Here is a 144179-nt window from a genome sequence, read left to right on the forward strand (position 1 = left end):
AACCTACAAGTATAAAGTAATAACTACGGTTAACGGGCGATATACATATATGACAGCTTTATCTAAATCTGAACCGATTTCTATTTATTTCCCGATTTCGTTGAAATTTGAAATAGTGAGTTGATTAAAGCCCCCCCCCCTATATCCGACTTTAATATGATTAAGATCGGTAGCTGCCATATACACCGATCGGGTCTGAAGCCCATAAAAGCTATATTTATTACCCGACTTGTATAAGAGTTCTCAGGATCTGAATAAAATATGATTCAAACCAGCCCCTATTTAGACATAACTTTGGATATGGTAGTGGAGTTGTAATAAAATAGGATGATTAATATATCCATGGTGCCAGGTATCCAAAGTTCAACACGGCCGGACTTAACATATTTTTACTTGTTTTTATACCCTCCAGCATAGGATAGGGGGTATACTAATTTCGTCCTTCTGCTTGTAACTACACGAAATATTCTTCTGAGACCCCATAAAGTATATATATTCTTGATCGTTGCGACATTTTATGTCGATCTAGCCATGTCCGTCCGTTCTTTCGTCTGTCTGTCGAAAGCACGCTAACTTCCGAAGGAGTAAAGCTAGAAATTTCGAAATTTGAAATTTTGCACAAATACTTCTTATTAGTGTAGGTCGGTTGGTATTGTAAATGGGCCAAATGGGTCCATGTTTTGATATACCTGCCATATAAACCGATCTTGGGTCTTGACTTCTTAAGCCTCTAGAATGCGCAATTCCTATCCAATTGGAATGAAATTTCGCACGACGTGTTTTGTTATGATATCCAACAACTGTGCCAAGTATGGTTCAAATCGGTTCATAACCTGATATAGCTGTCATATAAACCGATGTTGGGTCTTGACTTCTTGAGCCTCTAAAGGGCGCAATTTCTATCCGATTTGGCTGAAATTTTGCATGACGTATTTTATTCTTACTTTCAACAATTGTGTCAAACAAGGTTCAAATCGGTTCATAACCTGATATAGCTGCCATATATATTGTGAGGCTCAGAAAAACTCATTGTTTCAAATTTCATCGAAATGGGGTAATAAATAAAGCTTTTATGGGCTTCGGTCCCCTTATCGGCAGATCGGTCTATATGGCATCTATATCTAAATATAGTCCGATCAGAACCATATTTAAGTCGGGTGTCAGGAGACTAAAAATAACTCACTGTTTCAAATTTCAGCGAAATCTGGTAATATATAAAGCTTTTATGGCCTTCAGACCCTTTATCGGCACATTGGTCTATAGTGCAGCTATATCTAAATATAGTCCGATTTGTACCATATTTGGGTCGGATGTTGGGAGGCTTAAAACAACATGGCAATGTTGGGCTCAATTTAAAAGTATTTGGGAGCACGAAATTCATACCCACTTTCGGGAGTCTACACCAACCTGGAGGGTCCACAATTCCCTGCCAACTCCTAAAATCCCCATGGCAATATCGAGCTCGAATAAAGTCTTTTAAGAATGGATTACATCTAACATTCAAACTTAAATGACCCAAAACCCTGCGAGCGCATTTATAGACCCATAAAGATAATTTGGCATTCAGATAAAGGCATTTATATTGTTATACTGTTAGTCAAGCTGTATACATGTACTATTTTCGTAGGACTAAAAGCTCTTTAATTATCGAAAATATATATTCAAAGGATTGTTTTGTTCCACATAAAGTAAAAGAAGGCGCAGCGGAGCGGGCCCGGTTCAGCTAGAATGTTATAAATTATGGGTTATCATGCGACAAAAACGCATATAATTTTCCATAAAAGGCATAATTTTCCTAATAATTATGTTTATAATAAGCAAGGAAGGAAAATGCTTCATCGCAGCTTTATATTTAGATATAGCTGCCATATGGACCGATCTCCCGATAAAGGGTCTGAAGCCCATAAAAGTTTTATTTCTTATTCGATTTCGCTGAAATTTGAAACAGTGAGTTGTTTTAAGCCTGCCGACATTCGACCTAAATACGTTTTAGATCGGCCCATATTTGGATATAGCTGCCATATAGACCGATCTCCCGATAAAGGGTCTGAAGCCCATAAAAGCTTTACTTTTTATATGATTTCGCTGAAACAGTGAGTTATTTTAAGCCTCAGGACATCCGACCCAAATATGGCTCAGATCGGACTATATTTAGATATAGCTGCCATATAGACCGATCTTCCAATTTGGGGTCTTAATCCCACAAAAAGCTGATTTATTGTCTGAAAATGTGACTTGTGTATGAATTCTCGAGACCTGAATATAATATGTTCAGAACCAGCTCCTATTAAGATATGTAATACGGATATAGTGGAGTTATAATAAAATAGGATGATAACTATATCCTTGTTTAATTTGGTCCAGATCGGTCCAGATTTATTAGACCACTCAATGTCCATGCCGAATTTGAGTTCATAAATTATCCAGTTTTCACCGGATTGTGACGAAAGGGAGTTTACATATATACCCTAGGTGGCGGGTATCCAAAGTTCAGCCCGGCCGAACTTAATGCCTTTTTAATTGTTTTTATACCCTCCACCATAGAATGGAGGGTATACTAATTTCTTCATTCTGTTTTTATACCCTCCACCATAGGATGGGGGGTATACTAATTTCGTCATTCTGTTTGTAACTACTCGAAATGTTCGTCTGAGACCCCATTATGTATATATATTCTTGATCATCGCGACATTTTATGTCGATCTAGCCGTGTCCGTCCGTCCGTCTGTCTGTCGAAAGTACGATAACTTCCGAAGGAGTAAAGCTAGCCGCTTGAAATTTTGCACAAATACTTCTTATTAGTATAGGTCGGTTGGTATTGTAAATGGGCCATATCAGTCCATGTTTTGATATAGCTGCCATATAAACCGATCTTGGGTCTTGACTTCTTGAGCTTCTAGAGTGCGCAATTCTTATCCAATTGGAATGAAATTTTTCACGACGTGTTCTGTTATAATTTCCAACAATTGTGCCAAGTATGATTCAAATCGATACATAACCTGATATAGCTGCCATATAAACCGATCTTGCGTCATGACTTCTTGAGCCTCCAGAGTGCGCAATTCTTATCCGATTGGGATGAAATTTTGCACGACGTGTTTTGTTATGATATCCAACAACTGTGCCAAGTATGGTTCAAATCGGATGATAACCTGATATAGCTGCCATATAAACCGATCTTGGGTCTTGAATTCATGAGCCTCTAGAGGGCGCAATTCTTATCCGATTTGTCTGAAATTTTGTACGAGAGATCCTCTCATGACTTTCAGCACACGTGTTTATTATGGTCTGAATCTGTCAATAGCCCGATACAGCTCCCATATAAATCGATCTCTCTATTTTACTTCTTGAGCCCACAAAGGGCGCAATTCTTATTCGAATTGGCTGACATTTTACACAGGTCTCCAACATATAATTTAATTGTGGTCCAAACCAGATCATATCTTGATATCGCTCTAATGGCAGAGCAAATCTTTTCTTATATCTTCTTTTGCCTAAGAAGAGATGACGGGAAAAGAACTCGACAAATGAGATCCATGGTGGAGGGTATATTAGATTCGGCCCGGCCGAACTTAGCACGCTTTTACTTGTTTCTTAAAACTTATTTTAGAAAGTTCGGCATAAAAAATATGTATTTCGTACTAAAAAATCTTAAGCGCCAAATTTTACTCCCATTTAGTTAAATTTGTATTCATTTGTGGTCCACTTTTTTTGAATGTAGGGTATAACAGGCTCACAATAGCTTATTACAATTTCTTCAGTACCCCATTTTCTAGAGAATTTAACTGTTATAAAACACTACTAACCCATAGCTTTAATTAATTGTTCCACAAATCAATAGAAAGAGTATGCTACTAGGTTTACGACCAATAACCTGTATCTTCTACAAATAGTATGTTAAACAACCTCTCTTATCGTTATGTAGCAATACCCTAAACTTGTATCAATTCCACTTAAAAAAACTAAGTCATTAAGATGTCAAAAGCAATAAGGAAGAAAATCCACCAGAAACCAATTCAATTAAAAAGCCCAATGATCCCCCACAATAAATACCATACGCCACAAAGTGACTGACATTTTAGATCGAGATCATTTATTAATGGATTTGTTAAACAAAATTCATGTTTTCATTCATTAAGATAAAAGTAGCAATAATCTTGAGAATAAAATAACAAAAAAAAATATATTGCGTTGAACAATAATAACATCAAAGAACAAAAAAAATCTTTTCAAACATTGTTTTCATTTGCAATAAATCATTAAAATCGCAGAAAAAAATGACAAATTTATGGGTTCATTGACTGTGCTGCTGCTCCGTTTTTCGACAAAGTGAAATCGAAAGTGATCAAACAACTTGAAACGAGCCAAAACTATCATAGCGATAATAGATGGTGGTGATGACAAATTGTAGTTCATTCACTTTATAATTTATGTTGAATTCAAATTCACACTTGGTTACTGCGAATGTGCCATTTGTTTAACTATAACACGTAATATTTATCTAAACTCAAAATTCGCGAAGTCAAATGTCAATAACCTGGTGAAACATGTTTAGGACAAATTATCAAACGATACTCGTATACGAAATCTTCTACCCACATAATATGAAGCATTTTTTGTTTATTTACTTTTTTTTTGTATAAACTTTTGCCGGTTATAAATCTAATGTTAGATTTGGTATTTTTTGTTTTTTGGCTATGTAGGGTATCAGAAGAACCCTACACTGCAAACACTAAAAAAGATTTGGTTATAGGAAAAGGAAATTTTTGTTTCTAACTTAACATGCTTGTGTCTCCTTTAATATGTGTATGACAACTTCTTAAACAGTAAACCAGTAAGGATAGGCAAACTGTATAATACCACAGAAATGCAAATTATCCCCATGAACATTCCACTAAGGAACAGGGGCGAACTTCTCACATGTCAATGAGTGCAGTCCGATTCAAGTTTAAGCTCAATGATAAGGGGCCTCCTTTTTATAGCCGAGTCCGAACGGCGTGACACAATGCGACACCTCTTTGGAGAGAAGTTTAACATGGTATAGTACCTCACAAAGAGGAAAACCACCGCTGAACATTTGTTTTTGATGGTCTCGCCAGGATTCGTAACCAGGAGTTCAGCGTCATAAGCGGACATGCCTCCCCTATAATACCCTACACCTGCCTTTTAAGTACAAAGTGGAAGCTATATCTAATTCTGAACTAATTTTAATGGACCTCGGCGGATGTTTTCAGATGAGTTATAAGGTTTAGGATAAATAAGGGTTTTAGTGGCAGTCTGCCATCAGACTCACTTACTCGTTTTCGTCCATTGTGATACCACAGGAACAGAAGAACCGTTGAACCATCCAGATCGCTTTAAAAAGCCCAATATCTTGCGAATGTTCACATCCCCTAAATCATACAGGTTCTCAAAGAAATGAGAACCTAAAGTGGAACTCCTTCTAACTGCTAGTGCGCGACACACACACAGAAGGTGTTCCATAGTCTCTTCTTCCTCGATGTCCCTACAGCTTCTGCAAAAGTCGTTGCTGGCAACCTTCAGTCTGTCAGCATGTTTTCCGATTAGACAGTGACCTGTCATGACGGAGACAATGATTGAGTCGTCTGTTCTAGCCAATGATAGCAAAGCAGTAGACCTCTTCAAGTCTAGATGAGGCCACATAGTGACCATCTATCATACGTTGCCCTTCGGGCCTGGTCCTGAAAACTTAGCTTACATGTCGCTAGAGGCATATCCACAGATTCGAGTGTCCCTGGAGTGTGTTAGGTAGTTCCTAGTCCCGCAAGCTCATCTGCTTTAGAATTCCCTGGGATATCTCCGTGGCCCGGCACCCAAAACAGATGAATTTTGAACTGTTAAGCTTTTTTTTTTGTTCAAAAATACGTTCTCCAGGGATTTAATGGCTGTCTGAGAAAATATTTATGCCAATTATATCTGCAGTACACACTGCAGTGGTCGGGTATCCTCTTCGATATGACCAGTACTAGATCTTTAGAGTGCACCCAAAGCCCACCTGTTCGTTTAGTTTGGAACCATTCATTTATTGGGTTGCCCAAAAAGTAAATGCGGATTTTTTAAAAGAAAGTAAATGCATTTTTAATAAAACTTAGAATGAACTTTAATCAAATATACTTTTTTTACACTTTTTTTCTAAAGCAAGCTAAAAGTCACAGCTGATAACTGACAGAAGAAGTTTATGTAACTTCTGTTACCAGGGATATCGTAGTTCCAATCGGTTCTATCAGGAATAGTGGCACAGTAATTTTTATCAAAAAGAACATCGGATATTGTATCAAGGATAGAACAGTGTTCGTAGCCGCTCTCTTAACCTCACGGCTGTGGTCGCTGCAATTTGGGTAGCCACAATGTCCAGAGGCATATGATGTAGCATTAAATTCAATGCATCAGATGGTGTCGCCCTCAGTGCGGCTGTGATGCACAAACAAGCCATCCTTTGGATCCGGTTAAGTATTGAGCAGTAGGTGGATTTTTTAAGCGCCGTCCACCAGACGACTACACCATATAGCATAATAGGTCTGACAACTGCAGTATATACCCAATGCATGACACGTGGTCTAAATCCCCAACTTTTGCCAATGGCTCTCTTGCAGGTGTATAGGACAAGAGTGGCCTTTCTTGCCCTTTCCAAAATGTTGGATTTGTATTTTCCTGTCCAATTCCTGTCCAGCAAAACACCCAGGTATTTTGCGCTTTCTGTAAATGGAACATTCTCTCCACCTAAGGAGACATGTGCCGCTGTAGGCAACTTATATCTCCTGCTGAAGAGAACTTCTTCTGTCTTGCACGGATTTATACCCAGACCACTTTCGGTAGCCCACTTTGCTGTTGCACGTAGAGCTTCCTGAAATATATCTCTTAGAGTGCTGGGAAATTTTCCCCTAACCGCAATTGCCACGTCATCAGCAAGCGACCACTTTTACGCCTTTTTCTTCCAGAAACAATAATATGGCTATATTCCAAAGTAGAGGAGACAGTACACCTCCTTAAGGTGTTCCTCTGCTAACCCATCTTTTTAGATCCACAGATCCCAAGCCTGCCGTAATGCATCTTTTAGTAAGTAAGTTATTAATAAACTTTCTCACGGTAGAGTTGATTCCTAGAAACTCCAACTCCTTCATGATTGGCGTCGGTTTAACATTATTGAAAGCACATTCAATGTCAAGAAATGCCACCATATGTATATTCCTTGACAGCGAGAGAACCCTCTATTTAGCCAGGCCGTGAAGGGCATGTTTCAGCATGCTGCTACCGCTACAGGAGATCTCCTAGGAATATTGCCCTATGATATGTTTCTATCAGCTTCTCAAGAGTTTAACATAAAGAATGACAGACGAATGGTACGAAAATCTTTTGCCTTCGTGCGGTAAGGTTTTCCTGCTTTCAGAATGAAAATGACCTTCGTGTCACTCCATCCCACAGGTATATATGACATGATGATACAAGCAGAGCACATCTCCCTAAGCCAAGGAACCAGTCTATCAGGCGCAGCTTGTAGTTCAACCGGTGATACATCACCAGGGCCTGTCGACTTAAAGGAGTCGAAACTTCTTATCGCCCAAAGGATTTTCGGCTCAGAAACAATTTCATTAATAACCTCCGGCGAATGCATACCAGTGACAATCTCTTCTGGCGTCACGTCGCACCTTGTAGAATTTCCCGCAAAATGTGCATCGACGAGTAGTTCTAGTGTTTCCTCACAAGACATTGTCCATACATTCTTCATCTTCTGAATATACCCCACGGCAATATTTCTAGAGGACAGAATCTTCCTTAGCCTACAGGCCTCAGATGTATACTCCACAGAGCTACAGAATTCCACCCAGGATTTGTTCTGAGCCTTTCTCAGCTCGCTCCTATATTTTCTTAGCTCAGACTTATAGATGCTCTTGTGGCTTTTGCTCTGTTGAAAAGTTTTCTGCAGTCCTTCCTTAGACCAACCAGTTCTGGGGTCCATCATGGCGGTCGCTGCTTGTCCCTTGGCTTAGCACTAGGGCATGCTGACACAAGCGAGTCATTCAGGGCCTTCGTGATCCACTTGACCGTTATGTCTATATGCTGCACAGTTGCCACTTCCTTTTCTGGTCTAAAAGAGATAGACGTGCAGAATTTGTGCCGAAATTTATCCCAATCCGCTTTTCTTCAGTATAACGATGATCGGAGAAGCTCCAACACATCCTCCATCAAAGGTAATATCTAGTACCTCCTAATAAAGGTCGGTTTATCCCCTTTTTTACAACTCGCCAGATTGCAACTTACAATATATATTCGATAAGCAGCTCACCCCTTTCGTTAAGCAGCTCACCCCTTCCCTATATCTGGTGGTGTGCATTAGCATCACTTCCTACAATGAGGCTCTTCTTCCCTACAGAAGGGCCTTCAACCAGCGACTTTAGGTTTGAAGGCGGCATCTCTGAATCGTGTGTCATATATAGGGAAGCCAGTTAGTAATGGGTCTTATTTATTTCAAGGTTGGCTACTACTGAATCTTCATTGCTTAGCGACGGAGGAAGGAAACATTTAGACTACTCTTTGCTAGAATACTGACTGCATGTCTCCCATTCCCCGTACCCTTGAGTAGTTTAAATCCCGGAATTCTTAGTCCACGAACCATTCCTCCACACACCCATGGTTCCCGGATAAGAACAACGTCAAATCCCCCTGCCATAAGGAGGACCTTTAGTGCCACCGAAGCGGCCCCACAATGATGGAGATTTATCTGTAGAAACCGGACCATAGTCAGGATTCAGAACTTCCACCACCGTTGTGTTAGTCTCGTCTTCACTTATGCATCGATGATACACCTGCTCAGACACTATGTTGGACGAGGGACATTCTACACTACAATAGTTTTTAAAGCTTTTTTCATAAAAAACCAAAAAAAATTAATATTGCTATATATAAAAAAAAAATCTAACTAACGTTCATAAAATAGGTCAAATATTTAAATATATCCTATTTGAACAAAATAATAAATCACAACAAAAAAAAAGCGTTTTCATTTCCTAGGACCATGTATAAGGGCAACGGATGACTCAGCCGTCTGAGGGTTAAGTTCATCCCGTGCAAAATTGTCTTCAGCGACAAAGCTCATTTTTGGCTCAATGGGTACGTAAATAAGTTGAATTGTCGATTTAGCAGTGAAGATCAGGCAGAAGCATTGCAAGAGCTACCAATGCATCCAGAAAAAGTCACAGTTTGGTGCGGTTTATGGGCTGGTGGCATCGTTGGACCGTACTTGTTCAAAGATGATGCGATGATCGTTACGTAACTGTGAATGGTGAGCGCTACAGTAAGATGATATCCAACTTTTTTTTGCCCAATATGCAAGAGCATGACTTGCATGACATGTGTTTTCCATGCTATATGCCACATAGCACGCGTAACAATGGACTTATTGAAAGGCGAGTTCGGTGATCATTTTATTTCACGTTCGGGACCGGTCAATTGGCCGCCTTGATTGCGCGATTTAACGCCTTTAGACTATTTGTTTTGGGGCTATGTTAAAGCTCATGTCTAACAGACAAGCCCGCTTCAATTGACGCATTAGAAGACAAAATGTAAGCATTTAATCGAGAATTTTGGAAAGAGTATGTCAAAATCGGACTAAGCGGATGGACCATTTGAGGCGCAGTCATGGCAAACATTTGCATAACATAATCTTCAAAGATTATATTATATGGACCGCACTATCGATTCAAATAAAGATGTCATGCATTATTTCTGAATTTTATGTTTTTTTGAAAAACTTTACTATAGCTCTTAAAAAATCACCCTTTATTGGTAGGGTACTACGCTATTCAATTCATAGTAGTGCATTGACTCCGTTGTTTAAGCTATACCCATAAAGTGTCATACCATTTTTGGTTACCAATGAGTCTATCATTTTTTTTTTATTGCTTTGGTTGGTCGAAATATAAAAAAAACAAACAGAAAAAGTGCCGCAAAGTCAACGACCAAAACACCAACAACGCAGGCCAAAAATTTCATATTCACTTCAATGTGAAGGTCGTTCATAGCAGGCATACTTGTCAATTGAATCCATTACGTAGTGAAGTTTTAATTTTTTGTAGGTTTTTGGAACGGGGAAGTCTTTGAGATACGCAGGGGTTCCCTAACACTTGACCAAGACAATGACTAATCATAAGGTAATTTTTTGTATTAAAATAAAAAAAAAATCTGTATATATACGTGGATCTGTTGATTAGGCAATATCTTTTCAGTAACTTTTCAATAATCAAATCTTTCCGCTTAACACAAATCACTTGGTAAAGGAAAAAATTTTAAAAATATTGAACAAGAAAATACTACGAAAAAAAAATTCGTTAGAATAATGTAGTGTTACAACTTATCCATTTCAAAATTCACCTGTTTTGGGTGCCGGGCCACAGAGATATCCCAGGGAATTGAGCTTACGAGACCTACACATTCCAGAGATACTGGAATATGTGGGTACGCCTCTAGCGACATGTAAGCTAAGATTTCGGGATCAGGCCCGAAGAACAACGAATGATAGATGGTCACAAAGAGGGGGCTGTGAGCATTTCAAAACTATGTTGCCTAATCTAGACTTGAAGAGGTCTACTGCTTTACTGTCATTGGCTTGAGCAGACGTCTCAGTCATTGTGTCCGTCATGACAGGTCACTGTCTAATCAGAAAGCATGCTGACAGACTGAAGGTTGCTAGCAACGACTTTTGCCGAAGCTGTGAGGACATCGAGGAAGAAGAGACTATAGAACACCTTCTGTGTGAGTGTCCCGCACTAGCAGTTAGAAGGAGTTCCAATTAAGGTTCTCATTTCTTTGAGAACCTGTCTGATTTAGAGGATGTGAACATTCGCCAGTTGTTGGGCGAATGTGGTATCACAATGGACGAAAACGTCTAAGTGAGTTTGATGGCAGACTGCCACTTAAACTTAAGCTAACCTTCAACTTATCCCACCTTGTGAACTGCCCTAATATTAAGGTGAACATGCCTTATTTAATATATATTTTCCATATGCTAGGTTAGATTAATCAGCTGCATTATCATATGAAAGGATGAAAGATATATCGGGGACCTATATCTTATTCTAAACCGAATTTTATGAAATTTTGCACACGTATTAACGCGTCAAATAAAACACCTCGTTTTACATCTTGTTAAGATCGGACTAAAATAGTGGCTTCTACAGCCTTTAAAGTCAAATCAGATGAAAGATATATATGGGAGGTATATCTAAATCTGAACCGATTGTTATGAAATTTTGCACACATATGAAGACGTCAAATAGAGCACCCCATGCTACGTTTTTTTTTAAGATCGGACCAAAATTGTGGCTGTACCAGCTTTTAAACTCCATATTGGATAAAAGATATATATGAGTGCTATATCTAAATCTGAATCGATTTTTATGAAATTTTCCAGTCGTATTCAGACTTTAAAGAAAACATTTCGTGCAAAATTTTGTAGACCAAAATTGTGGCTGCTATAGCCAGAAAATTCCATATAGGATGAAAGTTATATATGGGAGCTTTATCCAAATCTTGACCGATTTTGCACACATATGAGGACGTTGAATAAAACACCCCGTGCCAAATTTTGTAAAGATCGAACAAAAATTGAGGCTGCTACAGCCTTAAAACTTCATATCGGACAAAAGATATATATGGGAGCTATATCTAAATCTGAACCGATTTTTATGAAATTTTGCATACATATGAAGACGTCAAATAAAGCACCTCATGCCAAATCATGTGGCTTCTACAACCTTAAAAGGCCATATCGGATGAAAGATATATATGGGAGCTATATCTAAAACTGGACCGGTTTACTTCAAAATAGCGTTCGTTCTTGGGCCAAAAAAAAAAGACTTGTGCAAAATTTCATGGCAATCGGTTAATAAATGCGACCTGTAACCTGATCACAAGAATACATGGAGAGACAGACGGACCTAGTTAAATCGAATAAGGAAGTGATTCCAAGCCGATCGGTATACATATCAATGGGTTAAGCTCTTCTTCTTCTTGGCGTTGCAAACAAATGCAAAAAGTTATAATACCCTGTACCACAGTGGTGGTGTAGGGTATACAAAATTATAAATATAAAATAATTAAAAATATAAAAAATCAAAAGGCGAACAAAAACTAAAAAAATAATAAAAACACAAAATTTAAAAAAATTAATAAAACATAATAAAAATAAAAAAAAAATTATTTACCAAAATAAACAAAATATTAACAAGTAGAAGCGTGCTAAGTTCGGCCGGGCCGAATCTTATATACCCTCCACCATGGATCGCATTTGTCGAGTTCTTTTCCCGGCATCTCTGCTTAGGCAAAAAAGGATATAGAAAGATTTGCTCTGCAATTAGAGCAATATCAAGATATGGTCCGGTTTGGACCAGAATTAAATTATATGTTGGAGACTTGTGTAAAAAGTCAGCCAATTCGAATAAGAATTAAATCGATCTCTTTATTTTACTTCTTGAGCCCCCAAGAAGTAAAATAGAGAGATCGATTTTTGTATCGGGCTGTAGACAGATTCAGACCATAATAAACACGTATGTTGATGGTCATGAGAGGATCCGTCGTACAAAATTTCAGGCAAATCGGATAATAATTGCGACCTCTAGAGGCTCAAGAAGTCAAGATCCCAGATCGGTTTATATGGCAGCTATATCAGGTTATGAACCGATTTGAACCTTATTTGACACAGTTGTTAAAAGTAGGAATAAAATACGTCTTGCAAAATTTCAGCCGAATCGGATAGGAATTGCGCCCTCTAGAAGCTCAAGAAGTCAAGTCCCCAGATCTGTTTATATCACAGCTATATCAGGTTATGAACCGATTTGAACCATACTTGGCACAGTTGTTGGATATCATAACAAAATACTTCTTATAAGTGTGAACATTATTGGTGAATTTCATAGAAATCGGTTCATATTTAGATATAGCTGTCATATAAATGTTCGTCCGATTTGAACTAAAATTGCATTTGTAGTGTCATTTGTAAACCGACTCTCACGAAATTTTGCACGAGGGATTTTCTTATATGTCTCGCCATTATTGGTGAATTTCATAGAAATCGATCCATATTTAGATATAGCTCCCATATATATATTCGGCCGGTTTTGAATAAAGCTTAATAATTTAGTAATTTATTAACTGATCTTCACAAAATTTGGCACAACATATCAAATTCAAGCAAATTTTAAGTTCGACGACTTAGCCTGGATATCTATTGCGGTGTAGGGTATCAAAACTTCAGATTCGCCCGCCCTTAGTCCGTTGTTTCTTGTTTTTACTTCAGCCAATTCAGTGAATTATATACTACCTTTTCCAACATTTAAAATTCTAAAAAAGTAGAATTTAATTCAGTAAAAAGGCTGAAGAAAAAGTATCAATTTTCGTGCGACATGACATGATATAAAATTATCACATTTAATGTAGCTTTGGAAGTGAGGGGTAAATAAATTTTGTTGGAAAATAAATAATAAAAAAAATTACAAAAATAAAATAAAACAAAAAAACAAGTAAACGATCTCTGCCAAATTGAAGAAAGATGTCAAGTGGCCTAACACAACTTTGGATACCCACAACCTCTGGTATATATGTAAAACACCTTTCGTCATTATCTGGTGAACAATTTATCATTTATGCACCCATAGCAGCTACATCGAAATATGGTCCGATTTGCATCGAATTCGGCACGGACATTAAGTGTCACTGTTCAATTTTGAAGGGCAAAATATTGGTCGTCTTGGCCGCTATATCCAAACCTAGTCCCATCTAGGCTAAATTGAAAAAGGATGTCGAGGGGCCTAACACAACCCACTGTCCCAAATTTCAGCAAAATCGGATAATAAATGTGGCTTTTATGGGCCTAAGACCTTAAATCGGCGGATCGGTCTAAATGGGGGCTATATAAAGCTATAGTCCGATATAGCTCATCTTCGAACTTAACGTGCTACAGACAAAAAAAAAAGAATCTGTACAAATTTTTTAGTTCAGTATCTCTATGTATAAAGACTGTAGCGTGATTTCAACAGACAGACGGACGGACATGGCTAGATCGTCTTAGATTTGTACGAAGATCAAGAATATATACTTTATACTTTATAGGTTCCGAAAAGGACATTTCGATGTGTTGTGAACGGAATGATAAAGCTATAGTCCGATATAGCCCATCTTCGAACTTAACCTGCCTATAGACAAAAAAAAAAGAATCTGTAAAAATTGTTTAGCTCAATATCTCTATTTTAAAAGACTGTAGCGTGATTTCAACAGACAGACGGACGGACATGGCTAGATCGTCTTAGATTTGTACGAAGATCAAGAATATATACTTTATACTTTATGGGTTCCGAAAAGGATATTTCGATGTGTTGTGAACGGAATGACAAAATGAATGTACTCCCATCGTTTGGTGGTAGGTACAATAAATACAAAATTAATTAAAAATTAAAAAAGTTTTTACCCTAGTGTAAAACAACCCTGTCGGTCGGTTGTCCAGTAGACACAGTAGACGCTTTGGCGTTGTCTACACCATGCTGTACACCTGTTTGTCCGGGATCAACCCAAATATTGCTGGAGACATCACAAGTAAATCAAATGTCTATAGCAATTATAGTCAGCGCCTACTGCACGGTGTCCCTAGAAAAAGAAGTCACCGCATACTTCATTCTACCCGCTTATCTGTGGTCGCCTCACGATCACATAGCGCTCGTAAGTAGTCACCAGTGCCTCTGCCGTCTTCATTTTGTATCCTTTCACCCGTGATTGGATCATGCCAAGGTATTGCTTTAGCTTCGCCAATAAATACCAATTGCAAACAGTCAAAAAAAGTTTTAATTTGCCATTTAAGAACCACTGCCTTATCATATGGTCCCAGAGTGTATGTGTTTCTAGTTTTGTTTTTTTTTTTTTGGTAGGTAATAACAACAACATAACAGCAAATATCAACGACCGATGACAACTCTTTAGGTTTGTTTTCATTTTCTTAGTATTGACGACAGCAATGCAAATACAACAAAACCACCTAAACGATACAATTCAATGTCAAAGAAGTATTAAGTAATAATTAAAGCGCCCCATTGTTGTTGGTGTTTATGTTGTTATTATTGTTGCCCGGCGATCGTCACGTTTAAATTATGCGATAATTGTTGGATGAACAAAAAAGCAACAATTTCTGGCCCACAACAACAAAATACGTGTCAGCTGAGGCGGCAGGAGATAGAGTTAGGTATAACACGTAACTAAAGACGATGTTGTAGTCTTCACATCAACTACGTAGTTTTTTTTCCTAGTGTTTTAATGTGACAAATAGAGACACAATGACCCGCATAGAAGCGATGTGGAAATTTAGTTTTTTGGGTAATGTCAATAAACTCGTAAAAAGTTTGGCATTTACCGATAACAATGCCTTTGATGATGACGCCATGTTTTGTTTTCCGTTCACTGACATTTTCAGGAGATAAATAAAACAACAAAAAATAAAAACAAACAAAATTGAACCAAAATAAAAAAAGTTAAAGCAAAATAAAATATTAAAAAATAAATAAAAGCTCATATAAGAAACAATCACTTCTTTCTGTAGTAAAATTTTCTTAGTGTTGTGACATTATCCTTTAGGGAGTTGAGCTTCAATGAGCTCAGCTGGACCGAAGGCCTTAACACAACTTACTGTCCCAGATTTTGGCGAAATTGGACAATAAATGCGTCTTTTATGGGTCCAAAACCATAAATCGAAAGATGGGTCTATATTGCAGCTATATCCAAATATAGACCGATCTGAACCATATACGACACGGATGTCGAAAAGCCTAACACAACTCACTGTCCCAAATTTCGGAGAAAACGGACAATAAATGCGGCTTCTTAGGCCCATAAGACCTTAAATCGAAAGATCGGTCTATATGACAGATATATCCAAATCTGGACCGATCTTGGCCAAATGGCAGAAATATGTCAAGGGACTTAACATAACTCACTGTCCCAAATTTCGGCAAAATCGGACAATAAATGCGCCTTTTATAAGCCCAAGACCTCAAATCGAGAGATTGGTCTATATGGCAGCCAGGGGGCCCTCGGTGGGGACAAAATTGTAATGCAATTCTCAGTAAAAAAAAAATTTTAATGAAATTTTTTCTTTTTTTTTTTTAATTTCAGCGTAATATTCTCTTATGACAAAAATTCAGCACGGGCCGCACCCCCCTCGAAATTATGTTTTAAGGACAAAATTTCTTTAAAATATTCTCTAAAGAAAAAAATTTTCTAAAAAAAAAATTATTTAAACCAAACTTAAAATTTTGCATAAACATTTTTAAAGTCTTTATTATGATTATCTGTCCCAAACAACATTTTCCCTAAATTTTTTCTACAGGCAAATTTAAATAAATATTTTTAAAGACAACATTTTAACCCTTTATGCCTGACCCTCGACTCCGTTGTCCGATTTTGATGAAATTTTATCTCTTTATATAAAAGCGACGAGTGTTTGACTGATTGGCTGACTGACTGAGCAACATGAAATTTGGCACGAATGTGGGTCTTGGGTCGTAGGCGCGCCATAAGACGAGGTTTTCTGATATTCGTAAGTTTAGGTACAAATAAGTACAAAATGCTGACTTTTTACCAGCGCGAACGGATGGGGCTAAAATTATGATTAATCAGCGTTTCGAAAAAATATGATTTGGTGACAAAAATTTCCCAAAATAGTACCGGAAGTGGGAAAAATGGTGCGTTTAGTACCGTAATTTGTTCTTTTTGGATCCTTGTTTGTTAATTGAGCTAGAGCTTTCAATTTTGGAATTTAGATACAGTATGTCAACCTTAATTGGGATGCTAACAGTTTTTGGGATTTTGGACATTTGGAAATTGCAAATTTTGCCCATGAACATTCCATTAAGGAACAGGGGCAAACTTTTCACAATGATATGGGGCCTCCATTTTATAGCCGAGTCTGAACGGCGTGCCGCAGTGCGACACCTCTTTGGAGAGAAGCTTTACATGGCATAGTACCTCACAAATGTTGCCAGCATTAGGAGGGGAAAACCACAGCTGAAAAAGTTTTTCTGATTTTCTCGCCAGGATTCGAACGCAGGCGTTCAGCGTCATAGGCGGACATGCTAACCTCTGCTCAACGGTGGCCTTTTGGACATTTAGGAACAAAAAAGTATCAAAAAAGGTACGAAATAGGTGAACTTTGTCTAGGGCGAAGGAGTAGAGCTAGAACTTTGAAATTTGGCTTAAATGATTGTTGTTGCGAAATAAAGGGGGAAGATAAAAAAAATATGAAAAATAGTAATGGAAACGGAAGAAACGTACATTTAGTACCATATTTGGTACCATTTCATACTGTCTTTACGGATTGAACTAGAGCTCGGAAATTTAACAAGTAGATTCTACTAAGAAATATATTGGGTTGCCCAAAAAGTAATTGCGGATTTTTTAAAAGAAAGTAAATGCATTTTTAATAAAACTTAAAATGAACTTTAGTCAAATATACTTTTTTACACTTTTTTTCTACAGCAAGCTAAAAGTAACAGCTGATAACTGACGGAAGAAAGAATGCAATTACAGAGTCACAAGCTGTGAAAAAATTTTCAACACCGACTATATGAAAAATCCGCAATTACTTTTAGGGCAACCCAATATGTTGCCTGACTAAGTGCCAAATCATACATTTTGGTACCAAAAAGTACGTAATAGCTTATTTACTTTTACGTGAATGGAGAAGGGTGAGATTAAAAGTTATATAAAAATGATCGATGTCTTGACAAATATACGATAAGTTGTACCAAATATGAAATATTTAAATCGTACTAGGATTGGGATAAAAAGTTCTTAAGTGCTGTAATTGGTACTATTTAGTATTTTCTTTACAGATTCAGCTACAGATCTGAAATTTGGGATACAGGCACATCTTGGCAGTATGTACCGGACGACTAGAAGATTTTGTTGAAAATCGCGCACTTGGTACTAAAACGTACCATGTGGCACCTTCTTTATGGTTTGAACTGCAGCTCTGAAATTTGCAATACAGTTACATCTAGGCACTATGTACCGAGCGACTTGATTTTTTGATTTATATTTTTTTTTATATTCGTTCATTTTGGTACTAAAACGTGCAAAGTGTTACTTTATTTACAGACTGAGCTACACCTGTGAAATTAGGGATCGGCAGTATGAAACGGATGACTAGAAGATTTTTGAAATTTGTACATTTAGGTACTAATACGTATAAAATGGTACTTTATTTACGAATTGAGCTAAAAATCTTAAAATCGCGATACAGTTACACCTTGACAGTATTTATCCACCGACTAGATAATTTTATACCGTCATTCTGTTTGTAACTACTCGAAATATTCGTCTGAGACCCCATAAAGTATATATATATTCTTGATCGTCGCGACATTTTATGTCGATCTAGCCATGTCCGTCCGTATGTCCGTCCGTCTGTCCGTCCGTCCGTCCGTCTGACCGTCCGTCCGTCCGTCTGTCTGTCGAAAGCACGCTTACTTCCGAAGGAGTAAAGCTAGCCGCTTGAAATTTTGCACAAATACTTCTTATTAGTGTAGGTCGGTTGGTATTGTAAATGGGCCATATCGGTCCATGTTTTGATATAGCTGCCATATAAACCGATCTTGGATCTTGAATTCTTGAGCCTCTAGAGCGCGTAATTCTAATCCGATTGGAATGAAATTTTGCACGACGTGTTTTGTTACGATATCCAACAACTGTGCCAAGTATAGTTCAAATCGGTCCATAACCTGATATAGCTGCCATATCAACCGATCTTGGGTCTTGATTTCTTGAGCCTCTAGAAGTCGCAATTATTTTCGGATTTGCCTGAAATTATGTACTACGGATCCTCTCATGACCATCAACATACGTGTTTATTATGATCTGAATCTGTCTATAGCCCGATACAGCTCCCATATAAATCGATCTCTCTATTTTACATCTTGAGCCCCCAAAGGGCGCAATTCTTATTCGAATTGGCTGACATTTTACACAGGTCTCCAACATGTAATAATATAATAATAGCAGAGCAAATCTTTTCTTATATCCTTTTTTGACTAAGAAGAGATGCCGGGAGAAGAACTCGGCAAATGCGATCCATGGTGGAGGGTATGTAAGATTCGGCCCGGCCGAACTTAGCACGCTTTTACTCGTTTTTTTTTTAATTCGGTACATTTAGGCACTAAAACTTTTGAAATGTTCTTTCTTTACGGATAAGGCTAAAGCTTTTAAAACTGTGATACAGTTACTCCTTAATATTGGGTGTTCCATCGGGGGCAGCGAAGCGACCGGACATATGCTAGTATATTCAGAATTTAGAAAATTTATATTGACGTAGCAATTTTTCAAATATTTTAAATTTTAAAAATTATTTAAAAAAAATATTTTTATGTTTTTAGTTTATGGCCATTTAGCGAAGAGAGCTGGATTTAATGATTTTGGCATAAAATAAAACCTCCTATCTAAAGAAGTAGGAATATTGCCATAAATTTATTTGTTTTATAGAAACCATCAAGTGCAACAAGACATTAAAACGGACTCCAGAAATCTCACTCCTAAGAATTTTGAGAAATTGTTTGTTTGATTTTTGGGATATACAAAATTACAGACTTTCGGCAAGCCAATTTTCCCCCAAAACATGATGGGGAAAATTGTTTTAACTGGTGTAACTGGTCGTCTACTTTACGCCAGTCCAAATGTCATTACGATTCCTCTTTCCTAACTGGAGCTAGAATTTTTCTAAGGCAGTTCTATTCTTTGGTATTTTTCGTCGTTAATGTGAACCTGTGCATACGGAGCAGCAGCAAGAGCCGTTGCCGCTGTCTAGCGTTCGAAGACATCAATGCCAACTTCACAGTTTCTGTGTATAACAAGTAAAAGCGTGATAAGTTCGGCCGGGAATCCGGGAACCATGGGATCTGCTAAAAATTTATACAAAATAAATTTAGTTGAAGGGCATAATTTTATTCTAAACAGCAAACTTCGGTCACACCAGAAATAATTACAACTTCTAGGAACCAAGCAAGGATGATCGAGAGACCGGTTTACAGGGGAGCTGTATCAGGCTATAGACCAATTTGGACCGCACTTGGCACAGCTTTTGGAAGTCATCACAGAACACTATGTGCAAAATTTCAGCCAAATCGGACAAAAAATGCGGGCTGAAGAAGTCAAATCGGGAGATGGGTATAATTGGAAGCTATATCAGGTTATAGACCGATTTAAACCCTACTAGGCACAGTTCTTGTGAGATATTTAGAGTCGAATGGCCTTCTTAGCGACCAACGGTATGGGTTCCGCAGAAATCGCTCTACGGGCGACCTCATAGCACTTCTGTCGGAACGTTGGAGTCGATCAATCCACCAGTTTGGTGAGAGTAATCCAAGGCATTTGATAGGGTCTGGCACGGTGCAAAGCTTGTCGCATTTGGTGTCGATTTATTTCCAGCTTTCTCAGAGATCGCACTATTCGAGTTGTTATAGATGGTTTCTCATCCAATGAGCATAAATTGACCGCAGGTGTACACCAGGGCTCTGTTCTCCTTCTATTTTTCTCCTTCTCTCCTTCTATTTTTCTTATTTTCATCAACGATCTGTTGGTTCAGACATCGAATCCGATCTACTCATTTGCGGATCACCTTAATCTCTGGCATTCGTATTCATTCGACTATAGGCCAAGTCTTCGAGAGATTGAGGACGAGAGACAGGTTTTGAATGATACACTCTGCCAGGATTTGCTGGCCATTTCTGAATGAATCGAATAGAATTTAATGCACGGAAGACTCAGTGCTGCTTGTTATCACACAAACGGTTCGCTGACCCATTACGATTATCTTTGTCTATTAACGGTATAGATGTTGAGCAATCAGAATTTCTTGACCTTCTGCCCATGAAAATACAAAGTGATGTCCGTTGGGCTAAACATGTATTTGAAGTGTCGAAAGAAGCATTCAAGTGTTTAGGCTTCCTTAAACGGTGTAACAATTACTTCACTCTGTCTGCTCTTCTTAACATCTATTTACACCACTTTTATAAAGCCCAAAATGGAGTATAACTCATATGTATGGGCTATCGGAGCTTCAGAATCATCCCTGGAGCTACTGGACCGTGTACAGAGGAGAGCGATGACGGTTATTGGGGACAGTAGGGTATCCAAATCTATTGCATCCCTTGAACATCGTCGTAATGTGGATTGTTTGGCGCTGTTCTATCGGTACTTTCATGGTGTGTGTTCGTCTTCTTATTTCTGGTGTAAGGATGTTTGTCAGGGATACTAGACATTCCAGGAACTCACACGCGTTGGTAATTGATTGGCCAGCACAACGCATTATAGAAAAAATTCTTATTTCGCCCGAACCCTTCATATGTGGAATCGACTTTCGGCTAAAGTTTTTCCCACCCACTTTGACGTCCAGAGATTTAAGACAAATGTCAATAAACACTACATCCTTTTCCCCCCCTCCAATTCCTAATTTCCAAAAAAAACGGTAGATCGATTTATATGGGAACTATATCAGCTTACAGACCGATTCGAACCGTACCTGGTACAGTTGTTGGAAGTCATAACAAAACACTGCATGCCCAATTACATCCAAATCGAACAAAAATTGCGGCTTGTAAGGACTTAAATAGTCAAATCGAGAGATCGGTTTATATGGGAGCTATATTAGGTTATAGACCAATTTGAACCGTACTTCGCACAGTTGGAAGTCATAACAGAACACTACGTGAAAAATTTCAGCCAAATTGGACGAAAATTGTGGCTTCCAGGGGCTCAAGAAGTTTAATCGGGAGATCGGTTTATATGAGAGCTATATCTAAACCTGAATCGATATGGCCCAGTTGCAATCACCAACGACCTACAATACATCAATATTAAGTATCTGTGCAACATTTTAAGCAGCTAGTTTAACGCGTTCGATCGCTAACGCGATTTCAATAGACGGACGGACATAGCAAGAACGACTCAGAACGTCGAGACCATCAAGAATATATATACGTCTTAGACGAATATTTCGAGGTGTTACAAACGGAATGATTAGATTAGTATATCCCCATCCTATGGTGGTGAGTATAAAAAGTACTACGTAGATTCTGTGGTGTAGGGAATTATGTGGTCGGCTCCGCCGACTTTTTTACTGGTTTTATAATCGAAACAATTTAATTTCATTTCACAGTGTTATAATAAAAACAAGTAAACGCGTGCCAAGTTCGGCCGGGCTGAATCTTTTATACCCTCCAACATGGATCACATGGATAAGAACTGCTATGCTATTGTAGCTATGTCGGGTTATAAACCTATTTGAACCATACTTGGCTTGGATGTTAAAAATAATAATAATAATAGATCCCATTGTGCAAATTTTCAACCAAATCAGATAAAAACTGCGTCCTAGAGCAACTTAAGAAATAAAATGAGGAGATAGGTTGGCATTGGAGCTACATCAAATTACAGCAAAATCGGACAAGAAAATGAGGACATCGGTTTGTATGGGATCTCTATCAGGTTTAAAACCGATTCGAACCATACTTTGTACATTCACCTATTAAATGTCATATATCTAAATATGGACCGATAAGGCCCTTTTACAAACCCAACCGACCTCGTCTATTGGGAAGTATTTGTGCAAAATTTCAAGCCCCTAGCTTTACTCCTTCGAAGGTTAGCGTGCTTTTCACAGACAGACGGACGGACATGGGTAGATCGACTGAAAATGTCAAGACGATCAAGAATTTATAGGGCCTAAGATCAATATTTCGAGGTGTTACAAACGGAATAGCAAAGTTAGTATGCCCCCATCCTATGGTGGAGAGTATAACAATTAAAAAGGCACCAAGTTCGTCCAGACCGAACTTTCGATAACCACCTCGGGGAATAATACACCCCAAGGCGATGTAAGGGTCTAACAAAACTTATTGTACCACATTCATTGGTTAAAAAATGCACCTTTTGTGGGCCTAAGAACTTAAATTGGGAGATCGGTATATGAATATGTCAGATATATGACAAACGTAGACCGATTCACTATTGAACAAGAATATCGAAGAGCTTAACACAGCCCACTGTGTAACATTGCAGCCAAATCGAGTAATAAACGTGCTTTCATTGTCACAAGAACTTAAATCGGGAGATCGGTACATATGGAGGCTATATCCACATATAGCCCGATCTTGACCATACTCGGATGTCCGTACGAATGCCGAGGATTGACCATACGAAATTCGAGGATTCTAACGCAACTCACTGTGCTAATTTCAGCAAAATTGGTTAATAAATTCACCTTTTATGGGCCTAAAACCTTAAATCGGAAGATCTGTATATATGGCAATTATATACAAATCTGGACCGATCTAGGCCGTATTGAACAGGGATATCGAGGAGCCTAAAAAACTCGCTGTACCAAATTTGTGCGAAATCGGACAATAAATGCCCCTATTATAGGTTCAAGATCCTAAATCGAAAGATCGGTCTATATGACAGCTATATACATACCTGGACCAATCTGGGTCAAATAAAACAAGGTTGTCGAAAGGCCAAACATAACTTACTATCCCAAGTTTCTGCGAAATCGGATAATAAATGCGTCTTTTATGGGCCCAACACCCTAAATAGAGAGATCGGTCTATATGGCAGCTATATCCAAATCTGGATCGATCTGAGCCGAATTGAACCAATAGGAAAAGGCAAAAGACGGGCGGAGCCAACTATATTATACCCGACACCACCTTGTCAAAATGCATACTACTTTCAATACATTAAACCTATGTTGAAATCTAGTCAGATTTTAATTTTGCATACATATTGAAAAACTGAATAGAACCTTGTAAGATTTTTTTCGATGGACCTAAATGGTCGCTAATATAGATTTTAAGGACCATATCGGAGATATATCTAAATCTAGACCGACTTTAAAGAAATTTAGCACACGTGCTAAGACTTTAAATAAAATACCTGGCGCGAAATTTTACAAAGATCGGACCAAAATTGTGGCTACTGCAGCCTTGAAAGGCCATATCGGCTGAAAGATATATATGGAAGCTATATCTAAACCTGAACCAATTTTCATAAAATTTTGCAGATGTATTAAGACGTCAAAAAAAAAAAACTCTCATGCTAAATTGTGCAAAGATTGGACCAAAATTGTGGCTACTACAGCCTTAAAAGGCCATATCGGCTGAAAGATGTATATGGAAGCTATATCTAAATCTGATCCGATTTTGTTGAAATTGCATGTATATTGGGACGTCACAAAAAGCACTTCATGCAAAATTTGGTAAAGATCGGACCAAAGTTGTGGCCTCTACAGCCTTTATAGTTCAAATCGGATGAAATATATATATGGGAGCTATATCTAAATCTGATCCGATTTTGAGGCAATTTTGCACGCGAATTAAGACGTCACACGAAACATCTCATGCTAAATTTTGTAAGGATCAGACTAAAATTGTGGATACTACAGCCTTAAAAGGCACATCGGATGAAAGATATATATGTGAGCTATATTTAAATCTGAACCGATTTTGATGAAATCGGTTCATTAATGCCAAATTTGGTAAAGATCAGATATTTGGTAAAGATCAAAATTGTGGCTTTTACGGTATTAAAATGGCATACCGGATGAAAGATATATTTGGGAGCTATATCGAAATCTGGACCGATTTTTCAGTGTATATGGGGGCTATATCAAGATATAGTCCGATATAGCCCATTTTTGAACTTAACCTGTCTACGGACAAAAAAAAAAGAATCTGTTCAAAGTTTCAGCTCAATATCCCTATTTTTAGAGACTGCAGCGTAATTTCTACAGACAGACAGACGGACGAACATGCCTAGATCGTCTTAGATTTTTACCACGATCAAGAATATATATACTTTATGGGATCGGAATTGCATATTTCGATGTGTTACAAACGGAATGGCAAAATGAACATACCAAGCCATATATATACTTTATGCGGTCTTAGACGAATATTTCGAGGTGTTACAATCATTGAGCTTAAACTTAAACTTTTCATTTGCCCTGTGCCTTAATGGAATGTTAATGGGCAAAATTTGCATTACAAATGGAATAACTAGATTAGTATACCCCCATCCTATGGTGGTTGTTATAAAAAAGTTTTCCCACTAAAAAAATCTGCATGTGGCAACACTGTTGACTAGGTAATTATAAAATATTTAGTTTTTTCTAATTTATTATTAGTGTTGCACCCATTGTCTTTTTAAGAATTGCTTTTTTGTAATAAAAGCTTTTGTTAAAAAAGCTTGTAGCTTCTGTTTATGAAACAAGTGTTAGCAGGCACTTGCTACTGCGTACCATATACGTATGCAAGCAGAGAATGTTTTCCGCCTATTATTTGTTGTTTAACTGCTGCTAACGCTGCCTTTAATGTAAGCAGTTCTGTACGTGTGTGCTTTTGCAAGTTGATAGAACTCTACTTGCTTGACGTGGTATGTATGAGTGCAGCTGTGTGAGAATAAACGCATTTTTGTTCAACAGGTGCTTAAGCATTGGCAGTTTTGGTTCTGTTGCCTGAGCGGTTGTCATATTTTCAGATAACTTCCGACTCTTGCTGACAGCGGTAGTGGTGCTCGTTGGGTGGGTGCTGTCTATAGACGCGATTAAAGTGCTGATTTATCACCCCTAGGCAGAGTAAATGAAAATAACAGTGAGAGTGCGATAGTGATTGTGTGAGAGTTTTGCTGCTGCTGCTGCTGCTGCTTGTTGTTGTGTTTGCTGCTTGCAGCGGCATTTAACAGTTAATCAAGTTATTAGTTTTGTCTGTTGTTGCTGCTATTAATCAGAGCTCTCCTGATGTTGTGTTGGTTTTTTTAGTTCAACTTGAAATAAATTCTATTGTTTACCATCTTAAAAACTGGTGCTCTTCTTATCAGTGGTTTTATGTCAGCACCCACACAAGCAGGGAGAGGGAACGACAGAAAGAGACTACAACAATGAAATATTCAATGCTGTTGTTTTATTCCATACATTCATACTCATCGATTCTTTGGATTTTAAAAGTAGTAACTGTGTTAAATTCTCTTATGGTTCGGTTAGCGTTAAATGAATCTCTTCTTCTAGTTCTTCGTGTTCTGATTATGGCCGAGAGGGAATTAGAACTTGGCGTTTCATAATGTTTTCGCGACGCTTATGAGTGGTGTTTTTGGTTTTTCTATAAAACAATTTGTCCAGCTTTGGGACAAATTAGTTTGTTAACAAATTCTAACCCAGCATCTAGAGTGCAACCTCAATTAAGGCTCAGCTGAAGCCATTTAATAAAAAATAAGCAAAAATTAATTTTAAATAAACAAACAATCTTAAAAACAAACAAAAATTTTCGAAAAAAGAACAAAACTTTAAAAAATATTCTAAAAGTGTCGTGCAAAAATATTAATAAAACATTTTAAAAATATGTTTAAATTCTTTGGGGTTTTAGTGTTGACAGTGCATTTAGTCCACAGTCAAATTGGATGTGAGTGATAATAGTGGCCAGCATAGAATTGTGTTTTTCTAAAAATCATTAATACCGTTTTCTTAAGGCCTCCAAGTAGGGAACTGTTTGATAAATTATAGTTTAATGTTGTTTTGGGAAAATATCCCTGACGCAACAGTAATGTTCAATTCAATACCATGTTGCGTATATGTAACGTAGAAAAAATAAATATTACGTATACGTCATAATAAAACAAACAATTCTGACAAGGATGTTTGAACTACACCAACTAAGAAGATTTCTTTATAAAAACAGTGGAAAAACATATTTGTAAAAATTGGCTTGAGAAAGTTAATATATTCTGAAATATAGTCTGAAAAATATAAATTAAATATAAAAATTAGCTAAGGTGACGTATAAGTAATATTTAATAAATATTACGTATACATCAACTGGAATTTCTTAAATTAAATTAGTTAAAAATTAATTTTTAATTTATTTAATTTATTTTTATTTAATTAGCATTTTTGAGATATATGATGTACGAGGGCCATTTTCATTTAATTATTTAATTTTTTGTATAAATAGAAAGCAACATTTACTTAGAAAAAATTCAGCTGATCTGGAAGTTTTATTTTTTTTTTCTTCAAATTTTCCAAAAATATCCGGGCACAATACTTTTATACACCACACGTGGAAGCATTGCACTCAAGAATCAATGCAGAAAAATTTAAAAAAGGTTAGTATTAACAATTGTTTTGCTATTATTTCTATGTTCTTACTACTTAAGTATGATATTTAAAAAAATATAACGTTTACAATAAGTGTACGACAGTGACCAATTCATCTGAGCGCATTTCATTAACTTGACTCGCTGAAAAAAATGAGGAGAGGCAGGCATGTAAGTGCATATGACAGCCAAAATGAGGAGATGCAAGCATGTAAATGCATGCGACATAGCCAACTGAGAACAATTGTGGTCCCAGACGAAATCGCGATATTGGCAACCCCATATTTGTTTTGCTTGTAAATTTTTAATAGAAAGAAAAATAACAACTACGTGTAAAACCAACCAAAAAAAAGAGAACACAGTGGGCCTGAGGGTGGGTCTACATTAAGAACCCATGAACTGAGATCTGTTTTAGACTGCCTGACCATAATACGGTCCCGCAGGTAGAGATCCCGGCGATCACGGAATGCGTGAAGTGGTGTGGTACTAACGGACAGTAAAATTGCCATAAAGGCAATTACAACAAGTACGGTAATGTCATGAACAGACTTGCAGTGTAAGACGGAGATTAACGCCTTCTCTACGGATGGCAAAATCCGCATTGTTTGGGTGCCAGGCCATAACGCAGTAAATGGGAATAAAAGGGCAGACCATTTGGCGGTGAAGGCCAGAGGACTGCCGTCAATAAACTTGGTTAACCCGAAGCCTTTAGGGCCGACGCAGTCCGAGTTAAGAGCGTGGGCGATGAATGCGCATGTAACCCTGTGGAACAGCGAAACGGTCTGTAGGACGGCGCAAATCCTTTGGGGGCATCCAGATCGTGAGACGACGAGGCTATTACTGAAAGGATGTAAGAAGGAGGTCAGTATAGCTCTAGGTATTAAGACGGGACGCATAGGACTACGAACTCACTTATGTGAAATCGGTGCGGCAAGTGATTGCATATGTAGGGCATGCGGGAAAAATATGAGACGTTGGAGCATTTCCTTTGTCTAACACATACCGGCACTTAGGTGTTGACACAATACCAGACATGTACCAACTTAGGGGAGTGGCATGGAAAACAGTTAAGGATTTTGTAAGTAGTACGGAATTCCTAACTTAGATTTTCTTTTTCGAGGTTACTTTTTTTGTATTTAGAGCGAACAACAAGCCGATTACTGGCTTAGGTCTGTGTCCATAGTGGCATGGTGCGGATTAATATCTGCATCCTCTTTTCAACCTAACCTAAGTATCCATCGGGCCGCCCCAACTCCAAAACTCCCCCAAACAGATAAATTGGACGTTTATGTTAATCTGACAGTCAAATCAAAGGTATAGATATATGGCAAAAAAAAGAAGTCCATGTAATGGGAGGTGTCTCCGCCCCCAAAAACCCCCAAAAGGGCATATAAGCCGACCATGGCTATATGGGATTCAAATGAAAGCTATTTGGGAGTAGATTAGGGAAATCACATTGAAATTTGCGTTATAGTGACACGATGGTCTTTAACCTCCTTAAAACACCTCAATAGGTTTTGGGGCCAAGGGTTTGTAGGTAAACCCCAAAGCAATCCCTGAACTGAACTTATTTCACGAACATATCAATATGGGGTTAAAATGATAGGTTTTCGGGAGAAAAGAACGAATTTTATACCTATTTTAAGGATAAGGTGGCGGAGTGTCAGCCCCAGCCCTTGCCCCAAAACGCCCTCCAAACCGTACACTCATAGAAAAAAATTTGCTGAATACTAGCAAACTGTCTGCTGAATACTAGTAGTTATTTTGCTGCTATTGTAGCAGTAGTTCTGCTATTACAGCAGTAGTACTGCAATTTCAGAGTATCAGGCTTACTGCTGAAAAGTCTGTTGTTTGCTGAAAATGACTGCTGATTAATTATGAGGGGGATGTTAGAAAACAAAATAGAACACATATGTAAATGTGTGTCTCAGTGGATGTTTATAATCACCCCTGAATGTAAACTTTCCATTTTTTCTTGAAATTTAGATACAAAAGGCCATGCCAGTCATGTGCACATTAGTAGAGTAAAGACAAAAAATGCGAGTTAGCTCAGCCACAATTCGAAATGTATACCAATGGATGGATCAGATAGCTTCTTTACAGTATTATTCCACAAATTAACAAACAAATCTAACAAATTTTCTAAAAAAAAATCTAAAAAATGCCTAAGGTAATCAAAATAAATAACAGGCAACCATGAAAATTAGCATACAATTTTTTTTTTCAGCTTACTTGTGTACTCAAAAGAGCAGATTTTGTGAGTTGAAATATCAATAAGAAATGTTTGCTTATACAACAGCACTATATATTGGATTATAATTGCGCCCTCTAGCGGCTCAAGAAGTCAATATCCGATATCGGTTTATAAGGGAGCTATATCAGGTTATGAACCTATTTGACCTATAGTTGGCACAGTTCTTAGAAGTTAGAACAAACCTCTTCAAGCAAAATTTCAGCCAAATCGGATAAGAATTGCGCCCTCTAGAGGCTCACGAAGTTAAGATACGAAATCGTTTTATAAGGGAGCTATATCAGGTTATGAACCGATTTGTACCACAGTTGACGTAGTTGTTAGAAGTTTGAACAAACCACTTCGTGCTAAATTACAGCCAAATCGGATAAGAATTGTCAGACTCTGTTGAATGCTTGCTTCACGTCCAAGAACACAGCTGAACAGTCGAGCTTATTTTCCAAAGAATCTCTGATGATGATGATGAAATTCGGTGACATTGTTCTGAAGTTTCATGCTGGTGGCTAAAACCGAAGTAATGGTCTGGAATTATGTTTAGGTTATATAGAACCGGTTTTAAATGTATTTTGAACAGTTTTTCAAATAATTGAGACAATTGAGGCAATAAGCTTATGGGTCCATATGAAGATATTATATTGGGTTGCCCAAAAAGTAATTGCGGATTTTTTAAAATAAAGTAAATGCATTTTTAATAAAACTTAGAATGAACTTTAATCAAATATACTTTTTTTACGCTTTTTTTCTAAAGCAAGCTAAAAGTAACAGCTGATAACTGAAAGAAGAATGAATGCAATTACAGAGTCCCAAGCTGTGAAAAAATTTGTCAACGCCGACTATATGAAAAATCCGCAACTACTTTTTGGGCAACCCAATATTTTCTTGTTTATTTGGCTTTGGTGCCATTATAATTTTTTTACACTTCCATTGCGAAGGAAAACTGCTCGTTCTAAGTAAAAATTATTTAAAAGGGAGATATTTAATTACATCGGCGTCAATGGAATCGTAACCAGGAAATTTTGAACGGTTACATATTTTTATGTTTTGTTTATTTTCTTGAAAACGACATTTGACATGGAACATCGCGCGCAGAATTTTGTTCAACGACGGAGCTAATTTTTGGCTCAATGGGTACGTAAATAAGCAGAATAGTCGATTTTGGAGGTTCAGCCAGAAGCATTGCCAAAGCTGTCAATGCACCCAGAATAAGTCACAGTTTGGTGCGGTTTATGGGCTTGTGGCATCATTGCACCGTACTTCTTCAAAGATGATGCGAATCGTAACGTAACTGTGAATGGTGAGCGCTACGGTGAGACGATATCCAACTTGTTCGAGTTCGGTGAACATTTTATTTCGCGTGCGGGACCGATCAACTGGCCGCCTAGATCGTGCGATTTAACGCCTTTAGACTATTTTTGTGGGGTTATGTTAATGCTGATGTCTATACAGACAAGCCCGTTTCAATTGACGCATTTGAAGACAATATTGAAGCATTTATTCGTGAGATACACGCTCAACATTTGCATGAAATAATCTTCAAACATTAAATTATATGGACCGTACTATAGACTCAAATAAAGATGTCATGCCTATTTCTGAATTTTGTGTGTGTGTTTTTTTTTTTTTAAACTTTCTTATAGCTCTTAAAAAATCACCGATCGTCGTAAATATCTAAAACGATCTAGCCATGTCCGTCCGTCTGCGTGTCTCTCTCTTGAAATCACACTACAGTCTTTAAAAGTAGAGATATTAGGCTGAAACTTTGCACAGATTCTTTTTTTGTCCATAGGCAGGTTAAGTTCGAATCGGACTATAACTTGATATAGCCCCCATATATACCGATCTGCCCATTTAAGGTCTTAGACCCATAAAAGCCACATTTATTATCCGATTTCACTGAAATTTGGGACAGTGAGTTGTGTTAGTCCTCTAGACATCCTTGTTCAATGCGGCTCAGTTCGGTCTAGATTTAGATATAGCTACCATATAGACCGATCTCTTGGTTTTTGGGCCTTGGGCTTATAAAAGGCGCATCTATTGTCCGATTTCACTGAAATTTCGGGCAGTCAGTTATGTTAGCCCCCTCGACATCAATGTCAATACGGTTTAATTTGGTTTAGATTTGGATATAGCTGTCATACTAGGCGCATTTATTGTCCGATTTCGCAGAAATTTGGTATAGCGAGTTGTGTTAGGCTCCTCAATATCCCTGTTCAATATCGCCCAGATTGGTCTAGATTTGGATATAGCTGCCACAAATACTGATCTCCCGATTTGAGGTTGTAGGCCCATAAAAGGTGCAGTTATTAATCGATTTTGCTGAAATTAGGCACAATGAGTTGCGTTAGGCCCCTCGACATTCGTGCCGAGTATGGTTAAGATCGGCCTATATTTCGATATAACTGCCATATAAACCGATCTCTCAATTTCAGGTCTTGGGCTCATAACAGTCGAACTTATTGTCCCATTTCGCTGAAATTTGGTATAATGAGTTGTGTTACGGTTTCCGATAGCTGGATAAAGTTGCCATATATACTGATCTCTCGATTTAAGGTTTAAAGCCTATAAAAGGTGCTTTTATTAACCGATTTCGTTGAAATTTAGCACAATGAGTTTTGTAAGGCCCTTCGACATTCGTCCCGAGAATCGGATCAAGATCGGGCTATACTTGAATATAGCTTCCATAAACTCCAGTCTCCCGATTTAAGTTCTTGGGCACATAAAAGCCGCATTTATTGTCTGATTTCGCAGAACTTTGGTATAGCGAGTTGTGTTAGGCTCCTCGACATCCCTGTTCAATACGGCCCGGATTGTTCCAGATTTGGATATAGCTGTCATATATACCGATCTGCCGATTTAAGGTTGTAGGCCCATAAAAGGTGAATTTATTAACCGATTTTGCTGAAATTAGGCACAATGAGTTCTGTTAGCCCCTTCGACATTTGTCAATAGTAATGTTCAAGATCGGGCTATATTTGGGTATAGCTGGCATATATACCAATCTCCCGATTTAAGTTCTTGTGTCAATAAAAGCACATTTATTACTCTAATGTCAGTAAACTGTGTTAGACTCTTCGATCTTCTTGTTCAATACAGTTCAGATCGGTCAATATTTGGGTATAGCTGTCAAATACATATACTGATCTCTTGATTTAAGTTCTTAGGCCCATATTAGCTGCATTTTTTAACCGATGAATTTAGTACAATTTCCATATTCAGGAAGCCCTTACATAGGCTTCCTGAATATGGTGGAGATCGGACCATATTTAGATATAGCTGCTATGGTTCACCGTGATATCACGAACGTATATATATATATCCGAGGTCTTGTTTAATATATATATCCGAGGTCTTGTTTACTTGTTTGCTTTAAAATATTGGACATTAAATTGTAGTTTGTTCTATCCAAAGGTGAACTTCTTCTCTTTTAGACTTTCCTTAATAAGTATCCTCAATTCTAAGGATCTATTATCAAAACGACCATCTATTTCACAATGTTCCAATAATGAAACGGAAAAAACGTAGCGAGGCAGAAACTTTATGAATAACATGCATTGGGGAAGTAAACCCAACCAAACTCGCCACAATTCACCCTTAAAACTTTCAGCAAAATCGGGAAATAAGGTCTTATCGGTCGATATATACGATAGCTATATTCAAATGTGATGCGATCTGCATCATATTCGGGTAGAATATTTAGAGTTTTAACAAAACTCTCTGCGGAGAATATGTTGAGGTTTAACATACTTCATTGTACTTAATTTCAGCAAGATCGGTGGCTATACCCAAAAAGGTGCGATCTAAACCATATACGGCATGGACACCTAACACGACTTACTGTTTTAGATGTCAGTGAAATCGGACAAAAAATGTGCCATTTATGGGTCACGTAACCTGGGGGGGACACTCCATCCCAAAACCCACCCGAACGGACATGTTTACAGCTTGGGACAATATGTGTATCAAATAAAAGGTATTTAAGAGTAGAGATTTGGAGTAGAGGTATTTAAGAGTAGAGATAGATTTGGAGGCCACCGTAGCGCAGAGGTTAGCATGTCCGCCTATGACACTGAACGCCTGGATTCGAATCCTGGCGAGATCATCAGAAAAAAATTTCAGCGGTGGTTTTCCCCTCCTAATACTGGCGACATTTGTGAGGTACTTGCCATGTAAAACTTCTCTCCAAAGAGGTGTCGCACTGCGGCTCGCCGTTCGGACTCGGCTATAAAAAGAAGGCCCCTTATACCTTGAATCGGATTGCACTCATTGATATGTGAGAAGTTTGCCCCTGTTCCTTAGTGGAAAGTTCATGGGCAAAATTTGCAATTTGCAAGAGTAGAGTACGAATTTGGCATGAAAATGTTACCGTTAGTGTCAGGGGGGTCCCTTACCCCCAAAAACACCACCCAACAGGACACCGTTATCGCTTTGGGCAATATGGGTATCAAATGAAAGGTATTTAAAAGTAGAATACAAATCTGACATACAAATGTATTCCTTGGTGTATGACGGGCCTCCCCACCCACAAAACCCCCCAGCAGGACATATTTCCCGATTGGGACAATATGTGACTCAAATGAAAGCTGTTTGGGAGTTAAGTACGAATATGTTATTCAAAATTGAAACCAAGTACCTAGGACGCCGCCCCAAAAGTAGAGAACAAAATCAAAAGTAGACCAATAGGGATAATATGGGTCTGAAATTGAAGGTATTTGGGAGTAGAGTATAAGTATGATATTTAAAATTGAGTCCCAGTACCTAGGGAACCGTCCCAAGCCCAAAACCGCCGAAAATCAAACTGGACCGATCGGTACAATACTTAACTTAACTAAAGGTTTTCGGGAGTAGAATACGAATATCGAGTTAAAAATTGGATACAAATACCTAGGTCGTCGCCCCAAGAGTACCGCCCAAAGTAAAAAGTGGACCGATCGGAACAATATAGCAGTCCACTAAAAGGTATTCGGGAGTAGAGTATGAAATATTATATTAAAAAAAATTGGATCCAAGTATCTAGGGGGCCGTCACAAACCCGAAAACCACCCAAAATCAAAATGGAACGATCGGGACAATATAGGACTCAAGTGACCCACTCCCTAAAACACCTCAAGCCAGACATATTTTCCGTCTATGGCAATAAGTGATTTTTTGTATAGAAAACGAGTTTGGTATTGCAAATGTAGGACCAAGTGTTTGGAGGACGCCGCCCTAACCCCCAAGCTAAACATATTCGCCGAAAATAAGAGGCTTAAATGAAGGTATTAAATAAGGTATTTGAAGGTATACACGAATCTGATATTTGTTTAAGAGCCAAGTGTTTGGGGGACGCCTCATCACATAAACTTAAATGAAATGGATCAAATGAAAGTTATTTATTCGGGGCAAAGGGCCCGGCTACCCCAATCCACCACCGAAACCAAATCGGACATATTTACGGACCATGTCATTATGTGGCACAAAGGGGGTAGAGAACAAATTTTATATCCACGTCCGGGGCGAAACGTTTGCGGGGACGTCTCACTCCCAAAACCCCCCTGGGAATATCGGGCTCAAATAAAGGATTTAAAAAATGGAGTACATCTAATATCCAAACTTAAATGACCCAAAGCCGGTGATTTCATAGATCATATATGAGTCATATGAAAGACATTTAGATATTACATACTGTTTGTCAAGCTACATACATTTATCACTTTCGCAGCTTGGTATTTCACTAAAAGCTCTTTAATTGTCGAATATAAACATTCAAAGGAAAATTGTGTTCCATATATTGTAAAAAAGGCACAGCGGAGCGGGCCCGGATCAGCTAGTTCGATATAAGTACGACTTACCACAATGTATGACCCTTGAAGCCTGCACACCTAATATAGTTGTCTTCTAAACAAAGACGAAACGCGTCCCATAGTGGTTGGTGTGTTGTGATATGTGTGTGTCTATATCGAATGATGTTTAAAGGGTCTCAAATAAAAGGGCTTGAGAGTAACCTACGAATGTCGTATATATATTATGGGCAAAGAAAACCCCAAAAAAAGACATGTTGGTCTGCCCGGGCAATACGGGAATGGCATCAAATGAAAGGTGTTTGCTAGTACATTACAAATCTGACATTAATAGTAGAGACCAAGAGCCCAGATCCAAAACACTCTTTAATGGGCATGTTGACCCATCGCAACGATGTCGAATGGCAGCAGAGTAAAAATTTTATATATTTTTATACCCACCACCATAGGATTTGGGTATACTTATCTAGTCATTCCGTTTGTAACACCTCGAAATATTGATCTGCGACCCCATTTAGTATGTATATTCTTGATAGTCTTGAAATTTCTTATTCGGTTGAGCCATGTCGATCCGTCTGTGGAAATCAGGTCGTTGGGGATTGCAAATGGGCCATATCGGTTCAGATTTCGGTATATTGGGTTGCTCAAAAAGTAATTGCGGATTTTTCATATAGTTGGTGTTGACAAATTTTTTCACAGCTTGTGACTCTGTAATTGCATTCTTTCTTCTGTCAGTTATCAGCTGTTACTTTTAGCTTGCTTTAGAAAAAAAGTGTAAAAAAAGTATATTTGATTAAAGTTCATTCAAAGTTTTATTAAAAATGCATTTACTTTCTTTTAAAAAATCCGCAATTTCTTTTTGGGCAACCCAATAGCTCCCATAAACCTCCGGATGTCATAGTGGGTGGAAAAAACATAAGCTAGAAGTCGATTCTACATATGAACGGTTCGAGCGAAATAAGAACTCTCTCTCTGTAATGCATTGACCGGTCCTCTGGCCAATCAAATACAAACGGGTGTGAGTTCCTGGAATGCCTAGTATTTCTGCCAAACATCCTTACATCAGGAATAAAAAGACGAATATCAGATGAACACACACTATGAAAGTGCCTATAGAACAGCGCCAAACAACCCACATTGCAACGATGTTGAAGGGGGGCAATGGAGTTGGATACCCTATTTTCCCCAGTCAACAGTCTAGTAGCTCCAGGGATGATTTTGAAGCTCCAGCCCATACATGTGAGTTGTATTCCTGCGGTCAATTTATGCTCATTGGATGAGAAACCATCGATAACGACGCGTCTAGTGCGATCTCTGAGCAAGCTCGAAATAAATCGAACGAAGCCAATACCGACACCGAATGCGATAAGCTTTGATAGTAGTGCAACGCGCCAAAACTTATCAATTGCCTTGGAGATATTAAAAAGCACAGCCTTACTCTCACCAAACCGGTGAATTGAGTGACTCCAACGTTCCGACAGAAATGCCATGAGGTCGAGCCGTTAAACAATTTCTTCGGAACTGTTGGCCGCCAAAACGGCCATTAGACTCTAAATACCTCACAAGATAGTGATTAACCATCCATAACCTTGGTGAGAGCGGAGCATAACGCAATTAGCTCGTGATTCTCAGGGTTGTTCGCCTCACCCTTCTTGGATATTGGCTGAACGTACCCAACCTTCCAACGCGCTGTGAAGACTCCCGCATGGTAGGCAAGGTTGAAAAGGTTGCGCAATGGACAAGCAAGCGTCGAAGAACACTTACGCAAGACAAGTGTTGATATGCCATCCGGGCCCGGGGATTTATTTACGTATTGACGCGAAAACGGCTAAACCGGTTTATTTGACAGTTTTACAGTGTTGTACAAATTGTGCGGGTTGGAAGGAGTGATAGGCAATTAAGTTTTTTTTTTGAAAACGGATTGGGGGGCAATATGGGACTTATTTTGGAGGAGAATTCGAAACATGTATCACAATATGGGGTTAGGGAGGCTGTCCCCCTCCCCAGTAATTTCAACCAATTGGAGCAATATAGGATCGAATGAAAGGTATTTGGCAGCAAAATACGAATTTGCAATTTTAATTTGCCACCACGTCACAGGGCAGCTTCCCTATAAATTTAATAAAAAATTTGGCTCCAAATAACACGGGTAACACCTCACATAAAAGCCTCTCAAAAGCAAAAGTAGCATTATTGGGTGATATTGGACTCAATTGTAAGGTAGAGAAAATATTTGGTGGATTCCAAATTCAAAGTTACCGTGGAGGCCGCTAAAAACAACATGTGGGCCGATCGAGAAAATATGAGACATTGAATACGATTTAGATATTTTAGACATTAAGTGTCTGGGGAACCGCCCTACACACATCCATTTACGGATGAGATTTTATGTCGCTTTTCTACTTGGAATCTTGGAAACCCGCCACTATGGATTCTGCTAAAAATCCAACCAAACTTCTGTCAAACCAGCAAAAATTTAAGCTTCTAGGATTCAAATAATTATACAAAATATCTGAAAATTTAAAAATACCCAAAACAGGTTCTTATTAGGTAAATACCCAGTATTTTGCATTATGTGATTGGTTCATATCTTTATTATAAAAAACAAATCAATTTCCTTTTGCTTGTTTTTGTGTCCATATAGACTCAACAACGACGTAACCGATTTTTTTAATGTTCCCAGTGAAGATTGATTCTGTGATGAAAGAACGGGGTAATGCGACGAAAGACGCGATCATGACACTATGGTGTCTTAAATGGAAGTTATAGCGAATCTGACAAGTGTCTGGGGGTCATCCGAACCTATAACCTCCCCGATCATGAGATGGTGGCACTCAATTGCAAAGGTTTTGGAAGTAGAGTAGGAACCAAACATTAAAATATCGATTCATGAGGGCATAAAATAAAAAACGCTTTAACAGACATGTAACTTAATTATGACAATATGTGTTTCAAATTCAAGATATTTGAGAGTAGAGTATGAATTTGATATCCAAATTTTAAGCCAAATATTGGGTTGCCCAAAATGTAATTGCGGATTTTTCATATAGTCGGCGTTGACAAATTTTTTCACAGCTTGTGACTCTGTAATTGCATTCTTTCTTCTGTCAGTTATCAGCTTTTACGTTTAGCTTGCTTTAGAAAAAAGTGTAAAAAAAGTATATTTGATTAAAGTTCCTTCTAAGTTTTATCAAAAATGCATTTACTTTCTTTTAAAAAAGCCGCAATTACTTTTTGGGCAACCCAATATCTCAAGAGCCGCCAAACCTCTAATATGGCATAGTACCTCACAAATGTTGCCAGCTTTAGGAGGGGAAAACCACAGCTGAAAATTTTTTCTGATGGTCTCGCCAGGATTCGAACCCAGGCGTTCAGCATCATAGGCGGACATGCTAACCTCTGCTCTACGGTGGAACGTGACATTGACACACATAAATAAGATCATGAGAGCCCGTCCTATTCCCCAAGTAGACATGTAGTCTGACGAAAGAATATGTTCCGTCCACCTGTAAACGTCCCAAACAGTGCTTACTTTGCACCTGAAATGGTCATATAAAGTCAAACGGACTTATAACCCTATCACGTCTGTATGACCCCAAAAACAAACAAGTAAAAGCGTGCTAAGTTCGGCCGGGCCGAATCTTATATACCCTCCACCATGTATCGCATTTGTCGAGTTCTTTTCCCGGCATTTCTTCTTAGGCAAAAAAGGATATCAGAAAAGATTTGCTCTGCTATTAGAGCGATATCAAGATATGGTCCGGTCTGGACCACAATTAAATTATATGTTGGATACCTGTGGAAAATGTCAGCCAATTCGAAAAAGAATTGCGCACTTTGGGGGCTCAAGAAGTAAAATAGAGAGAACGATTTATATGGAAGCTGTATCGGGCTATAGACCGATTCAGACCGTAATAAACACGTATGTTGATGGTCATGTGAGCATCCGTCGTACAAAATTTCAAGCAAATCGGAAAATAATTGCGACCCTAGAGGCTCAAGAAATCAAGATCCCAGATCGGTTTACATGGAAGCTATATCAGGTTATGAACCGATTTCAACCTTATTTGAAACAGTTCTTGAAAGTCATAATAAAATACGTCATGCGAAATTTCAGCCAAATCGGATAAGAATTGCGCCCTCTAGAGACTCAAAAAGTCAAGACCCAAGATCTGTTTATATGACAGCTATATCAGGTTATGGACCGATTTGAACCATACTTGGCACAGTTGTTGGATATCATAACAAAACACTTCATGCGAAATTTCAGCCAAATCGGATAAGAATTGCGCCCTCTAGAGACTCAAAAAGTCAAGATCCATGATCTGTTTATATGGCAGCTATATCAGGTTATAGACCGATTTGAACCATATTTGACACAGTTGTTAGATATCATAACAAAACACGTCATGCGAAATTTCATTCCAATCTGATGAGAATTGCGCACTCAAGAGGCTCAAGAAGTCAAGACCCAAGATCGGTTTATATGGCAGTTATATCAGGTTATGGACCGATTTGAACCATACTTAGCACAGTTGTTGGATATCATAACAAAACACGTCGTGCGAAATTTTATTCTAATCGGATAAGAATTGCCCACTCTAGAGGCTCAAGAAATCAAGATCGGTTTATATGGCAGCTATATCAGGTTATGGACCGATTTGAACCATTTTCGAAATTTTGTGTTCGTTTGCTCAAAAAAAAATTTAACCCCATCACCGGGTGTAGTTTTCGTTTTTGATGGTATTGCCAAACATTTTGCATTTCCTGCACCATTCCTACGGTGTAGAATGGATCAATTTAAAACAGATGTCATCATTTAATGGCTACCTACACCAAAATAGCGACGTACACTGAACATTAGGCATATTCGTAGACGCCAATATTTAGTTAAACTGTGCAAACATGTACTCGTGTAACGGCTGATTGCCGTCATAAAAGTAAATTTTATTTGAATGTTTGGAAATGTGTATTTTGTCCCAGTCTCTGTTTAAAGCAGGTTACTCTCCTTTTAGTTGTGAAAAATGTCAATAAAATATCTTAATTTACCTAAATATATTTATTGCAAATTTTCTGCATCACCACCATGGTGCGTGCCTAATTCCTAACAAGTAAAAGTGTGCTAAGTTCGGCCGGGCCGAATCTTACATACCCTCCACCATGGGTCGCATTTGTCAAGTTCTTTGCCCGGTATATCTTTAAGGCAAGCAAAAGGATATCGGATAAAATTTATCATGCTATTAAAGCCATACAAGGTTATGGATCGATTCGGGCCACACTTGGTTTGGATGTGGAAGACCATAGTGAAAGCGGAATTTCAGCCAAATCGGATAAGAATTGGACCCTTTAGGAGCTCAAAAAGTAAAATCGGGAAATCGGTTTATATGGGGGTATAGTAGGATACGGACCGATACAGACTAAACAGACACGAATGTTAAAGGTCCTACAAGAAGCCATTGTACAAAATTTCAACTAAATCGTATAAGAATTGCGCCCTTTAGAGGTTCATGATATCAATTTTGAAGATCGGTTTATATGGGAGCTATATCAGGTTATAAACCAATTTAGACCATACTTAACATAGCTGAAACTGAAACGGCAGAACCGATTTTCTCGAAATTTTCGCATATTGTGTATGTGGGTCTGGAAGGAAACATAAGCTATATAATTTTTCGGTATCGGAAGGGGGACGGACCCTCCCCCTTATGCCAAAAACACAATCCAAAATCAAAAGTGGACCGATCAGGACAATATAGGTATCAAATGAAAGGTATTGGAGTGTAAAATGGGAGTCTAAGGACCCATCAGGCGGCCCCAACCCCAAAACTTCCCCAAACTGACAAATGGGAGGTTCATTTCAATATGGGGCTAAAATAAAAGATATTCGAGAATAGATTTCGAATCTGGCATACAAAATCAGATCGAAGTATAGGGGGTCACGCCACCCCTCAAAAACTCCATTAGACCCATTATGACTATATGATACTTGACCGAACCGATTTTCTTAAAATGTTCATAGATTGTGTACGTTTGTCTGGAAGGAAACATAGGTGCCAAAAATGGCACCAATATCCGAAAGTGGTCCGATGGGCACAATAAGGGTATCAAATGAAAGGTATTGGATACCAGAATATGGTATTAAAATTTGGGTCCAAGTACCCAACGGGCCCAAATGGGTTATTTGACCCATTATGACACTATGGGACTCAAATGAAAGTTATTTGAGAGTAGAATATCCAATTTGGAGCCAACTGTTTTGTGGTACGCCCTAAAGCGCCCCATAAACTGAATTTCATTCCCATTCGGAATAAAGAAATAATTTGATATCTATCCCCCCAAACGGTTTATATTTACCGGCCATGGCAATATGGGGCTCAAATTAAAGGGATTTGGAAGTGCAGCACGAATTTGATATCCATATTCGAGTCGAAATATCTGAGGTGCCATCCCTCCCCTAATAAGAACATTACCACCAGGAACCGAGAAGGCATAAATTCTCACACAACAATGAGTGCTTTCCGCTTCAAGTTTAAACTCAATGATAAGGGACCTTGTTTATAGCTGAGCCCGAACGGCGTCCCGCAGTGCGACACCCCCTTGGGAAAAATATTTGTAATGACCACTCATGGCATTGTACCTCGCAAAAATCGCCAACATTAAGAGGCGATAAACACCGCTTTATCCGATGTTCTCGCCAGGATCCGAACGCGTTCACCGTCATAGGCTACAATGGCACGAATTTGATATCCGCATTCCGGGAGGAGTGTCCTCACCCTAAAAAATATTAGAGAGTTAAAGAAGGCGCAGCGGAGAGGGCCCGGTTCGGCTAGTATTATATAAAATGAAAGTGTTGTGCTTTTGTTCCGAATAGCCTCAGAGTTTCATTAAATTTTTACAGATGGTAGAGTGAAAACGAAACTTATGCAAAATATTGGGGTCAAATCCCAAAGGTGCTGCCTCACCCCAAAAATCACCCCCAAACGGACATATAGGCTGATTAGGGCAGTTCGAGATCTATTCCCAGGCGGGTCCCCACCCCAAAATTATGCACCAAATGGACATGTACACCGAACGGGACAAGATGGGACTCACACGAAAGGTGTTTGGGTGTACAATACGAAAATTATATAAACATTTGGGTCAATACCCGGGGAGTAGCCCTACCCCAAAATTATACGCCAATTGGCGTGAATACCAAACGGGACAGCAGGATTCCAGTTAAAGTCATTAATGAAATATTTACGAATATAAATAATTTTCAAATATGGAGCATGTCAAAAGGGGGCTGGAAACACTTATGAGTGTAGCGAAGTCCACCGGGCCAGCTAGTTCTATTATATAAAAATGAAAATGTTGCGCTTTGCTTGTTTGTTCCGAATAGACTCAAAAACGACTGAACCGATTTTCGTGAAATTTGTCGGATGGCAGAGTTTGGCTACCCGGTGAAAATAGGGTACTTCATTTTGTGATATCCGCGAGCGGAGCGGACCCTCCCCTTTACCCCAATTTTCAAAAACGCCAGATCCCGGAGATGGGTGCGCCGATTTAAGCGAAATTTTTTATGCCTCCTCATGGTAACTCAAAAACACCAAATTGGTATAAAACTCTGGGATAAAATAACCGTAGGAGATGCCATACCCCAAAACCCACCCAAACGGACATTTTAACCGATTGCGAGAACCATGGTATCAAATGAAAGGCAATTAAGAGTAAAGTACGAACTTGATACAACAATTAGACCCCAAGTATCGCCCCAAGTATGACATGTTTATGGAATGGGGGCAATATGGGTATCAACTAAAAGCCAACTGGAAGTTGAAAACGAAACTTATATAAAAATTTGGGGTCAAGTCCCAGGGGATCCGCCCCGCAAGTAAAACCACCACCAAACAAAATTATGCACCAAATGGACATGTTCAACGAACGGGACAATATGGGGCTCAAACGAAAAGTATTTGAGAGTAGATACGAAGGTTAGGTTAGGTTAAAGTGGCAGACTGCCATCAGATTTAATTAGACGTTTTCGTATACTGTGATACCACTGGAACAGAAGAAGGAAGATGCCTTCCAGTTCTCTATAAATCCCAAGAAGAAAAGTGAACATATTTGAAATCTAAACGATATTATGCACCCGGTATTATGAAAGACCTTTTTTCAAAAATGTCGAATTTTCCAAATTTTTTTGTTGACGTCACCATTAAACATGAAAATAGGACGCTTTATGTACGCAATAAACCCTATTTTAAAGGAATTGGAGTCTATATATATATATATATATATATATATATATATATATATATATATATATATATATATATATATATATATATATATATATATATATATAAATATCTTCAGCTCCTAAAAGGCGTATCTATTGTTCGATTTTGCTCGTGACAGTCTATGTTTTAATATAGCTACCAAACAGATCGATATTCAGATTAAACACCTTAAGCCTATAAAATGCGAATACACATGGAATATGGTCCAAATCGGTCCAACTTTGCGTGTAGGTCCCATATTGCTCTGAATTCCACATTTTTCTTCCAATTTATCTAAAGTTTGACAAGCGAAATTTTCTCGGCATGGCAACAGTATATTCCAACCCATGGATGAATATTTTATAGTAGCTCCCATATAAGGCTACATTTCAAAAATATAGATTTTTGCACCGAATTTAGGGAAGTCTGGTCTATATCTTTTTAAAGACCAATTCGGAACATACTTGGCATAAATGTTGGTCATAACTCAAGTCTTTGTTCCAAAGTAGTAAAATATGGGGATCGGTTTATATGGGGGCTATATCTGTTTATAGACCGATTCGACCGATCATAGCTCAAGTCTGTGTTCCAAATTTTAGCCCAATCGGATGAAAATTGAGGCTTCTAGGGGCCCAAGAAGACAAATCCGGGGATTGGTTTATATGGGGGCAATATCCAAATCTCAACCGATATGACCCATTTGCAATCCCCAACATTAATAAGAAGTATGAAGCGGCTTTACGCGTTCGACCGCTATCGTGTATTCGACAGACGGACGGCTGAATCGACTTAGAATGTCAAGGCGATCCAGAATATATATACTTTATGGAATTGCAGATCAATATTTGGAGTTGTTACAAACGAAATGACTTGATTTGTATACCACCGTCTTTGGTGGTGGGTATACTAATTGGAAACAATCATTGACCAGCAGCAACCTAAGCATAGCAAAACTTGTATCACTGTGCAGCTTTATTTGCGACTATTGAACTTCAAAATCAATTATTCGACTGTTTTAATCAGTGAAAGTTGACTTCGACTTTTCGATTTTTTTACACAAAAATTTGATTAATCGATAAGTCAAAAATCGACTTTGGGATTCCTACGATAACCCGTGCTGCCACAACGCCCAAAGTTGGATGTTGTGCTAAGGGATCTAAGTATTTGAATATTTTAGGTCCTTGCATGATTGGTTAATTTAGTATACATTTACAAGGAATTTTTTAGAAAACTGTGGCTGTGCTGCAATATCTAGTTAGACTCAAAAATTCCTGTTGATTCGGCTTAGCCCTGTCCGTCTGTCCGCATATCCTTTTTGTGCTGATAGTCCGTCTGTCGTTATTTCTTTGTAAATAAGGGAGAGATCGCATTGGTTATACAATCCTCACGATTTTCAATAAATAGCCGTAGTTGCCCCTATTTTTTCAATTGGTATGAAGTGTTTCATTACTCATCTGGAAGCATCTGCCTAATTTCATAACAATTTTGGGACAATCTAATAAATATACATTGTTGGGTCTCAGATTAAAATTTCCATGTGCTACAAACGGAATGATAAAATTAGTATGCACCCATCTTATGGTGGAGGGTAAATCACGTGACCATTTTGCACTTTGCCAACAAAAGTGAAAGTGAACATTGAGGTACATGGATATCAAATGAAACAGGAGAACCTACCCCATACAAATTATATCTCTCTTTCAGGTTTATGGACTGCAGCTAAAATCAATTTTATATTTTTAAAACAGAAGTACTATTAAGTACAGGTTCTCCTCTTTCATTTGATAAAAAATGCAAGATATGTACCCTAAAAGTCTACGTTTTAAAATTTCTTTTGAAATTTATGATAAAAAAAATTAAACCCATATATATAAAATTAATTAACTTTATCATTTGAAAATTGTTTTTAAATAAAGTTTTAAAAATTAGCTATATTTTGGTGTTTAGAAATCGAGAAAAAAATAATAAAGTGTCGAAAAAAAATTCAACATTTTAGCCATTAATGCTTGAAAAAAAATATTAATTTTTTTTAAGGGAAAATGGAGGTTTGGTTTCTTTGATATCAAATCAAGGAGGAGAATCATTCACGTGCTATTTTTCTTTTCTTCCAGGTCAATGTGAATGCTGCCACTAATTTTTTTGCTTAAACCGTTTTTAAAGAAATTTTTTTTTTGGAAACGGTACCGGTTCTCCTCTTTTATTTGATATCTAAAAAATATATAGTTTCTTATATCCTCCACCATAGGATGGGGGGTATACTAATATCGTTATTCCGTTTGTAACACATTGAATTTATTGGTCTAAGACCACATAAAGTATATATAGAGCCCTTCCCGCGAAAATGATGTAATCGACAAAATACAAATTTTACAGGTGGCGGTTTTTATGTTCTCCGCCATAGGATAGGGGTATACTAATTTCGTCATTCCGTTTGTAACACATCGAAATATTGATCTAAGACCCAGCAAAAAATATATATATTCTTGATCGCCTTGACATTCTTCGTCGACGTAGCAATGGCCGCCCGTCTGTCTATCTGTTTGTCTGTCGAAAGCACGCTAACTTTCGAAGAAGTTAAACGAGGTGCTTGAAATTTTGCATAAATATTTTTATTAGAGCAGGTTGCTTGGTATTAGCGATTATTATTACTGCTGGTCGATTGGGATTGTAAATGGGAGAAATCGGTCCATGTTTTGGTATAGCTGCCATATAAACCGATATCAGATCATGATGTCTTAAGCCTCTAGAGAGCTCAATTCTTATCCGATTTGGCTGCCATTTTGCACAAAGTACAATACTTAATTTTGACTTCCAAGAACTATGCGAAGTATGGTCCAAATCGGTTCATAACCTGATATAGCTCCAACATAAACCGATTTCGGTTCTTGTATCGGTTCAAAAACTGACATAGCTTCCAATCTAGGATCTTGTCTTCTTGAGCTGCTAGAAAGCGCAATTATTACCCGATTTAGCTGAAATTTAGCATGAAGTGGTTTGACCATTTGATCAATAACTGTGCTATGTATGGCTCAAATCGGTTCAAAACCGGATATGGCTCCCATATAAACCGATCTCAGATATTCACTTTGTTAGCCGCTAGAGGGCGCAATTATTATTCGATTTGGCTAAAATTTTGAGTAAAGTAGTTTGTTTTGACTTTCAATAGTTATGCCAAATATGGTCTGAATCGTTTTATAACCAAAATTGATGACATTTTTCTTTGGACTAAAAAAGTGATATGTGCAAATTTTCGTCATGATTTATGCGAATCAAATATATTAAATAATATAAGTATAAGGAACAGAAAATTAAATTCGAAAGTTATTGTGACCAAACAGCCCTATATCTTAATAAAATCGGAAGATACAAGCATGCAACTCCCAATATATGTATCGCACGGTTTTCACTTGTAAGGTGGTACAATTTTAGACCGATCAGAACAAAATTTAGTGAGAATTGATTTTTTACTTGTCACCATATCTCTGACATATTTCTCCTAGGTTAGGCAAGGTTAGAGTGGATGTCAATTACAGACTCACTTAGACAATTTTAAGTTCAATGTCACGCCACAGTGGCGACAGACAAAAGCCTATGGTGAGTATCGTACCCACAACCCTCGCACTGGTAATCGGATCACGCTACCAACTCGGCTACCGGGATGCCTATATTTTATCGCAGATTTAAATTTTGTTCTCATTATATATGCAAACTTCTGAACACCTCCGCCAAAGCCCATCAAAATTGATGCATATTTTGATAAATCCATCATAAAATGATATGGGCTAATTTAAACTTATGGTGTAGGTATAAAAGTACGCTTCCATTGGCCACTAAATCCGGATTTATGGCCTTTTCCAGATTTAAGTGCTAAATCCTGTGTTTGTTTGCAGGTTTTACCAGACAAAAGTAAAATCCATTTTTGCAGGATTTATGTTTAAATCCCAAATAAACCCGATTTCATGGCTGAATAATCGATAAAAGTACCAAAATATGCAACAGTTTTCAAGAATTGTGTATGGTTGTGTGTGTTATGCAAATTCATGTATACGCATGTACGCTTGTGTATGTCACTTGAATCCCCAAAAACGTAGTGCAAACGGACAGGATTTGTTTTTGGATTTAGTTAAATGAATGATATAAAAAAAAATTCATTTCAAACGTGCTATAAGGAATTATTTCCCTTACTATTCCATGTTTATTGGGTTGCCCAAGAAGTAATTGCGGATTTTTCATATAGTCGGCGTTGACAAATTTTTTCAACGGCTTGTGACTCTGTAATTGCATTCTTTCTTCTGTCAGTTATCAGCTGTTACTTTTAGCTTGCTTTAGAAAAAAAGTGTATAAAAAGTACATTTGATTAAAGTTCATTCTAAGTTTTATAAAAATGCATTTACTTTCTTTTAAAAAATTCGCAATTACTTTTTGGGCAACCCAATACATTTACAAATTTAAGCAGTAAAGGTATAACTTACATATATATATAACTTAAACGACCCATATCGGTCAAAATTTACATATAGCTCCCATATAAACCGATCTCTCGATTATACTTCTTGAGCCTCTGAGAGCGCAAATCTTATCCGATTTGCACAGTGACTTTTTCTATGACCCCTAACATACGTACTAAGCATGGTTCAAATCGGTTCATAACTTGATATAGCTTCCATATGAACCGATTTCCCGATTATACTTCTAGAGCCTATAGAGAGCGCAATTATTATTCAATTTTGTTAAAATTTTACACAGTCACTGATTCTATGACCTCTAACATATGTGCCGAATATGGTCTGAATAGGTTCATCCATAGGTGCAACTTCCATATTTACCGATCTCCCGATTTTACTTCTTGAGCTGCCAATATCATAGCAATTCTTATCCATTATACTTTATTTGCCTATAAAGAGATATCGGGCAAAGAACTTGACATATGCTATACATGCTGAAGGATATATAGGATTCCGCCCAGTCGAACTTAGCACGCTTTTAATTGGTTTTATATTGGTTTTTATAAATTTAAGCTTTAGGTGCTACCCAAATCATCACCTTCACTTTGGTATACGTATATTGGCATCCCTATTTAGAACCAATTATTTACAGATAATGGCATCCCTATTAAGAGATTAGGGATGCCATTATCTGAAAATGAGAGAGCAAGGTGGCAGAGTTTAAGCCAACAATTTTCGGGTAATTTTACTAAAAACATGGTTACTTTATATGAAAAAATTTACATGTTTAAAAAATTGGAGATGTTTGTGTTAAATTTATAAAAAATATGCAAATTCTTTTAAGTGATAAAATTGTAATACAGTTTAAACGCATTTTCGTTTACTTCGAAGTTATTAAAAAGTGTTAGAAAATATAGCGTTTCGCGATAGTTTTTGACGATAACTTTTTTTAGATAATAGATTTCAAAGCAAGAAACTTGCTGATTTCATTCAGTGGGACATTCTCTCATTACTTATTTCAATAAAATTGTTGTTTTATCATTGTTTAGTAGTTTTTCAAAAAAGTATAATACCAGCCATGAGGAGCGTGGTATGGAAAACAATTAGGGATTTTTTAAGCAATACGGAATTCCTGACTTAAATTGTCTTTTTCGAGGTTACTTTTTAGTATGTAGAGCGCTCAACAAGCCGTTTACTGGCTTAGATGTATGTCCATAGTTGCATGGCCGGATTAATATCCGCACCCTCTTTTCAACCTTACCTAACCTAACCATCATGCATTGCCGGTATACTGCAATTGTCAGGCCATTTATGCTATATGGCGTTGTGGTTTGGTGGACGGCAAATATGCCAGCTATAAGGAGCGTGGTATAAAAAACAATCAGGGATTTTTTAAGCAACATGGAATTCCTGATTTAAATTTTCTTTTTCGAGGTTACTTTGTAGTATGTAGAGCGCTCGACAAGCCGTTTACTGGCTTAGATGTATGTCCATAGTTGCATGGCCGGATTAATATCCGCACCCTCTTTTCAACCTTAGCTAACCTAACTTTCATGCATTGCCGGTATACTGCAATTGCCAGGCCATTTATGCTATATGGCGTTGTGGTTTGGTGGACGGCACTTCAAAATCCAACTACATTCAAAGGTGAGTTGGATTCCATAGATCGAGTCAGTGCATTACAGTCTCACTGAAGGCAACAACATCTAATGCAAGGAATGTCATTGTTCTCTTAACGACTTTCAACATAATGGCCAGACCATGTGCTGCGACTACAGAGATATCTTGAGGAATAATAGATGACGGATGACTGGAATCTGGGGATAGGTCCTAAGTCACATGAGAACTAATTCTAGGAGATAAGGCCTGAAGGACGACAGATGGTTACAAATTGTAGGCTGCGAACGCTTCGAGTGTGATTCAACCTATTTTCAAAAGTAACAAGTAAAAAGGCGTTAAGTTCGGCCGGGCCGAACTTTGGATACCCACCACCTCGGGAATATATGTAAACCACCTTTCATCAAAATTCGGTGGAAATTTCATACCTTATGTCCCATATCAGTTATATCAAAATATGTTCCGATTTGGACCAAATACTAAAAGTACAGTAGCTATATCTGAAAATAAACCGATCTGAACCATATACGACACGGATGTCGAAAATCCTAACATAAGTCACTGTGTCAAATATCAGTGAAATCGGATTATAAATGCGCCTTTTATGGGGCCAAGACCTTAAATCGCGATATCGGTCTATATGGCAGCTATATTCAAATCTCGACCGATCTGGGCAAAATTGAAGAAGGACTTCGAAGAGCCTAACCAAACTCACTGTCTCAAATTTCAGCGACATCGGACAACAAATGCGTCTTTTATGGCCCCAAAACCTAAAACGTAGATATCGGCCAATATGGCAGCTATATCCAAATCTGAACCGATCTGTGCGATATTGCAGAAGTATGTCAAGGGGTTCAACGTAACTCACTGTCTCAAATTTTGGCGACATCGGATAATAAATAAGCATTTTATGGGCCCAAAACCATAAATCAAGAAATCGGTCTATATGGCAGCTATATCCAAATCTGAACCGATCTGGGCCAAATTGAAGAAAGATGTCGAAAGGCATAACACAACTCACTGTTTCAAATTTCAGCAAGATCGGATAATAAATGTGGCTTTTATGGGACTTAGACCCTAAATCGGATGATCGGTCTATATGGCAGCTATATCCAAATCTGGACCGATCTGAGCCAAATTCACGGAGGATGTCGAAGGGCCTAACACAACTCACTGTCCCAAATTTCAGCAAAATCGGATAATAAATTTGGCTTTTATGGGCCTAAGACTCTAAATTGGCATATCGGTCTATATGGCAGCTATATCCAAATATGGACCGATCTGAGCCAAATTAACGGAGGATGTCGAAGGGCCTAACGCAACTCACTGTCCCAAATTTCAGCGAAATCGGATAATAAATGTGGCTTTTATGGGCCTAAGACCCTAAATCGAACGATCGGTCTATATGGCAGCTATATCCAAATCTGGACCGATCTGAGCCAAACTCACGGAGAATGTCGAAGGGCCTAACACAACTCACTGTCCCCAATTTTAACGAAAGCGGATAATAAATGTGGCTTTTATGGGACTTAGACCCTAAATCGGATGATCGGTCTATATGGCAGCTATATCCAAATCTGGACCGATCTGAGCAAAATTCACGGAGGATGTCGAAGGTCCTAACACAACTCACTGTCCCAAATTTCAGCAAAATCGGATAATAAATGTGGCTTTTATGGGCCTAAGACCCTAAATCGGACGATCGGTCTATATGGGGGCTATATCAAGATATAGTCCGATATAGCCCATCTTCGAACTTAACCTGCTTATGGACAAAAAAAGAATCTGTGCAAAGATTCAGCTCAATATCTCTATTTTTAAAGGCTGTAGCGTGATTTCAACAGACAGACGGACAGACGGACAGACGGACAGACGGACGGACATGTCTAGATCGTCTTAGATTTTTACGCTGATCAAGAATATATATACTTTATAGAGTCGGAAATGGATATTTCGATGTGTTGCAAACGGAATGACAAAATGAATATACCCCCATCCTTCGGTGGTGGGTATAAAAACGCGTTAAGTTACCATTCACCATGGATAGCATATGGCAATTTCTTAGAATAAGGGAGTTCGGTTGAGGGTTAAATTATGTAATGGACCGTTGGATTGGCATTGCCATGGCTTTTAAAAGTCAGAACGAACCACAAAAACTGCAAATATGCCCATGAAGATTCCATTAAAGACCAGCGGGGATACTTCTCTCATATTACTTAGTGCCGTGCGAACGGCTTACCGCGGAGCGTCACCACTCTGGTAGAGAAGTTAACATGAGTGATTATCTTTGAACCCAGACATTCCGGAAATGCACGCGTAACATTTCTGAAAAATCAAATAAGAAATGAGTCCTTCAAGGATCCCACTCGGTATATAGGTTTAAATGGGAGCTATTGGGTTGCCCAAAAAGTAATTGCGGATTTTTTAAAAGATAGTAAATGCATTTTTAATAAAACTTGGAATGAACTTTAATCAAATATACTTTTTTACACTTTTTTTCTAAAGCAAACTAAAAGTAACAGCTGATAACTGACGGAGAAAGAATACAATTACAGAGTCACAAGCTGTGAAAAAAATTGTCAACGCCGACTGTATGAAAAATCCGCAATTTGAGCAACCCAATATATTAGGTTAGGAATAGATTTGGACCAAACTATTGCTTATCAAAACACCACAAGCAAAGTTTAAACCCAATCGGATAATAATTGCTACCTCTATAGGCTGGAGAAGTTTGGGATTTGTTACTTAACTAAGCCCAACTTTAGCCGCCCCGGTAGCCGTGTAGGTAGTGTGCTCGGATTACCAGAGCGGAAGTCGGAGGCTCGATTTCCCACCAGAGGCCTTGGTATCTCGCTACTGTGGTATGACAATGAACTTAAAATTGTCTAAGTGAGTCCGTAAAGGGATGCCGCTCTTACACTGAAAAAAGTTGTCCCCAAATTTAAGATTTTTCCTTATTCGTAGGATTTTAGCAATTAAAACGAGCCATAGAACCAAATCTTTAAAATAAAGATGCTATTTTAACATTTAATTTCCTAATTACTAAGGACATGTTCATCCGTTTCAAATTTTTAAGTTCGGCCGGGCAGAATAATGTTAACCCTCAGCCATGTATGGTATGCGCCAAGTTATTTGAATAATCAAATGAAAAATGAGCAATATATTACCTCAAGACTTTGAGTCATGAGATCGGTCTACATAGCGACTATATATAACTATAGTCCGATTTTATGAGGGTCTGGTTTATATACAAAGAATGCGAAATCATCAAACATGTTTACCAAATATTTTTATAGCCAGTTTTCTGCAAAATTATATATACCCACATTTTGGGTATATATGGGCAAATACCCGGTTATTTACCTAATTTAGTGGGTAAATACCTTTTGAGGTATTTAGCCATCGCCCTTCTCTACAAATACGAATAAAAATTTTGCCCATGAACATTCCACTAAGGAACAGCGGCAAACTTCTCACACATCAATGAGTGCAGTCCGATTCAAGTTTTAAGCTTAATGATAAGGGGCCTCCTTTTTATAGCCGAGTCCGAACGGCGTGCCGCAATACAACACCTCTTGGGAGAGAAGTTTTACATAGCATAGTACCTCACAAATGTTGCCAACTTTAGGAGGGGAAAACCACCGCTGAAAATTTGTTCTGATGGTCTCGCCAGGATTCAAACCCAGGCGTTTAGCGTCATAGGCGGACATGCTAACCTCTGCGCCCATCGCTCATCGCCCATCTCTACTCATAAAAAACGTCAGCCCAATCTAATAAAAATTGAGCATTTTAAAAGCTGAAGAAGTCAAGTTCTGAGATCAGTTTTTATGGCAGCTACATGAAAACATGGACCGATTTGGCCCATTTAAAATGCCATAAATTATTTACGATGGAGATTTTGGTGCATTGATTATCAAATGAAAGAGAAGAATCTACCAGAAAAATGTTTCTCTCTTACAGCTTTAATGAGATTGCAGTTGAAAACAGACTATTCGGAGAAAAATTGCGGCTTGTAATGGCTCAGAAGTCAAATCGGGAGATCGATAATCTGAACCGATATGGCCCATTTGCAATCCCCAACGAACTACATCAATAAGAAGTATCTTTGAAGCGGCTAGCTTTACGCGTTCGACCGCTATCGTGATTTTGACGGACGGACATGGCTAGGTCGACTCAGAATGATGAGACGATCAAGAATGTACATACTTTCAAGGTGTTACTAACGGAATAACTAGGTTAGTATACCCCTCATCCTATGGTGGTGGGTAATTCGTTCTTTTGATATAAAAATATCACATGTTTATCAGATGTTTTTTATACACTCATTAAATCTCATATATATTTCATAGGTAGGGTTAGGTTGGAGGGTACGCGACTAGCAACCTCGGTTACTAGCCGCCTCACTTAGAAACCTTAGGTCCATTGTGTTCACCCCAGAAGAAAATAGTAGAGAAGTAGATGGAAAAAAATGTTATAAACACCACGGAACTTACAAGACATCAAATAAGGACAGAAAAACGAAGAGGATATGGTCCCGTCAGACAACTCAGGTCTTCAGAAAGAGGTGTTCATCCATTATTCTGAGCCTACTCCTCGCAACTGCGGGGCAGTGACCCTACAGGTGGTTGGCCGACCGTCTCCTATTCCTCTGTTCCATCGCACATCCTGCCTCCGTGCATACTGAGGGTCCCGGGAGATCTCTTTTTTTGGTCACTTTCAACCCATCAAAAAGGAAGAACTTCCCAGGTATATAATTAGTTGCGTCGCATGATGCCACGCAGCAACTCCAACCCCCGCAGAACAGAAGAATGGGCAAGGTCAGCGACCTTCTCCCCCTCCCTCTCGAAAGATCTCAGAAGCACATTGATCACCCAAAGCCACAATAGAGGACATAAAACTCATCCTTGCATAGTTACTCTGGTCACAATTCCCCTTTTCGAGGCCATTGCCTGTTGTAATGCGTTGATAATCCGGCCTATCAGCATCATATCAATCCAATTTACCAAAAGAGGGGGCACTTCATGTCCACTACAGCTCCATGTATGGACTCGAACTTCAAGTTATTAAAACCCTCTTCTATGTCCAAGCAGGCCTCCAAAGTGAAGTCGCCCAAACTCAAATTTCTCTCGAGGTAGCCAACCACATCATGAAGGGCACTATCAACCGACCGACCCTAAGTGTACGCATGCTGAAAGCCGCATACCAGTTAAGGCTCGAGACAGTCCTTAATACATATGTCAATTAGTCTCTCCAAAATCTTCAAAATGAACGATGAGAGACTTAGTAGCAGTCCCTGGGTAGAGAATGGCTCGGTTTTCCTGCATTTTGGATAAAAACCACCCTAACCTCCCGCTATCCAGTCGGTACATAGCCCCGCAGCTTCTAAAAATCATCTCAATGAGTCATATGACAATCTGTCCTGCCCTTTGCAGAATAGCAGGCAGTACTCCATCCGGTCTCGTTGACTTGTAGGGTTCAAAAGATTGAACCCTACAAGTGGATACTCAAGATTGATTTTTGATGGTGTGGATACTCAAGATTCGACTTGGCCGAACTGAACCCGTAATACCTATCTAGTCATTCCGTTTGTAACACCTCAAAATATTGAACTGCGACTCCATAAAGTATACATTTTCTTGTTCGTCTCGACATTCTGAGTCAGTCTGTCTGTAGAAATTACGATAGAGGTAGAACGCTTAAAACTAGCCGCTTGAAATTTTGCACAAATACCTCTTTTTGATATAGGTTATGACTTTCAACAATTATGTCAAGTACTGTCAAAATCGGTCCTGATGACCTGATATAGCTCCCATACAAACCGATCTCCCGATTTCACGCCTGGAGCCTCTGGAAACCGCAATTTCTATCTGATTATGCTTAAATTTTGCATTTAGTGTTCTGTTACGTCTTTTAACAACAATGCGAAGTACCGCCAAAATCGGTCTGTAACCTGATATAGCTACCATACAAACCGATCTCCCGATTTGACAACATGGAAGCCACCATTTTCATTCCATTGGGCTAGAATTTTGCACGTTCAGAACTGTTACAACATCCAAAAAATGTGCCTATAACGGTCCAAATCGGTGCATAACCTGATATAGCTCCCACATAAATCGATCCCACGATTTAACACTTTGAGCTAAAATCTTGCACTTAGTGTTCCGTTACGACAATCGTGCCAATTGTGGTCCAAATCGGTCTATAACCTGTTATAGCTCCCTTATAAACTGAACTTCCGATTAGCCTTCTCTAGCCCCTAGAAGCTTAAATTTGTATGTGATTTGCCAAACCTTTGGTATACAGAAATTTTTACCAGAATCTATGGTGGTGGGTTCTCAAGATTCGACCCGGCCTAACCTAGCACATGTTTACTTGTTTACCCTCTATTTTCAAATTGCCTTTGAAAGCTGAAACACTAAAAATAAAAAAAAGGCTCGCATCTTTCGCTCAGTTTTCGTTGACGGTTTGGTTTGGTGCGAAACATGGCGGTCTCTAGGTACTTGGATTAATTTTTTTATATCATATTCGTATTCTATTCCCAAATACCACATTTTACTGCCATATTATCTAAATTGGTCTACTTTTGATGTTGGGTGGTATGGAAGCTTTACGAATCGGATACGAATTACGCCCTTTCAACCAAATCGGATAAGAATTACTGCCTCTAGAGGCTCAAGAAGTAAAATCAAGAGGCCGGTTCTTATGAGAGCTATATTTCAGATAATTCGAGAGCGAATTACGCTCTCTAGCTGCTCAAGATCGGTTTATATAGGAGCTATATTAGGTCATAGGCCAATTCAGAACATACTTCGTTTTTGGCTCAATGGGTACATAAATAAGCCTCATAGTCGATTTTGGAGTGATGCACCCAGAATAAGTTACAGTTTGATGCGATTTATGGGCTGGTGACTTCATTGGACCGTACTTCGTCAAAGATGATGCGAATCGTTACGTAACTGTTAATGCTGAGATGATCTCCAAATTTTTTTGCCCAAAATGCAAGAGCTTGACTTGACAGTGCCACATGCCACACAGCACGCGTAACAATGGACTGACTTTTTAATGTTCGGGACCAGCCAATTGGCCGACTAGATCGTGCGGTTTAACGCCTTTAGACTATATTTTGTGTGGCTATGTTAAAGCTCATGTCTATAAAACAAGCCCGCTTCAATTGACGCATACGAAGACAACATTGAAGCATTTATTCGTGACATACCGGCCGAAATGTTGGAAAGAGTGCCAAAATTTGACTAAACAGATGAACTATTTGAGGCGCATTGTCAAACATTAAATTATATGGACCCCACTATCGATTCAAAAAAAGATTTCATGCATTTTTTGAATTTTATGCGTTTTTTTTTAACTTTCCTATAGCTCTTAAAAATCTACGTTTATATCGCCCGATTTTCACTGCCCAGTTTTCCCAAAATTTTGTATAATGCTTTCCTCGACAACTACCACAATATCTAAGAAGTTTGGTCGAAATCGGTTCAGATTTAGGTCTAGCTCCCATATATATTTTCGTCAGATTGTGGGTAATTTGCAATAATTGTCAACCGTAGTTATTGCAGCTTGAAAATATTTGCTCAAAATTTGATACGAATCCAAAATTGGTTTAGCACTAAATATCGCTCGCACTTTGTACTTATAGGGTAGGTGTTGGGTATTATACAGTCGGCACTGCCCGACTTTTGCTTTTCCTTACTGTTTAAATAATAGATCGAACGAATATCGGCTTGACGTTTTCCACAGATACTTCTTATTGATGTAGGCCTATGGGTATTGCAAATCAACTATATAGGTCAGATTTGGATATATGTATGGGGTTGCCCAAAAAGAAGTTGCGGATTTTTTAAAAGAAATGCATTTTTAAAAAAAACTTAGAATGAACTTTAATCAAATATACTTTTTTTACACTTTTTTTCTAAAGCAAGCTAAAAGTAACAGCTGATAACTGATAGAAGAAAGAATGCAATTACAAAAAAATTTTTCAACGCCGACTATATGAACAATCCGCAATTACTTTTTGGGCAACCCAATAGGTCCCATATAAAATGGTCCTTCGGCTTGATTTCGTGTGCACCTAGAAGCGGCATTTATTGTATTATGCGAAATGTGGTATTTTTCCATGACTTCCAATATACTTGGTAATGTCTGATATAACCATGCAGAGTACACCCAGAGAAAATTTGATACCAAACGTGCCCATTTCTGAACCATACGGTATTGATAGTAAAGCAACACCGTATGGTACAAAAACAATACCGGATGGTATGGATGAACCATAAAATGATTAGTACCGTTTAGTACTAGCCTTATTACCAAACTGTTATTGGTGTAAATACCAATCTGTTATAGGTTTTAGCACCAGGCCGTTATTGGTTTTAGTACCAAACCATAATTGATTATTCCACCCCCTAACGAACCAAAAAAAAACACTGAAAACAATTTTAATCTAATTTTATTTAGATTATTTATGTTAATAATTACAAAGATTAATGATACACCGTGACCAACCTCAATTCTTTATATTCAGCAATTGATTCCATATCCATCGATTCCCAGAAATGGTTTTTATACAAATACACCAACACAGCATCATTTTCCACACAATGGACTATCATGTTTTTAATGTAGAATGTCCTTAGAATTTGTACAATTTCGATTTTCACCGCTTTCGAGTATTTGAACAGGTTTTTACGCTCTCAAATTGTATTAAAACATTTTATTTATTTCTTTAACAAATATTTTATAATGCCCACAATATTTTAAGTGCAAAGCTCAACAACACTTCTGGCACGATGACAAGAATGTAAATGTGACGCCGTCAATTATTAATAGCCTACTTTATCTGGCATTGAATTGATACCAGGCGGTATTAAAAATCATTGCCAATGACGCGAACAAAATAATATCAGGCGATATTGGCAAAGTACCGTTATATTTCTATCAGTGTATGTTTCAAATCAGCCTATTACCTGATATGGCTCCCATATAAACCGATCTCTTGATTTGAGATCTTGAACCCCTGGAAGCCGCAATCGTTGTCCAATTTTGCTGAAATTTTGCATGAAGTATTCTGTTATGACTTCCTAAACCCGTGGTAAGTATGCTCCAAACCGGTCTTCAATCTGATATAGCCTGATTCTTCGACCCGACTTCAATTTTTTATATAAAAAATTCTGATTTGGCCGAATTTTTGTACATAAAATACACATGTGCCCTTCAAATAATTTCACTTGTGTAAGTTTTTAGTAGAATCTGTGGTGTATTTCCAAGATTCGGCCCGGCCGAACTAAGCACATTTTACTTGTTTTAAATAATTGCATTCGAAGTTCCATCAATGTTTAATCGGAAAATAATTTCAGTGAACATGTTAACATTTTAATTCATTTACACTCCCAAGAAGCTGAACGAATGAAGTTAGATTTCAAGTTCATGTTTTCTTGCTTTTTTGGAAATATAACTCAATAGTCGAAATTTAATATACTTTTTACAAGGCTATGTAAAATTAAAACATCTGAATAAATAAATGTTGGTGGGAATTTTAACATTGTAAGTATCAATACTAATAAGAATTCGTTAAAATCGAACGAGTCGATCGGTAAAGTATTGTAGATGAAACCATGATCACACAAATAACCGCATATGATACGATCTTGATCTCACAAGGTGGTATAATAGGTGATAGATAGATATAAAGCAGTGAAGGAAATACCATGTCCCCTTCTTGGTGAACTCCATGGTTATACTTTGCAAATGAATATCACGCTTTGTTATTTCGTTGCGCAACAACATTCTGTAACTCGTAATCGGTAGTTATTTTCGGAAAAAATTTGAAGATTTTAAGTCAATTAAGGATGGCTACGATAGTTTTATCCATTAGACGGTCTTTATACCCACCACCGAAGGATGGGGGTATATTCATTTTGTTATTCTCGATTTAAGGTTTTGGACCCATTAAAAGCGCATTTATTGTCCGATGTCGCCAAAATTTGGGACAGTTAGTTTTGTTAGGCCCCTCGACATCCTTCTGCAATTTGGCCCAGATCGATTCAGATTTGGATATAGCTGCCGTATAGACCGATCTCTCGATTTTAGTTCTTGGACTGATAAATGGCGCATTTATTGTCGAATTCGCCGAAATTTTGGACAGAGAGTTGTGTTAGTCCCCTTGACATCCTTCTGCAATTTGGCCCATATCGGTTTAGATTTGTATATAGCTGCTATATAGACCGATCTCTTGATTTAAGGTTTAGGGCCCATAAAAGCCGCATTTAAGCCATATAGACCGATTTCTCGATTTTAGTTCTTGGACCGATAAATGGCGCATTTATTGTCCGATTTCGCCGAAGATTTGGACAGAGAGTTGTGTTAGTCCCCTTGACATTCTTCTGCAATTTGGCCCAGATCGGTTCAGATTTGGATATAGCTGCCATATAGACCGATCTCTCGATTTAAGGGTTTGGGCCCATAACAGGCGCATCTATTGTCCGATTTTGTTGAAAGTTCGAACAGTGAGTTGTGATAGGCCACTTTGTCCCGATTTGGATATAGTTGCCATATAGACCGATCTCTCAATTTAAAGTCTTGGGCCGATAAAAGACGCATTTATTGTCCGATTTCACTGAAATTTGACACAGTGACTTATGTTAGGCTTTTCGACATCCATTCTTCGCCGGATTATGACCAAAAGTTACGCTCTGTTGGAATATAATCTATGTTTTATATCCTTTATCCAAGTATCTCCCTCATAATAGTTGCTGCTTTTTTAGTCTGTAGTTTCAGCTTTTCTATTAACCTTACTGTCTTCTTAGGTATTGTTCCGAGGAAACCGATAACTATAGATATTACATCAATCCTTTGCAGGTTCTGTGTGGTCTTGATATATTCTGCAAGCGGGCTTTATTTTGATTTATTTAAGATCAATGTTTCTTCTATGTTGTTGTCGTATGGCACAGCGTACTGAATTATTTGTGCTGCTTTTTCCTGTTTGTCTATGACTATCATAACCGGTCTATTGGGTATAGTTGGTATCCGGCGGAGTATTGTCTAATATTGAACTATACCAGTGTATTGTATATCGTGGATTCTCGATTATGGGTTTTGGAGTGTATTTGTAGTAGTAGGTGGTAGCTTCGTTAATCTGTAATTCTTTGAGTATATGGATGTGTATTATTTTTCCGATATTATCAAGGATTGTTCAGTTGTTCAGAAGATGGGGTATGGTTTCCGGTGAGGTACCGTATCTTCGGCACTTGTCGTCGGTGATGGTGTTGTCGCGGATTATATACTTTCTGTAGTTCCTAGTCTGGCGGACTCCATCCTGCATAGCGATAATGAATCCCTCCGTTTCGGAGAACATATATTGCTGTATAGAACCCAGTTGTTTGTTTTCTCAATATCTATGTGTTGTTGGTAAATAAGGTTTTGATTTCTATTTTTGTATTAGGTCCTGTGTTGCATTTGGTTTGTTGCTATTGTCACTATTTTTCAGTTTTAAGCTGAGTATTCTGTTCAGCTTTTCAGGCGAAATGCTGTCAAACTCCATATAAAAAATATCGGCGAAACGCTGGAGGAAAATAGGCGAAAAGTGGTACTCTGTTTATAGTGAGGAAAATGGCAAAGAAAATTTTAGTGGCAACGTTTGACATCATTGTCGGCATCATTTTTGGATGATTTTGGGTAGTGGTGTTTCATATTGGTACGAGTTGTTCATATTTTTCGGTCTTGATTTATTAGATCCGTTTTGGACCATTTAAGGATTCCGAAAGTGTATGTTAGTAATGGTATTGCATACGTGTTTATTGCTTTTATAAGATTTCTGCTGTTGAGTTTAGTTTGAGCTATTTCGTATATCCGTTTCGAGAACTGTTTTTCTATTTCCTTCATTTGTATTGCGTGATCTATGGTGATGTGCTGTCGGATTTCAAGATATTTGCAGTGTTTGCCTCCTTGCAGCGGTGTAATAAGTTCACCGGCAGAGGTTGCAAAATTCTTCGATGGAGAATATTTACCCTTTGTAACGTGTTGAGTTCTGCATTTGTCCTTTGTGAAAGTTTCCACTGTTGCCAACAGACTCTTAAGGTTCTGTTTAGTGCTGATGTACAGCGTGGGCTCATCCATGTAGAAGCAGTGGGAAATTTTAAGCGGCTCGGAGGTTTTTAATTTGTTGCCGTATTGGCTTTGTCTTAGTGGAAGAGAGAGAGGGGGGTTAAAGCCAAATAGAAGACTTAAAGAGTCACTTTCGGTGTATTTGTATTGGGTGAGAGGTTTGTGAGAGGTGTATTATTGTCGATTCAATTTTATATATCTGTAGTGCCTCTAGTAGCCATGAGTGGGGGACTGGATCAAACGCCTTTTGGTAGTCTATGAATGTCATAAAGACATTTTTCTTGTTTCGTATCGCTGGGTTGGTAACGACACTCTCTATTATGAGCTGATCTTTGCATCCTTTTGTGCCTCTTCGTTCTTCAACTAGCTGGTCATTGCTCTCGCAGAATTGGTTAATCATCATAGTAAGGCAGGAAGTAAGTAACTTGTACCCTGTATTGAGGCAAGTTATAGGTCTATATTGTGAGGCAAATGTTGGGTTTTCGATATTTGGTTTCAGATATGTTATTCCGGCGCATATCTCCGGTGGTATTTTGTCTGGCGCTCAGTTTAAGTAAATATGATCCAATGGAAACTCGGACTTTAGGTTTCCATTTAGTATATTTAATATGAAATTGAGCTTCGGCATTCTACGTCGGTTTTTCAATGTGGGCAAATTGATCAGATTTTATCTTTCCTTATAGGGTGGTAAAGTATTAAATGTCCAGTAGCGTCCACGTAAGCAGAAAAGTCAGAACTGTTTTTGCACAGACTCAATCAAATTTCAGTGGATATGATGGTAATAATAATTGACACAATACAATACAAAGCATGTATGTATATGGCTGGATTCACAAACTCCTTGCTCCAACGCTTAACGAATCCTTAAGAGCCATAGACTTTATTGACCATCAAAGATATATGTTTAACCTTTGTTTAACAATAAGTTGAGATCCATGATTTATTCAGAGTCTCTAGGGGCAAACCATTTATAGAGTAATATGTGGTTACATTATTCAATCTGTAAAACGGTATTTGTTTAAATTTTTTATGTTCAATACCATTAGATTTAGGTGGCACCGGTCGGATTGTAACTTCAGTTGATCTGTATTATTTTGAATGGCTTAAAAGAGTTTAACATCACCAGCATACATAAATACTTCAAAATAAGTGGCAATAGATGGAAGATCATTAATAAATAATGAAAATAAAATAGGCCCAACATGACTACCTTGTGGGGCTCCAGTTAGAACAATCAATAGTTTAAGAAACAGGATTATTAAATTTTACATATTGTTTGCGATTAGAAATGTAATGAGTCTGAATACCCCAGCAGGTTTAGTTTCTGTAATAGAAGACTATGATTTATCTTATCAAAAGCCTTATTAAAATCAGTATATATAACATCAGTTGGCAAACGATTTCTAAATTCTTGTTGTTGTTGTTGTTGTAGCAGTGTGACCGCACGGTAGGAGGCGTCACATGGTCCGACAGCGACGCTTGTGATCGCACAGCACCTTGCAACATATTCAGTGCGACTATACTCCCAAAGTGACTTAAGCCATAGCAAGATCGGAAATGCATCCAACTCCATGCACTAGTTACACCTCACCGACACCGACCGACGATGCAGGCGGTATTGGCAAACCGTACTGAACCAGGGTCCAGGGTTCTTTTCAATCCCGGCACGGACCAGAAGCTCCGAGATGTGCCTTTCCCATGTTCCATCCTCCCTTACGGGCTAAAGTCGGGCGAAGCCGACCTTTTAATACCACATTGGATATGCAGGCAAAGTCATCGAATTTGAAATTTGTTTAAATTTGATATATAGAACTTCGATCGAAGTCCGTACGTATTGTAGGAGCCATAGAATAAATCATTCTGCAAATTTTTGAGAAGATCGATTGATAAATGAGTTAGCAAAGCCCTTAAAAGTGAAAATCGGGAGATGCATATACAATATATGGGATCTATATCTAAATCTAAAAAAAATTTCTTTGAAATTCATCAGCCATCAGAAGAGTTATAAGGAAAACCTTCCTGCCAAATTTTGTGAAGTTCGTTTAACAAATTGCTAAATTATAGAGTATAACAATACCGGCAGTCATTAAGGAATCCGGCTATGAAAATATGGGGCTCAAATGAAAGGTATTTGGGAGTAGACGACGAATCTGATATCAATATTCTGGACCAACTACGTAGGAGACGTCCCACCCCCATAACAACAATAGGACGTATTTGTTCACCATGAAAATTTGGATCTTAAAGGGTGTGAATCTCAATATAAACAGTCTTTAGGACCCATACCCCAAACCGGACATATTTGCTGACTTTTGCAACAAAGGTATTTGAGATTAGAAAACGAATTTGTTATCCAGTTTTGAGGCCAATGGCAATATGGGGTTCAAATAAATGATATTTGAGAGTAGATATATTTTCAAGGCTAAGTGTTTGGGGGACCACCCCACTCCCCAAAACACCCCTAAATCGGGCATATTTAACGGCCACGTCAATATGAGGCTCAAATGGAATATATTGGGGAGAATAGTGCGAAATAGATCCCCTGTTTCGGGACCAATTTTCTAAGGGGTCTACCCCTCCCCCAAAACACCCCACATTGCTGTTTGTTTACTAACCATCGCAATATGTGGCTCAAATAAAGGTTTTTGGGAGTAGGATACGAATCTGATATCCAAATGTGGGACCATGTATTTTCCCAAAGCACCCCCAAAGAGTACAAATTTTGGGGCCAAGTCTTTGAGGACGACTCATCCTATGAACTCCCCTTAAACCAATGGCAATATAGGGTTTCAATAAATGACATATGAGAGAAAAGTAGAATGCTGATATTTTTGAGGTCCAAGTGTCTAGGGGACCACTCACCCCCGAAAACACCCCTAAATCGGACATCATGACAATATTAGGCTGAAATAATGACTTTTAAGAATGGAGTATATCTAACACCCAAACGTTAATGACCCTAAACCCTTTGAGCGAATTCATTAATCAATAAAGATTATATGGGTTTTAGATAAAGGCATTTATATTGTTATACTGTTAGTCAAACGATATACATACACTATTTTGGTAGCATGGTATTAAAAATATAATTTTGTTCGAGCGGTTCAGCTAGTATATATATAGAAGATATAACTCCACCACAAACAGTCGAAAGACTGTCTATCTTTTTAAAAGTTTTAAAAGTCTAAACGCAATTCTGATCTTATTTATGATCAAAATATGCAAAGCCATGGCATAACGGCTTTTTTAGTGTCGATCTAATTCTAACATATTCTATATAAATATTTTTCTCCAATGTATGTTGAATTACATAAAGTTACTGTAATGAAAATATATTAATTACTGTTAGTCTATGTCTATGTCGGTAGCTGGACCTAAACACGTCTCCCTAATATTTCTGTTATAATTCGGGAAACAATTGTTTCCGTTGCATTCTTGAAAAACCCCCGGAGGTGTTTTCTTTCTAATGAGTGATCGTGGACTCAAACATTAACCTCAAATTCGTGTTCCAGAATCATGTTGCATTGCAACGAGCTTTTCGCAAACTTTTATTGTACCCTACACCGCCACTGTGGTACAGGGTTTTATAAGATAGTGTATTTGTTTGTAACACCCAGAAGAAAGAGAGATAGACCCATTGATAAGTATTCCGATCGACTCAGAATCACTTTCTGATCTGATTTAGCTATGTCCGTCTGTCTGTCTGTTTGTCCGTCTGTCCATGTTAATTTGTGTACAAAGTACAGGTCGCAATTTTCGTCCGATCGCCTTAAAATTTGGTACAGACATGTTTTTCGGCCTAGAGACGAAGCCTATTGAAATTGGAAAAAATCGGTTCGTATTTGGATAAAGCTCCCATATATATGTTCGTTCGATTAAGACTATTATTGCAACATTGTGATCATTTGTTAACCGATTCTCTCGTAATTTGGCAGGAAGGATTTTCTTATGACTCGTCCGATTTTAAAAATATTGCAATAAAGTGCTCATTTCTTAACTAATTCTCTCAACATTTGGTAGTATGGATTTTCTTATGACTCTTAATATTACTGATGAATTTTACAGAAATCGGATAAGATTTTGATATAGCTGCCATATATGTATATCGCCCTATTTCACGTCTTGAGCCACTGCAAGCGTATTTATTTACCAATCTTCCCAAAATTTTGTACACCGCTCCCTCGACGACTGTCACAATATCTATAAAGTTTGGTCGAAATCGGTTCAAATTTAGATATAGCTCCCATATATATGTTTGTCAGATTTTGGGTAATCTGTCATTGGTCGTTTGTCAACCGTAGTTATTACAGTTCGAACTTATTTGCTCGAAACGTGATACTGATTGTTTAATAAACCATCTGAAAATATCCGCCGAATCCGGATTTGGTTCAGAATTAGATATAGCTTCCACTTTGCACTTAAAGGGTAGGTGTAGGATATTATACAGTCAGCACCGCCCGACTCTTTCCTTTCCTTGCTGTTTTTTTTTTCGGAATTAATTGAATATTTCGGAAATTTCGATAATATTTTTAATTGGATCAATTAAAAAATTAATTGAAAACTTAAAAAATTTCTATCGTTGAACATTCCACTAAGGAACAGGGGCATACTTCTCACATGTCATTGAGTGCAGTCCGATTCAAGTTTAAGCTCAATGATAAGGGGCCTCCCTTTTATAGCCGAGTCCGAACAGCGTGCCGTAGTGCGACACCTCTTTGGACAGAAGTTTTACATGGCATAGTACCTCACAAATGTTGCCAGCATTAGGGGAGGAAAACCACCGCTGAAAAAATTCTTTTTCTGATGGTCTCGCCAGGATTCGAACCCAGGCGTTCAGCGTCATAGGCGGACATGCTAACCTCTGCGCTACGGTGGCTTCCAGATTGTACAATGTATATATATCCTTGATCGTCATGTCATTTTAAGTCGACGCTAAAGCACGCTAATTTTCGAAGGAGTAAAGCTAGCCGCTTGAAATTTTGCACAAATACTTCTTATTTGTGTAGGTCGGTTGGGATTGTAAATGGGCTATATCGGTCCATGTTTTCGTATAGCTGCCATATAAACCGATCTCGGTTCTTGACTTCTTGAGCCACTAGAGGGCGCAATGCTTATCCGATTTGGCTGAAAATTAGCATGATGTGTTTTATTATGACTTCCAACAACTGTACCAAATATAGTTCAAATCGATACATAACCTGATATAGCTGCCATACAAGCCGATCTCGTGTCTTGACTTCTTGAGCACGAGGTGTTTTATGATGACATCCAATAGCTGTGCCAAATACGTTTCAAATCGGTCCATAGCCTGATATAGCTGACATATAAAACGATCTTGACTTCTTGAGCCTCCAGAGGGCGTAATTATTATCCGATTTGGCCGAAATTTAGTACACCAGCTTCTCCCTTCAACATACGTGGCAAATATGGTCCAAATCGGACTATAGCCTGATATAGCTCCCATACAAACCGATCTCTCTATACTACTTCTTGAGACCCTAAAAGGCACAATTCTTACTCGAATTGGCTGAAATTTTACACAATGACTTCTACTATGGTCTCCAACATTCAGTTCAGATCGGACCATAACTTGACATAGCTCCAATATTATAGCAATTCTTTTCTTTTATCCTTTGTTTTCCTAAAAAGTGAAATCGGCAAAAGAACTCGACAAATGCGATCTATGGTGGAGGGTATATAAGATTCGGCCCGGCCGAATTTAGTACGCCTTTTCTTGTTTTAATTGAATATGCAATTTTTTTGAATTTTTCAAACACATTTTTCAAAAACTACGATATAATAATAATATCATTTTCGTGATTGAAGCAATTTCAATAAAAAAAAAATTGGATCAATTAATTTCGTGATTGAAACCGATTTTTAATTTTTTCAGTGCACACATTGTTTATTCAAAAAAAAAAAACAGCTAAAAATTCTTGTGATATAAAATTTCTTAATATGATTCGTTCTACCATGCTGCGTCACATATTCATCATACTATCTTCTCACACTTCTTTGCGTCCTAATATCTACAAACAAGTAAAAAGGCGTTAAGTTCGGCCGGGTCGAACTTTGAATACCCTCCACCTCGGGTATACATGTTATCCACCTTTCGTCATAATTCAGTAAAAAATGCATAATTTATGCCCCCATATTGGTCTTTTTGGTAGCTATATCCAAATATAGACCGATCTGAACCATATTCGACATGGAAGTCGAAAAGCCTTACACAACTGACTGTCCCAAATTTCGGTGAAATCGTACAATAAATGCGCCTTTTATGGGCCCCCAAGACCTTAAATCGAGAGATAGATCTATAAGGCAGCTATATTAAAGTCTGGACTGATCTGGGCCAAATTCAAAAATGATGTCGAAGGCCTTACCACAACTCACTGTCCCAAATTTTGGCGACATCGGACAATAAATGCGCCTTTTATGGGTCCAAAACCATAAATCGAAAGTTTGGTCTATATGGCAGCTATATCCAAATCTGGACCGATCTTTGCCAAATTGCAGAAATATGTCAAGGGGCTTAACATAAGTCACTGTCCCAAATTTCGGCGAAATCGGACAATAAATGCGGCTTTTATGGGCCTAAGACCTTAAATCGAGAGATCGGTCTATATGGCAGCTATATCCAAATCTAGACCGATCTGATCCAAATTGAAGAAGGATGTCGAAGGACACAACTCTCTGTCCCAAATTTTGACAAATCGGACAATAAATGCGTTTTTTATGCGCCGAAGACCTTAAATCAGCGGATCGGTCTATATGGCAGCTATATCCAAATCTGGACCGATCTGAGCCAAATTAAACAGGGATGTCGAAGGGCCTAACACAACTCACTGTCCAAAATTTCAGCAAAATCGGATAATAAATGTGGCTTTTATGGGCCTAAGACATTAAATCGCCGGATCGGTTTACATTGGGGCTATATCAAGATATAGCACATCTTCGAACCTAACCTGCCTATGGACAAAAAAAGGATTTGTGCAAAGTTTCATCTCAATATCTCTATTTTTAAAGACTGTAGCGTGATTTCAACAGACAGACGGTCAGACGGACGGAAACGGCTAGATTGTCTTAGATTTTTGCGACGATCAAGAATATATATACTTTCTAAGGTCAGAAATGGACATTTCGATGTGTTGCAAACGGAATGACAAAATCAATATACCCCCAACCTTCGGTGGTGGGTATAAAAAGAAAAAATCTCGAACAACTAAAAACGTGCTAAGTTCGGCCGCGCCGAATCTTATATACCCTTCACCATGAATATACCCTTCTTTGCCTGGCATCTCATTATAGGTATTTTAGCCAAATCGGATAAGAATTGCGCCGTCTATAGGGTTAAGACGTCAAAATCGCAGATCGGTTTACATGGCAGCTATATAAGGTTATGAACGGATTTTCACCATAGCACAGTTGTTGGAAGTCGTAACAAAACACCTCATGCACAATTTTAGCCAAATCGGATAAGAATTGCGCCCTGTAGAGGCTCAAGAAGTCAAGATACGAAATCTGTTTACATAGCAGCTATCTAAGATTATAAACCGATTTTGACCATACTTAGCACAGTTGTTTGAAGTCATAACAAAACACCTTCAGCCAAATCGGATAAGAATTTCTTGAGCCCTCTAGAGGCTCAAGAAATTAAGATCTAAGATCGTTTATATGGCAGCTATATCAAAATATGGACCGATATGGTCCATTCACAATCCCAACCAACCTACACTAATAGGAAGTCTTTTTGCAAAATTTCAAGCGCCTATCATTACTCCCTCGAAAGTTAGCATGCTTTTCACCGACAGACATACGAACGGACATGGCTAGATCGGCTTAAAATGTAATCACGATCAATAATATATATACTTTATGGGGTTTAAACGTATATTTCGAGGTGTTACAAACAAAATGACGAAATTAGTATACCCCCAACCTATGGTGGAGGGTTTAAAATAATATCAAACAAGTAAAAGCGTACTAAGTTCTGCCGGGCCGAATCTGGGAAACCTATATATGGAAGCTATATCTAAATCTGAACCGATAGGGCCCATTTGCAATCCCCAACGACCTATATCAATATTAAGTATCTGTTCAAAATTTCAGGCGGCTAGCTTTACGCGTTCAATGGCTTTCGTGATTTCGACAGACAGACGAACGGAAGGACATGGCTAGCTCAACTTAAAACGCCGAGGCGATCTAGAATATATATACTTTATGGGGTCTTAGACGAATATTTTGAAGTGTTACAAACGGAATGACTAGATTAGTAAACCCCCATCCTATGGTGGTGGTTATTAAAAGTTTACGTACACAACACACATCTCTAGACGTTTTCGCTATTTTGCGGGACTTTTGAGCAATTATATGACACTTGACATGTGCGTTCATAGTATAGTGGATGTTAAGACCATTACAAACGTTTTTCACAAATTCAATTTATAGTATAGCCCAAAATATGTTAGGGTGCAGAAATTTCTTTGTAAATGCGAAAATAAATTATTTTTATTATCACGTGAAATTAAAAAAAAAAATAAATAAATAAAAGCGTGCTAAATTCGGCCGGACCGAATCTTATATACCTTCCGCCATGGATCGCATTAGTCAAGTTCTTTGAATGATTTTTCTAATATATATGAGTTATATCAAGGTATTGACCGATATGGACCCTACTCGTCATGGCTGTTAGAAGTCATAGAAAAATACCACCTCCAACATTTCAGCCAAATCGGATAAGAACTGCACACTCCGGAGGCTCAAAAAGTAAAATTGGGAGATCGGTTTATATGGCAGCTATATCAGGTTATCAACCGATTTACACCATACTTGGAACACTTGTTGCAACTCATACCAAAACGGTATATGCAAAATTTCAACCGAATTGGATAAAGATTGCGCCCTCTAGAATCCCAAGAAGTATAATCGGGAGGTCGGTTTATATCGCGGCTATATCAGGTTATGTACTGAATTAGACCATACTTTGCACAGTTGTTGGAATTCAAACCAAAACGAAATAGACCAGCCAAATCAGATAAGACTTGAGAAATCGAATGAATCCAAACAAAATTTTGAATTTCTAAAAAACAATAGAGGCATTTGCTATATGCTAATAAAAAAATTGCCAATTTTAGGCGTTAATTTTTTGTTTACAATCATACCAAACCAACATATGCAAAATTTCAGCCAAATTGAATAAGAATTTCGCCATAGAGGCTCAAAATCGGAAGATCGGTTTATATGGCGGCTATATCAAGTTATGAACCAATTTAAAACTTACTTGGCACAGTTATTGGTTTATCATGCCAAAACCATATGTGCCAAATTTCAGGTAAATCGGAAAAGAATTGCGCCCTCTAGATGCTAATCCGGAGATCGGTTCATATGACAGCTATATCAGGTTATGCACCGAATTAAACCATACGCAGCACAATTGTTAAACAAAAATTGCGCCCTCTAGACGCTCGAGATGTCTAATCCGGAGATCGGTTCATATGGCAGATATATCTGGCTATGCACCGATTTGAATCATACGCAGCACAATTGTTGAAAGTCAACCGAAATGTAATGTGCAAAATTTCAACCAAATCGGATAAGAATAACGCCTTATAGAAGCTCAAGAATTCAAGACCCAAAATCGGTTTAGATGGCAGCTATGTCAAAACATGAACCGATTTAGCCCATTTACAATCCCAACCCATATAGATTAATAAGAAGTTTGTGCAAAATTTCAAGCGCCTAGCTTTACTCCTTCCAACACGTACACGTACCTTGGTCTCACGTGGACCTCCTCCATCAGGAAACAAAGATCCTACCCGTGCGAAGACAAAACTACATGCTGTCTAAGCAATTCCTTCTGGGCTGTTACCCCAGAGACCATCCAAATCATCATCGCCCCGAAGCCTTAAGGCAGATCTACATGATCTAGAGTGTGAGGTTCAGCGCTACAAGAGAGAACCTCTAGATCAAGCGGGCCTAGACAACATTCATGCAGACACGGTAGCAAATGCGGTGAATAGCTACCGGGTGAATGTGGTCCTTGGAGAACGACCGCCTCTCATTGTACCTGAAGAAATTGACCTCCCCCGGTAGTTCTGGCTCAAATACGATCCGGCAGATGCAGCCGCCTCAATTCCTACAGAGCAAGGATTGATGCCAACGTGCAAGATGTATGTCCCGATTGTGACCAGGGACCACACGACACACGTCACCTGTTTAACTGACCAGCCAGACCCACTCGTCTCAGACGCAGATCCCTCTGGACGCACAACATCTTAGTCGCAGAATTTCTGGATCTGGACAATCAAAAGAATCAAACAGGCGAAAGATAGAACATAACACACTGCTACAACAACAACTACTTCCAAAGTTAGCATGCTTTAGACAAACAGACGGATGGACATGGCTACATCGACTTAAAATGTCATGGCGATATATGTACTTTATGGGGTCTTGGATGAATATTTCCATGTATTTCAAACGAAATGGCTAGATTAGTATAACCCCATCCTATAGTGGAGGGTGTTACAAAAACATTCACATACCTTAGATTTGAGGCGCATTCAAAAAATTGTGTTTTCGTTTTTTTTACCGTAAGTCTTGATATTCTCGTGAGTCTTGATTTTCTCGTGAGTTGTGATTTTTCTCGTGAGTCGTGATTGATGTCGTCAGCATGATTTCACTTACTCACGCTCACGCATGAAAAATTTAATTCAATCATAGTCACGCACGAGCACGTGATTAGATTTGAATCTCACTCACGACTCACGTACGCACCACTAGTTGGAATAATGAAACGGGTTTCTCAGGTTTATTGAGAGGCCTGGTGCGAATGATCCTAATGCTATCACCGATAAGGATGAAGGTTACCTTAATAATCTAGATTCGGAAACGACAAAGGAATACCTCAAGGAGGTGTGATGCCTACTCTACTTTAGAGTATGGTCATTAACAATACATTAATGACTCTGGAAGAAAAAAGTGAAAAAACACCTCAGCAAGCTCTACGTGCAACAGCGAAGTGGGCTACGAAAATTGGTCTAGGCGTTTATCCGTGCAAGACAGAAATAGTTCTTTTCAGCATGACACATACAAGTTAGCTATAGTGGCACCTGCCTCCATGGGAGAAGAGAATATTCCATTTACTGAAAGCGCTAAATGCCTGGGTGTTTTGCTAGAGAGAAAATTTAACTTTAAATCAATCATTGAAAAGGGCAAGAACGGCAACTCTTGTCTATACACCTGCAAGAGAGCCATTGGCAACAGTTGGGGTATACATATACTGCAATTGTCAGACCTATAATGATAAATGGTATTGAGGTCTGGTGGATGGCGCTTCAAAAGTCCACCTGCTGTTCAATACCTCAGCCGGATCCAAAGTATGGCTTGTTTTTGCATAACAGCACTGAATTACGTGCTACACTCAAGCCTCTGAATATTGTGACTAGACAAATTGCTGCTACCACTGCTATGAGGCTAAAGGAGTTTTCTCTTTTGTCTAGCAGCTAAGGACACTGTGTTATCCTTGTTGCAATGCCCGTTGTTCCAGGCAGTGTGGATTACACATTGCCTGAGCCGCTTTTTGATGAAAAAAAAAAACAACTGTACCAATATTCTTTATAGAACCGATTGAAACTATAATATCCCTGGTAATAGAAGTAACATAAACTTCTATAAGGAGAGATCCAAACTAGACGACCAGATGTACTCTAAAGAACTAGTACTGGTCATACCGAGAAGATTACCCGACCACTGTAGTGTGTATCAAGCGGCGATTCTTGCAATTTTGGCCAAAAGTAAAAATGAAGTTCTGACATATTTTCGGTTTATTCGCATAGAAACACTTCCAAAAGGAGAGAATCAACAGTTTTGATTAGAAACAATAACAAAATATCAATCAGGAGTAGGTTGAATTTGAATAGTTTTTTACAAATGTTCTGCCTTTTACATGCTCAACTTTGCTTTGATAAATTACAAAATGGAAGGTACTTTCAGAAAACATATGCATAAAGTTGCCACCTTGATGCCATTTGAGAGAAATGAGCGTTTTTTAAAAAAAAAATGTTTTTTTCTGCAGGAAATGCAAATAAAAGTGGAGTGAAAATAAAAAGTACAAAAAAAGAACAAAGAGATTTTATATATGGCTTTTAGCTCAGCATGTGTGCTTTAATTTTTTTATAAAACCAGCTGCCAAAACAAAAATTTTTTGTTCCATAAAACGCTTAGTTTTCGGTCGATTTTGATGAAATTTTTGGTTTTGATTTTTTTTGTTTGAAAAAATTATAACGTGACTTCAATATGGTTCACCTAGTTTAAACTTTTAATTTAATTTTAAAAATTTAATATGATTTGAGTTTTTTTATATGCTGTAAAAAACTACGAATTACGGGGAAGTTTGTATACACACTTATATCTCTTGTTTGACTCTTAAATATGACTCTTTTTATACCCACCACCGAAGGATGGGGGTATATTCATTTTGTCATTCCGTTTGCAACACATCGAAATATCCATTTCCGACCCTATAAAGTATATATATTCTTGATCAGCGTAAAAATCTAAGACGATCTAGACATGTCCGTCTGTCTGTTGAAATCACGCTACAGTCTTTAAAAATAGAGATATTGAGCTGAAATTTTGCACAGATTCTTTTTTTGTCCATAAGCAGGTTAAGTTCGAAGATGGGCTATATCGCACTATATCTTGATATAGCCCCCATATAGACCGATCCGCCGATTTAGGGTCTTAGGCCCATAAAAGCCACATTTATTATCCGATTTTGTTGAAATTTGGGGCAGTGAGTTGTGTTAGGCCCTTCGACTTCCTTCGTTAAATTGGCCCAGATCGGTTCAGATTTGGATAGAGCTGCCATATAGACCGATCCTCCGGTTAAGGGTCTTAGGCCCATAAAAGCCACATTTATTATCCGATTTTGATGAAATTCGGGACAGTAAATTGTGTAAGGCCCATCGACATCCTTCGTTAATTTGGCTCAGATCGGTCCAGATTTGGATATAGCTGCCATATAGATCGATCCTCCGATTTATGGTGTAAGGCCCATAAAAGCCACATTCATTATCCGATTTTACTGAAATTTGGGACAGTGAGTTGTGTTAGGTCGTTTGACATATTTCTTCAATTTGGTCCAGATCGGTTCAGATTTAGATATAGCTGCCATATAGACCGATTTCTTGATTTATAGTTTTGGGCGCATTTATTTTTCGATGTCGCTGAAATTTGACACAGTGAGTTTGGTTAGGCTCATCGACGTCCTTCTAAAATTTTCCCCAGATCGGTCCAGATTTGCATATAGCTGCCATATGGACCGATCTCTCGATTCAAGGTTTAGGGCCCATAAAAGAAGCATTTATTGTCCGATTTCGTCGAAATTTGGGACAGTGCTTTGTGTTAGGCTTTTCGACATGTTTATGCAACTTGGCCCAAATCGGTCCAGATTTGGATATAGCTACCATGTAGACCGATATCTCGATTTAAATTCTTGGCCCCATTAGAGGCGCATTTATAATCCGATTTCACTGAAATTTGACACAGCGACTTATGTTCGGCTTTTCGACATCCGTGTCGTATATAGTTCAGATCGGTATGAGGTATATGAGTATAAGGTATGAAATTTTCATCGAATTTTGATGAAAGGTGGTTTACATATATACCCGAGGTGGTGGGTATCCAAATTTCGGCCCGGCCGAACTTAACGCCTTTTTACTTGTTTTATGGTAAAATGAAAAGATTTTTCAAAAAGTTGCGCTCTAGGAACAAAATTAAAATCCAAAAATTGTTTATTTCTGGAAAAAAAAATCAGGAAAATTTAGCACTCAACAAGTAAAAACGTGCTGAGTTCGGTTGGGTCGAATTTTGGGTACCCACCACCATGGATTCCGCTAAAAATATACCATTATTAACTTAGTTTGTAATTGAATTATTTTATAGCAATCAAATCGGGAATTGGTTGAGGCTTCAATGGTCTTAAGAAGTCATATCGGCATATCGGTACTTAGGGTGGCCTATATCACCATATGGACCGATTCGCAAAAAACTTGGCGCTGATGTTATAAACCATAGGATAGGTTTTAGGTTAAATTTTCAAATGAGGTGAAAATTTAGGCTTCTAGGGGCTCAAGAAGTCAAATCCGGAGATCGGATTGTATGGGTGCTATATCAGTTTATAGACCGACTAGGATCGTACTTGGCATGGAGGTTGGAAGTCATAACACAAGCCTTTGTTCCAAATTTCAGCCAAATCGGATTAAAATTGAGGCTTCTAGAGGCTTAAAAAGTCAATTCCGGGGATCAGTTTATATAGGGGCTATATGAGTTTATAGACCGACTAGGATCGTACTTCGCATGGATGTTGAAAATCATAACACAAGTCTTTGTTCCAACTCGGATGATAATTGAGGCTTCTATGGGCTCAAGAAATCAAATCCGGGGGCTATGTCTGTTAATAGGCCGATTCGGATCTTACTTGGCATGAATGTTGAAAGTCATAACACAAGTTTTTATTCCACATTTTAGCTAAATCGGATGAAATTTGAGGCTTCTAAGGACTCAAGAAGTCACATCCGGGGATCGGTTTATATGGGGCCTATATATGTTTATAGACCAATTCGATCATACTTAGCATTTATGTTGGAAAAGCATTACACAAATCTTTGTTCCGAATTTCAGCCAAATCGGATGAAGATTGAGGCTCCTAGGGCTCAAGAAGTCAACTCGGGGGATCGGTTTATATGGGAGCTATATCCAAATCTGAACCGATATGACACATTTGCAATCCCCAAGAACTTACATCAATAAGAAGTATCTGTGCAAAATTTCAAGCGGCTAGCTTTACGCGTTCGACCGCTATCGTGATTTCCACAGACGGGCTGACGGACACGGCTAGAACGACTCAGAATGCCTCAGATCAATATTTCGAGGTTTTACAAACGGAATGACTAGATTAGTATACCCCCATCCTATGGTGGTGGGTATAAAAAAAAACATTTTATAAGCTATTTGTAATTGTTCATATATTGGGTTGCCCAAAAAGTAATTGCGGATTTTTTAAAAGAAAGTAAATGCATTTTTAATAAAACTTAGAATGAACTTTAATCAAATATACTTTTTTACACTTTTTTTCTAAAGCAAGCTAAACGTCACAGCTGATAACTGACAGAATAAAAGAATGCAATTACAGAGTCACAAGCTGTGAAAAAATTTGTCAAAGCCGACTATATGAAAAATCCGCAATTACTTTTTGGGCAACCCAATACTTCGGTGATTTAACGTGTTGCCCACATCAAAAAGCTTTTTCGTTAAAAAAAAATTCAATCAAATTGGTGCCGTAAGTATTTAGCAAGAGGGTAACAAATTCAAGCATTCTCTAATGTAAAGATCCTCCACTACAAACCGGTAGAAGATTGCAAAACGATCAGCTTTCTAGTCTCAAAGGTACAAAGTCTTTATAACTGCAAAAAAATGGTGTAATAGTTTTGGCCCAAAAAAAAACAGGGAGTTGAGCCCATAGTGCATCTATGGTGTGTGTGTCCCGCACTGGCAGTCAAAAGGAGTTCTACTTTAGGTTCCATTTCTTTCAGAACTTGTTTGATTTAGCGGATGTGAACATTCGCAAATTGTTGGGCTTTTTACAGCGATATGTATGGTTCAAAGGTAAGAACTAGAAGGCATCTTCCATATACTGCTCCTGTGGAATAACAATGTACAAAAACGTATAAGCGAGTCTGATGGCAGACTGCCATTCAAACCTAACCTAACCTAATCTAGGAGCGGATACCACCGCTGAGCATTTTTTCCCATATTCTCGTCAGGATTCGAACACAGACGTTCAACGTTATAGACGGACATACTAACCTCTGCTGAACGATAGCCCGGGTCCCATTGATAATATCAATGATGAACTCATAATAACCATAATTCACATGGATGTTTAAGGTAAAAAAAGAAGTTTAGAAACAAATTATTTCCTGGAAGCCGCAATTTTTATCCGGTCTAAATCGGTCTATAACGTGATATAGCTCCTATATAAACCGCTGTCCCGAGCTGAGATTTTGAGCCCCTGGAAGTCGCAATTCTAATTAGAATTGGCTGAAATGTTGGACTTAGTGTTCTTTTATGAAAAGTCTAAATAGGCCTCTAACCTGATATAGATCCCATATAAAACGATCTCCCGATTTAACATCTTAAGCCCTTGGGAGTCGCAATTGTTATCCAATTTGGCTGAAATTTAGCACGCGGTGTTCTGTTACGACTTCCAACGATCGTACCAAATATGATCCGAATCGGTCTATAACCTGGTATATTCTTATATATAAAAATCAATTTGTGTTTGTTTGTCTGTTCCTTATAGACTCAAAAACGGCTGAACCGATTTTCTTGAAATTTTCACAGATGGTGCATAATGATCCCGTGGTGAAAATAGGGTACTACATTTGTTGATATCTGAAGGGGAGGCAGGCCCTCCCCCTTACCCTAATTTTTAAAAACACCAGATCCCGGAGATAGGTGGTGCGATTTAAGCGAAATTTTGTGTGCCGTCTCATAGGAACCTAAAAACAAAAATTTGGTACCTAAGTTTCGGATGGGATACCTAGGGGGCCGACCCACCCTCAAAACCTACCAAATATATATTTAGACTAATCACGACAATAAATATGGGACTCAAATGAAAGGTATTTAGGATAAGAAAACGTATCTGATATGAAGTGTTAGGGGGACCACCCCAACCCCCAAAACACCCATAAATCTGACATATTTACCAAGCATGGCAATATGGGACTCAAATGAAAGGTATTTGCGAGTAGAATTCGAATCTGATATGTAAATGTGGGACCAAGTTCCTGGGGGTCCTCTCCTTCCCCAAAACATCGCCCAAATAGGACTTTTTTACTGACCATGACAATATGGGGTTCAAATAAAAGGTATTTGAGTGCAGAATAGGAATCTGATATCCAAATATGGAACCAAATGCTTAGGGGGCGCCCCTATCCCAAAATAACCCCCAAAGAGGACAAATTTACGATCATAGAAATATGGGTCTCAAATGATAGGTCTTTGGGAGTAAAGCACAAATCTGAAATCAATATTCGGGAAAAAATATCTATGGGGCCACACCACCCCCGTTACACCACCCAAATAGGACGTGTATGCTGACAATTGCAATATGAGGCTCAAATAAGAGGTATTTCAGAGAGGAACACGAATGTGATATATATTTTTTTAAGGCCAAGTCACTGAGTAGCCGTCCCATCCCCCAAAACATCCCCCAAACCGGTCATGTTTTTCGACTATGGAAATACGGGGCTCAAATGAAGGATATTTGGGAATAGACCACGAATCTGATATCAACGATAGGGACCAACTGTCGTCCCACCCTCGTCTCACCCACACAAATAGGACGTATTTGCTCACCATGACAATTTGGGTCTTAAAGAGAGTGGAGCTCAATATTGATAGTTTTTAGGGTCCATACGCCGAACCGGACATACTGCTGACTTTTGCAATAAGGGATTTAAATGAAAGGTGTTTGAGATTAGAAAACGAATTTGATATCCAATTTTGAAGCCAATGGCAATTTGGGGTTCAAATAAATGATATTTGAAATTACAGCACAATGCTGATATATTTTCAGGACTAAGTGTTTGGGGGACCACCCCACTCACCAAAACACTCCTCAATCGGGCATATTTACAGACCACGCCAATGTGGGGCTCAGATGAAAGGTATTGGGGGGTAGAGCACAAAATTGATACCCACTTTCGGGACCAATTTGCTGGGGGTCTACCCCTTTCCCAAAACACCCTACATACAACAATTATTTACTGACCATCGAATTATGGGGGTCAAACAAAGATATTTGGGAGTATCTGATATCCAAATGTGTGACCATGTATTTGGGGCACCGCCCCTTTCTCAAAACATCTCCCAAAGAGTACAAATTTACCGACCATGGCAATATATGACTCAAATGAAAGGTATTTGAGATCGAATTTGATAACCAATTTTGGGCACAAGTATTTGGTGGACGCCTCATTCCATAAACTCTCCTTAAGCAAATGGAAATATGGGATTTAAATAAATGGTATTTGAAAGTAGAGCACGATGTTTATATTTTTTCAGGGCTAAATGTCTCACCCCGAAAACACCCCTAAATCGGACATACATATTTATCGATCATGGCAATATGGGGCTCAAATGAGAAGTATTTGGGAAATCCCAAAATCGCCGTGGGAATATCGGTCTTAAATAAGTCTTAAATGACCCTAAACCCTTCGAGCGAATTCGTAGGTCAATAAAGATGATATGGGATTCAGATAAGGGCATTTATATTGTTGTGCTATTAGGCAAGCGATATACATATACTATATACTAAAGCTCTTTATTTGTCGAAAATAAATGTGCAAAGGATAGTTTTGTTCCATATAAAGTAAAGGAAGGCGCAGCGGAGCGGGCCCTGTCCAGCTAGTAGCTCCCATATAAACCAATCTACCGATAAACCTTCAACCGATCCTAGAAGCTTAAATGTTTGACTGATTTGGCAGAAATTTGGTATGTAGACATTTTTTGCAGAAACCGTGGTAGAACAGACCGGATCTTGGGTACCCACCCAAGATTCGGCCCATTCTATATAACCAGATCTAGGAACTCTGAAACATATCCAGGATGCATACAGAGTGGTCCAGTAGCAAACCGCTTGAGTAGGTGAACAGATGACATGTGTCTTATGTTCTCCGTTGGCATTAATCCCAACGAAATAGAAATTGAGGCGGCTGCATCTGCCGCAATATGGTTGAGTTAGAACCTAGGCTGCGTAGGCATTATCGAACATACTCTGCTTATTTTCGGACTCGACTCCTGGCAAAAAAAAGCTTTTGCTTTACGATTTGTCATTTCACCTGAATATTCGTCTTCAACCCCATAGAGTATATATGTATACTCGTATTCTTCATCATCATGACATATAAACCGATCTACCGATTATGCTGCTTGAGCCTCTAGAGGGCGCAATTCTTAGTCGATTTGGCTGATATTTTGAAAAATTTTTAAATGTTGCATGATGACCTGAATTATTGTGACCTAAAAGGTCTATGGTATAATCCCAAAGGCTCTATAACATAATAGATCTTCCATATAAACCGATATCTCGATTTAAGAGCATGAGCACTTACAGGAACTTATCTTCAAATACATATAAATCTATGGGGATCTTTTTATGACCCCATATTATGTTTAGAAAGAATGCAAAGAAGTTGACAAGCGCATCCTTTAAGACGGTAGAAGAAAACCTCAACGACGAGATTGTGAACCATTCAGCCAATGTAGGCCTCTACAGAACTCCAGAATCTCAAAAGGACTAGGTGCCTGGATGCTCTCCAGGATACATATAACTTTTCCTCCTAATTGAAGGGCAGTGTTTGACCGTCTTTAACTTCTCCTGGTCATCAAACATCCCACAGAAGTAGTTCGGCAATGACCAGTCGGGACGCCTATCAACAATTCGAAGCCATGCTTGCTTAGCCCCAGAATAAGCTACGTCCCGTTTCGCTAAATACTCAACAGCACCAATCCTATGCCTTACTCAAGTGATCAACTTAGAAGGTGTCCCCTCTACCAAGAAGCTCGCATAGTGGAGAGCGCACCTGGTCAGGTCGTCGATCGCTCCGTTTGCCGCCACACCCTGATCACCTGGAACCCAGCAGAGCCTTATAGTTTTTCCCATGGTTCAAAGAAGCTCTTAGCATAGTTTAACCACTTTCGAGCTCACATGGTCCAACGTTAAAATCTTCAGTGACGCCTGAGTGTATACGATGTATATCGTGACAGCCTGGTCGGGCCGCCACTCCCGTATCGACATCGTCTGTAGTGCCTTCAGAATTGCGAAGATCTCCGCCGGATATATGCTACATCCGTCCAGAAACCTAAAAGATTCCCCGATTCCAAGGAATTCAATGAAGACTCCAATTTAGATCCATCCCTGAATAGAGAGGCAGACTTTCCATTAAACAGCACAGTACATACTTCATAGAAACTAAGTAAGGATCATTATCATCTGATAGAGATGGTCTATATAATAACTAAGAAGAAAACCTCGCAATTCCTAGCACAACATTCTGGGATTTCGGCATCTTATTCTACCGTTTTTGGATCAACTATACTTGGGCTGCATACTGATACCACTGACGGGCCAGTCTTTGTCTTCTAAGTAAAGTTTCTTTGTCAGTACCCCAATTTCTGCCAGCAAGTGCAATGGCATGTGTCGAGGACATGTAATTGCTGTTAAATATGACCTAAATTTTAGGACAGTTGCACCTATATATTTGCCTATGAATATTCCAATAAGGAGCAGGGGCAAACTTCTCACATATCAATGAGTGCTGTCCGATTCGTTTTTTAAGCTCAATGATAAGGGTCTCCTTTTTATAGCTGAGTCTGAAAGGCGTACCGCAGTTTACATGGGAGCTTTACCAGGGTATAGACCGATTCAGGCCGTACTTAGCACAGTTGTCGAAAATCATAACGGTACACCACATGCAAAAATTCAGACAAATCGGACAAAAATTGCGGCTTGTACGGGCTCAAGAAGTCAAATCGGGAGATCGATTTATATGGGAGCTATATCCAGTTATAGACCAATTTGAGCCGTATTTGGTACAGTTGTTTGAAAAACAGAACACTGTATGCAAAATTTCGGCCAAATCTGACAAAAATTGTGGTTTACGAGCTATATCAGATTATAGACCGATTCGGGCCGTTTGGAAGTCTTAATCGAAAACCATATGCAAAGTTTCAGCCCAATCAAACAAATTGCGGCTTGTAAGGGCTCAAGAAGTCAAATCGGGAGATCGGTTTATATGGGAGCTATATCAGGTTATAAACCGATTTGGACTGTACTTGGCACAGTCACAACAGAACACTATATGGAAAATTTCAGCCAAATCGGACAAAACTGCGGATTTCAGGGGCTCAAGAAGTCAAATTGGGAGTTCGGTTTATATGAGAGCTCTATCTAAATCTGAACCAATGTGACCCATTTGCAATCCCCAACGACTTACATCAATAGTAAAAATCTGTGCAAAATTTTAAGGGGCTAGCTTAACGCATTCGACCGCTATCGTAATTTCGACAGACGGACGAACATGGCTATATCGACTCAGAACGTCAAGAATATATATACTTTTTGGGGTCTTAGACGAATATTTCGAGGTGTTATAAACGAAATGACTAATAAAAGCAAGACTGGTAAACTATTTGCTTGGCGAGGAATAGCCTTTCGTGGAATATGATTCCTCCTTTTACGGACCATCAAGAACCGAAATCAGTGCCAAATTACGAAGATCCGGTGCAAAATGAGATTCAAAACACTGAGCAACGCACATGTACCACTGTTCACTTTTTTCAATTCACGACTTTGCGAGTCATCATACGCAAGTTTGCAATGAGTGCTTCCCGATTAAAGTTTTAAGCTCAATGTTAAGGGGCTTCATTTTTATAGCCGAGTCCGTTTTTAAATGACATAGTACCTCACAAATATTGTCATCATTAGGAGTACATAACCGTTGCTGATAATTTTTTTCCGACGTTCTCGCCAGGTTTCGAAACCATAGGCGAACATGCTAACCTCTGCGATATGATGATCTACTGCCATCATATAGTCCACGTAAATCCTGAATTTTGAGAGTGTGCTGATCTTTTCCCTGGATTTTCATTGCAGCTAACGTTGTGTCATGGATATCTGCCTGTTAGACCGTACACGTAAGGAAAGCCTATCCATGAGTTCTTTATTTTAAATTGGTTTCCGTCCGCCCCCATAGTAGTATCTAGCATAGAACTTTAACCGTACCTGTCCTCTTTCAACATACCGATATCTCTCAGCGCAAGAGAAACCTTTGCGGCATATTTCTCTACCAAACCCACCTGCAATGTGGAGCTCAACGCTCCCGTGATTCCAGGACAGTTTTGTGACCATATTGAACAGTCTAAGATGAATCCTCATATTCGCAGCCTTTCACCATACCTGCACTGCATACAGTTAATCACCATTGGGTTAGGTAAAATTGAAAAGAGGGTGCGGCTATTAATTCGCCCAATGCCACTATGGGCATACACCTTAGCCAGTAATCGGCTTGTTGTGCGCTCTAAATGCTAATAAGTTACCTTGAAAAAATAAAATCAAAGTCAGGAATTCAGTGTTACTTACAAAATCTATAAAGGCCTCAACGGAATGAGCTCGTTGAACAGCGGCGTGTTGAAAAATACAATGCAAATGCAACTCTGCAAACAAATGTCAAAAAATCAACCCGCAAAAGTTAAACAATTTTTAACTTTGACGACCAAAAACACTGCTTGAAGTGTTACAACACAGAACGACGTTCGGTTTCAAGCGTCAAAGTTGAAAATTTTTTAACTTTTCCGCATCGCAACACAGGATGATGCTCGCTTTCAAGCTTTAAAGTTGAAAACGCGACGTTCAAAACCAAAACTCAACGCGCTCATTCTGTTTCGGCCTTAATTGTTTTCCATACCACTCCCTAAGTTGATTTATGTCTGGTATTGTGTTCCCACCTAAGTGCCGGTGTCTGTTAGCCGCGAAATCCGGGAAATGCTCCAACCTCTCATAATCTTCCCCACATGCCCTACATATGCTGCCACTTGCCGCATCGATTTTGTATAAGTGAGCTCGAAGCCCTATGTGTCCCGTTATGATAGCGAAAGCTATACTGACCTCCTTCTTATTTGCTTTCAGTAATATCCTCGTCGTCTCATTAACCGAATCTCCCCATAGGTTTCTTACCGACCGTTTCGCTGTTCGATGCGCGTTCGTCGCCCACGCTCTTAACTCGGAATGCGTCGACCCGAAAGACTTCGGATTAACCAAGGGCCAAATCGTCTGCTCTTTCATTCCCCCTTACTCCGCTATGGCTCGGCACCCAAGCTGATCATGCCGTCCTCAGATAATCGTTAATCTCCTTCATACACTGCAAGACTGTTCGTGACCTTACCCTCCTGGTCGTTATTGTCCGTATGGCCATTTTACTATCCGTAAAGATGTTCACACTCGAGGTCCTCGCATTAGTACCACACCACCTCACGCATTCCGAGATCGCCCAGATATCCGCCTGCAGTACCGTATTATGGTCAGACCGTCGAAAACAGATCTCAGTCCTGGTATCTCAGTGTAGACCCCCAAGCCCAATCTGTCCTCTAGCTTTGATCCATCAGTGTAGCATGATCATCCAGATGGCAACACCAGAGTTGCGTCTAAGACTGTGCCGCTGGTAGCAGTGCATCGCACTCGACCTCAAGTGTTGTCTCAGGTATCCGATCGGAAACCTCTTCCATTCCTTCTAGGTTATCTATCGTCGCATCGATTATACCGCGATGGTTGAACTCCTTGGGTTAACTCCCCATTTCCTAGTGAACATCCTCCTGCAGAAGTATAAAGGGCCCTATGTGCGCTTTCCTCTGTATTACTCTTACAGAACAATTTCATACCGTTGCCTGCTTCGTCAAGTACAGAATGACCCCATCCAGAGACGGAAGTCTAAACTCCGGTATCTTATATCTCCCAGATAAAATGTAACAGCTATATCTTCCTCGAATTCTTTTTCAAACCATTCTTTGTGAACTACTATATGTACCTATTCTAACCATATTTCGCACGAATGTTGGATGTCACAGTAGAAGTCAGCCAAATCCGATAAGAATAACACCCTGTAGAGGCTCAAGAAGTAAAATCTGAAGATCAGTTTATATGGGAGGTTATGGACCTATTCAGACCATACTTGCCATGTATGTTAAAGGTCCTAGAAAAAGTAACTGTGCAAACTTTGCGATAAATCGGATAAGAATAACTTCCTTTAGAGGCACAAGAAAAATACTCGGCACGAATTGTGGAGGTCATTGTGGAAGTCATTGCGCACAATTTCAACCGAAGTAGGTAAGAATTGCGAACTGTAAGAGCTCAAGAAATATAATCGGGAGATCGATTTAAATGGGAGCTAAATCAGGTTTTGGACTGCTTAAGACCGTACTTGGTACATCTGTTAAAAGTCACAGAAAAATTTAAAGTGCAAAACAAAATTAATCAAATCGGATAAGAATAGCGCTGTCTAGAAGTATAATCGGGAGATTGGTTTATACGGGAACTATATCTAAGCATGGATCGATTTGGTACATTTACACTCACAACCGACCTACATTTATAAAAAGTATGTGTGGAAAATTTCAAGCGGCTAGTTTTAATACTTCGAAAGTTAGCGAGCTGTCGACATACGAACAGACAGACCTACAAGGCTAGATCGACTGGCGATCCAGAATATATATACTTTATGTGGTCTTAGACGATTATTTCGAGTTGTTACAAACAGAATGACGAAATTAGTATACTCCCATCCCATGATGGAGACTATAAAAACTTAAGCCCATATGGTGGCTTTGCCTTTCCAATTTTCCAATGCTTATACCCACCATTGTAGGATGGGAGTATATCCATTTTGTCATAACGTTTGCAGCGCATCGAAATGTCCATTTCCGAGCCTATAAAATATATTTATTCTTAATCGTCGTAAAAATCTAAGACGATCTAGCCATGTCCGTCTGTCTGTTGAAATCATGCTACATTCTTTGAAAAAAGAGATATTAAGCTGAAACTTTTGCACAAATACTTTTTTTGTCCATTGGCAGGTTTAGTTCGAAGATGGCGTGTAATGGACTATATCTTGATATGGCCCCCATAGAGACCGATCTGACGATTTAAGGTCTTAGGCCCATTAAAGCTACATGTATTATCTGATTTCGCTAAAATTTGGGACAGTAAGTTGTGTTAGGCCTCTCGACACCTTTGTTCAGATTTAGATATAGCTGCTATATAGACCGATCTCTCGATTTATGGTCTTGGGTCCATAAAAGGCGCATTTATTGTCTGATTTCGCAGAAATTTAGGATATTAAATTATGTTAGACCTCTCGACATCCTAGTTTTATTTGGCCCAGATAGCTCCAGGTTTGGATATAGCTGTCATATTGATCGATCTCTCGATTAAGGGTTTTGGACCCATAAAAGGCGCATTTATTGCCCGATTTCGCAGAAATTTGTTAAAGCGAGTTGCATTAGGCTCTTCGACATCACTGCTCAATACTGCCCAGATCGGTCCAGATTTGGATATAGCTGTCATATAGACTGATCTCTCGATTTAGAGTCTTGGGCCCATAAAAGGCACATTTATTGTCCGATTTCGCAGAAATTTGGAATATATCTCTCGATATATTTGTTCAACACGGCTCAGATCGGTCCAGATTTAGATATAGCTGACATATAGACCGATCTCTCGATTTATGGTCCTACAATAGGCGCATTTATTGTCCGATTTCGCTAAAATTTGGGGCAGTAAGTTATGTTAGGCTCCTCGACATCACTGTTCAATATGGCCCAAATCGCTACAGATTTGGATAGAGCTGCCATATATACCGATCTCCCTTTTTAATGTTTTAGATCCATAAGAAGTGAAATTAGGCGTTAGGACCCTCGGCATTCGTACCGAGTATGGTCAAGATCGGGCTATATCTGAATACAGCCACCACATGTACCGATCTCCCGATTTAAGTTCTTGTGACAATAAAAGCACGTTTATACTCGATTTTGATACAGTGGGCGGTTTAAACTCCTCGACATTCGTGTTCTAAATGGCTCAGATCGGTCTATATTTAGATATAGCTGTGACATACATGTACCGATCTCCCGATAAAAGTTCTTAGGCCCATAAAAGGCGAATTTTTTAACTGATAAATTATAAAAAATATATCTGCTATGGGATCATAAATGATGTATTTTTCACTGTATTGTGACGAAAGGTTTTTAATACATATATTCAGATGGGCCAATGTTCGGCCCAGCTGCACTTAATGCCGTTTTACTTGTTTGGTAAAAAAATTACCTATTATGTTGTACATGTAACACTCGTTTAAGTCGATATATGTTGTTCAAATTTTACTTAAAACACATACTCAACATTTCCGTTTTGCAAAACAAAAACAAAAAGTTAAGGTATTTAAGAGACTAGAAAAAAAAAATCCATTTTTTGACTACCAAACTGTATAACTTTAAAGGAATTGGACATTTTCAGCGGCAAAGCCGTTGTTAATTTCTTCACCAATCCTACTAATACATCAAAATGAAATACGAAACATAAACGCCTTCGTGAATCGCAAAATACAAAGCCTATCTCGGCGAAAATACCAGCAAATAATTCGAAATTCGAAAATTCCCAAAACCAGAATAGATATTTTAGACCACAATGATAAGGATTTTTGAGCATTGAGGAATTTTGGAAAACGGTCCACAAATGAAGATTTGGCAGCCCGAACAAGTTTTCCAAATAGCGAAGTGGCCAACTTTAGGGGTCTGCCAAGAGGCGGCCGGACTACCTAAGGCCTTAAAATTTTGCTTAAGATCTCGTTAACACCTCAGCTTAAGCCATTTATAATTTCAAAGAGATATCTCTACCCGATCTCAATCGATAGATTTTTTATTAGTTTTGCGATTCTATCCCACTGTGCAACATTCCTGTTGAGGTCCCATAGGACTCCGTTAACCACGGAGTTCTGGAGAATTTAGCACAGACTTTGTAAAGGCCACCCTGAATATGAGAATCCGTTCTGGTCATGGCATTGTTATTCCAAGTGATTCCTGCAATGGTGCCGGGATTTTTCCATCTGGTAAGGCTAAGCGCCTGACTATGTCCCCGATGAGATCATACGCAGAGGCAGGTAATGCGATACATAACATTCACAGGAAAATAAAGAACAATGAAAGTATTTTTCGCTGCTTTCTGGTCACAACTTGACCTTTTCTTGATGCAGCCACACCTTCTTTATAAAATTTCCTATTCACCTATTTTCACAAGATTTTTTGTGTATATCACAAGATAAACGGAATTTAATAGGAGTAGTAAAAGACAAATCCGCCTTATACGACGAAAACTCTGTTGGTCTTTTTCTCTCTTAAGTTTTTTACATTTTTGCCTCACAAAACATGCAGTTAGACTAAAGGTTGCAATGAAAAGAGTAACGATTTCTGAAGACGCTAAGAGGGCGCTAAGGAAAAGAAATATAGAGACCACATGTTTTTGCATAATCTGTAGCTAGACTGTTTTCCTCAGCCCACTTCGTCGTAGCTTGGTTAGCATCCCCCAGGGTGTCTGTGAAAGTACTGAAACCCTTTCCCTTAATCTCAATCGGCTGTGAAATCATGTCATTGTAAATCCGCTGACGGTGGAGAGCCTTCTATTCAGCCTACTATGTCACGAAGTGCTGCTGCCCAACAGTGTTCCATTAACAAAGAGAAGATTTCTCTCCTCTCAATGAACGCTGTATGATTCAAATTTTAAGATGAATAACATGAGTCCTCTTAGTCAGCCATGAAGACTGATGGCCTCACAAATGTTGCCAGTATAAGTAATGAAAAAATCCACCGCTGAAAAATTGTTTACCGAAGCTTTCGCCAGGGTACCAACCAAGGCGTTTAGCGTCATAGGCGGCCAGGCTGACATATGCACCACAGATTCCTATATGATTGGTTTGTAACGACAAGACACCATCGATGGTTATCGTCTCCTTTATATTTGCCAAGTTTGCTAGTACTGTACTGTTGTCTTGTTAATCGGGGAACATCTTCTGTTACCAAGATAGGGTACCCCATTTTTTCCGAAGAGGGACGGGCTTTTCCCCTTACTTTAATTTTCAAAAAAGGAAGATGTTAGCAGTCCTACGATAAACCATTAAAACGAATTTTATAAACAAAATTAAGGTCTAGCAATCAAGGGGAACGCCCCATCTTAATTCCACCCTAACAGACATGTACGGGTATCATGTACGGGAAATAGAGTTCAAATCTGATACTAAAATTCGTCTCCGTATCAGTATCAAAGAGTCTTCCTTCGAAGAGCTTCCACATATTAATATAAGCCAGTCGGTGCAATATTGGACTCAAATGAACATGCAAGCCGCTCGAAACAAAAAAAGACCCCAAATAACCCCTATCGAGACAAAATAGGACTCCAATGACCCTAAATTTGTGATAAAGTTGACGCAGAACGTACCTGTGGATCTTTACGAATGTTTTATGCTCCAAACGACGAACAAACTAGAAATGAGTCCACAACTTTTTATCTGCTGATCTGATAGGTACAAAATGTTCCAGACATTTGTAGAGGAAGAGATACTGTGATGGACTTTCACTTTTCCTCTCAAATCAATTTGTTATAATACCGCAAACAAAAATTCCAAATTAATTATTAATTGTAAGATCCTTTTTTGGTTTTATCTAAAAAATCTCATGAGGAAAATTTTTAAGCTTTATTAACGTGATAAAAAGCAGTTTATTTTAGGGTGAAATACTAGGTGTCATTATACTGAACTCTTCGGAGAATCATACCCACCGCAAGTATCCAGTGTTCTGGAGAAGAGTAGTTCCACTGCTTTCCCAATTGTTCCTGGATGCATAAGGATGCTCATCTTGACATAATCAAACGGTTCTTGGAAAGATGAACTGTTGGCGGATTCGGACGACCAGGCTGAGGCCCGGTTTCTCCATATGACTGTGGTCCGGGAACCATGGGAGTGTGGAGGAATACCTAACGCAAAATTGATGAAAATTCTGAATCCTGACTATGGTCCGGTTTCTGTAGATAAATCTTCCTCTTTGGCGGAACTTATGGCAAGAGGATTTGACGTTGTTCTTATGCAAGAACCATGGGTGTGTGGAGGAATGGTTCGATCTAATTGGTTCGGCTATAGAATATTATAGTATTATAGTTGACTGAATTGTCTAAATAAGTCTGATTGAAGACTTCCACAATAGCCTAATTTGCCCCTACGGTAGAATGTCAAGCGGGAATTCTTGCAGAAGTAGAGTAGTTAAGATATTATATTGAAATGTTTTCCTATCGAAATATTTCGGGCCGTAGGCTTGAAATGGGTGCTAAATCCGAGCATAGTCTACACCCTATGTATTAGCGTGTTTAGACTCTTACTAACTTACGAATGAGTAGTTTGGTGGACAGAGATGGAGAGAAAACCTAAGATACAGGTTCAGTGAACATTTTGCCTTAGCATTGACGGGACGATGAAGACCATGACTACCAGGACACTAGAGACTATTCTATATATCCGAATCATAGACATACAGACTGATTATTAGGCGACCACTGCAGCCATCAGATAGGAGCAGGTCATACCATCGCAGGTTGATCGAGGCGACGATAGTGAAACTGGTTAGATTGGATCTCATTCCTGAGAAGATACCTATGGTCGATAATGAAACAATGCTATCAGAGGCATGGTCTTGAAATGGCGGAACTCTGGTATTGCCATTTGATTGTTCAAGCTACACGGATTGATCAAAGGACAGAGTTGGCCTGGGGATCTACATGAGAATCCTGGGACTGAGATCTGTGTTCAACTGCCTGACCATAATACGGTGCTGAAGGTGAAGATCTGGGCGGTCTGAGAATGAGCCAGTTGTTGGTATGGATTTAACACGGGGACGTCGAGTGTAACCATCATTACGGACAGGTCGGTCGGTCGGCGGTCTTGGAGAGTAAACAGGATATTAACGACTTCTTTCAGGATGGCACGTCTGCATCGTTTGGTTACCTGGCAATAACGGTGTAAGAGGGAACGATAGCGCAGATGATTTGACAGTAAGGGCCAGAGGACTGTACAACTGTGAAATGGTCGGTAGGAAGGCGAAAATCCAATCATATCATTACGGGTCTCCACAATTTTGCGGAATAGGTGCAAAAAATTGGAGGCTATCGTTGCGCCGAGTTTAGCATATACGACTGTGACGCCGAACGCCTGGCGCGAACATAAAAAAAATTTTTCAGCGGCGATTATACCCTCCTAATGCTGGCGACATTTGTGAGGCACTATGCCATGTAAAAACTTCTTCCTAAAGAGGTGTCGCACTGTGACATGCCATTCGGACTCGGCTATAAAAAGGAGACAGCAATCATTGATATATGAGAAGATTGCTCCAGTTCCTTAATGGAATGTTCATGGGCAAATTTGCAGGTGCTGCAAATTACAGCGTGTGTAGAGCATGTGAGGAAGAACACGAAACGTTGGAACCTTTCATATGTCAATGTCCAGCTTTCGCTGCTTACGACACTTGATCAGACTTGAATCAACTTAGGGGCATAACATGGAGTACGAATAGGGATTTTGGGAGCAACACGTAATTCCTGATATAAATTTTATTCGGGTTTATTTTTCCAATGTAGAGTGCAAAGCAAGCCGACTACTGGCTTAGGTGGAATGGGGCGGATTAGAATCCGCATTATCTCTTCATCCTACCATATCTTGAGAGGCCAATTATAGCCAGACTGTCATCAAATACCTGAACAATATGTTGCTTAATTAACACGACAACTGAACAGATAAAAATGTACCAATTCTGGAAAAGAAATATATAGGGTTGCCCAAAAAGTAATTGCGGATTTTTTAAAAGAAAGTAAATGCATTTATAATAAAACTTAGAATGAACTTTAATCAAATATACTTTTTTTACACTTTTTTTCTAAAGCAAGCTTAAAGTAACAGCTGATAACGGACAGAAGAAAGAATGCAATTACAGAGTCACAAGCTGTGAAAAAATTTGTCAACGCCGACTATATGAAAAATCCGCAATTACTTTTTGGGCAACCCAATATGTTAAGAGCTTAGGGGACTATCACAGCGACTAGATTGCGGAAGGTCTGGTTCTAGTAATAATTTTTCGAGGTTATCATTACCTCACTCGTACTGGCAACATTTGTGACGTATTTAGCAATCTAAGACTTTCTGCTAAGTGTAGACGCTCTGCAAGATATTTGGAGTCGGCGATAAAAACAAGTAAAAACGCGTTATGTTCGGCCGGGACTAATCCAACATACCCTCCACCATGGATCGCATTTGCCACGTTCTTTGAATGAATATTTCAAAAATATAGGATACAGATATACAGATACAGATGAACCGTACTTGTCATGACAATTAGAAATCAAATCGGATAAGAATTGCGCCCTCTAAAGTCTCAAAATGTCAAGATCCAAGATCGGTTTATATGATAGCTATGTATATCAAAACATGGATCAATATGGCCCATTTACAGTCCCAACTGACCTACACTAATAGGAAGTATTTGTGCAAAATTTCAAGCGCCTAGTGTTACTCCTTCGAAAGTAAGGGTGCTTCCGACAGACAGACAGACACAGAATGTCATCAGGATCAGGAATATATATACTTTGTTGGGTCTCAGATCGACACAGAATATTATCAGGATCAAGAATATATATACTTTGTTGAGTCTCAAATCAATATTTTGATGTGTTACAAACGGAATGACCCATCTTATGGTTGAGGGTATAGGGCAGGAAGCAACAGCCTGTGCTGGACACAAGGCCATCAAGCCTTTTAGGAAGATATATTCCCTATAAAGGCATATTGCACACAATGCATGACAGAATAAATCCGACTAGAAAGTTTCGAAAGCTTTTAGAAAGACCGCACACACACGAGGCTGATAAGCTCATAAACACTGTGACAGATCTACTTAAAAAGAATAGACAAATCAAATGTGTCCAAATTTGTTTAAATATTTTCAATAACCTATTGCCACCGACCGGAAAATTTCTATTTTTTCCATATTTTTATTATTTTTTTTTTTTCAAAGTTATGTTATGCTTTAATATATTCCAATGAATTTTCACAAAAGCTATTTTCGCTTGGCATCAAAATTCGGAAACTTGTAGGATAACTATCATCATATTAAAAATTAAAGGTGATCTTTTTGGCAACACTGGCTCACGCACTTTTCGTGTTTTATTTCACTGTCAAACATCTTCAGTTTGGTCTATAATTGTTCGTAAGAATTGTCGATTTTGGAGTGAAGATCAGCCAGAAGCATTGCAAGAGCTACCAATGCATCCAGAAAAAGTCGCAATTTGGTGCGATTTATAGGATGGTGGCATCATTGAACCGTACTTCTTTTTTTGCCCAAAATGGAAGAGCTTGACTTGCATGACATGTGGTTTCAACAAGACGGTGCCACATGCCACACAGCAAGCGTAAAAATGAACTTATTTAAAGGCGCGTTCGGTGGACATTTATCAGCAGTTATCAGCTGTTACCTTTAGCTTGCTTTAGAAAAAAAGTGTAAAAAAAGTATATTTGATTAAAGTTCATTCTAAGTTTTATTAAAAATGCATTTACTTTCTTTTAAAAAATCCGCAATTACTTTTTGGGCAACCCAATAATATTCAAAATTAAATTATATAGACCGTAATATCGACTCAAAAATATATTGCTTTTTTTTTTGAAAAACTTTCCTAAAGCTCTTAAAAAATCACTCTTTATAATCCAAACAATTTTATCTTTTCTATTTTTTTCAGTTTCATCCGTAAATTGGCCAGCAAAATTTGTTTTGAAATTTCTATGCACTGATCAAGGAACCTATACATTTCTCTTAAAAATGTTATAAGCCTCTAAGTAGTGTATAATTGTTCAACCCGGATATAATGTTCACATGCTATTAAAGCAAAAAAGGTAATTCGATCAAATTTAATCCCCTTACAATGCTGGATAGCCAATTAACTCGCAGAGACATAAGTCAGCTAAAGATTTGGAAGAAAAAATTATCCAGGAACTACTAAGGGTCCAGGGAACCAAATAGGTGGGTAGCTAGGTAGGGACTAATGTTTGGAATTCTTCCACCCCTTGCTTTACAGTTTCATCGATAACTTGCTCACAACGAAATCCAAAAATAGTAGGCGGTCTAGAGGCTGATCGCAATGAAATGCCCTACATTGTTAGTCTAACACGAAGAGGTGGTCACTTTTGTGGGGCTACAATTATACATGCGAAATGGGTATTGACAGCGGGCCATTGCATATGCAATGGCTTGAATAAATTTATGAAAGCCTCCCAAATACAGGGTGTTATGGGCTTGCATAGCATCTCTCAATATCTGAATGGAATACACAATGAACGCAATGGAGCAGCACCGGTGCAAGTGAACTTCAAGAACATTATACCCCATCCAAATTATGAATGCACGAATCCGAAAAATGATATTGGTACTTAAATGAATGACAATAATTCTTAGATATAATTGTTTTTGAATGTCACCCATAGCCTCTGATATACACATGCATATATGCATTTTTTTCTTTTTATTTCTTTCTACTTTCTTCTTCCTACTTGGTTAAACTTCCTGGCAATTTTAAAGCCTTGATGGAATTGTTGCAGCCCATACTCTTTACCAAACACATACAGCCTAGTTGTCTGATCTCTGATACGCAGCGAAACCATGAAAATGAATTGGCCACCGTAGCCGGCTGGGGCTGGACCCAAGAAAATCAAGCCGAAGGTGATAGGGCTGACACTTTGCGCAAGGCTTCTGTGCGTGTCTGGAACAATAACATCTGTGAACGCTCCTACCAGTTGAATGGCAGACCAAATAGCGTCATTACAGACAGCCAGATGTGTGCTGGCTATGAAAATGGCGGCATTGATTCATGCTGGGTAACAATTTTCGTTTTTCTAGATCATCTCTTTTCCTTCTATCCATGAAATGGTTTTTGATTTTTTCTATCCCTAGGCTGATTCCGGTGGTCCTTTGATGTCCAAGGAAAACTTCCTAATTGGTGTGGTGTCAACGGGTATTGGTTGTGCCAGACCCGGTTTGCCTGGAATCTATACAAGGGTCAGCAAATATGTCCAATGGATGGAATCTGTGATATTTTCCCGATAGTTTTAAGCATTTTAATGTGAATTGTTTGTGATAATATATGTGTTAACTTATATACTGTGATATTTGATAGTGCATTAAAATATTAGATATTATTTGTAAAAATATTTAGTAAGAAAATAAATTGTATAAAAATGAAATCTAAGTTTTGTTTCTTTTTTTTAACATAGAAAAAGAAAAAAATCTCTTAAACAGAAGGAATCGTATCTCTTGAGTTTTTTATAACTATCTGGGGTATACATTAGTGACTTATTGGATACATTTAAAACTGTAACGCCAAGGATAGATACGGCCAGAGTTCCATTTTGCATGCAATAGTCGCTTATTTATTGGGTTATCGGTTACTGTGTTTGCGGAGGCACTGGTCGAAAAGACCCTATCACAATACGCGTGGGTCCCATATAAGGAATACTGGCGGTTGTCGTTGTAGCAGTTTCTTGTGTTCTATCTTTCATCTGCTTGATTCTGTTGAGTGTCAAAATCCAGGAATTCTGCGACTAAGATGGGATGCGTCCACAGGGAACTGGGTCTGAGTCGAGTGGGTGTAGCTGGGCAGTTAAACAGGTAACTTGTATCGTGTGGTCTCTGGTTAAAATTGGGACATACATCTTGCACGTCGGCATCAATCCTTGCTCTGCAGGAGTTGAGGCGGCTGCATCTGCCGGAACGTAATTGAGCCAGAACTACTCTGGTTTGCCAGGGGAGGTCATTTTTTCCAGGTGCAATGGGAGGCGGTCATTCTCCAAGGACTACATTCACCCGGTACCTATTTACCGCATCTGTTACCGTGACTGCATAAAAGTTGTCTAGACCTGCTTGATATGCCGCTTGATCTAGTTTTCTCTTGTAGCGCTGAACCTCACGCTCTAGATCATGTAGATCTACTTTAAGGCTTATGGGCGGTGGATATCTATCCACAAGATGATGATTTGAATGGTCTCGGCGATAATAGTCCAAAAGGTATTGCTTAGTTTATGTTTTCGCACTGGTAGGTTCTTTGTCTCCTGATGGATGTAGTCAACATAAGAACTGAGGAGGCAGCCCGTCGCAGTTCGGAGGGCGGCATTGTGACAGCTCTGAATATTCTTCCACTGCGTGTCACAAAGCGGACGAGACCACACTGGCGCTGCATAACTTACCACAGACCGGCCAACTGTTTTGTACGTTGTCAACAAGGATTCTTTGTCTGCAGTACAATCGCCCGCATATGAAACGTCTGGAGTGGGTGGAATGGAGGATAGGTAGAGGTTAAACTGTGCCGGAGATATCACCCCGCCTTGGGGAACTCCCTGTTTCACTCTACGGTGCTTCGACTTCTTATCCCTTAATTTCACAAATGACTGGCGACTTCACAAATAATTGGCGACCCAGCGTTTCACGCCTGGCTGGAGGGACGTATTGGCGATGTCCTCAAATAGGTTGGCATGGCTGACCGTGTCGAATGTCTTCGATAGGTTCAATGCCACGAGGACCGTCCTATCGCATGGGCTGGGCTGATTGAAACCACGGCAAATGTGTGCGGTGATGGCATGCAAAGCAGTTGTTGTGCTTAACAGTCTTCGCAATCCATGTTGATGCTCGGTGAATGGAAATTCTCCTATGAGGCTCGGCAAGAGTAATACCTCAAGCGACTTTGCTGCTGGTGAGAGAAGGGAGATCGGTCTTTACGACTCCCCCAAACTCGGGTCTGTTCCAGGCTTCAGTAGCGGGATCACTCTGACAATTTTCCAGACATCGGGAACTATAAGAGTGTTCAAAGACAATTTGAGGACCGAAGTAAGGTACTCAACTCCAGGTGAATCCAGATTCTTCAACATCGTTGTAGATATTTAGTCGGGGCCCAACGCCTTGGATGATTTGGCGTCACGGATGACATTTGTAACTTCGCCCACGGTAAATTGTGATGGCTGTCCATCGGCTCGGAGACCACGGATACATCTAGTGGCTCTCCTCCTTTCCCACATGTTGATGAGATGATGGATGGATGAAACGATCAAGGATTTGGTTTATACATATCTGGATATTTCATACCCGCAAGGCGGAATTTCTCCAAGTTGTTTGAACGTACAAATGTACTTCATAAGGGTCTCTGACATCACACGATAAAGCAAAAAAAGCTCGTGTGGTTGCGGGTCAATATTGCTTCGGCGATGCACACACATGGAGTTATACCTGGGTACGATTACATTCCCTACCCTTTGCTCTCGTTTCATTGACTGGAAAGGTCGATGGACAAAATCTGTCTTAGTTCATATGTTCATAACACATCTAGCATTCTTAAGAACATTTAAGTATGCTGGTAAACTAGGATGTGGGAATGGCACAAAACAGAGGTTGGTCGTTTAACAGGAGGTATAAGTCAGGGTACCCACGATGGTTGCTGTCCCCTTAAGGCAAAAGGCAATTTAATTGCTGAGGCGCAGTCACTCGGTTATTTGCTAAACAGGAAATCGAACTTCAAATCCTAGGAGTGTCTAAGAAGGGCAAAAAACGGCACGGTAGGATGATTAAAAGAAAGACACCTAACCATAGGTCCTTTGTTTTCGCAATGAAGATAAGAAAACAGAAAATAAAGCAGCCAGGCTGACCGTACGTCATCTATCATCGATCTAATTTCAGCCACCTACAGCAGCTCATAATGACGAAAGGACAATGTGTTTGAAGAGAAGCCAGACAATAAAACAGGTCTATACCCATAATACATAAGGCTATGGCATTATAGATGCTCGAAAAGGAGAGTCCGCCTTTCCCAACGTCTAGTGCGACGTAACAGGCCTGGCATTACAATGGCCCGTCTGGAACCCTATACAAAGCCCGAAGAACAATGCCGTTCTTGTTCGTGAGAAATTTGGGCCACCTTACAACACATAACATCAGCCTAGCCACGGAGATCGCAGACATTTCCTTTTTCTCTCCACCGAAGGATGGGGGTATATTAATTTTGTCATTTCGTTGGCAACACATCGAAATATCCATTTCCGACCCTATAAAGTATAGATTTTTAATCAGTGTAAAAATATAAGACGATCTGGCCATGTCCGTCCCTCTGTCCGTTGAAATCACGCTACAGTCTTTAAAAATAGAGATATTGAGCTCAAACTTTGCACAGATTCTTTTTTTGCAGGTTATTCCATTAGCAGTTTAAGTTCGAAGATGGGCTACAACGGACTATATCTTGATATAGACCGATCCGCCGATTTAAGGTCTTAAGGTCATAGAAGTCACATTTATTATCCGATTTTGCTAAAACTCGGGACAGTGAGTTGTGTTAGGCTAGTCGACACCTTTCTGCAATATGGCACAGGTCGGTCTAAATTTGGATATAGCTGCCATATAGACCAATCTCTCGATTTAAGGTATTGGGCCTATAAAAGGCGCATTTATTATCCGATTTCGCCGAAATTTGGGACAGTGAGTTGTGTTTGGCTCTTCAACAACTTTCTGCAATTTGGCCCAGGTCGGTCCAGATTTGGATATAGCTGTCATATGGACCAATCTCTCGATACGAGGTTTTGGGCCCATAAAAAGCGCATTTATTGTCCGATTTCGCCGAAATCTGGGACAGTGAGTTGCATTACGTTCTTCGACAAATTTCTGCAATTTGGCCCAGATCGGTCCAGATTTGGATATAGCTGCAAAAGGGTGATTTTTTTGAGGATAGGATTTTCATGCATTAGTATTTGACAGATCCCGTGGGATTTCAGACATGGTGTCAAAGAGAAAGATGCTCAGTATGCTTTGACATTTCATCATGAATAGACTTACTAACGAGCAACGCTTGCAAATCATTGAATTTTATTACCAAAATCAGTGTTCGGTTCGAAATGTGTTCATTCACCGTAACGTTGCGTCCAACAGCATCTTTGAAAAAATACGGTCCAATGATTCCACCAGCGTACAAACCACACCAAACAGTGCATTTTTCGGGATGCATGGGCAGTTCTTGAACGGCTTCTGGTTGCTCTTCACTCCAAATGCGGCAATTTTGCTTATTTACGTAGCCATTCAACCAGAAATGAGCCTCATCGCTGAACAAAATTTGTCAAAATTTGAACACATTTCGAACCGAACACTGATTTTGGTAATAAAATTCAATGATTTGCAAGCGTTGCTCGTTAGTAAGTCTATTCATGATGAAATGTCAAAGCATACTGAGCATCTTTCTCTTTGACACCATGTCTGAAATCCCACGTGATCTGTCAAATACTAATGCATGAAAATCCTAACCTCAAAAAAATCACCCTTTATATAGAACGATCTCTCAATTTAAGGTTTTGGGCTCATAAAAGTTACATTTTGGAAAATATTTCGCCGAAATTTGGGACAGTGAGTTGCGTTACGCCCCTCATCAGCCCTCTTCAATTTGGCCCAGATCGGTTCAGATTTGTATATAGCTGTCATATAAACCGATCTCTCGATTTAAAGTCTTGGCCCCATAAAAGGCACATTTATAATCCGATTTCGCTGATATTTGACACAGTGACTTATGTTATTCGACATCCGTGTCGTATATGGTTCAGATCGGTCTGTATTTGGATATGTCTACCAGAAAGATCAATATTTTGTTCTACAGAATTGAACAATGACTTGTATTTATAAGAACACTCAATTTCCGTGTCGAATTTGGTCCAAATCGGACCATATTTAGGGGGTATAAATTATGCAGTTTTCACCGGATTGAGCTGGGTATTCTGTTCAGCTTTTAAGGCGGAATGCTGTCAAACTCCATATAAAAAAACGACGGCGAAGCGCTAGAGGAAAATAGGTAAAAAAGTAGTACTCTGTTTATAGTGAGGACATAATTTTGGTTTTATTGGTTTCAATGGTTCGTTTTTTTTTCTTTTTTTATTTTATTTATTTGCGAAAAAAAAATAATTAAAACCATAAGTGCAGATAAAACTGTATTTTGGTTTGAAAATAAAAACAAAACATAACTGTCAAATTCCGCTCGCTGAACAATTAAAGATTCCCGCGACTATTCCAACCTTTTCTAGCAGAAACTCTGATGAAGTCAGACTCTCCCTTTATCCAGCGAGACGCAAAAGACCTGACACAACAATGGTCAATAACATGACTGAATAAAAGAAGGCTAAGTAAAATGGGTAGTAAATCAGTGTAAAAAGAGAATAAGTTGACATCTTAGATGGCAAGTACTGTCAAACATTCATCTTAGATGGCAAGTACTGTCAAACATTCATCTTAGATGGCAAGTACCATCAACATCTTAGATGGCAAGTACTATCAAACATTCAAAAATTGTATATCGTCTGATCGCTTTCCGCAACCTTATTCAGTGAAACCGTAACCGTAGTTAAGGCTATCTCCGTTACGTAGTTAAGGCTATAAGTTACGTTTTTCTTAATGGGGATCTCGGGCAAGAGGCCACGGCCACCCTGCAACCCATGGGATCAGCACGTGCTGAGGAGAAAGCATATATCCCCTAACAAAGATCTAGCACAGGAATGGTTCCTAGCTTCCGTAGCAGGGCCAACACTCCCCAACAAACCATTCCTCGCTAGCTCTTCATCTGTCTCGTTTTCCACCAGATATTGATGGTCCAGGTCACAGCAAAGCTTCATAAATCCGGACATGAATCGTAGACGTTCCTTGCATCAACTCCACATGTCCCAACGGCAGAATCTTCAGCACCAACTGGGTGTGCACGTATGTTAATTTAATCTGACCGAACAGTCGCTCTTGCTTCGATATCATCCCTAGAGCCTTCAAAATAAAATAATCAACTCTTGCAAGACTATACATCATATTTGTCTCGTTATGTCCTAAGAACTCAAAATAGACATGTGTCCCCTGTACAAATTACAAATTTTGCCCTTGAACAGTCCACTAAGGAACAGGGGCAAACTTCTCACATATCAATTAGTGCAGTCCGATTCAAGTTTAAGCTCAATGATAAGGGGCCTCCTTTTTATAGCCGTGTCCGAACGGCGTGTCGCAGTGCGATACCGCTTTGTATAAAAGTTTTACAATACATGGCATAGTTACTCACAAATGTTGCCAGCATTAGGAGGGGAAAACCACCGCTGAAAATTTTTTCTGATTGTCTCGCCAGGATTCGAACCCAGGCGTTCAGCGTCATAGGCGGACATGCAAACCTCTGCACGTGGCCTCCATGTGTCCCCTGTACCTATCCATATATGCCAAAGGTCCAGAGAAAAATAAGGTTTTCCCAGTCTAACTTTCTTTATGAAAATACATCACTCGCGCAGCATATGCCCTGCAGCTGCAGCCTCTAGCAGAATGGAAGAATATCTGACTCCTTAGTCTAAGGGAGATCTCCGTTGCTGCATCCTGTACTTGCATATGGCAAGGGCATCGGATGGTGTTTGATATTTCGCTTCTCTCTTAGAGGCACTTCTTTTCACTCCGGCGCAGCATATTGGGATTTTTGTTTAATTCTTAGGAGTTATGGAATTATAGCTGAGTTTTTTGCGATTCTCAGGGCCTTGAGTCAGGAGCGGCGGCCTTGTCAGAAGGCCCTGGCTGCGGGTCATGTGAGGTCAAGGCTTGTCGGATTTGCAAGGAGTCTCGGCTGTTTGGAGGCTACAGTCAGATTGTGCTGGGGTCCGGGCCATCAAGAGGCGGCGGAGATCCAAGAGGCTGACGAGGTTTTGATACTGCGAGTGCTAAGGCGATGGTGAACCCCACTCTGTACTGGCGGTTTGCAATGGTGCATGCCTACAACGGCGAATGCGAAGGGTTGGAATGAGCTGGCGCAGCATGGTTGCCAAGGCCCTGTGGCCGAGGTTCATGGGAACGAGGACAATAAATGTTAGCGAGTGAAGCCGTTGGCAACTGGCAACCGTTGGCAAGTCCTTAAAACTTAACTTTCTAGTTATTATACCAATCCCATTGACCTTTGTTCTTCTAGACCGTTTTATCATTGCTCCGTCACGCATCTAGCCCTCATTTTATTTTATTTTTCTTAACATAATTAAATTTTTGAATGGAATTGAATTTTTGATATGAGCTGCTACGTCACGTCATATCGTTCCGTTACGTTTGTTTACTGCTCGTGTGTTCTCTGTCGGCAGTGCTGCTTCCATATCAGCCCCCCATGGTTTTGACACTTGTTGATAACAGCTGTTTTCTCATTTTCTTTACAAACAAAAACAAGTTTACAAGTTTGTCTTTAAGAAATCTAATTAAAAATACAACGTACCAATTAATATACAAAGGGTTGGGTTGTTCAAGTGTAAAACTATGCTAAGTAGCCTAAAGAAAAAGCTAAACAGTGCTTTGCAAGAAGCAGCAATAATAACGGAAAATATAAAACAACAATATCAACAAAGGGTCACAACACCGGAAGTATTAAAAAAAATTAAAAATATTGTTTAAATTATTTTCTAATTGCATTTATTATGCTTACAACAGAGTCTCACTAGCAGTCGCAGCTCTCTGGTGCTGTCAGCAACAGATTTAGGCGTACCCTCCAATGTCAACGTGGCTGCTGGCTGCAATTTACTTGCCAAATACGAGGATGAATGGAAAATCATACATCAGAATAATGAAGAGAATGCCCGCAAGGCCCAGGATGTGGCCAAACAAATAGTTTCCATTGAAACACAGATGAATCAACAGTATGTGGTCATGAGTGATTTAATACACTGTCTCTCGGCTATACCCAATTTGGTGGGGAAACTCAAAGACTGTCAACAAACCGTAAAAGAGGTGCAAGAACTGGGTCATGAGGTTGAAAAGGAATTGGAAAAACTTGAAGATTTGTGTGCGGAATGTGAATTGCAAGAATATATGCTAGAGAAACAATGTGAATTGTCCAAATTTAAACAAAAGAAAATGGGTAAAATATTTGAGAAGATTTTTCTTATGTACCTACGAAAGATCTTAGAATTTTTCTTTTTTATTTACTGAGCAGAAGATCTGGAATCCTATCGCCAAAAAGTAGCTGCCGATCACCAACAACGAATACGTTTGCATGAGGAAAAACTAAGGAGCATACAAAAAGAACGCCAAGCAGTATTTGAAGATGCTTTTCGTCATGATCTAAAGGAATTCAAAGAGAATGGCCATATTTCGAGTGAGTATTACTGCAAATCATGAACTCGAATGGAAAGCTTTTGTTCATGTTAGGTTAGATTGGGTTGAAAAGAGGGTGCGGATATTAATCTGCACCATGCTACTATGGACATACACGTAAGCCAGTTATCGGCTTGTTGTGCGCTCTAAATACGAACAAAGTAACCTCGAAAAAGAAAATATAAGTTTGGAATTCCGTGCTACTTATAAAATCCTTTATTGTTTTCATGTCACGCCCCTAAGTTGGGTCATGTCTGGTATTGTGTCCCTACCTAAGTGCCGATATCTGTTAGACGCGAAAGCCGGGCAATGTCAAACGTCTCATCATCTTCCCCACATGCCTTACACATGCTATCACTTGCTACACCGATTTTACATAAGTGAGCTCGTAGTCCTATGTGAGCCGTTATGATACCGAGAGCTGTACTGACCTCCTTCTTACTTCCTTTCAGCAATAGCCTCGTCTTTCCGTAATAGTCTCGTCTCCTTATAGTATTTTCGCCGTCCTTCCAACCGTTTCGCTGTTCCACAGGGTTCAAGTGGCATATAAAAATGTTGTTGCGATCCTTTGCTAGCTGCTTTTAATGAGCTGGGTCGTTCCGATGCATAGAACCTATGCATATATCAGATATATGAAGGTGGATGACAAATTAAGATAAATTCTTAATGAATCGGCTGCGTATATGTCAGTGTTCGGCCAAGCTTACACAAGCCCGCGAGCTTGAAAATAATGTTCTAGTGTACGCGTGTCCATCACTATATTAATGATGTTTTTTCTGCTTTGTTTCAGAAATCCGCAAAGACATTAAACAAGAAAGATCTATGTCCCTAGAGGAAGTGGTTCTAGATGATGGCTCAGATACTAAAGATGCTTTGGAGGAATTTCTAAATGGCTAAGCCTTGACTAAGCTTACTAATGTTTAAACCTTTTTTGTTGTGGCAAATCCTTTTGGAAATTCGAAATTTGCCCAGTGCCTTATATAACAATTAAGATAAAATAGTTAGTGCAATATTCCAATTTTTTCCTTAATAGCCGATTATTGGAGCAAAATTTGCTATTATAACTCCCACCTATCACCACCCACGACAATTGAGTATTTGTTATATTTGTATACATTTATTTATACATATCAAAGGATATTTTTTATTTAACCAAAACAAATATAGATGTATTATGAAAATTATCACAGAAAATTTATTGATAAGGGTTTGTTTAAATATTATAGGAATTTTTCAAAAAAAAAAAAAAAAGAAACGTGAAAGGTATTCAACATCGAAACAATCGAACGGAGCCACATGTAGCCACATTTTCCCATGGAGGTGGCAATCTTCGTCAAGATCCTGCAGGTGAGCAAGCTGGATCCGGTCCAAAAGATCGAACGCCGTGGGAACATGGCGGCCATAGGTTAATCTAAGTAGTGTGGAGATTCGAGAGGAGAGTCTCAGTGAGAGAAGGTGCAGTATACGCGGTGTCAGATGTATTAGAGAAGTACAAGGCAGCTATTACCGCCTTACAGGAAGTGCGATGGACTGGGAATGGCGTCACTACAACACCAAACGGTGACGAACTATAGCTGCCATAACTTACTTTCCTTTAATTGGCTATGACAGAATATTTGTTCCACTAGCCGAACGTAGAATAGCGTTCCAAGAGCCTCGATCTTCTGCACTCATTCTAAAATCTCTGGCACCAAATTTCGAGGTGTCTCCCACCACTTAATCTTTCCATCGGGCTTTTGGTCTTCCCGGTTTGCGTGTACCACCGTGTTTGCCATCAAGACTTATTTGCTGGAGCTTCTTCATCCATTCTGACAACATGACCCAGCCATCGCAGCCGTTGTATTTTGATGCGTGTAACTACGTTATCGTCGTCATACAGCTCGTGGTGCATACGTTGCCTATATTCTCCATTAACGCAAACTGGTCCATATATTTTACGAATAATCTTTCTCTCAAATACTCCAAGCACTGCCTCATCTGCTTTCACAAGTACCCATGCTTCAGAACCATATAACAGCATGGGTAGTATCAGTGTCTTGTATAGTGTAATCTTCGTCTGTCGAGAGGTGGCCTTGTTTCTAAACTACTTACTTAGTCCAAAGTAGCATCTGTTTGCCAGTATTATTCTTCGCTTAATCTGGTGTCATTCGTTCCGGTTACGGCCGTGCCGAGGTAGATAAAGTTACAGACTGTCTCAAAGTTGTGGTTCCCATCTTTCTCCATTTTCTCTATGTGCTCGGTTTTACAAGGCGTTTTGGGAGTCGAAACAATCCATTTCGTCTTATCTCCATTTACTGCCAGACCCATTTTCACTGACTCTCTTTCGTTTCTTTCAAATGCAGCAGTTACTACTTCCGGTGACCGTCCTATGATATCGATGTCGTCGGCATAGGCGATTAGCATGTGTTCTCTTGTGATTTTGTGTGCTGTCTCCTTGTCTGAAACCTAGTTTGGTATTAAATGGTTCCGAGAGATTCCTTCCTATTCTTACTGAGGAACGCGTATCAGCAAGTTTCATCCTGCAGAGTCTTATTAATTTTGCAGGCATACCAAACTCAGACATGGCTTGAAATACCTTTGAACTTATGGTATCGAAGGCGGCTTTGTAGTCAATAAAGAGATGGTAGGTGTTGATTTGTCCTTCTCGGATCTTTTCCAGGATTTGGGGAAGTGTGACTATCTGGTCTAGGGTGGATTTACCAGGTCTAAAGCCGCATTGATCGGGCCCAATTATCTCATTGACTTTAGGTTTTAATCTTTCACACAGTATGCTCGAGAGTATCTTGTATGCGATGGGGAGGAGACTTATTCCTCTATAGTTGGCACATTCCGTCTTGTCTCCTTTCTTATGTACGGGACATAGTATGCTGAGCTTCCAATCAGCGGGTAACCTATCGGCTCCTGCTGTCTTGTTGTTCTTTAGTCGGGTCACTGCTACTTGGACCTCATTCTGACTAGGAGGTAAACATTCTATACCACCATCAGGGATTGATTCTGAGGTATCCTCTTCGCCGCCAACGTCGGACACTAGCAGTTGGGTAAAATGTTATTTCCATATCCTCAGCGTGTTACCTGTGTCAGTTACCAGATTTCCTTTTTTGCCTCTATATGAGGATGTGCCTGCACCAAAGCCATTGGTTTGATGTTTTATTCTTTGGTAGAATTTTCGGCTTTATTCTGACTCCTGTACATCTCAATTCGCTCACACTCACGTCTTTCCATTTACTTTTTCTTTCTGCGGAATAGATGTTTCTCCTCTCTCCTTTTCTCCCGATACCTCTCCATCATCTGGCGCGTTGCTACTGATTGCAGGGTTGCTCTATATGCCGCATTCTTGGCTTCAGTAGCATCTCGACACTCTTGATCGTACCATGGGTTTCTTGGAGGAGGCGTCCGGTACCCAAGTACGGATTTCGCGGCCTTTTCCATGGAGTGGGCAATAGTTTGCCACTGCGACATTATATAATCGGAATATGGAGTGATTTCATCACGCAGTTCGGTCAGTCGAGTGGAGTATGCCGCTTCCATTTGTTGTGTTTGCAGCTTTTCAATGTCCAGCTTCCGTGCAGTGTCAGATCGTACTTTCCTCGCCATATTCAAACGGGTGCGAACCTTTGCTGCAACAAGGTAATGATCCGAATCTGTATTCGCTCCACGGATCGATCGTACATCTAACACGCTGGATGAATGCCTTCCATCTATCACAACTTGAAATCTATCAGCCTCAACCCATTACTGGACGTTATCTCGTGGAGGCTAAACTTTCAGACTGTTGGACCAAAATGTCTTCCTTCCCTATCTGCGCATTTAAATCTCCCAAAACGATTTTAATATCATGGGCGGGGCACCGGTCATATTCTCTCTCTAGGCGTTCGTAGAAAATATCCTTGGTCTGCTCGTCTTTGTCTTCCGTCGGGGCATGGGCACAAATAAGCCTGATGTTAAAGAATTTGGATTTTATGCGGATTGTGGCCAGCCTCAGTCTCCGACTAAACACAAATCCACAGCCAAATTCATGCCTCGTAATATGGCAGCTATAGTATAGTTCGTCACTAGTTGGTGTTCTAATGACGCCACTCCCAGGCCATCGCACTTCCTGTAAGGCGGTAAAATCTGCCTTGTACTTCTCTAATACATCCGCCAGCACGTATACTGCACCTTCTCTATAAAGAGTGCGGACATTCCAGGTGCACATCCGCAAATCATGGTCCTTTTTTCGTTTGCGTGGGTCGTCAACGTTGGGGAGGTCCGTTTTTGCTATTCCTTTGTTTCTCATAGTAGTACCCATAGTTTTACAGGTCCAGCGCCCCAATTTCATGGGTTTTGTGGAGCCGCTTGCTCCAAGATCCGACGCTCGCCTCCAGCCGCCCCTAACCTGAGAACAGACGTTGATGTTGGCCATGGTTATTTGAAGGCGCCAATAACTCGCCTTGTCATCTCGAGTATTATTGGCACTCAGTATTTAATTAAGAGTCAGTGCCACTTGACTCCTCACTGAGACTCTCCTCTCGAAAATAGCTGACTGCCTGCGGCCCCATTTGCAACTGCCTGCGGCCCCACCGCAACCTGTGGACTCGCACGGTAGCTTTCAGCTAGGCTCCTCGTGATAACGATGGACACCACATAAGTCGGAGCTCAAAGATCCAGCCTGTGTGGTACTCATAGTTATCCCGTATCGGCCGGGATAGCTGCCACCTTGTCTCCAGCTTTACTCCGGTGGATGAGAGCCCCACAATCCGCATAAAAGCCAAATTCTTCAACATCAGCCTTATTTGTGACCATGCCCCGACGGAAGGCAAGGATGAGCAGACCAAGGATATTTTCTAGTAGCAGTGACCCGACTGCATAACAATAAGGCAGCAGGAGCTGATGGATTGCCCACTGAACTATTTAAGACCGAAGGGGACACACTGATAAGGCGAATGCATCAGCCCGGCTGATGCGGCTTGTAAGGTCTCAAGAAGTCAAATCAGGAGATCGGTTTATATGAGAGCTATATCAGGTTATAGACCGATTTGGACCGTACTTGGCACAGTTGTTGAAAGTCATAACAGAACACTATGCGCAAAATTTCAGCCAAATCTGACAAAAAATTGCGGCTTCCGGAATGACTAGATTAGTATACCCCCATCCTATGGTCGTGGGTATAATCAAGAGTGTACGAATTTGCCATATTTTCGGCAAAAATAACAAAACAAGATGCATCAAATATTCTATTAATTTGAACGTACCTTAACACATTTGAAGTAAATATCAAAGACAATAGATTCTTATACGTAGATGAACTTTTCCTCACCCAAAAAATGGCTCTAGACGATTTTAAATCTAAAGTCTTCTTTTGTGCTATTCGTAAAAGTAAGTGTTTATATCCAAGCTCGGCAAGGCAAGTTATGCGACAACAAAGGCCTACAGACCCATAAGCCTTACGTCCTTTCTACTCAAAACCATGGAACATATTGTGGACATCATGATAAAGAGTAGGACATCTAGCGAACTGCTCAAATACAAATAGCATGCCCATGTCAAGGGAAGGTCGGTGGAGGCTGCCCTGCACGAGGTTGTGCATAAAATATTGGGTTGCCCAAAAAGTAATTGCGGATTTTTAAAAGAAAGTAAATGCATTTTTAATAAAACTTAGAATGAACTTTAATCAAATATACTTTTTTACACTTTGTTTCTAAAGCAAGCTAAAAGTAACAGCTGATAACTGACAGAAGAAAGAATGCAATTACAGAGTCACAAGCTGTGAAAAAATTTGTCAACGCCGACTATATGAAAAATCCGCAATTACTTTTTGGGCAACCCAATAGAAGAAAAACCAGGTGGATAAATTATGTGTCCTATGGCATACATATAAGGGACAAAGGGGAACAGGGAACGCCACAGGGGGGCAAGCTTAAATGACCTATTACGGATGCTGACTGAGGAGGGATTTGAACATGTCTGTTACGCAGACGATGTAATAATACTTCTAAGGGGTAAGGATCCGAACGAACTATGCAGAAGGACCGAATGGTTCTTACATATGGCATTGACTGGGCTAGACCCAGAGGTCTCAATGTTAACCCAGAGAAGACTGAAATATGCCTGTTCACGAGGAAGACGAAGGTGGGCAAATGTAACGCCCTACGTTTCCTCAAGAAGACGATTTCGATATATGACAAGGTCAAATACTTAGGAGTGATCTTGGACAGGAAACTGAAGTGGAATTGTCACATTCAGGAGCGTACTGAGAAGGCTCACAGATTTTGGGCACTATGTAGACGGGCTGTAGATTCGAAATGGGGCCTGAATCCGAGGATAGTCCACTGGCTCTACAGAAGCGTGATTAGATCAATACTTACTTACGCCTCAGTAATTTGGTGGACTGCTATGGAAAAAAAGTGCAAAATAAGGACCATACAACAGGTTCAGAGAACATGTTGTCTTGGCATAGGCGGAGCGATGAGGACCACTCCCACTAGGGCACTGGAGACTATTCTAGATATCCAACTCATTGACACACAGATTGAGTGTGAGGCAGCCACTGCAGCTATGAGACTTAAACCGATGGGAGAATGGATTCAGGATGGGAGCAGATCATACGAACGCAGTATAATCGAGGCGACGATAGGAAACCTGGAAGGAAGGGAAGTGATTTCCGATCGGATACCTGAGATGAACCTTGAAGTCGAATGCGAAGCACTGCTGCCCGAAGCATAGTCTTGGATTGACGGAACCCTAGTATTGCCATCTGGAAGATCATGTTACACGGATGGATCAAAGCTAGAGCACAGAGTGGGCCTGTGGGGTTAACATTGAGAACCCAGGAACTGAGATCTGTTTTAGACTGCCTGACCATAATACGGTCCTGCAGGCAGATAGTGCACTCAATATTTTGTTGTTGGGCAACTACATGGAAATTAATACATCTTGCTTCAACTTAAACTAATCCGATTGTCCGCTTAAAATTCGAAGGGCCGGATTTATGGCACACGTCAACTGATTTTATAAAGGAAATCGATGATTGAGTCATTAAAAAAGGGTTTTAATGATCAGTGTAAACGTGCTTTTAGTTGATACGAGTTTTAACTAATTGACTAAAATGTGGTATATAAAGTGCAATAGAATCCTTCGTCTACTAACACAGTGTGTCTAAGATAGATTAACCCGGCACGGGATGACTATGAGCACCACATAGGCTCAAACACTGAGCTTCTGTGTGGTGTTCTTCGTTATTGCGAGAAGCTTAGCTGCGATCTACCGGACTCGTCCATCGGTTGCAGATAGTTGAATGCTCCAAATAAAAAGTAAAAAAAAATATTGTGAAAACGTTACGCTGAAATAGCGAAAAGCGGAAAAAAATAGAATGTGAAGAAAGAGAATGGACAGATTTTAAACGCAACAAATTGGAGAAAGTTGTAAAATGGAAACGTGGAGGAAGTTGTAGAATAGAAACGTGGTATATATAACAAATAAATGTTAATAATATTGTCTAATCTAGGAGTTTATTAACCATATAGAGATATGTTGACTAAGAAAACGGCGCTGAGGACGGAAGATAACATATGTGGATCTGGATTTCATGGTACTGTACGCAAAATGCTAATATTATTTATATTTATATTTATTTATAACGATTCATTTTAAATGTGTTTATAAGTTAATTTTTTTATGATACTTTTGACAGACCATGTCCCCGTCAATGAAGAGAGTTTAATAATCGAAACGACAATTTTTCCTCCGAATCCGGGGTCATTATATAAAAAATATATTTATATTTTCATGGCCATATTCACAAAACTTATTGCACTTTAAAGTAGGTTTATTTGACAGTTCTTTAAGGGAAATCTTTCAAATAAACCTACTGAAAGGCTCCAATATGTTTTGTGAATATGGGTCTTAAGGAATATATTTCATATTTTATATGCAAATAGCTGAACCGGACCCGCTCCGCTGCGCCCTCTTTTACTTTATATGGAGCAAAATTTTCCGTGGAATATTTATTTTCGATAATTAAAGAGCTTTTAGGGAAATACCATGCTACGAAAATAGTATATCGCTTGACTAACAGTTTAACAATATAAGTGCCTTTATCGGAATCCCATATGATCTTTATTGGTCTACGAATTTAAGTTTGGAGGTAGGGTGTACTCCATTCTTAAAATACTTTATTTCAGCCCGATATTCTCATGATGTCTGATTTAGGAGCGTTTTCTGGGGTGAGGTGGTCTCCCAGACACTTGGCCTTGAAAAAACATCAGCATCGTGCTCTTTCAAATACCATTTATTTAAACCCCATATTGCCATTGGTTTAAGGGGATAAGGCGTCCCCCAAACACATCGCCCCAAAATTGGTTATCAAATTCGTTTTCTAATCTCAAATACCTTTCATTTAAACTCCCCCCCCCCCCCCCCCCTTTTGGGGGTGTTTTGGGAAAGGGCTGATGCCCTAAATTCATTGTCCTAAATTTGGATATCAAATTCGTATTCTACTCCCAAATACCCTTTGAACCCCATATTGCGATGGTCTGTAAGAAATTGCTGTTTATGGGGTATTTTGGGAAAGGCGTAGACCCCCAGAAAATTGGTCCCGAAAGTGTGTACCAATTCTTGCTCTGCCCCCTATACCTTTCATTTAAGCCCCACATTGACATGGTCGGTAAATATGCCCGATTTAGGGGTGTTTTGGGGAGTGGGGTGGTTCCCCAAACACTAAGCACTGAAAATATATCAGCAACGTGCTCTATTTGAACGCTATATTGCCATTGCCATTTATTTGAACGCTATATTGCCATTGGCCTCAAAATTGTATATCAAATTCGTTTTCTAATCTCAAATACCATTCACTTAAATCCCTTATTGCAAAAGCCAGCAAATTTGTCCGGTTTGGGGTATGGGTCCTAAAAACTATGAATATCGAGCTCCACTGTCTTGAAGACCCAAATTGTCTTGGTAAGCAAATACGTCTTATTTGGTGGTTGTTATGATGGTGGGACGTCCCCTAGACAGTTGGTCCTGAATGTTGACTTCAGATTCGTGGTCTACTTCCAAAAACATTTCATTTGAGCCCCATATTTCCATAGTCGGCAGACATGTTCGGTTTGGAGCTGTTTTTGGGGGATGGGGCGGCCCTACAGTGATTTGGCTTTGAAAGTATACATATATCAGATTCGTGTTCTGTTCTAAAAAACCTCTTATTGCAATGGTCAGCAAATACTTCCTATTTGGGTGGTGTTATGGGGGTGGGGTGATCCTATAGACACTTTTCCCGAATATTGACATCAGATTCGTTCTTTCTTTATTTCCAAAGACCTTTTATTTGAGCCCCATATTGCTGTGGTCGTAAATTTGTCCGATTTTTGGGTGTTTTTTGGGGGTTGGGGTGGTCCCCCAAACACTTTGTCCGACAATTGGATATCAAATTCGTTTTCTAATCTTAAAAACCTTTCATTTGAGTCCCATAGCCAGTAAATAAGTCCTTTTTGGGGTGTGTTTTGGGGGAAGGGGTGGTCCCCCTAGCACTTGGTCCGACAATTGGATATCAGATACGTTTTCTTATCCTAAATACCTTCCATTTGAGTCCCATATTGTCGTAATTGGTCTAAATATTTGTTTGGTAGCTTTTAGGGTGGGGCGGCCCCCTAGGTACCCCATCCGAAATTTGGATACCAAATTTTTATTTTTAGGGTACTATATGAGAGCACACAAAATGTCGCTTAAATCGCACCATCCATCTCCGAGATATGGCGTTTCTAAAAATTAGGGTAAGGGAGAGGGTCCGTACCCCTTTCACATATCAAAAAATGTAGTACCCTATTTTCACCACGGGATCATTATGCACCATCTGTGAAAATTTCAAGGAAATCGGTTCAGCCGTTTCTGAGTCTATAAGGAACACACAAACAAACAAACACAAATTGATTTTTATGTATAAGATGTAATCTAATGAAATATAAATTTTGTTATTCACGTAAAAATATCAATTATTTATTTTTATTAAAGCAGTAAAAAGTTGTTTAAAACATAAGGGCAACTTTCAATTAATTGCTTTTTGGAGGGTTATCTTTGATTGGATTTGTGAGGTTAAATAAATCCAAATTGCAAAATTGTTAATCAGGATTCACTAATAGTGAATCCTGATTGTTAATCAATAACACAAATTCCTTTATAGGAACGATTTCAGCAAAATTTTTAATTAAATATGCAATTTTCTTAATTGAACCAAGTTTTTAATTTTTTTTCTGTTTACGGACCGGTACGAGCCTGCTCAAGATCTATAAAAGCTTGACAAGGATCGCTACCTCCACATGCAAATGTGGCTACAACAACAAGATAGGTTCTAAATAGCCATAGTCCCATATTGACCGATCCTAAAATTCACATATTTAGCACCAATCTGATATGAGTTGAAAATTGGTATATAAAATACATTTATGTTGCCCTAATGTCACACTAATGGGCCAACTAGGCCCCTTTTTCTTATAATTTTTCAAATTTTAGATTTCAGAAGCATTTTTACTATTTCTGTTAAAAATGTTCATCAAATTTATATGTTAAACAGAGTATTCTGTTCACTTTTCGTAATTGTTGTGAAAATCTTTAGAAAAAGATCATAATTTTTTTAAACATAAGTACATGAAATGTTTTGTACTATCTCAATCTAACATTCATATTACACTAGAATTAATTGTTTTTAGTTTTCCTTTTAAGCCATTAGTGTGAAAATGCATTTATTTATTTCACATATTTTTGAGTTTAGCAGATGTTCACGTGAACAGCCGAATAATCCAGAAAAGTCTTTTTCCGCAAAAACAAAAAAGCGCCATCTATAATTTCTACGACAAACTATAACACGAAGAGAGGAGCGCATACATTCTATACATGCATGCAAACAGCTGCAATTCATATTTTTGTTTGTCCCCCAAAGTTACACGACTTAAAAACTATAAAAATTATTTGTCATATTCATTCCAAAGATTAAACAAAATGGATGAGGCAGAACTAACCAGGTATTTACCATCTATAGGCTCTTATGGCTAAAAGTCCTTAACTTGTCCCTATGTATATGCAGAAAAGCAGTGGAAGAAATAATGCGGGAAATGCAAATGGAAAAAGATCGCAGCCAAATGCCCCAAATACAGGAACGGAAAAAGAATCCTCTAGGGCCCAAGCCCAATAAGGATTTTCTGGGACGCACCATAAACTCAGTGATGACACACAATAAGCGCCAGCATGATCAAAACTATAAAAATTGCCAAAGAAAACTTAAAGATTTGGACAATGACAAACATGATGATACACTAGCACGTTGCAAACGACATAAGTATCGTGGGCATCGCAAGGAAAGAAGAAAGCGAAAATGTTCTCAATCTTCACAGTCCAGCTCGGACTCAGATAGCTCTAGCACCAGCTCTAGTGAGGATGAAAAGTATCGCAAGAAAAGTAAAAAACTCAAGAAGAGGAAAAAGAAAAAATGTGAGAAACAAATATCCTCCCGCGAATCATCACCAACTACATTGTCATCAACATCTTGTTCCTCCTTCAAATCATCATCATCAGAATGTTCCCACGAGGAAGGCAATGGAAAGAAGAAAAGAAAATATAAAAAGCATAAAAACAAAAAGCATTTAAATATTGAAACGGCCCAGGAGGATTATTATTCCGAATTATATGCTGCAGAGCCCATGGATGGCAATTTAGGGCTTTACATGAATCCTAATATGGCTTTGGCAGCAGCCATGGCTTACAATCATATGAATAATTTGCTACAAACACCCACCAATCAGCCACCCACGACAGATATACTCAAAGATGAATTGGCAGCAAGTGAGGAGAACGAGGAACAGAAGGTAGATATTCCCAGCGATTTAAGTCTAACTTATCACAGCAGTGATTCAGGAGAATTAAATGTTACACTCAATTCTTCCTCCGCTGAAGAGGATGAAAATGGCATATTGACTTTTAATTTGTCTTCAGATGAGGATAAAGGGAAAACTAGCCTAGGTAAGAAGAAATGCTTAGCTAGTGCTAGGGAGCTTATGCGAAATAGGAAAAAGAAAATAAGTCATACAAGTGCCAGCGATGATGACGATGATGTTGAAAGTGTCCACTCACACATTTCCCTGGAGGAATCGGATGTTTCGCTTGGGAATTCCGCAAATATAGTGCATGTGTCCATTTTAAGCAGTTCATCGTTTGATTCGGATTGCCAAGAAGTGAAAGTGGAGGAAAATATGACAAAAATTGCAGAAATTAACAGCGTTAGAGAAACATTAGCGATACAAAAGGAAGAGGTTGAGTCTACGGAACCCCCAGGAGAGCAATTTAAAGAAAAACTAATTGAGATCACAATTACAAATGAACAGAAGGATGAAACCATTGATACAATAGATGAAATATACAAGGAATCCGCTGGAACAACTCAATTGATGGAAAAGGATGATGCTGAAGCAGATAAACATCGTAAGGAGAATGAAGAGTTAAGCATTGTAAAAACCCAAAATAGTACTGAAAAGCCCAAGGACTCCATGGAAATACATTTAGAAAGCACGTTTACAAATAATGAAGAGAACGATAATGCAAAGTTTGAATTATCTCAGAACACCGTTTCTTCCTGCCCCACGGTAGCAAAGAAAGATATTGAAGTTGGAAATTGTGCAGAAAATGAAGGCCAGAGCAGTCCTGAAGAGGCAAGAATTCCCAGGGATTCTGATTGCACTTTGCAAGAAGACGACATACTCAATGATTCTTCTATAACTATTAAATGTTCCTCTGAAGAGGTGAAAAATACAAATGAAAATGTTTCCCTCATAAGTGTAGAGAAGAATCCCATAAAAGATGATAATGTTGTCGAAGGGGAAACCATGATGAAAACCGTTAAGAGAGAAAATTTTAATTTTGAACAGACTTCAGATGAACATAACATAAGTAATAGTCGAGAAGATGATCTAAAATCTTTGAAACCCACGCTAGCTTTAGAAAAGGACGAAAGAAGGCATATGGAGAAAAACTCTTGCAAAAAAGAAGTAGAAAATGTTAAGGATGATGAAAATATTACTACAACCGATGAAGAAAACATTAATAAGCAAACTGAAAACATAGTAGAGGATGCCGCAATAAATCCGGAGTATGTTAAAGATGAAAACGCCCAGAAATGTTACACTATAAACGAGGAATATGTGGTCGATTTAACAGAAGATTAAAGCAAAGTCTATATTAATTTTTATAGCAATGTAACTGTATAGCAAGAAAAAACATTATTATACTTGTGTTCATGTTGTTTTTAGAAGTATTCCACATTCTCATCATTTGTGGAAAATTGTAACTTATGGTATTAAATGTTGTTTTTTAAAAGATTAGCAGATGGGTAGATTTTAATATTAAAAAAAATAAAATTATGTACAAAAAATCATTATTTACCTTTAAAGGAATTGGGAATTAGAAATATGTCTGACAGATGCTGGATGGGGTCTTTGTATGTGCGAACTTTGCTAAAGTAAGATTTTTGATCGCTCCACAACTGGAAAAAAACAAAAAGCTTATTACTTGCCAAAGCTTCGAAACACCATGGGAATTTTGTCAAGGAAAATCCAGGAGAGTTTCAAAACTGGACTGAATGAACACTACCGCTTGAAGTCGATAGGAAGGAGTTAGGCCGGGAAGGAGCACTGTATGCTTACTGCGATGGTTCAGCCAATGCTTGTGTATGGATATCTAGTCTCTAGGCAGCTGCTCCCCCCTCAGAACGTTAGAGAGGGCTCAGTTGTTCTACGATAAGTTTTCTGGTCGATCTACACTCGAGGAATGGCACAAGGCAATTTTTGGTCAAAATTACCCAGCACTTCTTCCTTCCCTAACCACATACACCTGGCAATGCTTATTCACCATAAGGAGGAAGCTTTGTGTCTTCAGGGACCTGCCCAAAATGGCGTGATTCTTGACCAGAGACTAAACAGTAGAACGAACGTCGAAGAATGGTTCAACGGAACCAAATGCGCCCACCTATGGCATCAGGCTTTGGATCTCGCTGACAAGAATAAGGCGCTGATTGCCATACTTGATGTTGGGAGTGCAGCGAAGAAGATTCACCATACAGGAATCCTAGGAGAACTAACTGGGAGCGCTATGCCGAGCCTGTCTTAAGCCTCAAACCATCAGCACTGTGCTTGATAGCACAAGGGATCTTGAGTTGGCGGAGAAAGCGGTGGCAAGAGCCATTGTGAGCACCCAAGCACCCAAGGGCGGCCCTCTAGTCGGTGAGACTTCTTTCAGTCTCTGCGCCGGCTTTTTATGTTTATCTTTTTTTAATGTCTTTCGTGTTCCTATTTACTCCTATTTCATTTCTTTCTAGGACGAACACAATGGACCAGAGTTATCCTAGTGAAGCGGTTGGCACCTGCGGTTGCTAGGCGCGTGTCCTTTAACCTAGCTCAACCTAGTGTTCCTCGAACTGTGGACACTACTCCGGTCGGGCTGAGATTGCGGCTGGGTGTATGCAGCGTTATTGATGGGTTGGACGTTGTTTTCCCAGAGGGGGAGGCAGTACTGGGCTGAATGCCTTTACCTGGAGCTTCTTAGAACATCACCTTAATCAAGTACCCTGTATGAGGCCTTCTTACATTCTGTTAGGGGCTGAAAATGCGGCTGGGCGGCACTGTTTTTGGTTGTTGCAGAATTTTTACCAGGAGAGTGTTCTTTTCTTGAATAATTGGACATTGCTGGAAGCTGTGGGCTAGGGGCTTTCAACCTTCTTCTGCACCTTTTGTATGCAAGAGTAGGTGCAGGTTGGGCAGGAGTTTTAATTGAGTTCCTGGGAATTATGTAATCATATTAGGCTTCTGAGCAGGAGATTAGCATCTTTCAATTCGGCGTATTCGCGATATCACAGCCCTATAAGACGGCAGAACTACTACGATGAACGATTACAGTCCGACATATGGCCATGTGTAATGAAGACTGATTAGCAATGTAGAACACATTCTGAAATCATGAAAATTTTCCGGCTTTGCTGGTTCCCAGGACATCCAGGTGGTCTTGGGACGGCACGGGATAGCTTTGAGCACCACACAAGCTGAAACATTGATGTCCGATCTGTGTGGTAGTAATTGCTGTTACGGGAAGCTTAGCTGCGTCCACAGGTTGCAAATAGTGGAATGCTCTATACGGAGTAGCTGCTACGGCAGTCGCAGACAATCAGCGGTGTCGAGGGGAGAGTCTCAGTGAGAGGTCGGGCGCACCGACTCTTGCACAAATACTGAGCGCCTATGATGCTCGATATGACAAGGCGAGTTATTGGCGCCTTTAAATAACCAATGGCCACGCTGGTTCCCATGGCGATCGATCCTTTGGACCGGAACGAAATTGCTCACCTACAGGAGCTTGACAAGGATCGCCACCTCCATGTGAAAATGTGGTTACAACTACTACTACTACATCCAGGTGGTGGCACGTTAAGAGCCGTCTTAAGAGTTAGCCAGGAATGGATCGCAGATAAGTGCTGAGCAAGCCACCGAATTAATTAACCCACCGCTGTAAGTTTTTCAAATGGGTTGTTACGTTGACCGCACAATTAGGGCGAGAGCTTATGCTGCCTTGTGGCCGATTTCGATCTGCTATCAAGATTTATAAGGGAGTCCATTTTACGATTGCGTTGGCTAGATCATGCTGCCAGAACGAATGAAGTTCCAGTCTTTTGAATGTAAACATTGCGGCACACGCAAAAGAGGAAAATCAAATGTTCGATAGAAATATAAAGTGGAAAAAAACTTTCGAAACTATTGGGTTGCCCAAAATGTAATTGCGGATTTTTTAAAAGAAAGTAAATGCATTTTTAATAAAACTTAGAATAAACTTAAATCAAATATACTTTTTTTACACTTTTTTCTAAAGCAAGCTAAAAGTAACAGCTGATAACTGACAGAAGAAAGAATGCAATTACAAAGTCACAAGCTGTGAAAAAATTTGTCAACGCCGACTATATGAAAAATCCGCAATTACTTTTTGGGCAACCCAATATGTGTCAGAAATTGAAGAAGAAGCGCATGTCTTTGGGCTTGCAGGCTTTTTGGTGATGAAGAGAGTATACAGACGGTTGAGCACCGATTGCGTCACTATCCATCTACTACGGGGAAAAGAAGAGGATGGTAAATGCACACACTTTCAATGACTGGATTCCCTAAAAGATACACAGCTTGAAAAAATGTGGCACTTATGCTATGGCTATGATGAAGCATGCAAGCTCGGTCCGGTCCACAGGAACGATCGTCGTTGTTGTTGTAGCTACATTTTCATGTGGAGGTAGCGATCCTCGTCAAGCTGCCACAGGTGAGCAAGCTCGTCCTGGTCCATAGGATTGATCTTCTTACGTCTTCGAATGATTCGTGATTGAGTTTGCTATTCTCCGCGACACACCCATATCATAAGCAGGAGTCTACCTCTACCACCAGTCATGAAGCCGTCAGTGAAGACCAAGTTCTAATTTTCCTCCAACACAATATCCACTTCCTAATCCTATGCCCCGCGATTTTCGGAGAACCTGCATCTATTCTAATTAGTCTCGGTTCCGGATAATCTGGACCTCAGCCTTGCATCAACAACTATAGTATACAGAATGGATTTTTTTATACCAGTATTCCTTCTGCACGACGTGTTCCTTATTCCGAGTACAACCTTGGTGCCAATATTCCGAATAGGGAACTTAATAGACAGTATATTTAAAAACGCTTTGCAACAGCGGTGTGAACCTTAGACCAGTCCTTAGACCTTCACGATTTCCAAGTGAGAACCCAGATATTTTGCTCCTTCGACTTAGAAACTATACGTTCAGAGATGGCACTAAAGAGCAAAGCTGGACCCCATTTTCTATATACAAAAACCTTTTATTTTAATTTTCCTTTCTCCTCTGCTTGGAAGATCTGCATGCACAAACCCACTACTTGCTATAGGCAGCGCTACTATTGCTTGAAAGGCTGTCTTTCGTTTGTGGGCAACTTAGCGTTCGTTCTGCATATTCTACTTTATAATGTATTGCGTTAATAAAACAAAATCAACGAAATAAAATTTATCACAAATGGGTAGCCTACTATGAAAATATGAGTTCACTCAGTGACCAGTGTGATAAAAAGAATTTACAAAAAGAGTGTAGGGGGTAAGCGCTAATAAACCGCCGTCGTATGCGCTAATCCATGTGAGCACTATGTCGTGAAACTGGGGTCAATTCAGGGACCTCGACCTCACTGTCTTAGAACCCACGGCCTTGAGGGCCGCCATATACTGATTTCGAAAACTAAATCCCTTCGTACAATTTCCTTTGCGGCTATCGTTACGGCACAGAGCTCTTCCCGAAAGAACATACACTCGTCCGGTATTTTCACCGACGTACAGATATTTTGTGTATCGGAGTATGGCCCCAATCCTGTCCCCGTCTCTAACTTGGAGCTATCTATAAAGACCGAGTTGTAATTCTATTCAAGCACAGGGTTCGCTTCCCATTCCTCCCTCCCGGGAAAGCGAATTCCGACAACACCCCACCCTTGAGGCGTTCCCCTTATCGCCCGCCAACATTATTCCGAAGTCCACGTTGATAGCCCTGTCACGTAGCATACAGTCACACAGAAGAAACTTAGTTGGACCCCTGCGGTTCAAGGCGTTGACTATCGACCCATTTCCTCGTTATTAAATGCCCTTTCAATATTCAGAAAAGCCGCCATCGCGTACTTCTTAAGTTGGAGAGACGTCTCGACTTCTCGCACCACTTCGTGGAGGGCAGTCTCCTCCGACCTGCCCCTGAGGTATGCCTGAAGTTTTCCGACGTCAGACCCTCCCTCCTCTCTAAGTATTTTTTGCTAATAAAATTATTTCGTTTATATGTCAAATGATACGTTTTATTTATTATTAAAGCATAATATAGGTTTTGCGACACTTACTGTTGCTTTTGCATCTGTTAAACTAAAATATTAATATTATACATTTAACACAGTATTATACATATCAAGAGTATGTTTTTATTTGTTAAATACAAAGTTAGGTAGTCGTATATTTACACATATTTTCACCAAACAGCGGATTAATCCAGCCGCCAAAACTACTGACAAATGCTGATGTTGACAGATTAGTGGTTGCAAAACTCTAACGGGAAGCTTGGGTACAATTACTGGGGTAATGCCACTTAAGCCGAGTATTCTGTTCAGCTTTCAGGTGGAATGCTATCAAACTCCATATAAAAACGTCGGGGAAACGCTGAAGGAGAATAGGTGAAAAAGTAGTACTCAGTTTATAGTGAGGAAAATAACAAAAATAAATTTTAATGGCAACGCTTAACATCATTGTGAGCATCATTTTTGTTTTATTGGTTTCACGGTACAATTAGGAGGTAGCGTCATTAGCACAACAACAACAATCTACCAATATACCGAAACTACCATGAGTTGCGAAGCCGTAAATTGAAATGTCAAAGTGGATTTAGAAATAAACGTTGTTTGACAACTTATCTTCTTCAAATGTGTTTATATTTGTATTTTCATCATTAGAACACTGTTTTGTTGCTTATGTGTGGAATATCGGATCAAATAGAACATCTTTTTAAGATTTGATTATAAAATCACAGCTGTGTTTTCAAGCCTTGTACTCAGCTGTTCACATGACCTCACCTTATAAGTGCATTCTGAGTTCATTTCTTCTTTTTCTTATTTTATTTATTTGCAAAATAATATTGGGCTGCCCAAAAAGTAATTGCGGATTTTTCATAAAGTCAGCGTTGACAAATTTTTTCACAACTTGTGACTCTGTAATTGCATTCTTTCTTCTGTCAGTTATCAGCTGTTACTTTTAGCTTGCTTTAGAAAAAAAGTATATTTGATTAAAGTTCATTCTAAGTTTTATTAAAAATGCATTAACGTTCTTTTAAAAAATCCGCAATTACTTTTTGGGCAACCCAATAATAAAACCATAAGTGCATATAAAGAACGTGTTTTGGTGTGAAAATAAACATAACTGTCAAATTCCGCTCGCGGAACAAATAAAGATTTCCACAACTATTCCGAAAGCAGAACAGAACACCAATCCTTACCGAACAAAAAAGATTGTTTGCCGCGGGAACAAGGTGGCCACTGGTTATTTAAAGACGTCAATAACTCGCTTTGTCATATCGAGAATCATGGTCTTATCCAGTGCAAGTCAGATGTTTTGGATCGAATAATAGTGCAAAGTTGTACAGGTAAGTTATCGATATCATGCAATAAAAAATTATTTATTCTTAATAGTAACACATAAGCCAAAAAAAGTATTACAACGATATATACTCCTAAATGAACATTAAAAAGTTAAATACTTCACAGTTACAAAAAGATATAAGATTTTTAGCCTCATTCATTTTAATTGGCTGCCCAGCCATAAAAAGATTATGCGAAAATTTGAACTGTTGGATTTTTGAACAAGTCCCATGTTAGAAATACAGAAAGATTCAAGCAACAACTCAAAGTTTAATCTGTAGAATAGAAGTTAACAAGTTTTAAGCGAATAGCATTATTCTAGTATGAAAAGATTCTTAGCTCGGTGGGCAATGTTGGAAAACACTTGGTCACACGAATACAGAACGATCTTTTGACAACAGACCTAAATATACGAGTCAAGTTTATCTGAGTATTCCTTCTCGAGCGAGAAAAATTTAAGTATCTACGCAGTGTTACCGGTTCCACTTTTTATAACTTTGTAAAAGAATAAAATATTTCGACGCAAAATACCAAAAACACGAGAATAGAGAGAGTCAATATGACAACCGAAATTAAGGTCTTAATCAATCACTATTTCCACATTCCCACAAAAATATCAAATCCAGGCTGCGTCTGGGATCCACACTGTAATGCCTTACTTTTTGAAGGGTTGATCGAAAGCGAGTTAAGACTAGACCATAACAAGATTCGTCCTATAGAAACATTAATATTCGTCTCCAAAATATTGCTAAAACCACGATCCACACAAAAAGAAGATATATATCGTCTGCAAAAAGAAAAGTTTTCAAGATAAGTCCAAGGAATTTTGAAAAATCATTAATGTAGAGTATAAACAGAAGAGGTCCTAAAACCGTTGCCTGCGGCACACCGGAAGGAAGGGGAAAAACGCTAGATCGAGCTACATTAAAATCAACAAATTATGATCTACTGCACATATACGACATAACAAGCCTCCAAGCAGATCTAAAAAAGTTAAAGTTATCCCTTAATTTCTCAACCATAGTACCAAAGCAAATAGAATTAAATACCTTAGTCAAGTCAAGAGACAAAAGGACACAATCTTTTCCATTATTTTAGCCATTCCATATTGACTTAGTAAGATGAAGCAGCATAGATGTCGTGCTGTCACCTGATCGAAACGCATATTGGAAACCAACTATTTTATGCCCAGCACCCAACAGTATCTGGTTTTTAAGAATATGTTTGAAAACTTTAGAAAGAACTGGAAGAATTGAAATAGGTCTTAGATCATCAGGACCACGAATAATAGAAGACTTACGAATTGGTAATACATGCGAAATTTTCCATACATCAGGAAAAACCGAAGAAGTCAAAATAGAATTAAATAAATGCAAAATCAAATCAGAAGTATAGAGAAATAAATGTTTAAGAAACTTGATAGAGATACCATCAACACCAATGGACTTAGCCTTAATTTTTCCTAAAGCTACCGCAACATCATCAATATTTACACAACTAAAGGAAACTGAATCTGCAATATCGGGAAATGATTCAAAATCAATATTAATAGATCGTTTAGCTCGAACACCGGAACGAAAAAAATTTTCAACCGTATCAACATCATCATCATACACTAGACTATCATCGCCAAAGCAACCAGAACCCTTAAGAACGCGCCAATAACCCTTGGAATCTAAACTACCAAATCGTTCAGAATAATATCTATTAGTTTCTTTTCGTATAACGGATTTGGCCCTTGTTCCTATATTTGCAAAAAGTTTTCCAATTCTCAGGAGTACGATGCTCTTGATATGCACTTTAGCATAAATCTCTAAGATTGTGAGCAGACAAAATCTTCCTGCACTTCATCCAATCACCGCTATCATTATGCATTCCTCTTCTTAGAACAGGAACGAAGAAGTCTTAAAGACGGCTGCACAATCAAAGTTAGATAAGCACTGCATAAAACCGTTCCAGTCAATATTTCCATTGTCCCGGTACTCTATTATGTCTTCAAAAACGGTCAAAATGATATTAAAAGATGAAAAAATAAGTGTGTGGTGAGAAATGGATGGACACTGAACTTGATTAGAGTAACAGGTCATCAAGCCATCACTTACGAGCATTAAATCTATTACAGATGATAATCCATTGGCAACACCATAATGGGTCGGTCTAGAATTATGTACAATAGATAGATCAAGCCTACTATAAACAGATCGCAATAAGGTAGACCTCGATACATTAAATAAATCGCAGTTAAAATCACCGACATTAATGACTTTTGAGTAGTTCAAAAGAATGTCATAGTGTAGATAGGCTAAGATAAACCACACCAAATAAAAGATTCATATTACCAGAGATTATTTCAAGAAAAAGGAACTCACATTTCGCCAAAACAGAAGAACGAAACACAATAAAAATAATAATACAAAAAGGATTAATAGTGATTTACACTATATGATACCTACTAATACACTTACCGAAGCAAAAATGGAAAGACCCCATGAAAATTGAGGATGTCAAATGTGCCAATAAAAATGTCATCAAGGGTCAGTGCCTATTCTTTTTATTTTTCTTTCATTCTTCGTTTCGATTTCTGAATAATAGGGGGTGTAGGATGATTTTCTCACTTAGTATGTATCGTTTCACCATGCGGCAAACGTGGATTTATTAAGGTGGTCTCATGCGAACAGCTGAAAACAGCCGGCCGGTTTGACGATATTAAGATGCCAGTTCTGTGCTTACATTCGCAGCAAACCACTCCATTTTTTGCAGGTTTTTTTTTTGTTTGCATTTCTCTTTCTCTCATTTTACCTGACACACGAGCGCACGTTTCTTTGGCTGTATTGAGAACAATGTAATTTTTGAAACAACATCTTGATGGCAAGATGGCAGACTACACCATATAATTCGTGGTTGTTGTACAAATGAGACCACCTTTAAGCTGAGTATACACCTCCAGCGAAATTTTCGGTTGCAGCCAAGGCGGATTTAATAAGGTGGTCTCACGCGAACAGCTGTTAACAGCCAGCCAAGTTTGGCGGCATTAAGATGTCAGATTTTTGTTTGCATTCTCTTTGTTGTTATCTTCTTTCTCCCATATTTTCCGCTCATTTACGCACACGTATACACACACGCACACAAATTTATTTTTGTGTGTTGGCAAAACGACGATCAACTTGATGACAAGATGGCGTATGATGGCATATGATTTTTGGTTGTTGTACAAATAAGACCAAGATATATTCATTTACAAGTAGTGGCAGTTGCCCAACAACAAAATATTGAGTGCACTATCTTTCAAAATCTGTGATAAGGCCCTCTCTAATCGTTATTCGTTATTTGTGTGTTATGGTTCTTAACTATAATACACACACAACCAAAACTCATTGGCAGAGAATGCACTTCGCGAGAAAAAACTGTACTCAGCTGTTTACGGTAATAATTAAGTCATGAATGAGAATTTGTGTGCAGAGTTGAATTTTTGCAACGCGACGCTCAAAATCAAAGCTCAACGCGCTCATTCTGTTTTGGCCTTTACTCTTTTGCAAATTGTTACTATATAAGTTCGCAAACACACCATTATAGTACGCAACAATCGTTAAACAAAACACAGCTGTATTTATCGGGACAATAAGTTGCTAACGGCCACCCATCTACCGGTTAAGGTTTATAAGGATAAGCAATGAGCAAGTATTCAGAAAACAAATTCCTTTATCCAGAAGAATATTCATACGATAAGCTATAACCGCAGAAGAAGAAACTCGGCCTAAACCGAGCTTTAATTTCATCAAACATAATATGTGCGTACTCAAAAATTTGTGCAAATTTGCACAAATTGTTATTGGAAGTCGTTCGCGTACTTATTTGCCAGCAGAAGAGAACGGCAGAGTGCGTGAGAGCGAGCACTATTTTAAGTGTTTGGTAATTGAGAGTTTGCAAATTTCTTCTAAATTATTTTTTCCAGCAGATATTTGCAGCATTGAATAGCTGTTTTATGAAATTCAGCTGTTTAATTCAAAATAAAAAGCAAAATAGGGTAAAGGATGTACTTACAACAGACCTAATGACGCTGCCTCTTAATTGACCTAATGACGCTGCCTCTAAATTGTGTCATGAAATGTTATTAAAATAAGGATAGGTCCCAAGATATATTAATTGACAGGTAGTGGCAGTTGCCCAAAAACAGAATGTTGAGAGCACTATCTGCCAAAATCAGTGATTAGTGCAACTTTGATTTTGTATATGTAACTAGTTCGCGCCATTTTTCGTTGTTTGTGTATGTTATGCTTCAATATATTACACACACACACACAACCAAAACTCGTTGAAAGATCATCATTACCAGGTAGCGTACCGTAAACAGCTGAGTACAATTTTTTCTCGCGAAGTGCACTATCTTTCAACGAGTTTTGGTTGTGTGTGTGTATTATAGTTAAGAAGCATAACATACACAAACAACGAAAAATGGTGCGAACTAGCAACATACTCAAAATCAGGGTTGCACTAATCACTGATTTTGACAGATAGTACACTCCATATTTTGTTGTTGGACAACTGCCACTACCTGACAGATAGTGCACTTTGCGAGAAAAATTGTACTCAGCTGGTAACGGTACGCTAACGGTATTATGTCATGGTCAGTACTAGGCTTAAAGATGAAAAGTGAAAGTTTCACATGTCATATTTTTCTATAGTCCCGTTTACACTGCTCATTGAATCCGGTTTAAGGGTTGGTATTTTATTCTGCTTTCGGAATAGTCGCGGTAATTGTTCTGCAGGCTGAATTTGACTGCAATCTTAAGTTTTGTTTCCACACCAAAACACGTTTTTTTTATCTGCACTTATTGTTTTCTCTTTTTAATCTATTTTTTCGCAAATAAATAAAGAAAAACTAATACCCCGTTTACACTGCTTATTAAATCCGGATTTAAGGCTCTCGTCAGCTGATTTTATAAAGGGAAAGCAGATGATCCAGCCATTACATCCGGATTTAATAAGCAGTGTAAACGTGGTTTAACCATTGAAATCAATAAACATACAAAAATTATGCACTTTTCCTTACTATAAGCAGAGTACTACTTTTCCTCCTATTTTTAGCCAACGTTTTTCTTTAAATGGAGTTTGACAGCCTTCCGCCCGAAAAGCTGTACAGAATACTCTGCCTTATTATCAAAATTTTACGAAATATAATATAATCGCATGGTTCCAAAATAGAGTCGTAAAGTATACTTCACTCAGATACATTACTCTCTTCACGAATTACTAGTCTCATTCTCATTGTGCTAACACCCCTGCTATCAGTGCAGCCAATGTGTGTAACTAAGCTTGTAAGCGAATGTCACTGTCAAAAACCTACTTTCATTTTTTCGGTATCTATTGAGTGAGAAAAAGTACATCGTGTTCCCGCAGATTTTTCGGGAAAATTTTCAAGAAAATTTCTTAATTTTTTTTCAATATATTATCGTAAGCGGGGTAAGTTGATAGTTCTGAATCAATGCAAACAATTTCGTTTTATTTTAGATGAATATCTATGAAGAAAAAGAAAGCATATCTTGAATTTAAATGGGACGCCATATTTTTTCTAATTGGCCGGCATAAAATTTTTGCATATCTAAAATTTTGCAAAGATGCAAGCTTATTTCCATAATAAAACGTGTTTTATAATAGTAGTTGTTAAATATCTTGGCCGTATTACATAAACTTGAAAATTATTTTAAAAAAATGATAGGGTCGAGAAAAATAAAAATGGCCGACTTTGGGTGCGTCTCGTCTTTGTATGCGGCGACTACAACACATTGATGTTGGTGGCTATGTGAAGAAAAGATATTCTATTTCTCTTTTGCGGCTAATTATATTCTACTCAAACTATCTCTTGCTTCTTCTTTATATGAAAAAAAAAAACATTTTAGAAAGAAAAATTTGATTTTTGTTCCAATTTAGAAAATAACACCGTAGAAAGTTTTGCGTCAAAAGAACGTTTGTCGTCCGAGTCCGGTTTTGCGGTTGTAATCTGTACGCGCCGTCGTCGACATCGCCGTCAACGTCATCCTCTATACCAAAAAAGCAACGGACGAACGCACCCCCTACGCTGCGCAGCTCTACTCTTCTCTCGCTGTACGTTGTTAATTTTTCGTGGTCCGTAAGCTTGGCCAGCTGGTGTCATCATGCCTGGAGCCGGCACTTTTAAATTGTTCATCGGTAATTTAGATGAGAAAACTCAGGCAACGGAATTAAAGCCATTGTTTGAGAAATACGGTACCGTTGTTGAATGTGATGTCGTCAAGAACTATGGTTTCGTTCACATGGAGACTGAAGAACAAGGCCGCAAGGCCATTGAGAATTTGAACGGGTACATGCTAAATGGCAACGGTATTAAAGTTGAAGCCGCCAAGAGTCGCCGTGCACCCAATACACCCACAACGAAAATCTTTGTGGGAAATCTAACGGATAAAACGCGGGCACCAGAAGTACGTGAACTATTTAAGAAATACGGCACCGTTGTTGAATGCGATATCGTCCGAAATTATGGTTTTGTACATTTGGATTGCGTCGGTGATGTGCATGATTGTATCAAGGACTTGAATGGTCGTGTTGTCGATGGTCAACCGTTGAAAGTGCAAGTATCCACCAGTCGTGTGCGGCCAAAACCCGGAATGGGTGATCCAGAGCAGTGTTATCGTTGCGGCCGTCCGGGTCATTGGTCTAAAGAATGTCCGCGTTTGTACGGAGGCAATGTCGGTGGGCGAGACTTGCCGGGCGGCTACAGAGATCGTATGTACGGACGTGATCCCTACCCACCACCGCCGCCACCACCACCATTCTTGCGTGATCGCATTATGGATGGCTTTAGGGTAATAATTTTGCTTATATGAATGAACCAAACAACACCCCCACAGCTACACAATCATCAGATGCATAAAAAAACATACATACACATTTTATGTCTGTGTATGGTTGTGAAGAAGTGGAAAGAAATGTGCTTTTAAAAATGTAATGGGGTACTCGTAGGTTAAGGAAATTCGAGTGTTAAGAAAGAAAAGTATCCCCTTGTATTTTAATGATATGTTCATGAGAAAATTTGCTTTATGGGGAGAAAATGTTTAATTTTAGTTTTTTTTTATTAAACAATTTTTCAATCCACTTATGGAAAATTTTTATTGATCAAAAGTTGCTCTTAAATAAATTTGGTATTTGGGAGTTATTCATGTTTTTAATTAATTTCTTATTTTTGATATTTTATTTTTTTTTTATTATTTTTGATATTTTATTTTTTTTATTATTTTTGATATTTTATTTTTTTTTTATTATTTTTGATATTTTATTTTTTATTATTTTTGATATTTTATTTTTTTATTATTTTTGATATTTTATTTTTTTTATTATTTTTGATATTTTATTTTTTTATTATTTTTGATATTTTATTTTTTTTTTTATTATTTTTGATATTTTATTTTTTTTATTATTTTTGATATTTTATTTTTTTTATTATTTTTGATATTTTATTTTTTATTATTTTTGATATTTTATTTTTTTATTATTTTTGATATTTTATTTTTTTTATTTTTTTTATTATTTTTGATATTTTATTTTTTTATTATTTTTGATATTTTATTTTTTTATTATTTTTGATATTTTATTTTTTTATAATTTTTGATATTTGATTTTTTTATTATTTTTTTTTATTTTGATATTTTTTTTTATTTTGATATTTTTTTTATTATTTTTGATATTTTATTTTTTTTTTTATTATTTTATTTTTTTTTTTATTATTTTTGATATTTCATTTTTTTTTTTATTATTTTTGATATTTTATTTTTTTATATTTGATATTTTATTTTTTTATTATTTTTGATATTTTATTTTTTTTATTATTTTTGATATTTTATTTTTTTATTATTTTTGATATTTTACTTTTTTTATTATTTTTGATATTTTATTTTTTTTATTATTTTTGATATTTTACTTTTTTATTATTTTTGATATTTTATTTTTTTATTATTTTTGATATTTTATTTTTTTATTATTTTTGATATTTTATTTTTTTTATTATTTTTGATATTTTATTTTTTTATTATTTTTGATATTTTATTTTTTTTTTATTATTTTTGATATTTTATTTTTTTATTATTTTTGATATTTTACTTTTTTATTATTTTTGATATTTTATTTTTTTATTATTTTTGATATTTTATTTTTTTATTATTTTTTATATTTTATTTTTTTATTAGTTTTGATATTTTATTTTTTATTATTTTTGATAATTTATTTTTTTTATTATTTTTGATTTTTTATTTTTTTTTTATTATTTTTGATATTTTATTTTTTTTTATTATTTTTGATATTTTATTTTTTTTTATTATTTTTGATATTTTATTTTTTTTTTTTATTATTTATGATATTTTATTTTTTTTTATTATTTTTGATATTTTATTTTTTTTATTATTATTTTCGATATTTTATTTTTTTTATTATTATTTTCGATATTTTATTTTTTTTATTATTTTTGATATTTTATTTTTTTATTATTTTTGATATTTTATTTTTTTTATTTTTGATATTTATTTTTTTTATTATTTTTGATATTTTATTTTTTTTTTATCATTTTTGATATTTTATTTTTTTTATTATTTTTGATATTTAATTTTTTTTTTATTTTTGGTATTTTATTTTTTTTTATTATTTTTGATATTTTATTTTTTTTTTTTTTTCATTTATATATATTTTTTATTTGTTTTTTTTTTTTTTCATTTATATATATTTTTTTATTTGTTTTTTTTTATCATTTATGTTTTTATATATTTTTTTGTGTATTTTGATTATTTTTTTTTAAATTGACCTTTTTACTTTATTTTTTATGTGTCCCACTTCGGTACGCCGATCGGACTTGTTTATTAAAGGGAAGCTCCTTGTCATTGACTTCAATTTGAATTGGACAGCACGCAATGATATGTGAGAAGTTTACCCTTGCTCCTTAATGGAATATTCGTGGGCTGTTCGCATTTGCGTATATTTCTTTTTTTAATAATCTTTTTAAGTTCCTAATTTTTTTTTTAATTTTTGTTCAATTTATTTTTATTTTGCGATCTTTTGAACGTCTTCTGGCTCGACATCATATTTAAGGACTTCTATTCAAAGATTAGCATAGCAACGAACTTGTAGAAGTTGGGCAAGTGTGTATAACTTTTCAAAACACTGACTGGTAGATCGCGATTTCTGATATGCCATGTTTCTTCGTCAACAGCTTTGTCAATTCATTGTTTTTTTATTACTATTTTTTTAATGTTTTAATATTTATTTTTTTTTATTATTAATTTTTTTCTTATTTATTTTTATTATTAATTATATAATATTAATTATCTTTTTTTTTGTAATTTATTTTTTTTATTATTAATTTTTTTTTATTATTTATTTTTTTTTATTATTTATTTTTTTTATTATTTATTTTTTTATTATTTTTTTTTTTGTTTTTTATTTTTATTATTAATTAATTTTTTTATTATTTATTTTTTTATTATTTATTTTTTATTATTTACTTTTTTTATTATTTATTTTTTTTATTATTTATTTTTTTTTATTACCTATTTATTTTTTACCTATCTATTTTATTTACTTATTTTTTTCCACCTCTTGTACAGTCTTTCTCTTCAAAATAGAGATTTAGACTTTCTCTATAAAATATAGGTTTAGACTCTGCATAGTTAGTTTAAGCCAACATTTTATGCATTTGTCCATTACAAAGCCATTTCTTTCCAATCTCCCTTGAAAAGAAAAACCTACATCCTTCATAAATTATGAATTATCTATTCCAAATTTTACGATATATTCTAATGTTTTATTGATTTGCAATTACAGGACTATGATTACTATGATCGCCGTTTCGAAGATTCACGCGATTTGTTCGAGCGTCGTTATCAGGGATCGCGCATGCGCGATTTCCCACCACCACCACTATCGCGTCGTGATCCCATGCCATTGCCACCTACGTTGAGTGGAAGTCTGAGGGGTAGCAGCTTATCCAGAGGCTATGATAGTATGTTTAGCCGCAGATCGCCACCACCACCATCGCGTAGTTCCAATGGCATGGGTCGCTATGGCGGGTAAGTTTTTTACACAGAAAATCATTAGCAAATTATTAAAAACTTTTTTGCTTTCCTTGTCTTTTGCTCTACGCAGTTATGAAGATTTTAGCCGTGACTCGTTTGATGACCGCATGATGTCGTCGCGCGGTATGCGGGGACCTTCACCACCCGGTCGCCGTTATGCACCGTACTGAGATGAACTGTATTATAGTAATAGTTCCAAAACCTCTAGACATGGCACTAAAGAGGAAAAAATATTTCATAACAGATTTTTTGTTATCAACTTTTGAGAGGCGTAAATATTTGTTTATTATTTCCTTTTATGTTAAGTTAATTTTATTCGGACATTCATTGCCCCAAAAATTGTTTAGGCAATTGCGGATAGTCCATAGATTTAGTTATTATTAACTACTGTCTTAAGTTCAGGCAACTTTCAATTGACACGTGCATTTGCAGGCCGTCATCAACTTATCACACCAACTTATTGAAGCAAACCAACAATTTAAAGTTTCTTATGATTAAAAAATTTTGATTGCTGCTTTACTTTGGATATAGCATTATAATACCACTATATATGATACTTTTGATTTTAATTTGTTTATATTGGAAATACTAGTTGCCTGTCTTAGCTTCTCCGTACCGCCCTCATTTCCCCAGCCCAATCCATTGTCTTTTGTCGTCCACCATGGTTTTTTGTGTGAAGCCATAAAGTTCATAGTTCTTTATGTACTTGTCCAAAATGATTTCTCATCTAGTTGTATACGCATTATATATAAAGAAACATCTTGATGAAATATCTTTAAAGAAAAACAAACAAAAAATAATCTTGAAGTATATCATATTTTTTTAAGACGTATTTAGTTAATTATGTTTAGATTTTACTCTTCAATATGTATCTTTATGCACTTGCCTTCCCCCATGCATATAAATCTATCATTGATTCTGCTGCGCTTTGGTTTAAAGGTAGTATTAGTTACATACACACATACAGAGAACAATTGATGAACATTTCTAAGATTTACACTATGTAAATACATACTACATACAAACGTGTATACATAAAAATATGATGGAAAAATAAAGCCATAAAATAAAACACAAATATTTTTGTGACAAAAAAGTTGGAATTTTTCTTTTGTGTATCTGGAATGGCTGAACTGGGGCCTAAATCTCGCACCCGCTTCTAGTTTTACTTTTTTGGATTATGGCATCTGTTATCGATTAACTCTATTCGAAACTTCGAATATATATGTGCGAGTTTTTGTCCGCAGCAATTTACCTACCGTAAATAAAAATTTTTTCATTTCATTTTATTAATGTGATAAAGAAGCCAACAAGACCCATTATTAAATATTACAAACATACAACATATGGTAACGGCAAATCAAATAACAATTATTTTAATTTACTATTTATAAACTACTCAAAATTATAGAATTAAAAACCCATTGTAAACAAAACAAGTAAAAAGGTGTTAAGTTCGGCCAGCCGAACTTTGGCTACCCACCAACTCGGGTATATATGTAAATCACTTTTCTTCAAAATCCAGTGAAATTTGCATACCTTTTGTCCAACATATGATCCGATTTGGGCCAAATACTAATAATTACAAGTCAATGTTCAATTATGTATAACAAAATATTGGTCTTTTTATACCCTCCACCATAAGATGGGGGGTATACTAATTTCGTCATTCTGTTTGTAACTGCTCGAAATATTCGTCTGAGACCCCATAAAGAATCTATATTCTTGATCGTCGTGAAATTTTATGTCGATCTAGCCATGTCCGTCCGTCCGTCTGTCTGTCGAAAGCACGCTAACTTCCGAAGGAGTAAAGCTAGCCGCTTGAAATTTTGCAAAAATACTTCTTATTAGTGTAGGTCGGTTGGGATTATGAATGGACCATGAACCCGATTTGGTTGAAATTTTGTCTAAGGTGTTTTGTTATGACTTCCAACAACTGTGCCAAGAATGGTTCAAATCGGTCTATTACCTGATATAGCTGTCATATAAACCGATCTTGGGTCTTGACTTCTTGAGCCTCTAGAGCGTGCAATTCTTGTCCGATTGGAATGAAATTTTGCACGACGTGTTTTGTTATAATATCCAACAACTGTGCCAAGTGTGGTTCAAATCGGTCCATAACCTGATATAGCTGCCATATAAACCGATCTTAGTTCTTGACTTCTAGCGCCTCTAGAGTGCGCAATTCTTATCCGATTGGAATGAAATTTCGCACGACGTGTTTTGTCATGATATCCAACAACTGTGCCAAGAATGGTTCAAATCAGTTCATTACCTGATATAGCTGTCATATAAACCGATCTTGGGTCTTGACTTCTTGAGTTTCTAGAGGGCGCAATTATTATCCGATTTGCCTGAAATTTTGTACGACGGATTCTCTCATGACCATCAACATACGTGTTTATTATGGTCTGAATCGGTCTATAGCCCAATACATCTCCCATATAAATCGATCTCTCTATTTTACTTCTTGAGCCCCCAAAGGGCGCAATTCTTATTCGAATTGGCTGACATTTTACACAGGTCTCCAACATATAATTTAATTGTGGTACAAACCGGACAATATCTTGATATCGCTCTAATAGCCGAGCAAATCTTCTCTTATATCCTTTTTTGCCTTAGAAGAGATGCCGGGAAAAGAACTCGACAAATGCGATCCATGGTGGAGGGTATATAAGATACGGCCCGGCCGAACTTAGCACGCTTTTACTTGTTAGTAGCTATATCTAAAAATAAACCGATCTGAACCATATACAATATGGCAGCTATAGCCAAATCTTGATCGATCTGAGTGAAATTGAAAAAGGATGTCGAAGGGCCCAACACAAATCACTGTCCCAAATTGCGGCGACATCGGACAATAAATGCGCTTTTTCTGGCCTCAAAACCTAAAACCGAGAGATCGGTCTATATGTCAGCTATATCCAAATCTTGACCGATCTGTGCCATAATGTAGAACTATGTCAAAGGATTTAACCTAACTCAATGTACCAAATTTCGGCGACATCGGACAATAAATGCGCCTTGTATGGGCCTAAGACCCTCAATCGGAGGATCGGTCTATATGACAGCTATATCCAAATCTGGACCGATCTGAGCCAAATTGACGAAGGATGTCGAAGGGCTAAATATAACTCACTGTCCCAAATTTCGGCGACATCGGATAAAAATGCGCCTTTTATGGGAAAATACCCTTAAATCGAGAGATCGGTCTATATGGCAGCTATATCCAAATATGGACCGAAATTGACGGAGGATGTCGAAGGGCCTAACACAACTCACTGTCCCAAATATCAGCAAAATCGGATAATAAATGTGGCTTTTATGGGCCTAAGATCCTAAATCTGAGGATCGGTCTATATGGCAGCTATATCCAAATCTGGACCGATCTGGGCCAAATAGACGAAGGGCGCCGAAGGGTATAACACAAGTCACTGTCCCAAATTTCAGCAAAATCGGATAATAATTGTGGCTTTTATGGGCCAAAGACCCTAAATCGGCGGATCGGTCTATATGGGGGCTATATCAAGATATTGTCCGATATAGCTCATCTTCGAACTTAACCTGCTTATGGACAAAAAAATACTCTGTGCAAAATTTCAGCTCAATATCTCTATTTTTGAAGACTGTAGCGTGATTTCAACAGACAGACGGACGGACATGTCTAGATTGTCTTAGATTTTTACGCTGATCAAGAATATATATGCTCAGTATGCTACCTTTTAAAAACATATGGAGCAAGTAAAAACTGTCGTAATTCAGTAGGCAATGTATTCCAAGTCCTAGCAACCCTAACTACAAAACAACGTTCTGCAACACTTGCAGATATCCGTGGTAAAAATTTGTGGATTTCTACTTGAGGTAGAAAATGAAAACCTTCTACGTACGAGTGGTGGAATGCCGGTTATAATAGTTTTATAAAATATATATAACACTTTAATATTCACAAAATTAGAAAACGATACTTCTAAAAATAGTTTCCTGGAATCTGACACATAATCATATCAACGGAGATTATACATAAAACGAAGAATCATATTATATATCCTTGTTATCCTCGCAAAACTACATTGGGACGTTGTCGCATAGCCCCCAATACCATAACAAAGATCTGACATGAGTAATGCAAAAGCAATTCTTCTTTTCACACTGATTGGAAGATACATTTTTACCTTTCAAACACATTACTTAAATGGTCAGAGAAATCAAGTCTACCATCAAAAGTTACGCCAAGGCATTTTGAGTTGTCAACAAACAAACAAATACACGACTCAAATAAATATTGGGTTTTAAAAGCAAAGCCTTAGTCTTAGCTGTATTCACGCATAGCCCATTTTCACTAAGCCAAACTCGTATTCTTTCAAGCACCATATTGGTGTTAGACTCAAGACTATAGATGAAACTATTTTTCACATACGTTATCGTCAGAGCAAGAAAAAATATCATTAATATAAAGAATAAATATTGGGTTGCCCAAAAAGAAATTGCGGATTTTTCATATAGTCGGCGTTGAAAAATTTTTTCACAGCTTGTGACTCTGTAATTGCATTCTTTCTTCTGTCAGTTATCAGCTGTTACTTTTAGCTTGCTTTAGAAAAAAGTGTAAAAAAAGTATATTTGATTAAAGTTCATTCTAAGTTTTATTAAAAATGCATTTACTTTCTTTTAAAAAAATCCGCAATTACTTTTTGGGCAACCCAATAGAAGAGAGACTCCACTACTAACACTTCTCATATTAGGAAGCTCGTCATTAAATAAAACACATTGCGAACGTATATTCAGGTATGAAAAATTTGGTGCGTAACTTGTCTACAAGATTTAATCAAAACCAGCAAGCGCACCATCATTATGATCATTAAGAGCAGCTCTAATAGCACCCTTTAGGTTTAACAAATGTGTAGTAGTACTAAAACCTTGTCTAAATCCATATTGGGATGCATTTAGCAAACATTTCTTATCGATATAGCTTAGCATAGACCTTTAAATAATGTGCTCTACAATTTTCGAAATAGCAGCCAAAGGTATTTGGTCGCAAATTGCTAACCAAAGCCAGTATATACCTAGATAATAATAATTTGAAAAAAGTTTGCCGGTATACAGCCCAGTCCAACAGGGGAAAACTTTACCAACTTTAAAGCACTCCAAACATCATATTCGTAAACACAATCAAACGAAAATGGATTACTACCACTGTTCATCGCAAAATCGGTAACAGCTATGCTAGCAAGACCACTATCTATAAAAAAGTCATTAACTTCAACCTGCGGAATTTCCTGGTTATCAAAACTGCATTTCTCTATACATCTGTATTGTCCATGTTTCCAAGTAGCCTACAACTATACTTTCTCCTTTCACTTCTCAGTGAATAGATAACATATGGCTTAATTAAGGAAATTCAGTTGCATATTTACATCGGATGTATTGGGTTGCCCAAAAAGTAATTGCGGATTTTTCATATAGTCGGCGTTGACAAATTTTTTCACAGCTTGTGACTCTGTAATTGCATTCTTTCTTCTGTCAGTTATCAGCTGTTACTTTTAGCTTGCTTTAGAAAAAAAGTGTAAAAAAAGTATATTTTATTAAAGTTCATTCTAAGTTTTATTAAAAATGCATTTACTTTCTTATAAAAAATCCGCAATTACTTTTTGGGCAACCCAATAGAAAACACAAGAAACTAGGCTAAAGACAAGTAAAAGCGTGCTAAGTTCGGCCGGGCCGAATCTTATATACCCTCCACCATGGATCGCAATTGTCGAGTTCTTTTCCCGGCATCTCTTTTTAGGCAGAAAAATGATATAAGAAACGATTTGCTCTGCTATTAGAGCGATATCAAGATATGGTCCGGTTTGGACCACAATTAAATTATATGTTGGAGATCTGTGTAAAATGTCAGCCAATTCGAATAAGAATTGCGCCCTTTGGGGGCTCAAGAAGTAAAATAGAGAGATCGATTTATATGGGAGATGTATTGGGCTATAGACCGATTCAGACCATAATAAACACGTATGTTGATGGTCATGAGAGAATCCGTCGTACAAAATTTCAGGCAAATCGGATAATAATTGCGCCCTCTAGAGACTCAAGAAGTCAAGACCCAAGATCGGTTTATATGACAGCTATATCAGGTAATGAACTGATTTGAACCATTCTTGGCACAGTTGTTGGATATCATGACAAAACACGTCGTGCGAAATTTCATTCCAATCGGATAAGAATTGCGCACTCTAGAGGCGCTAGAAGTCAAGAACTAAGATCGGTTTATATGGCAGCTATATCAGGTTATAAACCGATTTGAACCATACTTGGCACAGTTGTTGGATATCATAATAAAACACGTCGTGCAAAATTTCATTCCAATCGGATAAGAATTGCGCACTCAAGAGGCGCAAGAAGTCAAGACCCAAGATCGGTTTATATGGCAGCTATATTAAAAAAAGGGACGATATGGCCCATTTACAATACCAACCGACCTACACTAATAAGAAGTATTTGTGCAAAATTTCAAGCGGCTAGCTTTACTCCTTCGGAAGTTAGCGTGCTTTCGACAGATAGACGGACGGACATGGCTAGATCGACATAAAATGTGGCGACGATCAAGAATATATATACTTTATGGGGTCTCAGACGAATATTTCGAGTAGTTACAATCAGAATGACGAAATTAGTATCCCCCCCATCCTATGGTGGAGGGTATAATAGGACATCGAAGTATTTATTTCATAAAACAATAATTATAATATATTGACATTTTTTGGTCCCTTAAATTGGACAAAAATTAACTACATACATATGTGCTTAAGCCATATTCGGCAAAGCAAATTATCTACAAACATGACCAAACAAAACGTTGAATCATTTAACCGCTAAATTTAATGTAGCAGGGTATATTTTCAAGGAAAAGGTTCTGACTTTATCACATTGTTCCTTTGCTGTTGTTCTGCTTGTGCCTGCCCGAAAAAAACAAACATCAAAGAAGTACCGTCGGCTGTGCCAGAGGCGACGTAAACCACATATTTTTTTGTCCTCTTTCACATAAAAAAAAAAACAATTTATAGTGTAAAAACAGTAACATATCGTTAAAAAAAAACAATTGCATATTGTTTAAGACGTGTTTTTTTTTTGCAGTAATAACTTATAATACAACCACCATTTGCTCCCGGCACGGGATAGCTGTGAGCACCACACAGGCTGGAATAGTGAGGTCCGATCTGTGTGCTGTCACGAGAAGCTTAACTGCGAGCTACCGGGCCCGTTCACTGTGGATAGTGGAATGCTCCATACGGAGTAGCTGCAGCGGCAGTCAGCGCTATCGAGCGGAGTCTCAGTGAGAGGTCGGGCGGCATCGGCTTTTGTACAAATACCGAGTGCCTATGATGGTCGAAATGACAAGGCGAGTTATTGGTGTTCAATAGCCATTCTGTTCTCGAGGCGATCGGTCCTTTGGACCGGAACGACATTCTCACCTCCAGGGGCTTGACAAGAATCGCCACCTCACATGAGAATGTGGCTACAACAACAACAACCACCAATAATTTTGTTTATTTTTGAGATCGGCGTATCGATTTCTTCCCCGCAATCGATAACTATTTGACAAAATACGATCGTAAGTCATGATCCAATTTATACTTAGCTCGCTGGATAACGGATGCGAGAATTAGGTCTCTGGTCAATGAATTTATTATTAACGTATAAATTTTCCCTTAAGCTGAGTATGCACCTCTAGCGAAGTTTTCGGTTGCAGCCAAGACATTTATGTCGCCACTGAAAAATAGTTGTAGAATACAAGATGGCGACAAACATCGATTTATAATTTTGGCCGAAATTTAGTCATCTTTGGCTGATAAAGTACACGTGCGCTATAATTAATCGTTTTTATTTGCAAATTAACTTTATTTCATGTTGCACGGAGCTATTAAATAAAACACATTTTTATTTGTTGTTGGAAGAAAGAATTTACCAATGCCTATTATGCCACCCTGTTACACAAAGAAAATTTCATTTGAGCTGCGTACCTGTAAACGAAATTTTTTTGTAACGGTACCGGTAACGAAAATTTCGTTAAGGATATGTCAATGCATTTCTTATGGTAACGAAAATGTTGTCAAAGGTGTATACTGCGCTTAAGGGGAAACGAGTCGAGCTAATTTGACCAAGGGAATGAACATCACAAGGAAATGAAGGATTTTTATTGATTACTGAAAAGTATTTGCCAGACAACAGATTGGATTTGATCATATGCGCGTCAATTGTGAACGTTTCGTAGGAGGCTACACAGAAAGAAATATGTTCATGATATTAATGATTTTTCAATACGTCCCAATATAACTTCTCATAACATTTATGAAACTCGTTTCATAAATTTCAATTCAATTAAACGTGTCAAAAACATATAGTTTATGAAAAGTTCTCATAACATTTATGAAAAACTTTCAAAACATTTATGAGTATTTTTCATAACATTTAAAAAATTTCATAAAATTTATAATAATATTTATTATATTCTTGGAATCCTGTTATACTGTTTATAAAATTATTTCATTACATTTATATATAAAAAAGAAAAATAAATAGTTGGTGTGTGTTGCTGTCTCTGGTTTTCCATTTGCAAAGAAAATCTCCGATCATTGAGCTCGTCTCGAAAGACCAACAAAAATTGTAAAATGTAATGATCTTCGCCCTAACAGGCAAAAAACTTGAATGTGGAAGAATTCGGCAGAGCCCAACTAATACGACTCAAATACAGCATACCAACGCACGGCCCTTGAAGCCATCACACATAATATGGTTGAAAAGTTTTCTAACCAAAGGGGAAACGAGTCCCATAGTGGTTGGGGTGTGTGTTGCTGTCTCTGGCTTTCCTTTTCCATTTGCAAAGAAAATCTCCGATCATTAAGATCGTCTCGAAAGAGAAACAAACAAAAATTGTAAAATTTAATGATCTTCGCCCTGACAGGCAAAAAACTTGAAAATCGAAAAGCTTGGATATTTAGTTAAATTTATTGAGATAAAATTTATACATAAATCTAGGTACTGTGTTGTTGTAGTTGTACACTTGTATATGGAAGGGGGGTAGCGATTGTTGACCAGCTTTTGGGAAGACTGGATCGTTCCGTTACATAAAGCCGACGCTGTGCACAAACACAAGTGTTCCACAGTTGAAAAAAATATTGCTTTACGGTTACCTTTTTTATGTAAATTTTGATGGTCTATCAATGGCTTCAATTCAATTATGTACTAAGTTCTTACGCTTCAATTCCTCGTCAGTTCGGGATGCTCCTAAAAATGTAAAGATGAGTTTGCAAATTATGTACTAAGTTCTTACGCTTCAATTCCTCTTCAGTTAGGGATGCTCCTAAAAATGTAAAGATGAATTGTTAGATTAGATTGTCAGGTTTATTTCAAGTTGGAAAACATTTTTTTTTTGCATAAAAAAACACTACATTATCGGCAGTACTTACTTTTTACTACACTGCAAAGTTAAAAACACTCAATAGCTTCAAGATTTTACGTAAAATTAATGACGCAGAGATCTATCTGTGCTTGCTGTGCATTGTTGTAATGTAAAACATTCATGTGTGTGCTTTTTATTCTTTCTTTTGCACACAACGAAAGCATGTGTGCGAAAATGGACAACAAACAAATCCAAACAAACCTCTTCCAAGCGTACATTTAGTAGTTTGCTTGATCAAATACACTTTGCATTTAGAATTCGTCTGAAGCGGACGCTTCGGGATTCGATGCTTAGTCATCGTTATACACAGTACAGTTATAACTGTACATTCGTTTTAATTCTGTATTTTTAATACACGTGTTTTAATTTACAGTTGGTGGGGACACCAACTTCGGAAGTACATTTTACAAAGTTATAAATTTAATCGTTTGACGTTTGGCTGTGTATGTTGTCTGGCTGTGAAGAAAAAATTTTATCGTGAAGCATCGTGGTTGTTCTAACCTGTTAATACGTGTTACACATATTATTGGACTCCTGTGGAGCTCCTAGATTTACTGGAAGCTGTATTTTTTATTATCTACACGCCCCTGAGGGAGGGGTATAGGAGAAGCTGTTCATCTGATGTAGACTGGGTCTACATGCAGTAGTTAATAACCTGGCTTTTGGTGCCTTATAAGCATCGCCATAACTCAACCCACAACCCAAAAAAAAAAAAAAAAATTGATCAAATAACATAAATGAGACAATTTTCATTGTATACCTACGTGGACATATTTCAATAACACAATTTTTACATTATATTACAAAAATTATTAATATTATGAAAAGTTTCTTTACATGCATGAAACAAAGTTTCATAAATATAAGAACTTTTTTCATAAACGATTATATTCATACATTTTCTTTCATTTAGAATTTTCATAATATTTATGATTTTTTCATTAATATTGGGTTGCCCAAAAAGTAATTGCGGACTTTTTAAAAGAAAGTAAATGCATTTTTAATAAAACTTAGAATGAACTTTAATCAAATATACTTTTTTACACTTTTTTTCTAAAGCAATCTAAAAGTAACAGCTGATAACTGACAGAAGAAAGAATGCAATTACAGAGTCACAAACTGTGAAAAAATTTGTCAACGCCGACTATATGAAAAATCCGCAATTACTTTTTGGGCAACCCAATATAATAAATATTTTCATAATATTTGTGAACGAAAGGCATGGTCAAACAATTCAAGGTAGGCCCATTTGTACAACAACCACAAATCATATGGTATAATCCGCCATTTTGCAATCTGCCAAGCTGATCGACGGTTTGCCAACACACACAAAGAAATTTGTGTGCGTGAGTGCATACGTGTGCGCACATGAGCAGAGAATATGTGAGAAAGAAGATGACAATAATGAGAATGCAAACAAAAATCTGATATCTTAATACCGGCTGTTAACAGCTGTTCGCGTGAGACCACCTTGAACAAAAATTTATCAAACCCGATCGTTACATTTATGAAGGAAAATTCTCTCTGTGTTGTCTAATGTTGTTGTAGCAGTATGTTGTACACTGAGGCAGCAGCCCTTGCTGATGAAGGATTTGTAAAAAAACAAAAAACGCTCTTTTTTGAGGATTTTTACAATAAGGAACCAATGTTTTGTGAAAACGTTCCACATTGAACGATCTTAATATACCTACCTTTAGGCTAAAATTTTTTACAATGATTTCTCTCATGACTTTCAATTGACTTTAATAAATTTGGTTTTAATCGATCTGTGCATTGATATTGCTTCCATATAAATCGATCTCCTGATTCATACTTTTCATTTTCGATTGAAATGTAGGTGTTGGGAAATGAATGCCCAGTTTACATGGCACATCATGATGCGTGTCATTGTAATAGTATTGGTGAAAATAAAGTTGTATGCGTAAAATGGGCGA

General features: G+C 38.2%; 4 protein-coding genes across 10 annotated transcripts; all 4 read left to right on the forward strand.

The window, feature by feature from the left end:
* Positions 1–25423: 25423 nt before the first annotated feature.
* LOC106093412 (transmembrane protease serine 9) lies at positions 25424–95528 on the forward strand. 7 transcript variants are annotated; one of them, XM_059360676.1, is made up of 5 exons: positions 25424–25476; positions 25582–25716; positions 94437–94784; positions 94937–95232; positions 95309–95528. In XM_059360676.1, the coding sequence occupies exons 3-5, from the start codon at positions 94505–94507 to the stop codon at positions 95459–95461; spliced, it is 729 nt and encodes a 242-aa protein (XP_059216659.1). In that variant the 5' UTR covers positions 25424–25476; positions 25582–25716; positions 94437–94504; the 3' UTR covers positions 95462–95528. The 7 variants fall into 7 exon arrangements, with proteins under 7 accessions (XP_059216659.1, XP_059216660.1, XP_059216661.1 ...); XM_059360677.1 differs by having other exon boundaries at positions 25582–25694; XM_059360678.1 differs by having other exon boundaries at positions 25582–25624.
* A 7019-nt stretch (positions 95529–102547) lies between these two features.
* On the forward strand, positions 102548–104697 carry LOC106093411 (dysbindin protein homolog). The gene is made up of 4 exons (XM_013260466.2): positions 102548–102784; positions 102851–103277; positions 103353–103514; positions 104304–104697. Exons 1-4 carry the CDS (start codon positions 102680–102682, stop codon positions 104408–104410), a joined length of 801 nt encoding a protein of 266 aa, XP_013115920.1. The 5' UTR covers positions 102548–102679; the 3' UTR covers positions 104411–104697.
* Positions 104698–114398: 9701 nt separating this feature from the next.
* LOC106093408 (serine-rich adhesin for platelets) lies at positions 114399–116697 on the forward strand. Its single transcript, XM_013260464.2, has 2 exons — positions 114399–114504; positions 114567–116697. The coding sequence occupies exons 1-2, from the start codon at positions 114482–114484 to the stop codon at positions 116695–116697; spliced, it is 2154 nt and encodes a 717-aa protein (XP_013115918.2). The 5' UTR covers positions 114399–114481.
* Positions 116698–128029: 11332 nt separating this feature from the next.
* On the forward strand, positions 128030–133890 carry LOC106093415 (RNA-binding protein lark). Its single transcript, XM_013260472.2, has 4 exons — positions 128030–128163; positions 128632–129542; positions 132544–132788; positions 132865–133890. Exons 2-4 carry the CDS (start codon positions 128856–128858, stop codon positions 132962–132964), a joined length of 1032 nt encoding a protein of 343 aa, XP_013115926.1. The 5' UTR covers positions 128030–128163; positions 128632–128855; the 3' UTR covers positions 132965–133890.
* The last annotated feature ends 10289 nt before the right edge of the window (positions 133891–144179 follow it).

The sequence above is a fragment of the Stomoxys calcitrans genome, chromosome 1 (genome assembly GCF_963082655.1).
Source record: "Stomoxys calcitrans chromosome 1, idStoCalc2.1, whole genome shotgun sequence".
NCBI classification, from domain to species: domain Eukaryota; kingdom Metazoa; phylum Arthropoda; class Insecta; order Diptera; family Muscidae; genus Stomoxys; species Stomoxys calcitrans.

Bases quoted from the DNA above. Each gene is read 5' to 3' on its own strand.
- LOC106093412 (XM_059360673.1), top strand. From the start codon at position 26,438: ATGTTTAAATTCTTTGGGGTTTTAGTGTTGACAGTGCATTTAGTCCAC. The intron at 26,499-94,436 runs GTGAGTGATAAT...CTTGCTTTACAG, and splicing joins AGTCCACAGTCAAATTGGAT to TTTCATCGATAACTTGCTCA. The intron at 95,233-95,308 runs GTAACAATTTTC...TTCTATCCCTAG, and splicing joins GCGGCATTGATTCATGCTGG to GCTGATTCCGGTGGTCCTTT.
- LOC106093411 (XM_013260466.2), top strand. From the start codon at position 102,680: ATGCTAAGTAGCCTAAAGAAAAAGCTAAACAGTGCTTTGCAAGAAGCA. The intron at 103,278-103,352 runs GTAAAATATTTG...TTTACTGAGCAG, and splicing joins ATTTAAACAAAAGAAAATGG to AAGATCTGGAATCCTATCGC. The intron at 103,515-104,303 runs GTGAGTATTACT...GCTTTGTTTCAG, and splicing joins AGAGAATGGCCATATTTCGA to AAATCCGCAAAGACATTAAA.
- LOC106093408 (XM_013260464.2), top strand. From the start codon at position 114,482: ATGGATGAGGCAGAACTAACCAG. The intron at 114,505-114,566 runs GTATTTACCATC...ATGTATATGCAG, and splicing joins GATGAGGCAGAACTAACCAG to AAAAGCAGTGGAAGAAATAA.
- LOC106093415 (XM_013260472.2), top strand. From the start codon at position 128,856: ATGCCTGGAGCCGGCACTTTTAAATTGTTCATCGGTAATTTAGATGAG. The intron at 129,543-132,543 runs GTAATAATTTTG...TTGCAATTACAG, and splicing joins GCATTATGGATGGCTTTAGG to GACTATGATTACTATGATCG. The intron at 132,789-132,864 runs GTAAGTTTTTTA...TGCTCTACGCAG, and splicing joins GGCATGGGTCGCTATGGCGG to TTATGAAGATTTTAGCCGTG.